The following is a 119,722-nucleotide window of genomic DNA, read 5'->3' on the forward strand; positions in this document are numbered from 1 at the left end:
AGGTAGCAGCTGATGTGGTGACTGGGTACTATAACAGGAGGGGACACCAAGCTGATCATAGGTCGTTCGTCGTGGTGGATGTCTCTCCCTTCTTGGCCGTTCATAAGTCAACGCCTCAGGTTCATTCACAGTGGTTGGCGGAGATGTCTCTGATAAATGATCATCACGAGGATCTTCAACAGCCAGATTTGTTCCATCACCAGGCAGGTCCTCCAGCTGATAGTAATCTTCTCGTTGTACTGGTCCGGAAGCAGGGCCCTTCACTTCGAGTCTCTGATTCGCTGGCAGTGGCCTGTGCTTAGACTCCATCCCTTGGGCATCTCTCTCATTTAGCACCTGGAGGGGCTCATAGTGAAAGTCATCTTCGTAACCACTGTCTTGGTCTGTCTCTTGAAGATGAGATACCGGCTGCTGTTTATTTCTCTCCATACTCTTGTCAATTTTTCCTCCTTCTGGTGTCAGGTTTTTTATCAGGATGCGCTCTCCTGGTTGTAGCACGGAGCTCCTCACTTTGGTGTCATAGTGCTTTTTACCTCGTTCTGCAGCTTTTCGTACACTCACGGTGGCAATGGTGTACGCCTCCTCCATCCCTTGTCTTCCTTTCTCCACTTTGGCCTTGTATAACTCCAGCTTGTCAGCTTTGATTGCGCGTTCTCTCAGCGCATCCAGTTCATCACGATAGGCGCGGGCTGCACGGGCGTCTACGAGCAGCTTCAAATTCTCCTGCTGGAGCCTCTTTATTTCTTCCTCCATGTTTTCCTGCTGGTGTCTGTTGTCCAGCAGTTGTTCATTCCTCTCTTCTAGCTCTTGTCTAAGTCGTCTGATCTTTGCCTTTGAATCGGCAGGTTCCACCATCAGGTGTTGCTGAGTTCCCACCTGCTGCTGTTGCATGCTGGGAGGATTGACGATGGCCAGTGGACTGGGTGTGCCACAAAGCACACGAACCACACCTTCCCTTTCCTGAGTTAGCTCTGCTATAGTCTCTTCTTTTAGTGGTCTGCCTCCTCGGATTTTACATCCAGCTTGGAAATGTTCTCCACTCCCACACCGATAACAATGTGTGCACTTCACATCTCGCCCTCCCTGCTGACAAGCAAAACACCTTCTTGGGACATAAGCAGGGTGGCTAGTGTTCCAGGGGGGTGCTGGGGGCTTGCTGTAGTAATTTTGTTTTGCAAAAGGTGGCTGGGGCTCCCTAACTGGTCTTCTAACTGAAGGTGGGAGGTAGGACTGAGGCTGAAACATAGCCTGCTGTAGTGTCTCTCTGATCTGAGCTATCTCTGCACTGAGATCTTTAAGAGAAGCAACACTTGCCTTAAGTTCAGTCAACTCCGCTCGTACCTCACGGGACACTTTTGGTTTTTCTTCTCCAGGGCAATTGGTAGGTCGTAGTTCTTCTGAGTGCACCTTGCTAATATGTGTCGCTGCCTGTGAGGTACTAAACTTCTTTTTATTTCTCCTTTCTGTTTCATTAGCACAGGCTACATTTAACCGCTCTAGCAAAAGCTCATCTGAAGTCTTACAGTTCAGCAAGAGAGGCTGCATATCTACTCTAACACTGTCACTCTGGAGACCAGTGAGTATCGTGTGCAAGCACATACGCTGGACTAAACTTGGGTTGTACTGGATTCCTGATTCTGATTCTCGAGATGCAAACAGTACCTTCTGCCTAAGAACTAAGACTCGCATTAAGAAACTTTGAGGAGTCTCTTTGATATGCTGCACTTCTGAAGCTAACTGCACATAGAGGTCGGTAGCACTCCTTTCCTGAAAATGAGCGCGTAGGATGCGTTTGAGTGTGGGAAGAGTGAGGTTAGGTTTCTCTTCCAAATAATTACGTAGCTGCAAACTGGGGGAGATAGCTCTGATAACTGCATCAATAATTTCCACATCTCGGTAACCCCTATTCAGTCCATTTTCAATTTGATGAACAAGGCTGGAGAATGTCAGCTTGTCCCTCTGGCCTGGTTCACCTATTTGGCCGGCAATTTTGAAGTCCTTGCGCCAGTATGAGCTTGGCTGGGGCTGGGGAGACACACCCCCTTGAGGGTCCGCAGCATCTGGTAGCTGGGACAAAGTTATTGGAGTCTCTTCCAATCTTGATCCTTGCTTTTCGTTTTCATCTATTTTGACTTCATGCTTCATATCTGATATTTTATCTTTCAGTTTCAACAATTCAGACATGCCTTGATCCTGCAGTTCCTCTAGTTCTTCTCTTTCTAGGTACTTTACAATGTGAGCCACTAATGATAGACGCGATTTCCGTTTAACACTTCTTAATATGTTAAGAAAATCACATATTTCCAGTAGGTTATTTTCCGTCAGGTTGTTCAATGTTCCTACCACCTCTTCGAGTAACTGTTCCATTTTGTTGACGATCTAGGAGCTCTGTTGACTGTAAAGGAGTGAACTCTGAACTGGCACGTCTTTACTGTCCCTCTGATGATCTCGTAGGCCTCAGATGACAAGTACTCAACCGCCAACTTCCAGTTCTTCTTAAACAGCAACACCTCCTCTCACTGCCATCTGCCTGGTTTGTAGTGTTTGGGGGGATTTAGCTGGCTCAGAATTCAGTGAGCAGATCTTGGACACTGGACATCTGAACAGCAATCCCAGCGGTGCCTCCAAAATGTTACACCCTGCATTCGATCTTGACACACAGGGGGAAATAATCAGAACAGCGAGATGTTGTTGTTAGTTCAATCCAACTTTTACTGTAATGATTCAGCACACCTCCCGTGCCTCAAGCTATTTGCTAAGACATCAATAATCGAATACCGATCTACTTTAACATGCCCCACACTTGCCATGTGGATCCAAGGATCAACAATCGAACACCGATACACACATTCAATCCAAACTCGTTGTGCATTCTCAACATTCAATCATTAATAAATCAAACACTCTAGTATGTCACACTAATAGATCAAACACTCTAGTATGTCACACGTCTAATACCCGGAAATGAAGTAAATATTTATGCGTTGTGTCATATCGAGATGAATTTCTCAGAGGTGAAGGAAATGCAAAAAAATAGTCTGACATCATGAGATTAGGACTTAAATTTTCACTACTACACCATCCAAACATTACTTTCTACCACTCCTGTCACCACAGCCACCATTTCTGCTGAAATAAGAGGGTAACCTCCCTGCTATGACATGCATAGAAAATTGATATTTAAAATACATTATCTGATGAAACGCTATATATTTCACTTGCAAGCCACTTTAACAGGGGCGGCCCGGCGGCTGAGTGGTTAGCGCGCCGGCCTCACAGGGGGGCTCTTGGGTTAAAATCCAGGTCGGTCCACCAGTGTGGAGTTTGCATGTTCTCTCTAGGCCTGCGTGGGTTTTCTTCGGGACCTCTGGTTTCCTCCCACATTCCAATGACATGCATGCTAGGCTGATTGGACACTCTAAATTGCTCCTAGGTGTGGCTGTGAGAGTGAATGGTTGTCCGTCTCCTTGTGCCCTGCGATCGGCTGGCCACCAATTCAGGGTGTCCCCCGCCTCTGGCCCGAAGTCAGCTGGGATAGCCGCCAGCACCCCCACGACCCTAATGAGGATAAAGTGGTCAGAAAATGAGATGAGATGAGACCAATGTAAATGTTCTTAGCATGTGGCTACTAGATAAATGTTAAGATGGATGTCCATTTGATTAGACAATGGTATTATTGCTACATCTTGTGGCAACAGAAGATAATGCAGGAGGGAAAATGCTACAAGGAAAAATGATGAGTAAAGTACTCTCTGGAGTCTGGACTGATCAAATGCCAAATACCATAGTCTGTTTTCCACAAACACTGCAACAGACGACACTGGGTCACACTGCACACAGGTGTGACATCACAGATACATTCCCTTCGTGCTGCAAGTTGGTGTGAACATAGCCTTAGTATGCCTGTCAACCTTGGGCCAAGGTTTTCTTACTAAAACATCGTTTATTACCATAATACGTCAAAAAATCTTACACATCTAAAATTTAGGTGTCGTGTGCGTGTGTGTTTGTGTGTGAGTGAGTATTTGTCATAATTTACCTACAACCTGCACCCTGCACACGGGACTAAAGATGGAAATTAGCCCTCGGGTTCATTAATATGTGCTGTCCCTTATTAAATACATCAAACTCAAACCACAGAAAAAAAAACTCACTGGATTTTGATCAATTTTTGTCTATGGAAACTCACCTATTCGCGGTTTTGATGACATTTCCGAAAGGCTTGATGATGCCATAAGGTCGTGGCACATTTTTCTGACCAACAGGAGACAAGGGGTTGGCATTGGCATTGGCGGGCAGCATTATGGGCATTATAATCAGTTTATTGAGAAATTCCCCTCATAAATTTTGGTTTTTGCTCCAACGACTAGTTTCACATATTTTCTATTTTTTTTAAAAATCACAATTTGACATTTTGGGCCATTTTGTTTTTTCACATTCTGTAGAATTTCTACACCTCTTTATTATATTATTCATTCATTCATTTTCCGAATCACTTTATCCTCATTAGGGTCGTGGGGGGTGCTGGAGCCCATTCCAGCGGACTCCGGGCCAGATGCGTGGGACACCCTGAATCGGTAGCCAGCCGATCGAAGCGCACAAGGAGACGGACAACCATGCACACTCACATCCATGCCTGGGGGCAATTTAGAGTGTCCAATCAGCCTACCATGCATGTTTTTGGAATATGGGAGGAAAAGGTATTCGGAGAAAGCCCACGCAGGAGAACATGCAAACTCCATGCAGGTGGACGACCTGGATTTGAATCCAAGAACCAAGAACTGTGGGGCCGAAATTCCTAACCACTCAATGCACCGGAATGCCCTGTTTTTATTTGATTTGGAAATAGAAGACATCAGTGTGGGGAACACAGGAATACCTCAAGAATCCCTTGAGCCTGTCTTTGATTTTACGGAACATGCGCAGGGCTTTAAGGAATGTGTGGTCACGTGACTTCAAGTTGCAGTGTTGTTACTTAGCAACCACACATGCGTAATCTGGATACAACGCTGGGATCAACTGCAACAGTTATTTTCACGCCTCAGATTTATATAGTTTTATTTCGAGGGGAAAAGGACAAGTGTGTAACTGACTGCTACACATGCGTTTTTCCTCAATGGGAAATGCAAACCAAAACTAAGCTCCTGACACGAGGAACATCCTTTTTTACGAGGTACCGTGCTAACATTGCTAGCATCGAAGCGTCTGTAATGCTGCGCTAAAATAGTTAACTTTTGGTTTGCTCATCTAATCCTCCTGTATGTCCTCCCCGTATACGAACACGATTAAAATATTTGTGTATATTAAACGCCCACGATTTCTGCTCGCAAGACGTGGTTTTATATCATTTGATTTTTTTTACACGTTAATGTTTTTTTTCTTGCAATTCGTGCGCATTTTCAAAACAGACCTTCATAAATTCTGGTGTCAACGATAAGGCAATGTAATGTAACCTACCGCCCCAATCATTTCTCATTTCATTTTCTAAACCGCTTTATCCTCACTAGGGTCGTGGGGGGTGCTGGAGCCCATTCCAGCTGACTTCGGGCCAGAGGCGGGGGAGAATTGGAGAATTGGAGACAAACAACCATTCACACTCAGTCATACCTGGGGGAAATTTAGAGTGTCCAATCAGCCTACCATGCATGTCTTTGGAATGTGGGAGGAAAGCAGAGTACCGGGAGAAAACCCATCCAGGCCCGGGACAACATGCAAAGTCCACACAGGTGGACTAACCTGGATTTGAATCCAGGTCCCCCACTGTGAGCTGCCTGGGCCGCCTAACCCTAATCAATCTTGCCGAATATTAAAAAGAGCATGGGGTAATTTACCAATAGCGCTGTAAGCCTGAACCACATAAAGACTGCCAACATTTACCAAATATAAGCGGAACTCAATCAAAACATAGTGTTTTAACATTATTAATATAAATATTGTGACATTACTATAGTATATGTATATATATATATATATATATATATATATATATATATATATATATATATATCAGTGGTGATATACATCAATACGTACTTATTATTCCAAATGGTCTGTTAGCTTCCTTTCATTGCTTTCCCCCCTGGTTGCACTGCTTCCAGATGTGTGTTTTCATATTGAAGCATTTAACCAATCACATCTCAGCCATTATTTGTTGCCAGATCAGATCTGCCTCAAAGCCTGCACAATCAGTTCTTGCGGGCTCTGCTGCATTAAACTAGACTGTTGCTTTTAACCAATCAGATTTCGAGTTGGCAACCCCACAATTATTTTTCATAGGCGTTAGCATTTTGCTGGCTGGGACATGTTATTGCTTTCACAAATTATGATTGGCTAGTAGGCGGGCGAAAGCAGTACCGAGGCAGCCGAGATCGCAAACTCCACCCACTATGGCCGACAGAAGCAAAAACAAATCGATTCTGTTTGCTCACAAAGCTATTTTCTAGATGGACTTTTTCAGGAAAAAAATGGACATCATTAAGAAAGGGCGGTCAACTCCGAAGCTAGCAAGCCTGTTACAGCCGGGAAAATGGTGTGTGGGGCACTTTCAGCACGCTAACTTAGCTCCACAAGCAAATAGTATATTGTTGTGTTGATTTAATGCCATTTTCAAAACGGACTATGCCGGAAATATGACAGGACAGGCTCGACTACCACTGTAGTCTTTAAAGAACGATCGCTGGAGCTTCTTTCCTTAGAAAGAATAACAGGAAATACAATAGTTGAGCTTACCCACGTATTGATTGTGGGTAATGAATTTTTTTTCATTCATTTTCTGAACCGCTTTATCCTCTCTAGGGTCACGGGGGTGCTGGAGCCTATCCCAGCTGACTTAGGGCCAGAGGCGGGGGACACCCTGATCGCATGGAATAAGCAGATGGACAAGCATTCGCACTCACACCCATACCTAGGGGCAATTTAGAGTGTCCAATCAGCCTCCCATGCATGTCTTTGGAATGTGGGAGGAAACCGGAGTACCCGGAAAAACCCACGCAGGCTCGGAGAGAACATGCAAACTTCACACAGGTGGACCGACCTGGATTTGAACACAGAACCCCAGAGCTGTGAGGCTGACGTGCTAACTACTCTGGCTGCCGGGCCGCCCCATGTGTGTGAATATGTATCATTATTATTACTTCTGGTAGATCTTGTATTAGTAGTAACCACAATCCATCTATGTTCCGAGTCACTTATCCTCCTCAGGAACGATCTAATCAACAAACTAGCATGCTAGATCGAGAGCTCTTGCAACGCAGTATTTTAGTGGTTGGCACGACAGAGTTTTGGAGTCATGAATTTGAAACTTCTCATACATGCTAGGTTCCTTGAAGATGTCAAGTGAATGGTCATTAATCATTGAGGACTGGAATGTGTCCAGCTCATCCACAACCTTGAGAAGGACATGCAGTGAATGGATGAAGGAGATCATATTACAATTTAAATCAAGTTTTTCATTAAAAAAACTTGAAATTTAAATCACACTAAAATATTATACAAAAAGTCCCTTAAAATGAAAATTCAATTTGTTTTAAAGGCATTCTAGAGTCAGATTTTAAGTGTTCGATTTGATAGTAAAACCAGCATTGACATTTTTAAAATTGAGTTGGATGAAATTTTATTTAATTCAATAACTTCTTTCATATAGGAAATGGCTGAGGAACACAATGATGTTCGGAAGAAGTTCATTCTCACCACTACAGGAAACTTCTATGAGCAAAAGACCCCATCCCTTTTGAATGACAGCCCAGAACTGAACAACTTCCTGGATGATGGAAACCAGTTTGTCTTATCAGTCAGTAAACATGACAGTAATCTTCGCCTGTCAAATAAGGTATCACAAACTACACCATAATTTTCGTTCTAAAGACTTTCACAGGATCCATCCTATTTCTAACCTTTATAAGCAGAAGTTAGGCTTTCACTGCATTGGAAATCAAATAAGTGCCACTTATTAGCTTACTTATTCTTTCAGGTAACTAATGCTCGTGTGCGTTCGATTGGTCGCCGGTCTTTGTATTTAGGGAATTTGAGCAACGATTTAAATGGTAATTATCACTTACTTTCCGGGCGACCAAAAGACTGGCGACCAAAAGATCGGCGACCAAAAGACCGGCGACCAAAAGATCGGCGACCAAAAGACCGGCGACCAATCGACCGTGTACCCTAATGGTTATTTACGCAACCTACAACAGTAAATGCTTACATCTTTCACCTCTCAAGGCAAATATTTGCTCGGAATTTTACTCCTTTCTCAAATTGATCATATGTTGGGGCACTCGTATGTCAAGGTATTACTGTAATTGCTCTTTCGCTCGGAATTTTACTCCTATCTCAAATTGATCATATGTTGGGGCACTCGTATGTCAAGGTATTACTGTAATTGCTCTTTCTTCAACAGATTGAAGCTTTGGAGGGCAGCAAAGATAAAATACTGGTGTTCTTTAAGCTCCACCCCACAGTGATTACTGAGGAGAACCTCCATCAAAGCATCCTTGTGTCATCCATGTTGGAGTCTCCAGTCAGCACTCTATACCAGGCTGTGAGACAGGTCTTTGCTCCTTTGCTGCTCAAGGATGAACACTGGTGTTCGACATTTGATCCAAAGCTTGCAGGTCTGCTCAGTGAGTTAGAGTTGGGTCTGGGTTCGGTTGTCCGCCAGTCTGGAGCACAACCCTCTGACTTGAAAAAAGGCCACTTGGAAGAAGATGTTTTGGGTTTGCCATAATAATTTTCTGACCTTTCTTATCTTTTACTGAGGCCGTCTCTGCAGCTTTATTAACAATATATTTATATATTTGTCTCACATTTACAGGTATTCTTACACCAAATGATGAGTTCCTATATTGGGCGGACATATCTCAATCTGCAACGAAGACCAATGTGAAAGAAAGAGCCAAATATTTTACTGAACAGTTTAATCTTGTCGAAAAGGTGTGCACACAAAATATTTAATATCAAAGTCTTTGAAGTTCAAATTCACCAATGAATGGTGTGAAAAATATTTTTTTTGCTAAGATTTACTTGTTCACTTGATTTTGCTTTTAAAATCAATCAACGATCTCTCCTTTGATTGTAATAATGATATTAGAATTTAAATGTGATGTTTTTTTTAACTTAAAGCACACAAACAATGCAAAATTCCCCTGTGTTTTTCCATCAGGAGTATTGTGGTCTTGATGGCCTTTCCTTGCCTGATGTCATGGATCTGGTGGAGCAGAGCAGAGACACACTGGATTGTGTCTGGCGGCAGCTCGATTACAAACCTTATTTAGAAATACGCATGGTCCGACTAATGGATGTTATCGGTGAGATTTCCTCACAAAAAGCCAACATTTCCTAAACTAGGATGGAGTCCCACAATGCCACATACAGACACACTATTCAGTACTTATTTAGTCTACTAAAATCAGCTGGTATAGGCCGCAGCTCACCCGTAATCCTAGTGTGTATACGGGGTACAGCGAATGGATAGATGTGATACGCATGCTTTTTTCCTGCTGTCTTTCAGTATCCATCCTCTCCCCACATCTTTTGGTCAGAGTAATCTTGTCCATTAGCAACGCTCTTCATAATCAGTTCAATGTATATACAGTCATGTCTTTATGTCACTATTCCCTCTGTTAATTCTCTTTATTTCTGTCCAGCTGTATTATCTGACAGTGTGAATATACATTCTGTAATTGATGCTCAAATTATGTCTTTATTTCCATTTTAAATCTTTAAGGTGGAGCCCTTGGACGGTACGTCCAGAAGAAGCTCAGTGATCTCAAGATTTTTGAGGAGCCATTTGTGTCTGTGAGGGAGAGCTGGAAAATGGGGATAGCCATATGTGAGAATTGGGTTGCGGCTTGTGAACATCTCACAGGACAGGTATTAGAATAATCTCAATGTTGAAAAAATAGCTTATACCTTTCAGAGACAGTACTCACTCACTACAGTGGACAGCTGTGAAAAAGTTAACATTAAATACCATGGACCCTTCCTTGATAGGGAAAGTGACTAGATTTGATCACAAGCAAGGGGGACCGGCGAAGCAAAATACAATTGTTGCGTTTATTAAATATCTTTTGAAAAATTGTTGATTATCTTGTTAAAACATTGTAAACCAAAGTGAAAATATGACGAAAATAAAAACTCACAAAATAGCGCGGACTGTTGTGTAGTTCAGGCAACTAACTTCAAGTGGAAATGATTAAGCGGAAGCACTCCAGTGTGGTTTCCAGGTACACACACACACAAACCCATCCATATATCACGCTTTATAAGGATTATAGAATAGATCAAGCGTGATTTATGGATGAGTGGATGTTTTATAACTCCTGTCACGACAGACAAACGTGTTCCGGGAACACCTAGAAACTCGCTGGCGGAAATTCTTCCAAAAATTACGTTTGTAAATGACGTGGAAAGGCGTCCTACCATACAACTAAATTGGGTCAGCGCAGCCAGCATCATCGTGTCTCGCCAAGTCTTCCCGTAACAACAGGGAAAAAAGTGTTTCGAGAAGCACCGGGAAACTCACTGGCGGAATTTCTTCCGAAAATGAAGTTTGTAAATTACGTGGAAAGGCGTCCTACCTTACGACCAATCAGCCATGTGGTGCGTTTAGGGCACATCATGTAAAAACGAGTCATACGTCAACTCTGGTTTCATCTTTAACAAATAAAATTTGGGTTTACACACTTAGAGAAGGTGAAGAAATGCAATCATGAATGTCGATTAGGATCCGACAGCAGTTTCTGGCCACCATAAAAAAATTCAACTCTCTACGTTGCACGGTTTGAACGAACGTAGCGAGAGAATCTTAACATACACGCGCTCACACTCACACACCCAAATTTAATCACTCATCTATTAGGATCCGACAGCTGTTTCTGGCCACCATAACACATTTAAACTCTCTACGGTGCACGTTTGGACAAACGTAGTGAGAGAATCAGAGCATTACCCCCCCCTCCACACACTCACACACATCGATCCATATATCACGCTTTATAAGGATTAATAGATTAACCCAAAAAATTGGTGAGCACATCTACCTCGCAGTTCTGAGATCAAGAGTTCCTTCTCGGGCTCAGGGCTTCCTGTATCAAATTTGCATGTTCACCCATGCCTATGTACTCCCGTTTCTTCCCACATCCCAAAATCATTGTAGGCATATAGAAATGTGTATGAATGGTTGTTTGTCTCTTTGTGACCTGTGTTTGGCTCACAACCGATTTGAGATGTTTTATGATGCATAGTTATTCATTCATTTATTTTCTGTTCCACTTATCCCCACATGGGTCGCAGATATTAAAATGTATAGATATTGTAATGTATGAATGAATATAATGTTAATGAAGGCTAAATTAATCACATTAAATGTTGTGGCATCAAGTAACACTCTAAAGCCGGGGTGGCCAAACCGGTCCTCGAGGGCCGCTGTGGTGCAGGTTTTGGTTCCAACCAATGCAGCACAGACACTTTGGCCAATGAGATTTCTGCAGAAAACATGAAGCACCTGACTACAACCCACTGATTGCACTTGGAGATTGATGGAAATGTGTCCTCTTGATGGGTTGGAATGAAAACCCGCACCCACTGTGGCCCTTTGTGGAATAGTTTGGACATCCCTGCTCTAAAGTGTTTTTTCATAGTATTTAACTCAAGACATGCCAGTGATGGCGATAGATGTCCAATTCATTTAAACCAGTATGACTGGCCATGAATGATCATCAGTGCCATTGATGACCTTAGACATTACTTCGTTTTTGACTGGGACAGGCAAATAAACAATGGATGTAATTGAGTGACAAAACCAAGTCATAACCCGTGCATGAAAGGTTTAAACAAAAACCAAAAAACACTGGATTTACCCCATTTTTTTTGTCAAAACAACTGACACTTCTCTTTGCATCCGTTTCTTTCAGTGTTTCTAAATTACAGTATATTTTCAGGTTTGGAAGAGACATGCTCCTCATCCGTGGAAGGGAAACAAACACTGCCCACAAACCCTCCATTGCCTTGGAAAACGATTGGATGAGGTAATCTGAATTTATCCTATCAATAAGTCTTTTGCCGACCTTCCTTCCTTTTTTTATTACATGTGATATTTCAAAATGGGATAGAAATGAAGAACGCTATAATTTGCTATACAGGGCTGTAATTTTTCATGTACTTTTGGAATTCATCTAGGATATCATATTAACAGAGCTGCTACCTTCTCCGGTATTTCCGGAGTTCACCCGGACAAGTTACGCAAACTCCTGGACTCCGGACAACCTCCCTAAACTCCGGAAAAGGAAAAAACTGTCACTTAAATATTTTTTGAAGCAAAGTACCAAATTTCCAATTTAAATGGTTCGAAATTCACACCATCGCCATGGCTTCCGCATCTTACTTCCGCATTTGATTTGACTGCACTGTAAATCGGATGAATTTGGTAACACGAGTGCATTGTGAACCATCCGAGTTACAAGCTCTGACAAATGATTCGTCTCGTGCGACTTCAGCGTGGCAATCGATTCCGAATTGATGGCATAGGTAGCTTATATCGTTTTAACATTTTTGTTTTTGTTTTTATCATAAGGGAAGTAAGTATTATTAAGGCTGACTAAACCACCAGTCTTTTGTTTTTAAACAAACCCTATCATTTCTGGGGTTGTTCTAAAGCAGGGGTCTCGAACTCAATTTACCTGGGGGCCGCTAGAGGCCGAGTCTGGGTTAGACTGGGCCGCTTCAGGATTTCCACAAGAAAAGCACTGATAAAACATTCCAACGTTATCAAATATCTTTATTTTTTAACAAAAAATAATGAATTAAATAAATTAACTTAAAGATGAATAAAAAATAAATCAATCAGTAATACAAAACCAAATAGTACTAATGAGCATACAGTAGATATACACTGGCTGGCTAAGTAGAGAAAATGAATTATTTTTATTCCGTTTCAAATGTCTGTATTAACAGCTCTTTAACCTTTAACTTTCTGAACTTGAATGGAACATTGAACATGAAATATTCTGAACACGGCTTCTCTTGCCTACTCCTTGCTGCTAGAGACCTGGCAGCGCTTCTTCTCACATAGTCACATTTGGCTTGAGGGAGGAAGCAGTGGAGACCCTCAGTAGAGCTTGAAGATGCTCATCAGTAAGTCTGGACCTGTACTTGGACTTATTGAAGTTCAAGGTGGAGAAGAGCTTCTCACACAAGTATGTGCTCCCAAAAAGGCACATGGTCCGCTTGAACCTTCGGGAAAGTTCAGGGAAGCTGGGGGTCAACTCTCTCAAAAATTGCCCAAGCTTGTCTGCTTCTCCACTCACCTCCCTGAACTTGGCTTTGAGTGCAGAGTTGCACTGCAGGTCAATGAGCTCCATTTGAAGCTCAGGAGGGGCATCTTGCACATCAAAGGAGAAGGGGTCCGCAAAAATTTGAAATGTGGCGTTGTGTGTCTTGAAGTCTGCAAATCTGTGATCAAATTCCTCCTGTAGCTTCGAAATGGCCTCAACATACTTCTCACCACTGAATGGGGTGCCTGCATCCACGAGAGCCTTGCATGCTGGGAAATGGCAAAGGTTTGTCTGAGAGAGCTGGGCTTTCCATAACACAAGTTTAGTGCAGAATGCTCTCACGTTGTCATAGGCAGCACTGACAAGTTGCCCCTGGCCTTGTAGCTTCTTGTTCAGTACATTAAGCTCATGTGTGATATCAACAAGAAAAGCCAAGTCCATGAGCCATTTGGGATCACTTAGCACAGGATCAATCAACTCACAAACGGCGTAGCTAGCTTTGACTGCTGCATTACTGTCTTTGGTAGCCTTCTTGAAGAGATCCTGTTGCCTCAGAAGACGTGTTTTAAGACTGGCAACCTGGTTGGCTCTCTCATCTCCCTGGTATTTTTCGTACTCCTCAGCATGTCTCGTAGTACAATTACGTTTCAAATTGTATTCCTTGTGCACCGCAACTTTTTCAGTGTAAATGAGACACGTCGGGGTGCCCCTGTGTTCAACAAAGAAATATTGCACTCCCCACTTTTCTTGAAACTGTCTGTGCTCATCACCGACCTTTCTCTTCACGGCAGGCTTTGAAAGAGACATCTCTGGGGCTCTGTAATATGTTTTTCCACTTGCAATGAGTCTCGGGTTGATCTTTCACATTCAGTCGCGCGGGTTTGTGGCGCATGTGCACTTTCACTCTCCGTCTCAATCGCGGAGATGGCTACAGACACTGACACAGGCTGGATCACGGATCACAGCGCCTCATTCAGTTCTATGCTGAGAGCAGCGGAGGAGTGTGCGCGCCGAGCGGAGTGATCGGCCTCACGGCTTCTCCTCCGCCCAGCTGATTGGAGGAATGAATGAGTGAGTGAGTGAGGCACTGGACAGCCCGGCCGATGTCCCGCCCTCCAGAGCCGTATACCTCACCGTGATTGGTTCATTCAGCTCCGAACCAAAGTTCCCTCTAATTTTTTGTTGGTCTGAGCAGAAAGACAACCTCCCTGAGCGCACTGAGTACCAGTGTGAGCGACATCATCGGTACTCGGATGATTCGCCTAAAGACGTTTCGCCGACGGACGTTTGACAGACGGGCAGGTCGCCGAATGGACGTTCCACCGAACGTTCATTCGGCCGAACGGAGGTTTCGCCGAAACGGGATTCGAACGCTCGCCCCTCCGGATCGTGTGTGTACAAGTTTTTCAACCTCGGCCCACGGGCCATATACGGCCCGTTAGGATTTTTAATCCGGCCCGCCGCCGGTGTTGTCCAAATTATAGTAAAAATCAATGTTCGTCTACCATCAATGGCAGCCCGGGAATAAGCACTCTTGGGCGGGCATGGCAGTCCGGGAATAAGCACTCTTGGGCAGGCAGATGTAGCAGAACCGAGCCGTAAAATGACAGCAATCGGGTCAAATCCATCCTAAAACAGCATTTAATGATTAAATACAAATACTGGATGATATCGCGATGGAGGCAAAAAAACGTCTATAGACGTCCATTCGCCAAACGGCTCAAAATGCTCTCAAATTCGGTCAAATCCAGCTGAAAACAGCGTTTAATGATTAAATACAAATACTAGTATTTGTATTTAATCATTAAACTAACAAATACTAGTACGACCTGTCCGTCTGTCAAACGTCCGTCGGCGAAACGTCTTTAGGCGAATCATCCGGTCACGACATCATCATTGCTCGCTATGGGCACACCAGTATCACACCTGCCACAAGCAGGTGCATGTCAATGTTCCCTCTTAATTTTTCATCTAAAACATGCTGTAAAACACGAAAAACATGAGTGGACAGAGCTACTGCCACTGGCTGCCACTTAAACGGCGCCATCATGGGGAAAGGGGTAAAAAAAAAAAAAAAAAAAAAATCGATTTTTTTTTTACTGCGCGCCATATGATTGCTACTGCGCAGAGAAGACGAGAGTAGTGCGCAATTGCGCACGCGCGCAGCTTAGAGGGAACATTGCTCCGAACACAAGTGTCATTCATATCAATTTTGCGGGCCGCACGAACATTAATCTTTCATATTAAAACGGGGGCCGCAAATTATCGTCCCGAGGGCCGCAGTTGGCCCGCGGGCCGCAAGTTTGAGACCCCTGTTCTAAAGGAAGTAGGCATACACAGCACTGGTAAGCCTTATCAATATGCCTGCTCGGGTTTAGCGTAAAACGGATGTCAATTTGGATGAAATGTAACTTCTAATAAGCAGACACTCGCAGAAGTTTATTGGTTCATATTGAACAAAATATCCCATGTTGAAGCCGTCTCCAAAAGGACTGACATTTACAAAACATGCATGTGAGACTTCAGCTTGACACATGGTGGAATTACTGACTGTAAATTCACACATAGAAGGACCCACGCACAAAGATAAACTTATTTTCATTATGCTGTACTTTTTCAATAGTTCGCAAAAGCACAATATTTGAATAATGTGAAAACATGATAATAACAGTTTGATTTAAATTGTCTTGCGTTATTTTTTTGCATTTTATATCGATTTTGCACGAATCGCATTCACTCCGGAAAAACTCTGAAAATGGGACAAGGGTACTCCTGAAATGGGGTCGACGGAGATGGGCAGCTCTGTATTAAGTATAAACTATGCGATGTAACTGAAGGTATTACTAATTTAACTTTAGTGTTTAAGAGTCCACAGTTTCAGTTTTTCCAAAATTGATTTATGCATTTAATGCAGCGGTGACGTTCTCTGTGGCGCTTTTGCACTAATTTGATCAAATTCAGGAGAATTGAAAATATTTGGGCTCCTATGACGATTTTCTAGAATTTTCTTATAGTTCATGCATTCATTTTTTTGAACCGCTTATCCTGACAAGGGTCGCAGGAGGGTGCTGGAGCCTATCCTCACTAACTACGGGCACCAGGTGGGGGGACACCCTGAATAACCAGCCAATTCGCACTCACACCTAGAGGCAATTTAGAGTGTTCAACCAGCCTACTCTGCATATTTTTGGGATGTGGGAAGAAATAGGAGTATCCAAAGAAAATCCACACCAGTCCGGGGAGACCATGCAAACTCCACAGAGGACCCTTAATCAAACCCCCAATCTTAGAACTGTGAGGTCGATGCGCTAACCACTCGTGGCCACCGGGCCATCATGGTGCAAACATTTGGGCATAATTGTTTGTTGATTTATTCCTGGTCAACATATAGCAAGGCCAGTATTTTTCCCCCTCGGTCAAGAAAAATAACAAACTACGTCCACCCCCCCCCATTTGTTAGAAATATATCAGCTGCACCTAGCTGCCTATTTCATGAACATGACCCCAGTACATTGATTAACCGATTATATGTGGAGTATGAGCGCGATTGACCGACCACAACCCCCTTTTCTGGGCATCTAGTGGAGCCACCATGTTACTTCTTTGAAAGGTTCTTTATTAACTCTTTGGCTTCCATCGAAAGCGGTCTTTTGATGGCAGGGGGTAACTGAACGAATGCGATTGCGACTAGGAAATTGAGCAAAGTGCAGTAGTACACGCACTTGATCACCAAACATATGGTTTTACGGTGCCCTTGTTGTATGTACGTACAGTATGAATGAGCTAGAAAGTGCTCGTCAGGCAGAACAACATCGCGAGCCGGATTGGACCCACTGGTGGGCCAGTTCGTGCCTGCGGGCCAGAGGTAAGATCTTAAGCCCGCGCCCGAGTCCGATCCAACCGTCAATCTTTACCTCGGGATCGGGTCGGGTCAGGCCGGGTTTTCTCACTTGTTGACTTTAAAATAAATATATGTTTATAAAAATGTATACTAAAACAATGTGTGGTCTCTCACTAACTTTTTAAAATATAAATATGTTTATAAAAATTTATACAGTGTGGATACAATGTGTGGATACTAAACTAAGGAATACTTGTTATAAAATAAATAATTTGGATAAAACAGAGTAGGCGCTCTAATGTAATGTAATTGCTATTAAACTACTAAACAGGAGCCGTAAAGCCAGAGCATGCTCTGCGCACGTGAACACCGCCCTCTTATTAATCTTCCCCTCCGCAAGTCTGCATCTATTTTGACCTGGTATCTCCAATATGGAGGAGCATGAAGTTAAGGGTGAACTAAAGACAGGAGAACTGAAAAGACAAACACGCACTGGTTAGAGTGAGGTGTGGAAAAGCATCAAATTGATTGTTGAAAATGCTACAGAAACTTGCGTTGGCTTGGCTGAATGTAGTCCATGTGGCACTTTGCTTTCATACGCGAGGATTTGAACGAAGAACCCCAGAGCCACAAGGCTGCCCTTTAAATATAATCATTTCACTTTTCTCTTGTTTTTCATTTCTCAATATTTTTGCTATATGGTATATTTAACTGAAATTCCTGAACCACACAACCAATGATTCATTCATTCATTCTGTCATTTATCCTAAGGGTCGTGGGGGGTGCTCGAACCTATTCTAGCCAACTGCAAGCACCAAGCAAGGGGCATCCTGAATTGGTGGCCAAACACTTGCTTGGCACAAGGACACTGCCAACCATTCATGCTCACACTCATATCTATGGGCAATTTAGAGTGTACAAGCAGCCTACTATGCATGTTTTGGGGATGTGGGAGGAAACTGGGGTACCTGGAGAAAACCCACACAAGCCCCACACAGGAAGGTTGAACCTGGGATCGAACCCTCGATCTCAGAACTAACCACTACGGCCATACGTTTGACACTGCTGATTTAGAGCATGACTAGATTAGGAGTGTGACATGCACTTTCTGTTTGTACCAGGTGGTTTCTCTGCGGGTTTTTCATGAAAAGCTGTTGCGTTTGTTACCAGGAGGAAAACAGCAGGCTCTGACTTCAGATTGTGTTTTTGAACCTTTCTCAGGTCTTAACCCTCTCCATTACAACCCTTATACTGAGGTGAGTCGTGGGGACTGGGTGTGCGAACATGCGTGATGTGTTATGATAGGCTTATTTTTTTAAATTGCTGAATGGAACTGGATTATAACAGTTATGCATTTTTTTTTTTGTGCATCACTATGTGTCCAAGTTAAAGATCTTTAGTAAAAATGACCTCCTCGACAAAGACAGGATCAAAATATAGCAAGGCTTGCAAAAAAATATTAAGTTTGTTAAAGTTATACCTTTCTGAAAGTGTCAACTAAAACGATAGTCTTTGTAAAGGCTGGATTCTCGCTGCATCTCTTTTATTGAATCCGCCCAATAGTTCCCAATCTTTGCAAGACATCTTGCAAGTGCGAGTATATGATCGATTAAGCATTTACTCCCTGTTCCTAATATTTTCTGGTATGTTTATATAGCGCCTTTGGAGGGCAGCAGTGGCTCAGTTTGAGCGCATCATGGCTCCATCAGAGCGGGAGGTGGCTGGCAGACTAAAGAGTTATATTACAGATGTACAAGACAATCCACAGCAGGTTGTGTGCCAGCTTCAATTAAAATGGTTTACCTTAGTCGTAGTGTAATGCTAAGGAATTCTCACTACAAGTGCATGCTTATGGTGAAAGCTTTAAATCTCATACTTGTAAAATGACAATAAAAGCATTTAATTCAATTCAATTCAATTTTGTAGCTGTTGCAGGTGTTTCAAAAGCACAAGGAGTTAATTAGGCGTCCTACAATCAGAAAAGAGCTGCAGTCCGAGAGAGACACTTCATTGGCCAGACTGCTTGACTACAACAAAGGTACACTTCATTGTCTGTCTGTTTTTTCTTAGGCACATTTTGTCCTTAGAAGAAAGACAATAAAAATGTAATTGAAAGACAATAACGAATAAACACTTTTGAACTGCAACTTGTCTTGTAACTCATTTTATAGGTTTGAAAGCAGACTTTGAGACTCGCTGCCATGGAAGTCCAGGAGAGAAGTCTGGCCCACTCATGGGCAGAAACCTCTCGGACGTGGTCAATAAAATTGTCTGGGTGCAACACATCATACCAAAGGTACCAATTTGAGCAATTATTCAGAACTGCATACATTCTTGTCAGTATTTAGGTATTATTACTTTCTGGTATACTGGTGTATAAATAATTGACCTTTACGTTGCTCAATTTGAAAACGGAAAATATACAAAAAACACACTCAGAAGGAATATACATACAGTGGGGCAAATAAGTATTTAGTCAACCACCAATTGTGCAAGTTTTACTGGAAAAGATTAGAGAGGCCTGTAATTCTCAACATGGGTAAACGTCAACCATGAGAGACAGAATGTGGAAAAAAACAGAAAATCACAATGTTTGGTTTTTAAAGAATTTATTTCCGAATTAGAGTGGAAAATAATTATTTGGTCAACTACAAACAAGCTAAATTTATCGCTGTCAAAGAGGCCTCCACTCGTTACCTGTATTAATAGCATCAGTTTTAACTCATTATCGGTATAAAAGACACCTGTCCACAACCTCAGTCTCTCACACTCCAAACTTCACTATGGCCAAGACCAAAGAGCTGTCGAAGGACACTAGAGACAAAATTATAGACCTGCACCAGGCTGGGAAGACTGAATCTGCAATAGGTAAAATGCTTGGTATAAAGAAATCAACTGTAGGAGCAATTATTAGAAAATGATAATTTCCCTCGATCGGGGGCTCCATGCAAGATCTCAACCCATGGCGTCAAAATGATAACAAAAATGGTGAGCAAAAATCTCCTAGTGAATGACCTACAGAGAGCTGGGACCACAGTAACAAAGGCTACTATTAGCAACACAATGCGCCGCCAGGGACTCAAATCCTCCACTGCCAGACGTGTCCCCCTGCTGAAGCCAGTACACATCCAGGCCCGTCTGCGGTTCACTAGAGAGCATTTGGATGATCCAGAAGAGGACTGGGAGAATGTGTTATGGATGAAAACCAAAATAGAACTTTTTGGTAGTAACACAGGTTCTGGTGTTTGGAGGAGAAACAATACTGAATTGCATCCGAAGAACACCATACCCACTGTGAAGCACGGGGGTGGAAACATCATGCTTTGGGGCTGTTTTTCTGTAAAGGGACCAGGACGACTGATCTGTGTAAAAGAAAGAATGAATGGGGACATGTATCGAGAGATTTTGAGTGAAAATCTCCTTCCATCAGCAAGGACATTGAAGATGAGACGTGGCTAGGTCTTTCAGGATGACAATGATCCCATACACACAGCCAGGGCAACAACGGAGTGGCTTCGTAAGAAGCATTTCAAGGTCCTGGAGTGGCCTAGCCAGTCTCCAGATCCCAACCCCATAGAAAATTTGTAGAGGGAGTTGAAAGTCCGTGTTGCCCAACGACAGCCCCAAAACATCACTGCTCTAGAGGAGATCTGCATGGAGGAATGGGCCAAAAATACCAGCAACAGTGTGTGAAAAGAGTTACAGAAAATGTTTGGCTTCCGTTATTGCCAACAAAGGGTACATAACAAAGTATCTAGATGAACTTTTGGTATTGACTAAATACTTATTTTCCACCATGATTTGCAAATAAATTCTTTATAAATCAAACAGTGATTTTTTTTCCACATTCTCTCTTTCATGGTTGAGGTTACCCATGTTGACAATTACAGGGCTCTCTAATCTTTTCAAGTAGGATAACTTGCAAAATTGGTGGTTGACTAAATACTTATTTGCCCCACTGTATATATTCCTTCTGAGTGTGTTTTTTGTATATTTTCCGGGTTCAAATTGAGCAACGTGAAGGTCAATTATTTGTACAGGTACACATCTTTTAAAAAGATATAAGTAAATAATATAGAAATGACACGTGCATATATGATAAAACTGAATGCTATTTTCTTGTCCTTTCCTCCTCGTTTTAGGTTGAGGACTGTGTCCGCATTACTGAAGCGCTGTTGTCCGATCTATCAGCGTTCAAAGGGTTCATTAATTTCTGTGATGATCTACTGGAGATTCTGAGAGCATATGAACAGGAACAGTTTGATGACTGGTCTAGGGATCTATTGTCTAATTTGTCTGATCCGAAGTCAGGACTTAGGTAAGATAATTCATTATTTAAATAAAACATTTATGAATGCTGGAAATAAAAGAACATAATCACATCCACCATTCATGTGCTGTAATCCAAAATAATGCACATTATCTTTCACGTCCAAGCCTTCAAGCGAGTGATAGAGTGATGGAACTAGATCATGCAGATGGCAGGCTGAAGATCCATTACTCGGACAGATTGGTCATTCTTCTCAGGGAGGTCAGGCAACTCTCTGCCCTGGGATTTCCAATTCCTGCTAAAATCCAGCTGGCTGCTAACACTGCAGACAAGTTCCATCGACAGGCCATTGTGCTCAAACAGGTTCAATTTTCAAATTTCTATTTTCATCAGTTCATGTTTTATTTATTCATTTCCTTTCTTATGTTGTAACAAACCTTTATGTTATAGGTGGCAAACTTTTACAACACCATCGACCAACAAATGATCCCTTCTCAAAGGCCAATGATGCTTACACTTGCCTTGGCTTTTGAGCAAGTCATCAAGGTATTCAACTTATTAACCAAATTTATCTTAAGTCAGGTCAAGTTTTTAGAACAAATAACTGCATAATTATTTATTTGTAACTGTGTAATGGTTATGATGATTATCATATGATAATATAATGTGTTATTTATTTGAGCAAGTCATCTAGGTATTCAACTTATCCACCAAATTTATCTTAAGTCAGGTCAAGTTTTTAGAACAAATAACTACATAATGATTTATTTGTAACTGGGTCATTATTATGATGATTATCACATGATAATATAATGTGTTATTTACAGTCCTATTTTTTTTATTAAACAGAATCCTCGCTCTCAGTCAAAGGAGTCAGGAAGTAAACTGCACATTACATGGAACAATCCTAAAGAGTTAGAGGTTTACATCTCAAAACTACAGTCTGCTACTGAGAAACTGTCCACTGAGAACAGGAAGCTACGGAAATGGCACACAGATTTCACAGACAAGGTTGGAGGTTGTCTTTAAGTTGCTATTCATCTTTCTATTAATCTATCTCCCTCCACCAACACACCTGAAGCTGTTACGATAGTGGGTGGAGGCCCTGAAGCAGGCAAGAGTGACAACTCTGACGGTGACTAAGTCTTTATTAATCGTTGGCAACTTGGCGAAGGTGACAGGCGTGAATCAGCCAGGTCGTTGAACGTGGCATGGAAGTCAAGAGCAGTGAGGTCCGTAAGAGAATCTGAGGCGAAGGTACAATAGGCGTGGGCGAAGACGTGGTCTTAGATAAAAAACAAGAAGTCGGAGATCAGGCAACAAGAACAAGCAATGACGTGAGAAGGCACTGACAGTAAACTGATGACGGCGATCCAGCGACGCGGTTAAGGTGTGGCTTGCTTAAGTAGTTCGGTGATGATGATTGCTGACACCTGTTGCTGCTCCACCTGTCTGGTGCTGGACCTGTGCTTGGGTGACAGACACATCCACCCACCTGCCTAGCCCTAGATCTGACAGAATCAAATACTAATCAGGATCGTTATCAAGCTTGCTGATGAATTGATCATTTGACTCAGGTGTGGGAGAGGAGGAAGATATGGAAAACAGATTGGATAAGGGCCCTCGAGGACCGGAGTTGGTAACCCCTGCTTTAGCGTTTGGATAATCATTTATTGTATCGTCAAAATAACTCAATATATTACCAACAAAAGTGAGTACACACCAAGTGCAAATCTCAAAACTGGGCCCAAGATGTCAATATTTTGGTGGCCACAATTATTTTCCTGCACCACGTTAGCCCTCTTTTACACTACCTGGTCACATAACACAGAGGGGGATTGAGATTTTCACTTGGGTTACACTCACTTTTGTTGTTAGAATTTTACATATTTATTGCTGTGTTTTCAGCTCTTTTGTGAAATACAATACTTTTCAGTTTTTATACAAGCTCTAAAGTGACTACTTTACTTTGTATTAAAGTATCATTGCTTCAGTGTTGTTCCATGATAAGATATAATTTAAAAAAATGCAGATATGAGAGGGGTGTAGTCACTTGTGTCAAATACTTTATTTCTCTTATACGCATCTGTTTGAAATGAAGCACACCATGCTTCATTTATGTTTTATGTTTTCTAAGGTGGTGACATTGATGAATGTCGACTTGCTTAGACATCAACAGCGTTGGAAAGAAGGCCTCCAGGACCTCCGTACAGGCTTTGCTACTCTGGAGGCTCAGGTTAGGATTGTGTTAGTATGTGTTTGGGCGTGGGGCGGTCTGGGCTGCATGCCTGTGTGGCTGCGTTTTTGGAGACAAGACAGCATATGTTCATTCTTTGCAACAAACATAATTTATCACTTTACTGGATATATGCTCATCTAATAACTTGATGAAAACCTATAGGCTTTCTATTCAATATACACCTTTGAATTTAGGGCTTTAGGTCTGATGACATGCAGGCATGGCGACAGCATTGGAACCATCAACTATACAAGGCTCTTGAACACCAATACCAGACCGGACTGGAAGCGCTGAACAAGAATCTACCTGAAATTCACATTGATCTCACTTTTAAGTGGGTGTGATGTCTTTATTTTCACCAATATCCCTTTGTTTCAGTTTTACAAAAATACATTCTCAATCGCCTTTTTTTTAAGCAGACAGGGTCGGTTGCAGTTCCAACCTCCATTTGAGGAGATACGAGCACGTTATTACAGGGAGATGAAGAGATTCATCTCCATCCCAAATCAGTTCAAGGGTGTCAGTGCACCAGGGGATCCGGTTATATTCGGTGCAATGATCGACAGGAATGCCTCTGGGTTCCTCACCATCTTCAGCAAGGCAGAGGACCTCTTCAGCCGTTTACGGGCTATTCAACACAAGTTCAAGGTGTCCGAACAATTTATAATTACACTCATGATAATAATGACAGTGACAGTGATTACTGTCTGCGTATTTCTAACGACATTGTTTTTGTTTTGCTCATGTTTAGAGATGGAATAAAAAAACTGTATTGCAGTTCCTTTCCTGTTCAATATAGAAGCATAAAATTCTCTTACTCTGAATGTTTTCAAGGCTGTTCACATTTTATGGAAGAAGTCCACATTTAACCAAAACAATTGTAATGAAAGCGGGCGACAGTGGTAGCCAACCCCTTTAAACTTTAATATTTAGGGTCAATGATAGTAAGATTCATTCATTCATTAATTTTCTGTTCTGCTTATACTCACAAAGTTTCTGGGGGTGCTGGAGCCTATCCCAGCTAACCACTCAACTGTCAGGCCGCGAAAAACACTTTATTCGGGAAACTAAACGTTCACACCGAGTAGTTCTGATTGTTTCTACCAGGGAAAATGTTTGAGAGCCGTCCAAGACCTCGGGAAACGTACCAGTACTTAACCGGTTCGAGCACATTCAGACTTGAAGGTCTCGTAGCGATACTGATTTGGGAACTTTCATACGTGCCAAACATGTTGTGCCATAAGAGACAAAACTTAACAACAGCACATTCTCAATAAAGTATCTAAAACAAAAAATAACAATAATAATGTGAAGATGCTATGAAAACCCATACTACCTTTGTCTAGCATCAGAGTCACTTGTCCCATTCAGAATCTAAGTCTCTTCCTGAACAAATCTTTGTATATAGTAGTATACTGCATTTGCTATTCTTACTGAACCTCATTGTTGTTTAAAATCCATCTCACCAAAGATGTATAATATAAATCATCATGTGTAGCATTTTTTCCCATCCTCCTTTCCAGCAGTCGTTCAAGCCCTAAATCATATTTAAAAAAATATTTTGGCTTCTCAAAATCCAACAGTCCATTACATTCACCAACACTTAAGGTGAAATGACATCACATTTACATTTAAATAATTAAAATTTCTCCCAGCAAGAAATGCGGGCTCTTCAATGTCTTTTGTTTGCAGTGACGCATTCCCTGTTCAACAGGGAGAGCCCAGCATTTTCTTTAGGTTCTATGTGTTGTTTAGTAATTTGTAGGTAAATGTCATCTGACTTTTGACACAGTTACTTTCAAAATGGGGAAGCATGCATGTCTCACTGTGAATGTGTGTGTTTGTCCTTTAGGAGTGGGTGGTGCTGGGGCAGGTGGATTTAGAGAAGTTAGTAGAGAAAAATCTGACGACCGTGCAGGATTGGGAGAGAAATTTCAAGGCCCTGAAAGCCAGAGGAAAAGAATCAGAACGTTTGCCCAGGTACATATTACGCAAAACGTCAAGATAAACAAACAAGACAAACATTATTAAAAATATGGAATACTCTCTACAGCATACTTCATGACTATGACGGAGATATGTTTTTTTTTTTTTTTACTTGGATAGAAGAAAGGGCCATTTCAAGCAAGAGTGCAAAATGAAATGACTTTGAGCATTATCCAGAGTTTAGAAATAATATCTTTCCTCTTTACTCATCCATATCCTTCATTTTTGCAGCCAGGAGAAGGTTGACTGTGTCACTGTCAACTGTGAGCCACTGAAAGCTGCCATTGAAGGGCTGATCCAGAGGCTTTTTGACTTGCTGCTGATGTCTCTTAGGAAGTCCATACAAGGTGAAAGGGACACATGCACACACATAATAGACATAGAACTTTTTGTTGTTCACTAAACTAATTTAATTTTTTTGGTCTTCATCACATGGCTGTATTCAGGCCACACGCAGGCCATTGACAGTTTTGTGTCAGAGTCACTGGAGACCTTGTCCACACGACCAGAAAATATTGAGGCGATTAGTGCTGCTAGTGGAAAACATAACCAAATAGTTGCCCAGAAACCTGAGGTAAGAGGCGAATCACTCATTATCTGAAATCTATAGCATAGCATTTTCTATAATAACTTTGAATGGTTCTATACTCAAATACAGTACCTGAAGCAAAAAGGTTAAATATGAACCATTTCAAGATGGCCTTAGGCTCCTCAATTCATTATTAACCTCATAGGACCTGGTGTCCACATGTGTGGACATCACATTTTTGGTTGTCACAAGACTACAATGTTAGATCAGGTCCCAATTAGCCTAAATATCTAAGAGAAAATAAAAATGCATGCTTTGCAAGAGTCTAGGTCTTAGATGTTAAATAAAAAGAAGGGCGGCCCGGTTGGTGAGTGGTTAGCACGTCGGCCACACAGTTCTGGGGTCCTGGGTTCAAATCCAGGTCGGTCCGTATGTGTGGAGTTGCATGTTCTTCCCGGGCCTGCTTGGGTTTTCTCTGGGTACTCCGGTTTCCTCCCACATTACAAAAACATGCATGGTAGGCTGGTTGGACAATCTAAATTGGCTCTAGGTATGAGTCTGAGCGTGAATGGTTGTCTCCTCGTGCCCGAAGTCAGCTGGGATAGTCTCCAGCACCCCCTGCAGCCCTAGTGAGGATAAGGTGGTTCACAAAATGAATGCATAAATGTAAAAAGAAGTGAACTGCTTTACAGTAAATTGAACAAATTGTGTGTATTTTTTTCCCAACTGATTGATGCTAACGATAACTGGTGCTGCTTGTACCTGGGCGCGAAACACACCTCACGTTGGAGTTGATGTTCTTTTTTTCTCTTTAAAAAAAGACTTATTGTTGACTTCACCATATTATATACAGCAATCAAGTTGATAACTCATCTGATGTGGACATTTACTAATGTCTTCTGTGTAACATTTGCATTGTAATTAATATCAGGTGTAAAAGCTAAAAACATCTACCACTAGACTAGGGGTGGCCAACTCCGGTCCTCGAGAGCGGCTATCCGATCTGTTTTCCATATCTCCCTCCACCAACACACCTGAATCAAATAATCGGGATCGGTATCAAACTTCTGGACAGCTTGCTGATGAGTTGATCATTTGATTCAGGTGTGGTAGAGGAGGGAGATATGGATAACAGACTGGATAGCGGCTCTCGAGACCCGGAGTTGGCCACCCCTGCAATAGACCTTTTTGATGCCCCTATTTAGCTCTGAAAATTGTGAACAAAACAAATTTGGTATAAGTTAGGTTTAATCACTATGTTTTCATGGTCCCATTTTTTTCTAGTGTAAGACCTGAAATATTTTTGAAAAATAGAAAGTAATTATTATTTCAAACATAATGCCTTTGGTGTGATTAGATTCTGCCTCAGTTCAAGTCAGCAGAGGAGAAAAATCGTTTGCTACGAGTGGTATCTGGAGCAGGGCTGGACTCCCTCTCCTCCCTGAGGGCCAAATGGGACAAATTGGAGCTTGTCATGGAGAGCCATCAGCTTATGATCAAAGATCAGGTATTTAAACAAAGTATCATGGTTTGGACAAAAAAATGGCAGCTGCTTTTATCTGTTGAATCCCATTTGGTTGCTGTATCTCCTGGTGGTTGACTCTATATGATTCATACTCTTCTCCTATCCTAGGTGGAGGTTATGCGAAGTCATACCACAGATCGAATCAATGCCTACAAGGTTGATTTGGAGCGGTTCAAAGCCCGCTGGGACCAGTTGAAGCCAAAGGAGGAGATGTTTGTGTCTGGTGATCATGATACTCTACTTGCCAATCTCCAGACCATCCGAGATAAGCAGCAAGAATTTCAGGAGTTAGATATTGTACGCAGTAAACTAATGTAGGTACTTGTTTATTTAGTATTCATAATTACACTGCCATTTTTGTAACTGTCGGGTGGATGTATGATTTCCGATCCTACCAATACCCTCGTTCTCCCTTATTCTTGGTTCACCTCTACTTAGTGAGGACTGTGTCTATTTCAACCTGGAGGTTACAGCATTTCCTTTGGCTGAGGAGACAAAACGAGACATGGATGAATATAGCCAGATGTGGGGCCTTTATGAGGAGTGGCATCAAGGCTTTACTGATATGGCTCAGAAGGACTGGATATCATTCAGGTAAAGTAACAGATGCAGATAAAAACATACTACTACAGATTCATCTTTCTTTTCTTTTCTATGTTTGGGTTCCTATTTTTCTCTCTATTTTACAGGAGTAAGACCCATCTGTTTGAAGAATTTCTATTTACATGGCAGGAAAAACTCAGGAAGATAAAACAACCAACGGCCATTTCTGTGAAATTACAAGGAGAAGTGGATAAATATAAGGTACACAGTACAGTTAGGGGCGGCCCGGCAGCTGAGTGCTTAGGTTATTATAGGTGACATAGTTTTAAATTAAAAGATTTTCAGATGGTGGTGTCTTTTGAGATTTTCTTTAATGCAAAACGTGTGCCGCAGCTCAAAAAACGTTGGGAAACACTGAAGTAGGCTGATTGGACACTATAAATTGCCCCTAGGTATGAGTGTGAGCGTGAATGGTTGTAAGGTCTCCTTGTGCCCTGCAATTCAGGGTGTCCCCGCATTTAGCCCAAAGTCAGATGGGATAGGCTCCAGATCCCCCACGACCCTAGTGATGATAAAGTGGTTCAGAAAATGAGATGAGACAGTACAGTTAGAGAAAGATTCTTATTTATGTGACAGTCGATCATTATTCCATACAATGGTTTTCTTACATTAATTAACTAACTTAAACATTGGATTGGACATGTGAAAAATACATCATCTATAATCCTTATGAAGCATGATTTATGGGTGTGTGTGTGTATGTTAAGATTCTCCCGCTATATCTGTCCAAACCGTGCAACGTAAAGAGTTGACATTTTTTTTGGCGTGGCCAAAAAGGCTGTCGGATCCTAATAAACGAGTGATTGAAATTGTTCACCTTCTCCAAGAGTGTAAACTCAACTTTTATTTGTTACAGCTGGAAGCAGAGTTGATATATGAATCGTTGTTTTTACATGATGTGCCCTTAAACGCACCACGTGGCTGATTGGTCCACCAGCGATTTTCTAGGTCCTCCCCAGAAGACTTTATTTTCTGTCATGATGGGAGTTATAAAAGATCCACCCATCCATAAATCACGCTTTATCTATTCTCTAGTCCTTATAAAGCGTGGTGTACGGATGGATGTGTGTGTGCACCTGGAAACTCACTGGTTGTAATTCTCCCCAAAATGACGTTGAAAGGTGTCTTTGGTCAGATCGTCCAGCACCATCGTGTCTGGCCGAGTCTTTCCGTCACAATAGGGAAAAAAGTGTTTCGGGGAGCAGGAATAGATGAAGCATGATTTAAGGGTGGATGTTTTATGTTAGCATGCTCACGCTACTTTTGTCCAAACCCTGCATCGTAGAGATTTGATCTTTTTTATGGTGGCCAGAAACGGCTGTCGAATCCCAATAGACGATTAAATTTCTTTACCTTCTCTAAGTGTGTAAACTCAAGCTTTGAGCATTTGCAGTATTATCGATGAGTATGCCTGACCTGAAATATGTTAGCTTGCTGCTCTCTTGAGCTATTGAAGATATTAGGTGCTAATAGTAGTAATAAATTAATAATTAATAAATGGGATGTGTTATTGAAAAACCAAAAAGTGTAAAAATATTTTTAAATGTATTAGAGATTCATAACTCTTATGTAATGTTTGTCTTGGGTTTTGACTGTTCAAATGAATAACATTTCTATCTCTGTCCGCAGAACCTCCTTCCAGTGTCAAAATATGTGCGTGGAGAACACTTGTCTCAAGACCATTGGCTGGACATGTTCCGTCTGCTTGGTCTTCCAAGAGGGATGACTTTAGAAAGACTCACCTTTAATGACCTTCTTGCAGTGGCAGATAACATTATTGCAAAGGCCATGGAGCTTAAGGTATAATGGCTATGAAAAGCCCACCTATTCCTGTTCTATTAAGCAACAATGGATGTTTGCAAAAAAAAGAGGTCCATAAATACCCTTTCTCATGATTACCAAATAAATTTTGTCTTCCAATAGTGCTAAAAGTATTATAATCAATAAAACAACAAGGGTGCAAAAATGTATCCACCTGTATAAGTAATTATTGCACACTGTAAATGCTATGAACTTCATTTCACTTCTAAAATATCACTGCGTTTGTTTGCAATATGATATGTGATATATAACTGAAATTGCTCATCCAAATAAGCAATGATTTATAAACGAAAATCTTGAAAATGATCAGCGGTGCCCTAACTTTTTCATACGACTGTGTATATACAGTGGTGGTCAAAGGTTTACATACACTTGTAAAGAACATTATGTCATGGCTATCTTGAGGTTCCAGTTATTTCTACAAATCAGTTTTTTCTATGATAGAATAATTGGAAACAATACTTCTTTTTTTCGCAAAAACAATGATGAAGTTTGATTCTTTTATGATTTTATTATGGATAAACAGAAAGTGTGACCAAATCTGCTGGGTCAAAAATATAAATAAAGCAACATGAATGATCAATTTTGGAGACTTAGAAAGTTGTCTCAATGACACGAGCTTCATAGCATGGCCTCTTAACTTCTTGTGAGTAATAATGAATGACTACAGCTGGTGACTTCTCTGAGGCCATTTAAAAAGGGCTCATTGGACAAAAACACAAATAAGCTGAAAACTCAAGACAGCCATGACATTATATTCTTTACAAGTGTATGTAAACCACTGCTATCTCTCTCTCTCTGTGAAATAATAACAGCAGTATATATCCACAAAACATATATATATGTATATATATATATATATATATATATATATATATATATATATATACATATATATATATATATATATATATATATATATATATATATATATATATATATATTCAAACAACATTATTAACAACATTAATCAATAACAAACATTTTTTTATGATTTCTTTGGAATTTAATTTTTGATTATGGTAAAGGGAGGCACATGCAATCATTATCCTGCTTAAATGGCAAAATATAAGGCTATTTTGCTGTGATTTTAATCTTGTCTTGCTGACTCATTTCTCAATCCTCTACCTAATTTGCAAGTTTAGTTAAATTTAAAAGAACATTCAAAGTGCTATACGTGTGAGCAGAGAATTCTGCCTGGTGCGTAAAACATGAAGATATTATCTGCGCTCAAACTGAAATCAGGCATAATTATATCTACTTAAGTGTGTATTTTATGTATATAGGACCTAAACAACCGTGCCCATGCAGAGGTGACCATCAGAGAAGCACTAAGAGAGCTGGATCTGTGGGGCGCAGCTGCTACATTTAACCTCACGGAGTATACTGGCAGCAGTGGCTGCACTCTGACCATCATCAAAGACTGGAAAGATATAGTCAGCCAGGTAGCTACAGCCACACGCACACACCCAAAAACATGCACAGATATATATACATATACACATATACACACATATACACACACACACACACACACACACACACACACACGCATACACATGTGCACGCACGCACGCACACACACACACACATTCACATACATGCATGCACGCACGCACACACACACAAACAGGGCAGACGTCAAAGTCTAAAATGTACTACAAAGTGGACGGCTTTCTGATGCTGTCCGGTCATAGGCAAATGCGCCTGCGCATAAAATGCTTCAACACGGATAGATTTTGCATGCTTGTTATTCATTTTAAGTCATTAATAAATAATTTTCTTAGAATTTTCTCTGGCGGCCCACTGCCGCGTGTGGTTAGCGCGTCAGCCTCACAGCTTTGGGGTTATTGGAGGAAATCTTTCCACCAATCTGGTATCTTAGAAGTGCAATCAGTGGATTGCAGTCAGATGCTTCTTGTTTTAGCAGGAATCTAATTAGTTAAACTGTCTGTGCTGGATCGGTTAGAACAAAAACCTGGACCCACAGCGGCCCTCGAGGACCGGATTGCCCAGGTCTGATTTAGAGCTTGCACTGCTGTCTAACATTTTCAATGGTAGAAACAATCAGAACTACTCGGTGTTAAGGTTTATTTTCTCCAAATACAGTGGTTGTCGGGTCCCGGCTATCGAGTGGTCAGCGCGTCGCCTCACAGTTCTGAGGTTGAGGGTTCGAGCCCAGGTCAATGTGAAATAATCTTAAGTAAACAAAGAATGCTTCAATACGTGTCATAGCTTTCATCTGTGTCACAGCCTTCAATCCGTGTCATAGCCTTCAATTTGTGTCACAGCCTTCATCGGTGTCACAGCCGTGCATCTTTGTCATAGAGAATTTGTATGTCACGCAATCTTGTCCTAATTAAACTGTTGATGCACAAAGCAGAGTCGGAGATTGGAGAACGGAAACAGTTGAAGATTGACCGGAGTCTTATGCAGAGTAACTCTGTCTGTTCTCCCTCCGTGCTCTCCTTCGGCAGAAGCGTCAAAATCTCACTCATCTGTCTTGGCGTGCTTACTTGTGTTCGACCTTGTGAATGTTCATCGTGGACCGGACAGTCAGCTCAATGTGTGGAGTTTGCATGTTCTCCCAGGACTTGTGTGGGTTTTCTCTGGGTACATGCAGGGTAGGCTGGTTAAACAGACTAAATTGCCTCTAGGTATGAGTGTGAGCGTTAATGGTTGTCCGTATCCTTATGCTCTGCAATTGGCTGTCCACCGATTCTGGCTTTCCCCGCCATAGTTGTAGGGATAGGCTCCAGCACACCCCACAAGGAACCCTTGTGAGGACATGCGGTTCAGAAAATTTAAAAAATGAATGAATATTAGTGTGTCTCTCTGATAATGGTTCATTTTTACCTATATGGCACAAGATAATTCAGACTCCATGTAGAGCAATGTTTTGTTTGCAAACTGTATTTGCTCTAAAATACTTCAGAAAGCTCAATATTGTTTTGTATATGAACTTCATCGGCATGCTAGATGAAGATCTTAACCACACTAACAGATGTGATATAAAAAAAATCTTTTTGGCATTGTTTCATCCAGGTGGGAGATAACCGTTGTCTGCTGCAGTCTCTGAAAGACTCTCCCTATTACTCCAACTTTCAAGACAAGGTCAGAGGAACATGTGGAAAGCAAAGAATGAAATATTGTAATAAATATTGAAATGTTAAATCAATATATGATCAGGTCAGCTTGTGGGAAGTACGTCTGTCAGACTTGGATGAATACCTACTAAGCCTGAATGCCATTCAGAGAAGATGGGTTTATCTTGAACCGATCTTTGGACGGGGAGCATTGCCTCGAGAGGAAGCCCGTTTCAAACGAGTTGATGATGATTTCAGGTACCTTGGTGTATAGGTCTGGGGTTAGGGTTGGCAGCTCGTTAATGATTTACATTTTTAGTTATTAACTCATTAGCTGCCGTTGCCCAAATGATTGCTGTTAGACCCTTGCAGTCAAAATTGATTGGATGCCTCTTGCCGTCAATGGCGTTGACATGATCACTTGCTATGGCAATTAATATGTTGAGATAACAAGTGACAAAATGATTCATAAGTATAATGCTAAATTTTCTAGATATACAGCATATTTGATATTTCTATATTTATATTGACACTATTGAAACAAACCTTGCTGTAAAAAAAGTAAATGTCCAAAAAATCAGTAAAGTAAAATAGCTCAATATCAAGTTTATTCGGTGTCTGAGTTTAATTATGTAAAATAAATAGTTTAAATTATTTGTGGGCAACCTTATTTTGGTACTGCAAAACTGAAAAAAAGTATTTTGGGCTTCTTTTTTATGTTTAATTGAAAACACCCTTTTATATGATTATAATGTTGCAAAAGTTCTATTGGGTGGACAAAACACATTTGGATATAATACTTTCTCCTCCACATAATACGTTTCCTGGGTATTGGCAGATTCTCAAAATCAGGCGACTCTGACTCGAACTCGGTGCAAAAATATGTGATCAATTTCCAACCAACTTACTTGCCCCTTTGTGGAATGACACCCATGCTGTAAAAGAATGGTATGGCAATGTCTTCCATTACCTGTGTTTACTATGAATGCATCCTATGTGCCTCAGGTCTATCATGCTAGACATCCAGAGGGACAGCAGAGTTGTTTCATTGAGCTCAAGGACTGGGATCAGAAACTCCCTGGTAACCATAATGGACCAGCTTCAGCGCTGTCAAAAATCCCTTAATGAGTTTTTGGAGGTACATAAATCAAAAGCCTTTATTGTCATTACATACAGTTCACACCGAGATCAACAAAAGATGGCAGCCACTCGTGAACTATACTAACTACTTGTAGTTCACATCTCTGTGTGACTTTTTCTTTAGGAGAAACGCTCAGCCTTCCCAAGATTTTATTTTATAGGAGATGATGATCTTTTAGAGATTCTTGGTCAGGCAACCAACCCAGCAGTTATCCAGTCACATCTCAAGAAATTGTTCGCAGGTCGGGTTGTTGTTTATTTTTATCCTGTATGAATATATGTTTTGAACAAAGAAGCTAATCAATGTACTACATGCACAGGCATCCACAGCGTTGTGTTTGATGAGCATTGCCAGTGCATTGTGGCCATGTGTTCCTTAGATGGAGAGATTGTACCTCTTAGAAATACTGTACACATCTCCAGCCTTGTGGAGGTAAAAAAAATAGTGTGGAGTTTTTAGACCATAGAAAAATAATGTTTGTAATATTTTTTATATTTGTATAAAGATACATATTCATGCTTTATAGGAATGGTTAAATGAACTGTCTAAGGAAATGAAGGGGACTCTGAGGGAAATGCTGTATGAATGTGTCACTGCAGGGAAAAAAGGTGACGTGGACCCCTCTCGTTATCCATCACAAGTACGTATTAATTTGTTTCGTATGTTTTTTGGTTGTTTAGTGGCTTTCTTTAATTCAGTTTTATTCAAACATTTTTTAAAGAAAATTCACTGAAAGGATAAAATTTGACTTTTGGGGATATAGGTTTTGTGTCTTGCCGAACAAATCTTGTTTACTGAAGATGTAGAGCGTGCACTCAAGGAAGATAATCTACAGCAGCTAGAGCTGGAGCTTAGTGCCAAGTTGGACCACTACACCACAGCTGACACCAGCTCTGCTGACCATGCAACCACAGGTACACATACCTAAGTGACATTAAACTCCAGACATACTGGTGAACTTACTTAGCTTCATGGACATAACAATATTCTTTATGATTTGAGTTTAAAAAAAAACAAATTCACTGCCGATTTTTGTGTAGCATCTTCAATGCCATCCGTGATTTATTTATAAATGTGTGGACTGTATGTCTGCATACCTCTGCTCTGGACATTTTCATCACTGAAATTATCATTAAGGGTTGCTTTATGAGTTCATAGAAATTATGTCTGGGATGGTAGTTTAGATATTATGATTTGCGGAGTTACGTTTCAACCATTGCACTTGTTCATTCATGTATTGTTTGCCTTCTATAGATACTGGTCATTTACAGCTAAAGTTGAAGGCCTTGATCCTGGACATCATTCATAACATCAGTGTGGTGAAACAGTTAATTCAGGCAGGAGTCAGAAGCCTTGAAGCCTGGTCCTGGCAGAAACAACTCCGGTTCTACATGGGACATGACAAATGCTGTCACATTCATATGGTAGATGCAACGTTCCTCTACACCTATGAGTACCAGGTTGGTACCTACTTTTGTTTATATTTCTTTTTGGTATGGGGTTATTTTCTTGCAAGAAACCATCTATTCCCTGTATTTAAAGGAAACATTCATTCTCCTTGAGCATGACTTTGTGATTTATTCAACGAGCCTTTCCGTAACGTTGGCACACACTCAATTCTAACACCACGTCACAATTAATCATTGTTTCCAAAGGATGAAAATATTGGACCCGTGTTTAAGCAAAATTATCATTTGAAGTGAGAATTTGAATGGGAAGATACAACTGGTGCTTAACATTTAATTCAAGCCACCCGATGGTGGTGCTGTTGTTGTTGAGACACCGAGGCACCTGAGAATAATCCTCAGAAGCGCTAGACTCGAATAATCCTCAGAAGCACTAGACTCGCAGTAGGGAGGCTGGTGAGTTCTCCGAAGGAAAGACAGACTGGAGTCCAGGGCTCCGGAGCCAGAGATGCTCCTGATTCTTCTTCCTCGCCGCAGAGTCGACGTCGGTCGTTGTCTCACTTCCCCGTCAGGTGTTGCCATTTTCGGAGGGTTGGGTGGTGTCCGGACCGGAAGCGAATCAGGTCGGAGAGGTCTTGTTTTGGTAACTGGGCCTCTTTCTCGGACTTAGATTTGGTAGACAATAGAGATTGGATGCAGGGGTGGGAAGAAGGTGGGGGTTTGCAGGTCCTGCGGAGTATGGCCGTTCGAGTCTGGGTATCAGGCGAAATGGGAGGTTGGGGAAGGGCCCTGGAGGAGCGATTTGCAGTCTGTAATGATGGAGGCGGAAGTTCAGTCATTGTTCTGATCGACCCAGGTGACGGCCGCATTCAGTGCAGCTTTTTCGGCCTGAAAGGAGCTGCTAACCGTTGGTGCATGCCAGGAGTGGATTGTAGAGTCGCCTCGTCGGACCAGCATTCCGGCCGGCCATCAGTATAGACAGACAGATAGCTCGGGCTGGTCAGCACAGGCTTGGAGCACCTTCCCAGCTACTCCGTCAGGGCCAGCAGCAATGTTCCCTCAAATTTTTCGTTGGTCTGGGCAGAAAGACAACCTCCCTGAGCGCACTGAGTACCAGTGTGAGCGACATCATCGGTACTCGGATGATTCGCCTAAAGACATTTCGCCGACGGACGTTTCGCCGACGGACGTTTGACAGACGGGCAGGTCGCCGAATGGACGTTCCGCCGAACGGAGGTTTCGCCGAAACGGGATTCGCGCGCTCGCCCCGCCCCCGGATCGTGTGTGTAAAAGTTCTTCAACCTCGGCCCGCGGGCCATATATGGCCCGTTAGGATTTTTAATCCGGCCCGCCGCTGGCGTTGTCCAAATTAGAGTAAAAATCAATGATTCATTTCCCTTTGCCGCTCATCACTCTCAATTTATTAGTCTACGATTAATGGCAGCCCGGGAATAAGCACTCTTGGGCGGGCATGGCAGCCCGGGAATAAGCACTCTTGGGCGGGCAGATGTAGCAGAACCGAGCCGTAAAATGACAGCCATCGGTCAAATCTATCCTAAAACAGCATTTAATGATTAAATACAAATACTGGAGCTTTTTGGACATTAGAACCGAGCCCAGGGAAGTGAATTCCTCGGTAAAATGTCGCGATGATGTCACGATGGAGGCAAAAAAACGTCCATATACGTCCATTCGCCAAATGGCTCAAAATGCTCTCAAATTCGGTCAAATCCAGCTGAAAACAGCGTTTAATGATTAAATACAAATACTAGTATTTGTATTTAATCATTAAACTAACAAATAATAGTATTTGTATTTAATCATTAAACTAACAAATACTAGTATTTGTATTTAATCATTAAACGCTGTTTGAACGAACGTTCATTCGGCGACCTGTCCGTCTGTCAAACGTCCGTCGGCAAAACGTCTTTAGGCAAATCATCCGGTCACGACATCATCATTGCTCGCTATGGGCACACCAGTATCACACCTGCCACAAGCAGGTGCATGTCAATGTTCCCTCTAATTTTTCATGTAAAACATGCTGTAAAACACGAAAAACATAAGAGTGGACAGAGCTACTGCCACTGGCTGCCGCTTAAACGGCGCCATCATGGGGAAAGGGGTAAAAAAAAAAGAGTTTGGATTTTATTTACTGCGCGCCATATGATTGCTGCTGCGCAGAGAAGACGAGAGTAGTGCGCAATTGCGCACGCGCACAGCTTAGAGGGAACATTGGCCATCAGCCTTCCTGGTGTTCACAGTCCGCAGTACCTGTCTCACTTCATGTTCCTGAAGCATCAGTGTACTGCTGCAGGGTGGTGGTGGATTCGGCGATGGATCTGATGGTCGCTACGTAGATCGTTCGCATATCCCATGGTCGCCAGCCCCAAGACATCCCAGTCAGATGTTGCAGGTTTGAGCATTGTTTCATTGTCTGGCTCAGCTGGCGTATGTGATTATTGAAGGTCAGCTGGCTATCATACCGCACCCCCAGGAGGTGGGAGTGGGATTCACGTTAAGCCTCATGCCCCCAATGGTGAGGTTTGGGCACCCTGCAGATTCAGCAGCGTCCATTGTGAAGAATGCAACCTCTGACTTCGACGCATTGAGAGTCAGATGGGAATCGGCAGACCATTGGAAGACCTTGTCTACCTCAGACTGTAGTTTATTCTCCTTTTCGCCTTTGTTACGGCCGCTACAGACCAACGCCAAGTCATCAGCATTGGCAGAGACGAGGGTGGAGGGCTTGAAGGAGTCTATCAGGTCGATGATGTACATTGTGAAGAGAAGTGGCTATAGCACTAAGCCTTGGGAGAGACCTTTCTTAAAGCAGCGGCAGCGTCCTGTTGTACCGTTAACCCTCACACGCGCCGTACGTTTGGTGAACCAGGCCTTGATCCACTCAACAAATCGTAGGGGTATGCCCACCACGAGCATTCTCTGGAGGAGTTTGGCACGCCACACTTGATCATAAGTTTTACTGAAGTAGAAGAAGGTAGCAATGGAGCATTGACGTTGCTTGGACTCGAACCCATCCATGACGAATTGGTACAGTTTTAGGCATTGATCGTGCAGTGACTGATGGTGCAGTGGTTCTTCCGCCTGATTTTGGTGCGGGCAGTCTGGTTTCGATTCCTACTCGGTGTCTGTCTCTCTGTGTGCCTATGACTGACTGACGACCAGTCTAGGGTGTAGTCTGCCTTTCGCCCGAAGGCAGTTGGGGTAGGCTCCAGCAATCCATCAAACCTTTTGAGGATGGGTGGTATGGAAGATGAATGAACATTTAATTCGCAAAAGCCTTGGTGCAAGAACATCTACTCGGATAAAAGTCCATTGTCGGACATTAAATGTGTGTATGTGAAGAGGGTTAGCCAGATAAATGACTTATTTTGTGCTGCTTTATAGAGTGCTCTCCTCCGCTAACACTATCCTCGTTTGGATAAAGACCAAAATCTACACCTGGCTCTGTACCCACTTTCTCCACATTCTTCAATGGAAGATTCTTAGATGTAAATGACAAAAATACACTAATTGTATCCCAAATGTTATCATATGCTTTACTCTTGTGTATTTAGCCTGAGTTTTTTTGAAAATTGTAATATTCCAATTAGAAATTTAGAAAAACAAATGGCATTAATAATATTCATCTTGAATTTAATTGAATTGAACGCTTTTATTGTCATTATACAATAATAAGTTAATAAATAAATAAATGTGTTGCTGAAATATATATATATATATATATATATATATATATATATATATATATATATATATACCCATACATACACATACATATACATGTACATACATATAAATAAATATACATATACATACATATAAATATACATATACATACATATAAATATACATATACATACATACACATAGATGTACATGTTTACATATGGTTGGTCTTAACATTCTGCCATTTCTTTTGTTAAAGAGCCTGACTTATCTCGCTCGCTCACTCACTTACATTTAAATGTCTTTTTTATTTCTTTTTTTACTGTCCTCTGACGATGTGGTGATTCACTCACCTGACTTCGGCAAGCGTGGGATCGATTGCCACTCGATGGCACTATGATTCTGCATGCGAATGGTTGACTGACAGCCAGTCTAGGGTTGTAGTCTGCTTTTCATCCGATTTGCTCTAGCAACCCTTGTGAGCATGTGAATAAAGGGATGATGACTATATTTTTGTTGTTGTAATTGTTCTATCTATTCTATTCCATTGTGTATCTTTATCTTAATCCATGCGGATACCAGTTTACAACAATTAAATATTTTTTTTCCAAATCAAACTAAATATACACCTTAATTTATGTTTTCAGTTGTAGAGTACACAATCTTGATAATATTCTACTACCATCTGGGGGAGCTGTTCATTTAAGAATAATAAAAGTGAATGCACATTGAGCTCATTTGAACAGACACCAAATGTGATGCTGTTTTTCTGGATATTCATTCGTTTTCTGATTCTGTGTTTGTTGATTTGTGTTGTTATTTCTCTCCTAGGGAAATGCTGCAAAGCTGGTGCACACACCACTGACCGATAAATGCTACCTGACTCTGACTCAGGCCATGAAGATGGGACTTGGGGGGAACCCGTATGGGCCAGCTGGCACAGGCAAGACAGAGTCTGTCAAAGCCCTGGGGGGACTCTTTGGACGACAGGTGTTGGTGTTCAATTGTGATGAGGTGAAAATGTGAAAATAACCGATGTCCCAAATCGCCGGTTTTGATATATTAATTGCAGATGTTATATGTCTTGGTAAAAAAAAAATACATATGAAACAATGTAGATGTCTACAGCAAATATACAATGGTTAGGGATATGTACTTCATAACTGAATGATTCATTCTTTATTAACAAATAGTGTTAAAATTTAAAAATGTGACATCAAAAGGAAGAGAAAATGAGACTGTTTCCCTCTGTCATCTTTTTATCCAGGGTATTGATGTAAAATCAATGGGACGCATTTTTGTGGGCTTGGTGAAGTGTGGCGCATGGGGCTGCTTTGACGAGTTCAATCGTTTAGAGGAGACAGTGCTATCTGCAGTTTCTATGCAGATTCAAGCCATTCAAGACTCTCTTAAACATCACAAGCCCACATGTGAACTAATGGGGAGAGAGGTCAGTCAATACCCATTTACAAGATGTTATATCATTTTGATGAGAAACTATGGATCCTTTGCCAATAATCTGGCTAATTGCCTCTGCTCTTTTTTCTTTACTTTAGTGACTCTCTATATACATGCACGTAAAGAAATTCTGTACTGTCTGGTGCATTAGCAGCACTTATTCGGACATTTATTGATCTTCTACAAAATATAAAGTGATACCTCTACTTATGTTATTAATCGCTTCTAGTACTGGTTTTGTAACTTGAATTAAGTAGAAGCACATTTTATATTGAATTAGCATAATTATTTCCTCAACTTTAATAACAACCCCTAAACCTTTTAAAAATGATAAAAGTATTCATATTTTTAATGAAATATGTAGATATGTAAACAAAAAAGAAAAAAATTTTTTTAAGGCATTAAAATTAATCAGAAACTCACCGCCGGTCAGAGCTGATCAGCCATGGTTCCGGAAAAAGCTGAAAATTTCCCTACAAAGGAGGCTTTTGGTCGCACGGTCGCGTTCATACTACCCCATTTCAGGACGGCTCTGGGTTCGCCTGAAGTGTGCTATTTTCGGGTGGGCTGGTGCCATGCTTACCTATCAGAATCAAATGTCCCAACCTGCCTGTAGCCCGTTAACGGCATCATGGAGACACAACTTCCTGCTAGGGAATGGGAAGCCAGGGAGGGATGTGTTGGGAAAGCAACTCCCTCACAATTAAAAAAAAAAAAAAAAAAAAAAAAAAAAAATATATATATATATATATATATATATATATATATATATATATATATATATATATATATATATATATATATATATATATATATATATAAACATGCAGGAAGTTTATTTGCATTTTGAGGGATGTTTGATTTTTCGTAACTTGGATTGTTTTTCGTATTTTGGAACAAAAGGTTTCCCATTAAAACTTTTTATAAGATGAGAATTTTGTCTGTAGAAGCCTTTGTAAGTCAAGGTACCACTATTTTACAAAGGAGATCACCAGGAAATATTTATTTGACATTATTTTCTATCTCGTCTAGGTTGAATTAGACCCAAACTCAGGAGTTTTTATTACTTTGAACCCAGCGGGAAAAGGTTATGGAGGTCGACAGAAACTCCCAGACAACCTAAAGCAGCTGTTCAGGCCTGTGGCCATGAGCCGACCTGATAATGAGCTGATTGCTGAAGTCATTTTGTACTCTGAGGGCTTCAAAAGTGGAGAAATACTGGGTCGGAAACTGGTGGCAATCTTTAACCTTGCCAGGTACAGCTTGTATTCAACTGCTCCTGTAGAGTTAGGTTGTGTTTTACTTAACCCTTAACAGCAATGAACTCTATTGCAGTATATTGGTTCTGTGAAAAAGTTCTGTTTCCATTTGGACAAGCCCCGTAGTCAATTGAAAATGGCTAAGGACTCTTCTTTTCTTTTTGTGCCTAGGGAGCTCTTGACCCCACAACAACACTATGACTGGGGCTTACGTGCTTTAAAAACAGTTCTCAAGGCCTGTGGTAGTTTGCTTCAGCAGCAGAGAAAAAGTCATGACAAGGACACAAGTAAGACCCGCTCTGCACACGTTTGATACTTGAATCATTTAAAAAAAAATATATATATATATTTTTAGTAGCAGGGTGAAACTTAAGGCTTTGCATGAGTATGCAAACTGATCTATTGACCTCTGCCTCTCAGCCAGTGTTGCATTTGGTGTCCAAACATCAATTGACCATCACTCTCTCGCACATTTTTTGATAACCTTGTCTTTGCTTTGCTACAATTCCTAACTTTGTCTTTGCTTTGCTACAATTCTTAACTTTGTCTTTGCTTTGCTACTCTGCGCCACTTCTATTCTCCTTTTCTGTCTCCTTTCTTCCTAAATCCCAATTCCTTGTGCTTTGCCACCCACTCTATCTGCCCAACACACTCATGTATACACACACGCACGCACACGCACGCACACAAACACGCACACGCACGCACATGCACACACACACACACACACACACACACACAATCTCATGGACTGACTCACAGATGCGCCTGCTTGCATGGCCCTCTATGTAGCAATGGAATCCCAAGCCTCTCTGGTGTTTGTCTCAGTGTATAGACTGTTAAAGTATTCCACTCTGTCCTTAATAAAACACAGTTGGGCAGGAAATGTATCCATCTTAAATCCTGGCAATTTCTTAAAACATACCGCACATTGAAACAATATATGGCATAATTATTTCCTGGGCGGTCTGGTGGTACAAGTGGTTATTTTTTTCCTGATTTAATTCAATGCAATTTTACATTTTATTTTACTTATGCAGTTCAAGAAATTAATCTGGTGGTCCAGGCATTGCGACTCAACACCATGTCGAAACTGACATTCGCTGATAGCTCGAGGTTTGATGCCTTACTTAGAGATGTCTTCACTGGGGTACATTTTGCTGATGTTGAGGACCTGAACCTCACCGAGGCCTTGGAGCAGGTCTACAAAGAGAATCGACTAGAGCCTATACCTACACAGGTATGTGTGTGTGTGCCTGTGTACACGACACATGAGCGTGAGCATGGATACATTCTTGATCATACCCTTTCAGGAGTATTTTACCTTGGGGATTGGTTCAGGTTCACAAATGGACATGTTAAGTACTGAAAATATTGGACAGTTATACCTTTAAACAGTCGTGCATGTGTCTTTGTAGTTAAAAAAAGCATTGGAGTTAAATGAGCAGCTGAGACAGCGCATGGGTGTCGTGATCGTAGGGCCAAGCGGAGCAGGCAAGTCTACTCTGTGGAGGATGCTTCGGGCTGCTCTTAATAAATCAGGCAGAGTGGTGAGATTAATCCCCCGACACTTTTAAACCTAGTGGCTGCACATTATTATTTTAGGATGCAAAGGTGGTACATTTCATTATCTTTATATGTTTTCTCCTGCTTTAGGTGAAGCTTTACACATTGAACCCTAAGGCAATGCCCAAGCATCAACTTCTGGGACATATTGACATGGACACTAGGGAGTGGGCTGATGGGGTCCTCACACACAGTGCCAGAAATGTTGTTAAAGAATCACAGGGTGAGAAGGATGGTTGGTTGTGTTCAGTATATATATATGTATATATATATATATATATATATATATATATATATATATATATATATATATATATATATATATATAGTTTGTACATTGCTAAGAAAAAGTATTTGCCCCCTTCCTGATGTATGAGTTTTTTTTCCTTTCAAAATATTCAGAAATTGACGCACACAAATCTCCTCACAATAGGATAACGCACAACCATTTGCCAACTTGTCCTGGTGCCTCTTTTCCATAAAATCAGAAAACTCTTGCCACTTCACTACTCAGCTCCTGCAACGCTCCACCCATTGTTTGAAGGTATCTTTACACCAAGTAGTTGCGGCGAGAAAGACAGTACGCTGAAATCATAAGCAGCCTCTTGTGTCTTGGCCACCTTGCTGTCACGTATGCTCGTATCTCAAAAATTGTCTCGTATCTCAAGGCAAATATTTGCTCGGACTTTTACCCGTATCTCAAATTCCTTGTATGTCGGGGCACTCGTATGACAAGGTATTACAGTATGCAAAAAATACAGAAATCAGAAAGTGGGCAAATACTTTTTCATGGCACTCCATGTCTTATCATTGCATTTCTATAATTTTCTTTTATAGATGTTAGTTCCTGGATCGTGTGTGACGGTGACATTGATCCAGAGTGGATTGAAAGTCTAAACTCTGTGCTTGATGATAATCGCCTTTTGACAATGCCAAGTGGCGAGCGTATACAGTTTGGACCCAATGTCAATTTCATTTTTGAGACTCATGACCTGAGCTGTGCCTCCCCAGCTACAATATCTCGCATGGGCATGATCTTTCTCAGGTCAGTGTTGTTGAACGTACGTATGTTTATTTCATAATTTTCCATTTTCCAATATCTTCTTTAATTATTTAGCGATGAGGACATTGATGTGGGTGCATTGGAGAAATCTTGGTTGTTGAATCAACCTGAGCAGTGCCGTGCTAATTTAGAAAAATGGCTGGAGCTTTTCTTTCAACAAGCTCTGCATTGGGTCCTCAAACAGGTATCCCTTTGCTTTTCTCTTTTGCAGGAAATATTTAACTTACACTTGATTTTATTAGAGGCACGTTCAGTTTCTTATGGTTAACCAAGGGCCATGTGAATATAAAAATTCCTCAGTATTTGTACTTTGGGCATTTGTTTCCGTGGTGGTGGCCTGGAGACCGAGGAGTTCTGGGGTTGTGGGTTCGGTCCCAGGTCGGGCCTCACTGTGTGGAGTTTGTTCTCCTGGGCTGGCGTGGGATTCCTCCGGGTACTCCAGTTTCCTCCCAAATTCCCCCAAAACATTAATGGCAGGCTTATTAGACACTCTAAATTTCTAGGTATGAGTGTGAGCGTGAATGGTTGTCTGTCTCCTTGTACCCTGTGATTGACTGGCCACCAATTCAGAGTTTCCCCTGCCTGGTGCCCAGAGTCAGTTGGGATAAATCACCACCAGACCAGTTAATAAATTAACATGTTCTGTACTCTTTCTCTCTTTCCTCTTTGAGAATGAATTTGTGGTGGAGACTAGCCTGGTGGGCACAGTACTGAATGGTCTATCACACCTCAGTGCTGTAACAGAGCGTGGTCAATTCATCGTTGGTCTTCTAAGAGGATTAGGGGGAAACCTTAACCTCAAGACAAGACAAGAGTTTGCCAAAGAGGTAAGCAGAAATGGTGCATGAAGGTGAATATGCCGTGTTCGTCCAAACCAAACCTAAAAAGTCAGTGGTGCGTACATTTGGGCTAGTGTGAATAAAAACAACCAAACTCTGGTGCAGACCAAACCACTGGTTCAGGACCTTTCCGGGCGGTCTTGGTTCGCTTTTGACTGGACCATGGTGCGGTTCGCTTTCTGTGCGAAACCTACCACGGTGGTTTGAACCAAAGCTGAAATAACATGTTTTTTATGTTATTGATGTACAGTGCCTTGCTAAAGTATTCAGCCTTCTTGAACTTTCCCATTTCAGGCTTCAAATATAAAGATATAAAATCATATTATTTTTTGTCAAGAATCAACAATTGCGTCACAATGCTGAAGTGGAACAAGATCTATTGGATATTTATTTAACAAATCCAGTAATAAATTGACATACGAGTGTCCCAACATACGAGAAATTTGAGATACGAGGAAAATTCAGAGCTAATTTTTGCCCTGAGATACGAGACAAATTTGAGATACGAGCATATGAGGCGGTTCCTGATGCAGCCGCCAGGTGGCTGAGTATGCGAGAGGCTGCTTATGAGAACAGCATCGCTCTGTCTTTCTTGCCCCATCTAGGTTGCATTAAGGTATCTCCGAGCATCACCGTACAGCTTACATTATTTACGTGTTTTTTTGCGTTAATCAGTGCAGAAATTAGTGAAAAACAATGGGTCCAAAGCAAGCCGGTCCGATCAAGGGTAGTGAGAAGAAAAAGCATATGATGACAATTGATATTAAGCATGGTGTACGCGTGACTGAGCTGGCTCGCCAACATATTTTTAAGTGCGTGTGTATAGTAATCAAAGTTCATTTAAGTTCAATTTAAAGTTTCTGTTATGTTACGTAGAGTCACAAAAGTGTAGCGAACCAAATGTGTGGTCATCAAGTCTCACTCCTCCTCCACCGTTAGCCACTACCGTCTGTGTGCAGAGCATCATCAAGACAAATGAACACGCCAGCCGGGTCCGAGATACTGTTGTGGAAATGTTTAACGCCGAATTTGGATTAAAAAAAAGATTTACCTAGCTTTACACATCTCAAGGAGCTCTGTATAAGCAATCGTATTTAATTGGAAGGAGTATCAGACCAATGGAAATCTAATAACACCCGGCCGTCGCTCTAAACCAGAGGTGGGAAATCCGGTCCTTGAGGACCGCTGTGGGTGCAGGTTTTGTTCCAACCAATCCAGGACAGACACTTTAGCCAATGACATTTCTGCCGGAAACAAGAAGCACCTGACTGCAATCCACTGATCTAAATCCAACCTCACTGAGCTCAAGCTCTTTTGCAAGGAAGAATGGGCAAGAATTCCAGTCTCTTAGACATACCCCAAGCAGCTGTAATTAAAGCAAAAGGTGGAGTTACAAAGTATTAACAAGGCTACGAATAATATTGCATGCGCCACTTTTCAGGGTTTTATTTGTTTAAAAAAGTTTAAAATAGTCAATAAAATTCATTCCACTTCACGATTGTGTCTCACTTGTTGTTGATTGTTGATAAAATGTTTTAATTGGATATCTTTGTTTGAAGCCTGAAATGTGGTGAAAGGCTGTAAAGTTCAAGGGGGCCGAATACTTTCGCAAGGCACTGTACCTATTTGTTATGGCCTTTGACTGTATATTTAAGAATGCATAACATTTTTGCTCCTGAATCTATTTTTAGTTGCTGAACTGGGCCAGTGAAACCCCACCAAACACCCGAAAGCCACTTGATACCTACTATGACCCTGCGAGTGGCCACCTTGCAGCCTATACATTGCAGCGGCCTGACAGTCTCAGGCTGGAGCATCTCTCTCATGCACATTCATTGCCTGTGATTGAGACTCCAGATATGCAGAGGGCGCTGCTTTCCTTCTCCCCTTGGCTCTCTGCCCAACACAGACAGCCCTTCCTGGTGGTAGGACCAGAAGGCTGTGGAAAGGGGTAACTACAACTACGAGAAAAATAATTTAAGAACAAGGTCTTCACTAGCCACATTTTTTCATTCAATGGAGTTGAAAAAATAGCGGTCACATTTTTTTTTTACCATTTAGAATAGAATAGTTATTTATTAATTTCCTTCAGATCATAGACAAATGTAGTCATATAAATAAATACAGCATGCAAAAACTATTATAGAATACATAGTATAAAAAGTAATAATCATAATAAGTGCGTGCAGTGTAATTGTTTTCAGAACAGACAGAGAAGTGTGATGAGCCCAGTTTATCTCAACATCAGCCAGTGATGCTGGTGGTACAGAGTTCCATTGCTGATGAAACGAATGACCTCTGGTAGTGCTGCTTCTTGCATAGTGGGTGAGTCTGCAGCTGAAGGAGCTGGTTAAGGTTGAGGGGTTGACCATGATGGATGTGAGATTTGCTTTTCTATGGAGTCAAGGGAGCAGTCCAGGACAGAGAAGGCCCTCCTGACCAGCCTGTTCAGTCGCTTCCTGTCTCTCTCCATGACCACCGCATAAAATAGTGAAGAAGACACCACAGTGTCATAAAATGAGTACAGCAGAGATGACAGTCTTCTCAGCAGGTGGAGGCAACTTGGGCATTAGTTGTATAGGAATCTGCATTATGTGTCCAGTCCAGTTTATTGTTGAGGTACTTGTAGGTCTCCACCATGCATTCCTTTTCTGAACCGGTTATCTCAGCCAATCTCAGCTAACTGTGTGCACCAGGGGGGCACTAGGTGGCCAGCCAATTGCAGGGCACAAGGAGCCGGACAACCATTCTGTTATGCTCGTGGGCAGAGGGCCCCAAAGCAGGTACAAGGAAAACCCAGGCTGTGGCTCTTTCAGTTTATTCAGAATGTACCAGTGCAAGGCGAAGGTACGAGGGGAGCAGCATAGTCAGATCGGTGAATGTGTTGTGGAGGTCGATAGCCGAGAGGTCCGTAGAGCGGTCCAAAGCAAATGTACAAGATGTGCGGTCCGGTCCAGATCATGATCGTGGTCCGTGGTCGTGGTCATGAGCATCGTCAAAGACCTGGGAACAAAACGAGGTTGGGGATCAGGTGAGGCAAACAAGGAGGAAGTGCAAGAAACTACTAGTTAGCTCAGGACTAAACCCTTGATCTCAGACCTGCGAGGCATACGTGCCAAGCGCTGTGACACCATTCCACTGTATTTTTCCAACTAATTAAGAATCTTGAAAGAACTCTACTAAATACTAAAATATATTTTCTTTTCTTTACTCTCGAGACTTATTGTAATAGAGCAGGAGTGCTCATTCCATCGATTGTGATCAACCAGTCGATCACAAAGTTAGAACCAGTAGATCGGCTGAGACTAAGATTTGATCCACGAGTCAGTAAATGTGAGTGACATAATCAGGTGTCTTCTCTTCTGAGATGAATATTTCAATAAGATCATCCAGAATATGTAGACACTAGTCATATGGCTTGCAGCTATTAATGTAACATAATGCTGTCAATAGTTTACTCAGATTAGCGACACTGAGGCCACATTAAACATGTCTCATTAGTATATCACTGGCCAATCTATGCTCGCTTTCTGAAGGCCAACATTCTTTAGTCGCATTTCAGCTACCATGAGCGAGATTGTAAGGATCGTTTGGCTAAATAACTCAAATCAAGAAACAGTTACTGTCAAGTCCTCTTATCATTGAGGTTTGTATGTTTTAAAATTACCTGTAGTAGTTTTAAACCAATTAATCGCATAGCTTCCCAGTCATCAATTAAAGGATTTAGATTCCCCTCAGTTAATCACTAAAGTTTTGTCTTACTATGCTTTTTAATACTTGCTCAGTCATTCATTCATTTTTCTGTAGAGGTCATTTTTTTGCCCAGTTTTATTTAAGGAGCATGTAAGTCAAATCAAAAGACCCATCAGTTTATATTAAAACTTTTTGGGCTTCTTGATCTTAAGATAATATACATGTCACATACGTTCCCTTCTTAGACTGAAAAATGCAATTTTTTTTAACCTCCAGAATGCTCCTGCGTTTTGCCTTTTCCCGTCTACGCTCCACCCAAGTGGCAGTGGTTCACTGTAGTGCCCAGACCTCATCTCGCCATGTCCTTCAGAAACTCAGTCAGACTTGCCTGTTGCTCAGCTCCAACACAGGTCGAGTCTTCAGACCCAAGGACTGTGAGAACTTGGTTCTTTACTTAAAAGACGTCAACCTACCTAAACCTGATAAGTGGGGGACGAGCAACCTCACAGCCTTCTTGCAACAGGTAAACGTGTCATATTAGTAGAACTGAACCCTGTAACTTGGAATTTTTGCAGTTGTAGAGCAGTACTTGTATATGTATATGTAAATTCTCTAATTCGTTCCACGGTCCTCCAAAAAAACCTACCAACTAAACCCTTTGTCTCAATTTTGGATGAAAGGTGTGAGAAACACATAAAAATGAGAGAAATTGATGATAAAATCATTTGTTTATGTATTAAAATGAATAACAAACATGCAACATTTCCTATTAGTGCAGGCGCATAAGTGGGAGAAAACTAACATAGGCAATAGACAGAGTACATGAATTGATGCACATAAACACATATCTAACTTCAAATTATTAATTCAAAACAACTTAGCATTAAATAAAACTCCACAGGAATAACAGTCTCTAAATGCTGACGTTTAGTACAGAGAGGCCATGCCAAGGAGTCGTCACTTTTAATGCTTCCTTCTGCTTCAATATTGTTGCAATGGTAGATAGGTTATGGCCGTGTTGCCTTGCAATATCAGTCATGGATGGATAACAAGGCACACTTATTTATTTAATTCGCACCAGTAATTTTATTCATTCATTCATTCATCTACTATAAGAATATGCCGTGCATCCTTGAAAGGCTTGCGGCGAAAGCCAGAATACACACTAGACTGGTCGCCAGTCAGCCATAGGGCACACAGAGAGACAAACGACCATGCACACTTACAATCATACCGCCACTAGTGGGAATTTGAGCCCGTCCCTACCGCACCGAAGTCAGGTGAGTGAAGCTCTACTCCACGGGGCGGCCCAGTAATTTTAAATAAAGAAAAAAGTTGCTTTACCTACACTCACACAAGCAGAGTGTAGGGAGATTTGCAAGCAGAACACAACGACACCGTGACAATTTCAAAATAAAATAACGGATACTTGGATCTTGTTTTTGGAACAGTAATTTGGATCTCAGAGGGTTTCGTAACCTGAAAATCTCGTGTTTAGAAGCATTCGTAGATCTACCACTGTAATCTGCTGTGAAAGTTAAAAAATCCTACCAAATGAAAAAGTGCTTGAACAAATTGTTAAGTGCTACACAAACAGTAATAATGTTAATCTGTATATAATACGATCATTTGTTTTTCACAAAATAATGTCATTAACTATGTTTGCTAATTAATTATTTCCCTTTTTGTGTTCAATTTGCCTTTATAATTTCCTCACCTTGTGCCCTAATCCTGTTTATTCATTTTACCCCTCTCTAGATGTTGACATATAAAGGGTTCTACGATGAAAACCTGGAATGGGTGAGCCTGGAGAATATTCAGGTGGTCGCATCAATGTCAACTGGTGGTGCTGTTGGGAGCCATTCGTTAACGTCACGCTTTTCATCAATAGTTCGCATTTGCGCCATAGAGTGAGTGCAGTGGTATTTCCACTTTCATTATTATTCTTATTTAATCAACATCAAACTGATCCCTATGAATTACAATATTATTTATCTGCTCTGTCACCAATCTGCTTTGGCGCCTCAGCTATCCAGATCGAGAGCAGCTGCAGACTATCTACTCAGCGTACCTGCAACCAATTCTCCAACACAGTCTGAGCAGCCAAGCAAGCTGGGCCAGCACAGGGAAAACACACCAGCTGGCTAGTTCACTGGTTCAGCTCTATGAACAGGTAGATATCTGCGGGTGCTGTTTATGATCAAACCATCGCCTAAATTACTGAATACAATAACTAACTTGTACAAACTGAATACATGTTTTCAATTAGAAAAAAAACCCAAATCATTTCATTCACTGATGCATAACTTCCTGGTGTTTGACAGAAAACTTAATTGTTACATGTTACTGTGTACTTTAACGATGCAGTACTTATGTTATTCCTAATAGGTGAAAGCGAAGTTTACAGTGGATGATCACAGTCACTATCTTTTCACCCCATGCATCCTTACTGAATGGGTCCTCAGTTTGTTACGATATGACCTCACCGCAGGTAAAAACAATTAAAAAAAACACTCACGCACACAACAAAAAAGCATCGGCATAATTAGTTTGTAATTCTCTGCTTATAATTCATTTTTTCTTTAATAGCTCAGTCAGATGTAACAGACAGTGTGCTGGTGGTCGTTGCATATGAGGCTAGAAGAATTTTCAGAGACCGTCTCGTTTCCTCCAAGGACCGCCAAACCTTTGATAACATCCTTTCTGCCATCCTCCGTGGGGAATGGAGCTCTGATGCTCTTGAAACCATGACTGGTAGGCCACATCTTCCTGTCATGCTTTTTCGTCATTCCTTAACTACACGTGTAAGTTTTAAGAAGATGAACGTTCCTCTAAGGAACTCTCGCTTAAGCCTTCAGGGTTTAAAGGATGAAAAACTCCATTCTGATGCACATAGCCACTCCATTCTGATGCACATAGCCACTCCATTCTGATGCACATAGCCACTCCATTCTGATGCACATAGCCACTCCAAGTACCATCATGTTGTTTTTATAAAATCCTTCTCTTTGTCAAGGGATGTGCACACAAACACTAGGGCTTCTGACAGTTTTTTTCTCCCTATGTGCAGATGGTTTCTATGTAACGTGGGGAGTCTCTGAGGGAGTTGTAATAGCTCCAGCCCAGCCTCTGCCTCCTCATGGTAAACAACTGGGACGTCTACATTCTTCTGACCTCAAGCAAGTCATTCATAAGGCACGGTGCAATATGTAGGAATATTTGCTTTGACGTAAAATTCAGCTGCATTACTTTTACAACAAAAAATACAGTACATTTTCAACAAAAAAAATACAGTAATACCTCGCTACTGCGTATTGCGGCTTGGATTTGTCATATATTTATGAAAAGTTGTAAATCAGGAGTTCTAATCTAGGAACAATAATACAAACATGGGTCACCTTTGGAGTGTATTTCACTGACCACCTGGGGGCAGTGTTTACCGTTGGGTGTTAAGTAATACTACTGAGAGTGTTTTCGGTTTTCGATGGGGGGTGGGGTTGGGGTCAAGTCGCAATTGGAGAGTATTTTACTGGTCACTAGGGGGAAGTCTCTACCTTTATACAGTTGAACGGCAGCCAAATGAGGGGTCCGTGGCAATCCGATCACCAGCTGCAGAAACTGGCTCTGGGGACGTAGAATGTCACCTCTCTGGTTGGGAAAGAGCCTGAGCTAGTGCGTGAGTTTGAGAAGTTGAGTGCACATACAGTTGTGGTCAAAAGTTTACATACACTTGTGAAGAACATAATGTCATGGCTCTCATGAGTTTCCAGTTATTTCTACAACTCTGATTTTTGTCTGATAGAGTGATTGAAACAGATACTTCTTTGTCACAAAAAACATTCATGAAGTTTGGTTCTTTTATGACTTTATTATGGGTGAACAGAAAAAAGTGATCAAATCTGCTTGGTCAAAAATATACATACAGCAGCGCTAATATTTGGTAACATGTCCCTTGGCCATTTTCACTTCAATTAAGCGCTTTTGGTAGCCATCCACAAGCTTCTGGTTGAATCTTTGACCACTCTATCTGTTCCATTCACTCTATCAGAGAAAAATCAGAGTTGTAGAAATAACTGGAAACTCAAGAGAGCCATGACATTATGTTCTTCACAAGTGTATGTAAACCTTTGACCACAACTGTGTCTTGGATGCTCGGGTGGAGAGAGGGACGGAGCTGTCAACAAATCACCACCTGGTGGTGAGTTGTCTCCAATGGTTGGGGAAGATGCCGGTCCAGCTTGGCAGACCCAACGTTTTGTGAGGGTCTCCTGGTACCGTCTGGCTGAGTCCCACATAAGAAATATTTTCAACGTCTCAGGAGGGGAAAGTGGTGCACCATCCAAACAGCATATAGTGGGGAAAGGGCGCTGCTGACCTCGACTCGGGATGTTGTAAATTGGTGGGCCGAATACTTTGAAGACCTCAACTCAAGCCGCCTCGTGTTGTAGAGGTTCACTCAGGTGACTTCGGTGCGGGCAGGGGCGGGCTCGATTCCCCCTGGTGGCAATATGATTGAGTGCAGATGGTCGTTTGCCAAGATGAAAAATGAAAAAATCCTCTTCAACTCCACTGACACACCTTCCCATGAGGAAGCAGAGCCGTGGGACTCTGAAGCAGGTTCTTCGATCTCTGGGGTTAAAGTCACTGAAAGGGGTTAAAAAGCTCCTCGGTAGCAGGGCCCCGGGGGTGGATGACATCTATTTGGAGATTCTAAAGGCTCTGGATGTTGTAGGGTTGTCTTGGTTGACACGGCTCTGCAGCATCGCATGGACATCGGGGACAGTGGCTCTTAATTGGCAGACTAGGGTGGTGGTTCCCCTTTTTAAAAAAGGGGACCGTAGGGTGTGTTCCAATTATAGGGGAATCACACTCCTTAGCTGGAAGGTCTATTCAGGGATATGGAGAGGAGGGTCTCCCGGGAAGTTGAATTCTGGATTCTGGGGGAGCAGTTTAGTTTTCGTCCTGGCCGTGGAATAGTGAATTAGCTCTATACGCAGCCGTGGCTTTGAGGCCGTCCGGTTTGGTGGCCTCAGTATGGCATCCTTGCTTTTTGCAGATGATGTGTTTCTGTTGGGTTCATCAGCCCGCGAACTCCAACTCTCACTTGAATGATTTGCGACCAAGTGTGAAGTGGTCGGGATGAGAATCAGCACCTCTAAATCTGAGTACACCATCCTCGGTTAGGAAAAGGTGGTGTCCTCTCCGGGTGATGTGGAGGTGGAGGACCTCCTACCAAGTGGAGGAGTTTAATTATCTTGGGGTCTTTTTCACACGAATGAGGGGAAAAAATGACTAGGAGTTTTACAGGTGGATCGAAACGGCATTTGCAGTGATGCGGACTCTGCATCGGACCGGGAGAAGGCAACAGTGCCGACCGTGGTTACGCTGGGGAGACTGTCTCCCGGCTGGCCAGGGAACGCCTTGGGATCCTCCCGGAAAAGCTGGATGTAGTCGCTGGGGAGAAGGAAGTCTGGGCTTCCCCGCTGAAGCTGATGCCCCCCGTGATCTGATAAGGGGAAGGAGCTGAAGATGAAGATTGAACTCCCTTCACTGCTGTTCTATTTAAAAACATTCAACTTAGAATGGAGTCTTTCATCTACTTATGAAATGAATTGGTTCCAGAATCTTGAAACATGAAAAGTTGTTGTCGACTGCAAGTCTGTCGAAGGCTCTCAGGCACAACTTCTTCCAAGCATAAGTTTGAACAGACTGGCGATCATAGAAACATGGAGGGTTGTTGTGAGAGCAGATTGAAAGCCCAGTGTAGGGAAAGTGTCAAGCAAGAAGAATCTGCGAAAATTTCAAAATAAAAAAAACGGATATAGGAAATGTATTGACGTTTTCATTTTTCGTATCTTGAGGCACTCATTTGCATCTCAAAAGGTTTCGTAACTTGAAAATGTCATATCTACAGGCATATGTAAGTAGAGATATGACTATGTAATTTTCTGCCATTGGCTTGCAACCAATACAAAATGTTCCCCGCTTACTGCCCAGAGTTAGCTGGGACAGGCTCCAGCACCTTTGCGACCCTTGCAAGGATAAGATGAATGTTAAATGAATTAATGTGTATTTTTTTAGATGTACATTTGCTTGTTAAACTTTTGTGTTGTGATTTTCTTTTCATCTGAACCTTGTGGTCTTTTTATTTGTTGGTGGTGTTGGAAAATGATTGTAACTGGGCTGTGCACTTTCTCTCCAGGGACTTGTGCTGTACAGTCGTGATAACAGAGAGCTGGACCTCCTCCTTTTCTGGGAAGTGTGTGACTTTGTGTCCAGGCTTGATCGCGTACTGAGCCGGCCCGGTGGCTCTCTGCTTCTGGCGGGCCGAAGTGGAGTAGGCCGGCACACAGCCACATTTTTGGTGTCACACATGCATGGATACTCCCTGTTTACGCCAAATATCTCCCGTCATTATACACTGAAGCATTTTAAGACTGACCTCAAGAATGTAGGTTTGGTTGGATTCATTCTGGTTTTATCATAATTTCTTTATAGTCTTTGCTTTGCATGTTAATAAATATATATATGATGTGTGCAGGTGATGCAGTTGGCTGGACTAGAAGGACAGCAGGTTGTCTTCCTATTGGAGGACTATCAGTTTGTCTTTCCCGATTTTCTAGAGATGGTCAACAGTTTGCTTTCATCTGGTACATTTTTATTTTACCATATGTAATCTTGTACCTTGGAAGTCTTTACACAATTGTTAAATTTAAGTTAAAATGTGTTTTGAATGTTATTTAAGGTGAGGTTCCTGGACTTTACACCCCAGAAGAGCTGGAGCCGCTTCTCTCTCCTCTCAAAGATTCTGCTTCCCAGGATGGATTTACTGGACCCCTATACAACTATTTTTCCTTCAGTGAGCATGCTGCATTTATCTGCCATTCTTTTGTACCCTATGTGTGATAGATCTGGTTATATTTCTTTCTCTATTCATACTTTTCCAGACTATCCAGCTGTTTTAGTCTTGTCATTATTCTATAACTTCTTCCATCTATTCTATTCTCTTACAGAGCAACATACCATTAAAATAATTCAGGGTCACTAAGGTTGAATCTGCAGCCAAAGAGTTTATTCAATAGCTTAATGTTAAACTCAAAACACTAAAAAGCCTCCTGACAGCTAGTTATTTAGGTCTGTCACAGAATTATGTTCATGGGGACAATGATACAAACATCAAGAGGCAGGCACTACCTAATGTAACTTGTGGTCTTTGTTTTAAGAGGAAAGCCTATTTATGATAAAAGTATACTCTGACTCAATTTTCTATGTCAAATGTCTATTAGGAATCCTACAGAATCTCCACATTGTACTAATCATGGACTGTTCAAACCCCAACTTCACCATCATCTGTGAGAGCAATCCGGCTTTTTATCGCAAGTGTTCAGTCCAGTGGATGGAAGGATGGTCTGAAGACAGCATGAAGAAGGTCGGATAACCTGACTCAGCAATTTAAAAAATATATATATTTTAGAATATTTGACGTTTAACATATCACACAATTGTTTAAAACAGGTCAAGTGCTATGTATGAATTGAATGGATTTACTTTATTACTATGCATTGCAAAAAAATGGTGTTTGGCAGATTCCTGAGCTCCTACTTGAAAAGACAAACAATGAAGGGGATAAGATTGAAACTAAAAAGATGGCAAGGACAGGTATGGAGCTTTTTTAAAAAGTTTTTCCCATTGTGGCTCTACTTTACACTGCAACACATCTCATTATTTTAATTCGGTGTTCGTCAGTCGTTATCGTAGTGCTTTTTGAGACGTGACGGTTGTTTATACAACCGTCACGTCTCAAAAAGCACTACGATAGTATTATTCAGTCATTTTCTCTCCTGCTTATCCTCACAAGGGACATGAGGGGGGCGGGGGTTCCTGGTTCCCATCCCAGCGAACTGTGGGCACCAGGCGGGAGACACCCTGAATTGGTGGCCGGCCAATCACTGGGCTATGATAATATTACATAACATAAAATTTCTTCCATACACAAACCCTTGTGTCAGCGTTCCAAAGTTTTAAATTGTGATATTTTACAAACATTTTTGGAAACTAAAATCATCATCATTATACCTTTGTATTTTTCTGGTTATTGTATGTGTTTTCAGAATCTGAGCAGGAAGATATTAGCCATCTGTTCCTCATGGTCCATGAGTCATGTCAAAAACATGGTGCAACACCCAGTCATTATATGGCCTTTCTACACCTTTACAATGCAATTTTTAGCAAGAAGCAGATGCAGCTCACAACAAGGCAACAGCATCTGCAGGTAAATAATGCAATTTGACATTATTGGTTTTTTAGCACCAGAGTCTTAGTCATCATGTATGGCCAAATGTCACTGGGCTTCAACGCTTGTGTCGAGCAGGGCGTGTAAATTTAAGTGATGTGTCAAGACATGTAATGGCGAGGAAGATATTGTGTCACCAGTGACAAATGAAGTTTTGACGTTAATGATTAATTTTGGGTGGCTCTAGTCAAAACAAGGAAGCTCACATGACCGCTAACAATGAAGCTTTGTTTTATTACATGTATAAGGATTTTAATCATTGTGGTGCCAATTGTTGAAGGTTACATTGTTTGCAATAACTCAGTTGGCAGTTTGGTAAGTTTGTAAAAATATTGTGAGTTTAATTAATTATCTTATATCTATTCAGTTTTCAGTCAGGTCAGTCACTTGTTCACCAATTTCGCACTCAGTAAAAACACCTGGGCTAGTGGTGCTCCAACTTTTTTCCTCCAAGATCTACATTTCAAGGAGTTAACCTTCCACGATCAACCTTTTTTTCAGGCCACTGATGAAGCTCACCAATAATTTATGATGATATATGGACATGTTTTGAAAAGGGGGTATTTCATACTGATCTCCCGTGTGGGGGACCCTGAAAATAGTGTGTTTTGGGCAATGTTCCCTCTAATATTTCGTTGGTCCGGGCAGAAAGACAACCTCCCTGAGCGCACTGAGTACATCATCGGTACCCCGATGATTCGCCTAAAGACGTTTCGCCGACGGACGTTTGACAGACGGGCAGGTCGCCGAATGGACGTTCCGCCGAACGGAGGTTTCGCCGAAACGGGATTCGCGCGCTCGCCCCGCCCCCGGATCGTGTGTGTAAAACTTATTCAACCTCGGCCCGCGGGCCATATATGGCCCGTTAGGATTTTTAATCCGGCCCGCCGCCGGCGTTGTCCAAATTATAGTAAAAATCAATGATTCATTTCCCTTTGCCGCTCATCACTCTCAATTTATTAGTCTACCATCAATGGCAGCCCGGGAATAAGCACTCTTGGGCGGGCATGGCAGCCCGGGATTAAGCACTCTTGGGCGGGCAGATGTAGCAGAACAGAGCCGTAAAATGACAGCAATCGGGTCAAATCCAGCCGAAAACAGCATTTAATGATTAAATACAAATACTGGAGCTCTTTGGACATTAGAACCGATACCAGGGAAGTGAATTCCTCGGTAAAATGTCGCGATGATGTCACGATAGAGGCAAAAAAAACGTCTATATACGTCCATTCGCCAAACGGCTCAAAATGCTCTCAAATTCGGTCAAATCCAGCTGAAAACAGCGTTTAATGATTAAATACAAATACTAGTAATCATTAAACTAACAAATACTAGTATTTGTATTTAATCATTAAACGCTGTTTGAACGAACGTTCATTCGGCGACCTGTCCGTCTGTCAAACGTCCGTCGGCAAAACGTCTTTAGGCGAATCATCCGGTCACGACATCATCATTGCTCGCTATGGGCACACCAGTATCACACCTGCCACAAGCAGGTGCATGTCAATGTTCCCTCTAATTTTTCATGTAAAACATGCTGTAAAACACGAAAAACATAAGAGTGGACAGAGCTACTGCCACTGGCTGCCGCTTAAACGGGGAAAGGGGTAAAAAACTTTTTTTTTTAAAAATATTATTTTGGGGATTTTATTTACTGCGTGCCATATGATTGCTGCTGCGCAGAGAAGACGAGAGTAGTGCGCAATTGCGCACGCGCGCAGCTTAGAGGGAACATTGGTTTTGGGCCACGGGTAATGAACCTTACGCTGAAACAATACCTCCAAGGTTCAGTAGAATTAATATTGTTTATCATTATCGTGACGTGTTACTGTTAATTTATTCCTGATGCTAATAGCAGTCTAATTGTTAATATGGAAAGGAGAAAGGACTTTAATATGTGTATTGCAGGCTGGTGTTTCTAAATTTAATGAAGCCAAGGCACTGGTTGACAAGTTGAAAATGCGGGCTGCAGAGCAGACTGTGCTGCTCAAGACTAAACAACAGGAGGCTGATTCTGCCCTGCAGGAAATCACCACATCTATGCAGGTATAACATCTGATTGGGTTTGTACAATATTGTCATTTGTGAATTGTACACTGAGTGGCAGGCAGGATGGTGGTGTTGGTGATCATGTCCTTCATTGTCCGTGACGATTCACAAGGCTACTGACAGTATTCTCTGTTCCTAGATGTGAAGCCACTCATATATACTTTTCCTTGTGCATGATTAACTGAATAGAACAAAAACAAGAAAAATAATGAAGTCAATCAAAACCTTAGCTTGGTTGGTTTAATATAAATTTTAAACAGCTGTTCAACAGTCTGCTTGTCTCAACAAACATTTTAATCATTTGCCTTCCAGGATGCCAGTGACCAAAAAGCAGAAATGGAAAAGATTCAAGCAAGAATGTCTCAAGAAGTCTCCAAGATAGAAGAACGTAAAGCCAATATTGATGATGAACTAAAAGAAGTAAAGGTAAGCTATCAGGTTAAGGTGTTGTGCCGTGGATTTGGCACAATCACATGCATCTGCTTTTTTCCCCACAAAAGCCTTTGGTAGATGAGGCGAAGCATGCAGTGGGAAACATCAAGCCTGAAGCACTGTTTGAGATCCGCTCTCTCCGGATGCCACCTGATATCATCAGGGACATCCTCGAAGGGGTCCTGAGACTGATGGGTACCTTCGACACCTCCTGGAATAGCATGAAGAGGTGAGCTGAGGTAGTCACATTAGAAAAATGTAATGATGCACACAGAGGTGATGATCAAAACAAAATGACAGTTTCAAATGCTGGGACTAATTCAACTGACATTTGGACTTAAAATACTGATAAAAACAAATTACATAGGTCATTCAGAGTTTTCCCCTTGTTTCAAATGTTTACTAATTTCTCACTATATATCCCCATTCATCTTCTTAGCTTCCTTACTAAGCGTGGTGTGAGGGAGGACATAGCAACGTTTGAGGCCAGACATATCACCCCTGAAATTCGCCAGAGTGTGGAAGACCTCCTTCAAAGGAATAAGGCTTCCTTTGACCCCAAGGTCGGTTGACCCCTCTATGTATACGAATATATTTATGACTCTAATTAACAGATACAATGTTGTTTGTGACTTGGGATCCTTTGTCCATGGTCAGAATGCAAAACGTGCAAGTGCTGCTGCTGCGCCTCTAGCTGCCTGGGTCAAAGCAAATGTCCAGTACTCTCTTGTCCTACAGAGAATAGAGCCACTTGAGCGGGAGCAGGCTGTACTAATGGAGTGAGATCATGCACACACTACTCACAATATCATATTAATACCTTTAAAGCAGCAACCATTCTTGTATTAAGTATAATCAGTAAACGTAGAGCCTCGTTTACAAAAAGTTCACGAGCAAAACCGAACGCACTTGATTATGCAAATACATTACTACGTCTATTAAAATGCACCATGTTAATGCATTCCTTCTTTCAATTTTTTGAACTGCTTACCCTCAAGGTTCGCAGGGGGTGCTGTAGCCTATCGTAGCCAACTAGAGGCACCAGGTGAGGGACACTGTGAATATGTAGCCAGCCAAACGCAGGGCACAAGGAAATGGACAACCATTCACGCATACACTTATATCTAGGGGAAATTTTGAGTGTTCATCCAGCCTACCATGCATGTTCTTAGGATGTGGGAGGAAAGCAGAGTAACTGAAGAAAACCCACACAGGCCCAGGGAGAACATGCAAACTCCACAAGGGGAGGACCCACTTGGTATCGAACTCTCGATCCCAGAACTGCCGAAGCGCTAACCACTCGTCCACTGTACCAAATTTGTTGAGAAATTAATTTTGTGTGTTGTTGGAGAAACAGGTAAAAATTCATAATTATATGAAGTGAAATATGATTTGTAAGAGTCAATGATGCTACGCTGTTAAAATGAAAAGTGGGAACGAGATATTTTTCCGCTCATGTGAAGGTTGCCAACAAAAGCTTTGGCTACTTATCGTCTGTTCAGCATGGCAATTTTGAAGCTTTTGAATCATCTAATCCATTCGTGGCACAGTCTCATTTGGATGTGCAAGTTTTATATTTATCAGATACTTAAGGCTGCAGCCCGGTGACGCGAGTGGTTAGCGCGTAGGCGTCACAGCTCTGGGGTCCTGGGTTCAAATCCAGGTCACGTCCAACTGTGTGGAGTTTGCATGTTCTCCCCGGGCCTGCGTGGGTTTCCTACAGGTACTCTGGTTTCCTTACACATTTCAAAAACATGCATGGTAGGTTGATTGGACACTCTAAATTGCCCCTAGGTATGGGTGTGAGTGTGCATGGTTGTCCGTCTCCTTGTGCCCTTCTATCGGCTGGCCACCGATTCAGGGTGTCCCCCGCCTCTGACCTGGAGTCAGCTGGGATATGCTCCAGCACCCCCCGCGACCATAATGAGGATAAAGCGGTTCAGAAAATGAGATGAGATATTTAAGGCGCTAGCAGGCATGCTTTATTTATTTGTTGTGCTTTATAGAAGTACTTTAGTTAGAAATTTAGAAAATATAGAAAGTTACTTTTTGAGTAATCATACACAAACCCAGCAATGTCCTCATCTTCTGTGTCTGAAATGCACAGTTCGGTTGGGGGTTGGGCTGCCACTCATAATCATTTTTGTTATAAAGAAGGTAGTCCCTCAATTTATTCTACAGTATGTGATATGACTATGATTTAAATAGTATTTCCTGTATTTTGATTTGTTTTTCAACCTGTCAGCCTTGCTTAATATTGATAGCATGATGTATTGTGCTTGTCCAGAAACCTGAGGAAAACTGAAACTCGAAAGAACAAGCTTGAGAGCCTTCTCAACTCTGTTGGAGACAGGGTTATTGAACTCAAAGAGAAGTATGAACCTTCTTCAAATTCAGAATTTTCAAACTGAGTTTCATATTATTTCATGTTTTATTTAAGGTTGCTTAGGGAAATGACCAAAGGTTTGTGCTGGATTGTGTGTGTCCGTCTGTGTGAAGACTTTTTATTTTTAGGATTGGGATTACCACATTGAAAAGAAATATTTTTGTTATAGCATAAATAAATTTAATTCCTTTTCAAATTTGGGGAGGAATAAAGAACAGACAATTTCTGACCTTAGCCTCATACGACGTAGGAATGAAATTACATGGAAGGTGCTTACAATAAAACAAATCTTACAACAGTAGATTGTTGGAGATCGAGCACAAGGGCTTCTTTGGCCTTAGATTGCTGTCACAATTACATTAGCGTAATGTGATATACCACAAGCGTAAATAGTGTTCCATAATTGTAATTTGAAATACTGCAAGCATGAAACGTATTCCTTCATCCTAATGTGAAATACCACAATTGTAAAGTGTCGGCTTGAGATACTCAGGTCACTTGCACAAGCGATTGACTTCATATTACAAGACTGCCGCTGTTCTCAGCCATTCAGAAGTCATAATGCAGGACAAATTTGGATTGAATGCTTACTGTCCTGTCACATTCTATTCCACAATGACGTCAACTGACCAGCAAATTAAAAATATCACGGCATTGTGTCCACATGTAAGTACTTAACTTTTTTATATACAACAAAATGGAAATGGAAAATATATAGCATGTTGTCCACACCTCTTGTTAATATCTGACAGTAAGCACCCAATTATAATTTACCTGAGAATATGAAATGAATCACAAGCGCAAATGAAGTGCATATTACAAGTGTAAGTGTATGTTTGTGGTATTTCATATTACATGTATGAAACACATTTTATGCTTGTGGTATTTCACATTATACGCTTAAGGAACACATTTTACGCTTGCAGTATTTCACTTTACTCTTATGGAATTGTGGCAGCTATCTAATGCCATAGGCTCTGTCATAGTTGCAAACTAAGATGAAACAACTTTAATTGGATAATCATAAATTATTTTAGTATTAAAACAACCTCCCTTCCTGTGTCGGAGTAATCAGAAAAAAATGTTTTTGTTTCATGGCAAGTAATTTGCAGAAGCTAACTTAGCTACTGGGGTTGCTATAATACGCCACCTAAATAATACATTCTTACCTTGAGGAAATTGACTTTGACGACATGAAGAGCAACTAGGTGTTTGGCATGTTACTCAAACCTCAGCCATCACATTGTGAGATGTCCATTCAATGCATCATTCTGCCATCCTTGAACAAATTTGTTGTTACCTTTTGTTCACTGTCACTGCCCATTATTATTGTCATCAAGGATATAAATAATCATGGCTACCTGAAGGACAGATCCATTCACCCTTGTTAAATCTACTGAACCGTTATTATTGCAATCAAGTAAAGGTTAATAAAATACAATATTTATCAATGCGACTTACCAATTCTCTATTTTTTGCATTCTGTATATTTATAATTTGCTTCCCACAGACATAAATGTGCCTCATTTTTTTCATTCTTGAAGTTTTCAATAGTTGCATTAAATATGAATTATTTTTCCGTACTACTTATCCTTGCAAGGGGTTCACCCTGAGTTGGTTGCCAGCTAATCACATGACACACTGAGAAGAACATGCTCAAAGAATAAAAAGAAAGTTTAACTATGACTAGTTAATTTTGTTCAAATCATTTTATTAAATTAAATAACGATAGCCATTGATACACACAAAGAACACTGCCATTTTTTGCAAAAATCTGTTGTAGTCAAAATATTTTTATCGATCTTAATAAGGTTGTAATTGCATTAAAGTACTTAAATCATGGTGCCATTGTTTCTGTCAGGTTTCAGTGCCACACTGCAGAGGCAGCTAAGCTGGAGGCTGAGGTGGCAAAAGCTCAAGACACAATCAATGCTGCGCAGCAATTGATTTCCCAACTGGATGGAGAACACAAGCGGTGGAATACACAGGTCACGTGAAGTATTGCATCTATCATTGCTATAGCAGCCTTTTTATAGTAAAGTTGAAGCACAAAACGCTTTGTGTTGACAAAAAGATGTGTCCTTGTGTCTCGGGTAACTTATTTGGCTATTTAACTTCTTTCCATAGCATTTGTCCTTGTGTTAATTAAAGCACTCATTCTCCTCCTGACACACAAACACACTCATTCTATCACACACTGACTTCCAGAAAATCGCTTTACTGTCTACTTGCATTTCATTTAACCTGATGCACACACTTTACAGTGTCCTATGCAAGTTTGCTATCACATTGATTTGTGACACTTTTAACACTGTGTAGTGAGGATGTTAAAAAAACATCAATTCTTAGATACTTTATCGGGATGTTACGTTGTGCAATTCTTTTATCGATTGAAAATGTGTCTGAAATGATCTTTACACGTGTGTTCATAGTGGATAAAAAAATACAGTGGCCGCACTCCCGTCCAGTAGTTAGTAAGAACGGAGCAGTCACGCCTTGCCATCTGCCAAAATAACTGCGCAGATAAGTGTCCTGAAAGCAAAGCATAATGACCAACTTGTGTTCCTTCAACAGAATCTAAAGTCAATACTACACTATAACACTTTAAGTTTAGATTCCCAAACAAAACCAATGTTCCTCAGTATTATTGCACCTACGTTTTGTTGATGTTCATAGCTTGAATACGTTATTTTTTGTCTTTTGGCCCTGGGTGGTTAGTATGTATATGTCAAAGCTGGGTTGCCTCGACAATCATCTTCATACAGAGGAAACAGCAAAACACGTGGTAGTTTTTAGCTCCCGGCCGAATGGAGGTTATCTGCACAGGAGGCCCCATCTCGATGGCTCTCAAAATGGTCGCCGCTCGGTCCGCTTCCTTTGTTCTTGGCTAGCCCCCTTGGCTAGCCCCCACCCTTCCTAAGAAGGGGTCAGCGCTCGACAGAGCCAAGCGACCACCTCGAGGCCTCCCATCCAGATACGCCGTTCACTCGGTCGGGGAAGGTATTTAATAGAAGTTAGGCGGAGACAAACTTTAGGCGGGGACACAAAAGGGGTGGGTTATATACAAAGTGATGACAGGCCTTGACCTGTAGGTGTCAGTAAAAATTCTATTCTAGTGACTAAATTCATAAAAGTGCAGAAAGGTGCAAGATTAAATATAAGAATACAGTTCATATTTCACATTTCCCCCCTGTTGTAACTTGAAAGAATTTTCATTAAACATATCAATTTGTATCCCTCCCCTCCAGGTTCTAGAATACAAATATCATTGACAGTTACTCAACAGGGTATGGAAAATAACAAAATCACATGTAAAAGCAGAGGCGAGAAATGATGTAATCAGTGGTAAAAATTCCTCTACGTCACTCTTAATGAGCGAACCCAATATTTAAATCAAGACAAACACATTTGCATAGAGGACTCGTCACACTTCGAAAGAAAGCGATAATCTCCAGTATGGTCTGTCATGCGGTGATACTGTGTCACTATAACCTACTAGTGTGTGCTGGATTGTGTTTTGAATCATAACTTTCATACAGGGGATTACACACATAAAAAATACAGAACAGTAGCAAAAACCGCAAGGTTGCAATTTTAAACAGAATTGAGAATCATGACCCGGTTATTAACCACGACCACAATGATACACCTACGGCTGAATGATCCTGGGCCATGGTGTTGACTAGGGCCTTTATTTCAGCTACGGCACGAGTAATGTACTGGTTTCATCTGGGATGAAGGTGCAGCAGTGTTCTCCCATCATGGCACACACATCTCCATCTTTGGCTGTTATCAGATCCAGGACTATCGGTCCTGCAACTTCCCTAAAGGCTTTTAAATCATCTGCTATACCCTGTAGGGCCTTGACAGTTTGGTTAATGAACACTCATGTAACAGCTCAATGTCTTTACACATGATTTTCTGGGGGGGAATGGACCACAACCTTTGGTCAACAGGAACATCATCGCACCAGATTGAATCACGTGGTTTGAATTGCACTGATTTTGCACTGATTTTGATATCTTACTGTTATGTTCACTCGTCTTAAAAGGAATGCATCTTAGACCATCTGCACGACTGCAGATTTAAATGTGACGCCTCGACCCAGTGAATTCAGGATGTCAGGATCTGTGGAAATGGGTATACGGCTACACACATAACAACTTTCATTCGCAACAATCAGTTTTTTCTGGAACACCATGAAATTATACCACACGTCTTCTTCATAGTAGTTCTCCAGATTGTTCTTTCATCTTGCTGTTGAGGGATCGAAGACCCTCCAGGGCCTTGGTTAAACTCCCGTCAGCTGCTGTATTGTTCGGGATGCAGCATTGGTCGCCAAAGATGGAGCACACGCCACCTTTCTCTGCCAGGAGCATGTCAACAGCAATTCTGTTCTGGAAGGCCATCAGCTCTGTTCATGGATGGCTGCAAACACTTCCTCCGTCCTGTTCTGGAGTCGTGCAATTTGGTCAGCGAGTTTATACTCATCTGATATGCTGCGGGGAACCCCGATGTTGATGTAGGTTGGGTCCCCATCCAAGAGCGGACCGCTTGGCTCTGCCTTTCCAGTGATGAGGCAGGACGTTTCCTGCACTTGTTTTCCAACTCGAGTCTCTGTGGGCGGGGCGTTCAGACACGCCCAGGCTGTCACTGACAGTGCAGTCACTGACAGTCCAGTCACTGTGATGTGGGTGGCAACAGCTTTCACTGTGGCTTCTGTATAGAGGTGCAAAGTCTATGGGAGGTCAGGGTTAAGTGAGGGGTGCTCGTGGCTGGTGAGTAGACGTCAGATGAGTTTCTTCACGGACAAGGGTTTTGACACCGTCCGACTTAGTCCACTCAGAGTCACCTGTCTCGAACGACCTTGAACCGACCTTGGTGAATCGACTTTGACTTTTCAGTGATCTTTGCTGCTATGGAGGTTGGTGAGTTGGGCCACGAATGGGTCTTCCCATCGTGGAGAGAACCAGGACTTCCTTTTATGACTCGGATCAGGATCCAGTCACCTGGCTTCACCACCTCCTGCAAGATAGACAAAAAGATCACGGCAGCTTACATGTTCTTTGGATAAGTTTCTCTCCTTCCTTAGTCTCTCGTCATGGTTACTCTTCCCATAGAGGAAGTTAGAATGGTCTTCCATGAACTATCTCAAAAAGGTGTTAATCCCGAGCTAGTTGGTACTATCTTCATATACGTTTTGGCCAGTGTTAGGCGTTCTGGCCATTGCTTATTTATCTCCCCCATGGTTTCTCAAGCCTTGGTTTTATCGTACCATTTGTTCGCTCTACTTAGGTGTTTTGCCATGTTTTGCACTATGCTGTTTGCAAAATGAGCTCCATTGTTACTCCAGCTGATTCTGGAGATCCCATGTTCTTTACAGATCAATAAAATAACAAATTAAACAGTTCCTTCAAAAATTTTAAAAGTAGGTATTTCGATGTCCATCATATCTTCCTCCCTTTTGAGGCATTTATGGCTCAATTTTGGAATAATTTTTGGTAGGCACGGTAGGCCTTTAGCTTTGTACAGTTCGTCTGCTGACTGTTCTTGAGATCGGCTCAGTTTTGTTGTTGTGTATGCTGCTGTGTAGTGTTTGCGCTGCTGCTTTAGCTGCTGTATTCTGTCGTTGTCTTTAACACGTGCTTAACATTTGCTTACGGCTATTTTGTTGGGCTTAATACCCCAATGAACAAAAATTGCAACAATCTTACTTATTCCATCACTATAGTTTGTGAAAATTTAAATGCCTTATCAGTCAAAATCAAATATGCTAGCTGGTATTCTATTATGATCACTGCTTCTTTGTTAAGATCAAGAACCATATTTGTTTTTCCCTTTCCTCTAATTACACAAATTAACTAATCATACTAAAAATAGGAAAAACACAAAAAGTAAACCAGGCTGCTTTCTCCTCAGGAAAACAGCTTTCCCGTTCTCTGTAACAGTTAAATTCACATCAATTAATATCCACAAACAAAATGCACACATTTATAATTCTGAATATAATTGAACCCACTAAATTGTAATCACCCCTTGTTTGTCAAGGTTAATATTTTAGCATAATTGTATCCTTTAAAGCAATTAAAACTCATTACTTATAAAATGCATACTAATCAAGTCCCAATTCATTTAAGAATGTGTATCGCGTTGCATATTAAACTCAGTTGTTTGAAATTCAAAATATCCCAATCTAGTAGTCTTTTTATCAAATGTAACATTCAATTGTCTTTGGAGTTTGTCAATCATCTCCTATAAAACTTTCTTAATCAATATTTTTCAATAGTCAGGCATAAAATTAAAATCTAGTAACATTTCTATCCATTGTAGTTTATTTTCTCTCTAATTGTTTACTTTAAAAATCTGTAAGAAGATTTGTCTCAATTGTTTACTTTAAAAATCTGTAAGAAGATCTAATCTCAATTGTTTACTTTAACTATCTATAAGAAGGTTTAGTCTCAATTGAAACGCTTTTATTTTTTTTTATGGAGACAATAAAACCAATATAAAAAGTTCCTCATGGCTTACAGCATCGCTCCCCGAGCAATAATCTTTCCAATCAATATTTGAGTGCTTGCCATTTCGTCTGATTACGTCAAAAATTTTATCTTACCTGTCTCTTATAAACGTTTCAACTGAGAGAACCTTCTTATAGTGCACAAAATGGATCCCGCTATTTTCATGTCTGCTCTTGGTCAGGAACGCGTGTGTTGAGCACCCAGGCTCCCGGGACCGCCGTTGGTCCAGTCTGTTTTCTGTTAGGAAGCACAGTCTCCTCCTGCTAACCCAAATTCAGTGTGTTCCTTTAAAGTTTTTTCTTTTATGCAGATAGCCAGATTAGCCTCATCCTCTAGTTCCAATCGTGTAGTGAATAATGGCGTTTGGTATGGTCTACTAAATAGGATGTCCATATTTTGTTGTCCGGTTGACCTCGTTATGTAGGCGCAATGATTTCATAACGAAATATGGAACCTTTTTTCAATTCAGTCAATTATTCTGTTAACACAATTTGGATGCCATTATCACAATAAATCAATAGTACTTTGGAATTTGGTATCAAGCACTGTCTGTTTTTTCCCAGTGCTCCCAAATTTTGCATAGCAGATTTGTTTCTCCACTTCAAATTTCACATTTGGAGTACTGCTGCTTTTTCATTAAAAATTTCCTTGGACGAAATATTTTTCCATAATTTGGCGTTGCCATCCGTGAAACGGCTTATTGGCAAATTCTGAAATCGATTCCAATTTGCTAAATCATTTTCCACCTTGATACCTAACCGATTGATCATATCTCGGTGGTCGGCCAATCAAAAACACAAAAGGACAAACAAACAATCATTCACGCTCACTCATTTTCAGACATCCGTGGTCTGCAATTTTTTTATCACTGGTGAAGAGCGCCATCCCCAGTCCTGGGGCTTCTTGGCAGCTAACCACCTTTCGCTGTGTCATGGCAAGTCATTCTAAAAGGAAATAGGTCAATGTTGTTTGGTTGACATCAACTGTTTGATGCTAATGCAATTAATATTCTAATAGTCATTAATATGAACCACGCTAAAGCATATTCCACCTGTTGATGGGCAAAACAATGAATTGCCACCCGTGCACTGGTCACAAGTCATGATGTTTATTGCATCTCAGCGAAATTATGCCTATCCTAAATTAATTATTTTATCTAAACTTGCCAGCTACAATTTACCTAATAATTTGGATCAATGCCATTTCTGCATTGTCTTCATGTTTGATATCATTAATAATTTGGATGGTTCCTAATCCTTAAGTCTAAATCGCAAATCCCTCTCTATTTGCTAAGATAGCTAAATTGCACTTGTTGAATTGCTGTTCTGCTCCAAGCACTATGCTTATTTAATATAAGAGCCATTTTTTGTAGCTCACTCTTACCACAATTAAAATTTAGAGAAACTAACCTTCTACTTAGCAATTTCTTAATCATTTCCTAATGATAAATTTCAGTGTTTATTAGAGGACCCATAATTTGTCACTAATATGTTATATTGTCAATTTTCTGTCTTATTTTCTTTCTATTACTCTCTCTGCTCATGTCTCTTCATCACTGCTCCTCCTTGCTCATCGTGTGGAATGTGAGATGTAACCTGAGATTTCTTGCATTCCAGTCCCCCAATCCCCCCCCCTCGTGCTCCTAGCCCCTGCGAGTGGAACCTGGCACGAGGAGTGGGCTGAGCAAGGGGGGCACTGTTTCTGAACAGGCCTAATATATATATATATCTTCCTGGGTTAGTAGAACGTGGGCTGGAGAAGAAAGGCAGTTTTAACTTCAGTTGGCTCGCCGCCATTTTTTCTCTTTGTCTGTGGGCTCGGCCATTTTTCCTCTCACATGTGGTCTGCTTTTCAACCCCCCCCACCATCCTGTTCCAATTCACCCTCTCTTAAATACTTATTTTTATCCGTCTAAATATTCTTTTTCGCCGATTAAACTCCTATTTTTCGCGGCAATCATACTTATATCGTTTATGAACGCGTCATAGCGTACTTATATATATATCTATTCATATGAAGGTTACTTGCATGCGTTTATAGTTTTATTCTATTTCTTTTTTTTTTTTTTTTTATATCGAGCTCTTTCATTATCTTGGCACTGTATGACAATATATTTCTTCTATATTTTTAACACAACCCTCGAAGTCCCTTCGCGGGGAGGCGCTACCTCCCATTTTGTCTGCTTTCCAGGCAGATTGGCCGACACACAGCCTTTTATCGTGCTGTATACTATTTAAACATTATTCCGACACACAGAAAAATGTCTTTCCGACACACAGAAAGAAGAATCTCCGACACACAGAGAAGAGTATACGCAACTTTTCTTTTTGGGACTTGGTGGGTTAGATTCTACAAATTAATTTTAAAAAGTGCCTTACCATTTTTTGGTGCCTCCTCTGTACGAAAGGATAATTCGTAATCTGTTCCCGGGCCAGCAGGCCAGATCGCCCTCTCTCAAGGCTGGAGTAGCCGACGTCAAGCCATCCATCCTTCTGTCGATCTGCCGTGGCCGGAAAGCAGAGAAGAATCTCGGGTTTCAGGCACCAAAATGTCAAAGCTGGGTTGCCTCGACAATCATCTTCATACAGAGGAAACAGCAAAACACGTGGTAGTTTTTAGCTCCCGGCCGAATGGAGGTTATCTGCACAGGAGGCCCCATCTCGATGGCTCTCAAAATGGTCGCCGCTCGGTCCGCTTCCTTTGTTCTTGGCTAGCCCCCTTGGCTAGCCCCCACCCTTCCTAAGAAGGGGTCAGCGCTCGACAGAGCCAAGCGACCACCTCGAGGCCTCCCATCCAGATACGCCGTTCACTCGGTCGGGGAAGGTATTTAATAGAAGTTAGGCGGAGACAAACTTTAGGCGGGGACACAAAAGGGGTGGGTTATATACAAAGTGATGACAGGCCTTGACCTGTAGGTGTCAGTAAAAATTCTATTCTAGTGACTAAATTCATAAAAGTGCAGAAAGGTGCAAGATTAAATATAAGAATACAGTTCATATTTCACAGTATACCTGAAATTTAAACTGATATATTTTTTTCCTATTTGAAAACCTGTTTTTAAACATGCTTTGACTAAAGCTGGTTGGCACCAGAGTAAGCCTCCATTAACAACAGAGAACATTTTATAAATGAAGTACTACATGTCATTCAAATATAAAACAGAAATTTTTTTACTTTAGTGCTGAATGAGCTTTCAGAAATAAATTCAGAGCAAGCGTTACGGAAAATGAATGAAGGAATAAAACACACTTCTATGTCCATTTCGATAGGGTTTCTCTAAAGTGATATCCAAAAGTCGCAACCATTGTCTTAAAGTGTAGTTTTGGAAATAATCGTGTTTGAATCAAATTCTGACCTGGGAATTGTATTATGAATTGTATTTTTATATATAAGGCAATACACTTCCCTACTTTACAGCAGTTATAGCTTTTTTGATACTATAATTATGTTGTCATGGGTCTATAATGGTGACGGTTCATTGCCTGACTAAGGTGTGGTCTGTGTAAGATCGATTGCCACTCAGTGGTGGTGTGAACGTAAGTGTGAATGGTTGTATGGCTCTCTTTCCCTGACAACTGAGTGGCAACAAATTTAAGGTATTTTGCCTGAAGTCAGCTGGGATAGGCTCTCATACCCCGTGACCCTGACAAGACTAATGATTAGGTGTTGAAAATGAATAAATATATGTTGAAGGGAATGTCAGCAAGGTATTTTTGTATATTACACACAAAGTTACACAGCCACATAGTAATGGTAAAAAAATAGTATTTTAGTTATGATAAAGGCTTCTTTTATAGAACTTGAGATGATGATCTTTAATCACAGTATGAGATTACTATGGGAAATTGAAATAGTATTGAACAATAATGTAATGTATGACCTCAGCTAGTTGAGTCATGGGCATACATTAACTTTTTTCTGAGGTATTTCTCCTTTTTTGTCTCTTCTCATTAGATGTTGGATATAAAAAATGAGTTAGATACACTCCCTGTGAGGGCCATGCTTGCTGCAGCCTTCATTACATATTTGTCTGCAGCACCTGAAGATCGTCGTCGACATTGTCTGGAAACCTGGATGGTTCGATCTGGGCTAGAAAGTAATTGTGTTTTTGGCAATCATCATTTCAGTACTGTATAGACAAAACATATCAGTATACTTGACTATTTCAGCTAGAGACGTGAAAACAAAATGTATCTGTCTTGAACAATTTTTAAAGGTCTTCATTCTTTTGGCAAAACATTATGTCTTTGTGCAGTGAGGCAGGCCATTTTTAGCTAGAAAATGGTTGAAGATTTATTAAGGAAGTTCGAGGCAACTCAGATGCCTCGCTATGCTCCAATTAAGCATTTCTAAACTTAAATCCACATTCAATGTTTCCTAACAAACCTATTTTATATTGGAAAGACATGGTATATATATATATATATATATCACCCCAAATGTACTTGCTCAGAGGAAATTCTTGGCCTGGTTAGTTGAAAGATAATATGCTTGCAGGCGTTAAAGAATTGTTTGCAAATTTAAAAAACAATTTTGTTTTAAAAAAGGGAAATCTGAAATTCAAAAATGGTACATTTATGGTTGTGAACTGCTGCAGTATGTAAAATCGTTTTTTTTACACAAACATTTAGCAGTTTTTGTTGCTATAAAACGTTTAAATTCTTGATTTATGACTGTTTCTATGTCTAGAGTTTGACTTCAGGGCATTTCTCTCATTGGAGAGTGAACAGTTGATTTGGAAGAGTCAAGGGCTGCCTTCTGATGAACTCTCAATGGAGAATGCTATTGTTATACTACAGGTAAGGAACTTGTTGCTATTCTTGTTTTTTCCCCAGTTAATACAATTTGTATACATTATTTCTGTGTTTATAAATGATCTTGCCCTTATCAAAATGCAGTTTTATGGGATTACATTAGTTTGCCTTCCTTTCTTTATCCCATCACTGATTTTCATTTCTTTTTTTTATACATTATTCAAAATCACCAAAAAACTGCATTGAGCCTGTTGTTACTCATATGTGCATTGTTCATCTTTTGTGTTTTTTTTTTATTCTTCTCCATTTTTGTCTTATAGATCAATGAGCTTAAGTTACGGGTAAGAACTTGCAACACCATAGCTCCAATGTGTCTGTGTCGTTTGTGCTTATGCCTTCCCAACATCAATTCTTAAAATTCAAATATTACTTTAAAACCTAAGATATTTATGTTTACTTTTTGTGTAGCCTCATTACATTTATGTACATGTTTATTTTGATAATGTACGGTTGTGCTCAAAATTATTCAATCTCCACTGCCGTGTTGGACCAAAGTCCTATTATTACTGTTACGATCATGGGCTGAAAGTCCCGAAGCAGGCACAAAGACAGCTTTTCTAGTAGCGATTTCTCTTTATTTTCAGTGTTTGTTGGGTAGGGCCAGGCGAATTTACAAGGGGCGAAGCGTAGTGGCGTCGTCTTGCGTAGCATGGAGGTCGATAGCCGAGATGTCCGTAGGGGTGCAAAGCAAAGCTACGAGATGCGTGGTCGAGATCGTGGTCCGTGGTCCGTGGTCGTGAGCGTGGTCAAGGTCCTGGGGACAAAACAAGAGGTAGGATATCAGGCAAGGCAGACAAGGAGGTAATTCAAGAAGGTACTTAACAGTGAACTGATTAAGACGATCCAACGCCGTGGTCCAGCTCTGGGTGGCTTAAATAGCTCTGTGATTGTGATGAGCCGCACCTGCCACTGTTTAGCTCATCAGATGCTATACCTGTAATTGGATGACAAATGCAACCATTCTGGCCCTGGGCCTGACAATTACAAGTTTTTACACACTAATTAAATGACAGAATCTTGTCAAAGAATATTCCAAAATAAATTATCCAGACACACTGATCCATAAATATTGAAATTGTACAATTATAATAATGTATGTAACTTTGCCTCTGCATAATTGAAACCAATGGAGTAATCAAAGGTAAGGATTCCGGAAAAGGGCGTTTATCACAATGGAACACATTATTAAAGACTTGTTGTCTCTATTGGTCGACAAGTTATAAGAACATGACATTCAAAGTAAGTCCCAGGAGGAAGAAAGTTCCGAAAAAAAAGATTGTGTGGAAATGTTACCATACAAGTTCAAACCAAGGGCAGAATCACCAAAAAACGGCACTAAGAGGTGAGAAAAAAAAACGAGAGACCCTGACAAATTGTCATTTAGTAACATTAAAAAAAACAATTTTACAACAAATCTATATTGGGAGTTATAGTGGGTGTTGAGTAATTATGAACACAACTGTATGTGCTGTAGTAATACAACAGAAGCTATAAAAAGTATAGAAGTTGAAATGAATTATTCCCATATGTATATTGGTGGCCGTGACCAATAGGCATCGCATAAGGAGTCAATTGACATTCAATTATGTGCACATCTTGTTTCCTACTGAACTATAATCTTCAGTCAAATAATTCTAAAATTACTAAACATTGTGTTTTTTCCTCTGTCATAGAGTGTTGCATGTCCTTTTCTCATTGATCCTTCTTCCGGAGCCACAGAGTGGCTCTGTACACATCTCAAACAAAACCGACTTGAGATTATCAATCAACAGGTAAATATGTCCTAAAGTTCCTTTGACAATAACTGTCAACGATGCATTCCAACTCAATTTTAAGTTAATTCCAGAAAAATATGATTGTTGTTTCGAATGACATTTTAACACAAGTAATAAATTGCCAGTCTCAATACATTTATCAATATATCTGTTCATTTCTGTGGTGTCAAGCAGAATAGCAACACTGTGAAAATACTAGAACAGCCCACAAACAGATCCGACAAATAGTTTCAATGAGAATTATATGGTGGTATGCAACAACAATGTAATATGAAGACTTTCCTATTTGGCACAGGACAAAACAATACTTGGAATGTTAGTACTTATAAAGCAAGTCAGTTGCAAATCTTAGAGTACCATACTAGTTATTACCTAAATTGTTTAACACCCCTCTGAAATCCATAAAATTCTCACATTTGACTGTCCATAAAGGATAGTAACTTTATGACTGCCCTTGAGCTGGCAGTCAGATTTGGGAAAACTCTAATCATTCAAGAAATGGATGAAGTGGAGCCAGTCCTCTACCCACTCTTGCGGAGAGACCTAATCGCACAAGGTACACTTACAAAATGCACTATGCCATAAAATTGTTTGTCGTGAATGGTAGGTAACATATTTTTTCTTTTTTTTATACTTTTAACTGAGATCCACAATGCTCTTGAAAATAATATATATGATAATAATAAACATTCAAAAAAATTCTTTGGAATTTATTGAAAACAATACTTTATTCTAAATTTTAACAAGCCTGCAAAAATTGAATCAATGAAAAGTATTTAAAAACACTGCCAAGTAAATTAAAAAGCTTCAAAACTGAAAAATAGAGGCAGCATCCATCTGCAGGATTACCTGGGTATAATCAAAGAAGCCAACCTTCAGCTATTGATCAGGTGGCTCTGCCAAGTAATGCTCACGCTCCCACACTAAGAAAGGGGCTGTCTTTGATGAACGACCAGGCCGTCTCTAATTCTTGAATTAAATTTAGTAGCCCAGTGGTTATGGCAAACCCCTGGTTTACATCATTGAGACCAATTTTATCCCAGCCACAAAAATCTAGAAATCCTGTGTTGAAAAAGATTTTAATTCTATATCTCATATAAGCACAAAACTCTTAAGATCTTCATACATTTTCAACACTTATCTTTAAACAAATACAATAATCCCTTGAGTATCGCGATTAATGTAGACCAGACATGGCCGTGATAACCGAAAAATCGCAAAGTAGTTCATAAGTTTGGGCATTCGTATGTCAAGGTATTACTGTAGTATGGTATGTAGTAATTAATAATAGGGGTGATCCTACTTTGCGTTTTTTCGATTATCGTGGCCATGTCTACATTATCTGTGAAAAACAAGGAATTAGCGTATAAAGTCAAAACCTATTCTTCTTTGAAGGCTTAAGAATATTTTGTGGCTGCAAAAAGTGAAGGCCAATCTAGAGTTGTTTTTTTAAGAATAGGTAAAAACTGAATCCTTCATCTCTTTCCCTTTTATATCACATGTGAATGCACTTGAACGCAGGCCCAAGATATGTTGTACAGATTGGAGACAAGGTTATTGATTATAATGAGGACTTCCGGCTCTTCCTGGCAACTCGCAATCCTGCCCCCTTCATCCCCCCTGATGCGGTTTCTGTGGTTACAGAGGTCAATTTTACCACCACAAGGGCGGGCCTGCAAGGCCAGGTGAAAACAAAATACCACTGTACTTCTATCATTATCACACTTTTTTGTCCAACTGTGTCACGAGAATACAGTTGATAATGTTTGTACCTATGTTTGTGATTAGCTTCTAGCGTTGACAATACAACATGAAAAACCAGAATTAGAGACAGAGAAAACAAGACTGCTTCAACAAGAGGAAGACAAGAAGATACAGCTTGCATTATTAGAGGAGACACTGTTGGAGGTACATCATAAACAAAGAAACAAAATGCTTGTTATGTTGGGGCTATTTAGCGGACGTTGAAGGGGGGGCAAGTGCTTGGAAAACACAATGTAAAAACAGGGGAGCTGTTGTGAGAATTGTTTGCCTTCACAAAAATACTTATAGCAAAACACAAATAAACAACAATGGTCGTGGGGGGTGCTGGAGCCTATCCCAGCTGACTTTCGGGCACGAAGAGGGGGACACCCTGAATCAGTGGCCAGCCGATCACAGGGCACAAGGAGACGGGTGACCATTCACGCTCACACACATACCAAGGGGCAATTTAGAGTGTCCAACCAGCCTATCATGCATGTCTTTGGAATGTGGGAGGAAACCAGAGTACCCGGATTTGAACCCAGGACCACAAATCTGTGAGGCTGACGCGCTAACCACTCGCCTGACGGGCTGCCTTTGAATATATTTTGTTCATTTTTTTTTTCAAATATGTGTCTGAGATGGTTTCATTAATCGATTAACCTCTCAGATGAAATGGTCTCAATACACCAGTACATGCTATATAACAAATCATGTTGTTCTGTCAAACCCTTCACCCTCCCCAATCCTCATCTTAGACCCTGGCTACATCACAGGGGAATATTTTGGAGAACCGGGAGCTCATAGACAGTTTGAACCAAACCAAAGCAAGCAGTGCGCTTATCCAGGAGTCTCTACTAGAGTCACACCGGCTTCAAGCATTTCTGGACCAGGTAAGCACACACATTTAGAAGACCAGTCTCATAGTAGTGATCCATACCACTGAGGCCAAACATTATATATCGTCCCTATGTCTCACTGCTTTGCCTTTCTTAAACTAGACTATGAATATTTTCAGGCACCCTTGGGCAGCTGCATATGCTGAACATTGGTAGTTGCAAGTGTTCCTTTAAACACATCTTTGAGAAATGGGGCCAATTGTTTGCTCCCTGGACTCTTTCTTGTGCGTGCAATTTCTCTCTGATTATTAAACACTATTCATCTTTCCTCATTATTTCAGGCCTTTGGGCTATAGGAGGAATGGTTGAACATTTTTAGCTGTTCATGCACAGCAACTCTGTCCTACCATCACCTGCATATTTTCTCAAGTTTCATTCCATGTATTTAGTGCATATTTCTTGACTAACATACCCAAATGAGTGAAAATAGAGGAATATATGGCATGTTTGACATACACATGACACAAGATGTAAAATAGTATGTACCACTTTACAGCGCCTTTAACTGACAACTTTAAGGAAGCAATGTTTTACTTACATTATTTATAATTGTGTCCTTGTTCTTTTGTTTTGCTGTTCTTGTTTTCATGTTCATGTATGTATTGTTTTCAGGAACGAGGTGCCTACTTACCTCTTGCGGAGAGTGCCAGCAAGATGTATTTTGTCATCACAGACTTGTCTAAGATCAACAACATGTACCGCTTCAGCCTTGCTTCATTTCTACGCCTCTTCCAAAGGGCTCTTCAGGCCAAGAAGGTGACTCGCTTGCCTTAAAAACAACCAAAATAATAACTTTGTAATTCCTTTGCCAGTATTATTCAAGTCACAAGCCATTTTGAAGAACCATTGGGACCTGAGGTGTTACTTAAGGATGTCTTAGATTCCACTAAAATTTAATTACTACAGCAAATGTTGTTAGAATCATTCATTTTACGTTTGCTTATCATCATAAGTGTCAAGGTGTTGCTGTGGCCTATCCCAGCTAATAGTGGGCAGGCGGCAGAGTGAATTCTGAATTGGTTGGCAGCCATTCGCAGGGAACAGCGAGGTGGACAAACATCGGTTTCTCCGTGACCGGATATTTCGTCGACGGACACTTCGTCACCGGACGCTTCGTCCCCGGACGCTTCGCCGAACGGACGCTTCGTTGCCGGACAGTTCGTCGACCGGACACTTCGTCGACGGACAATTCGTCGACGGACACTTCGTCGCCGGACACTTCGTCGCCAGACAGTTCGCCTTACCTTAACCACTAACCTTAACCACTATTAAAGAAGACAAAGGAAATTCACATATTCTTTTTTAAAGAAAATAAAACGGCAAAAATTTGCTCGGCAACACAAACACATTAACATTTAGGCGTGTGCATACTAAATGGGCTCGTCTCCAAACACACTACGCACGAAACGGTTCCTACGTTAAACGGTTCCTACGTTGAGCGCTCCATTTTTAAAATAAAAGGCAATAAATAAAATAATTCTATTAAAAATGTTATTAAAAAGAAGACAAAGGAAATTCACATATTCCTCGTCGTCTTCCTTCTTTTTTTTGCTTGGTATTCCCATAGGTATCGTGTATACAGACTAGATTTCCGATGCGCGTTGTGAGGCACCGGGAGAACATGCAAACAACCAATTTAATTTGAGACATTTAAAAAAAAAATATATATATATATATATATATATATATATATATATATATATATATATATATATATATATATATATATATATATTATAATTCACATTATAATGTGTTATACTTCTAATTCTTTCTCTTAAATGGCCTCTGAGTGTTTAAATAAATAAATTAAATATTTTTCAAAGGCCGATTGTGAGCACTCTTAAGTGCCATTTTTTACAGCCCTATAGATGTATACGTCAACAAATTATAAGACCTGTTCTCATGAAACACTTGCAAAACCTAATTTTATTAATTTATTTTATATATTTTATCTCTATATGTCCTGTCCTTGTCTATTGTATAGTTAATTATGGGATTTTGTATACATAGAATTATGTGATGCTAAAAGGAGTGCTGTCGCCGTCGAATGCTAGCGGACAACATTTAATGTTTTTGTTGTTGTTGTTTTTTGTCAATATATACACAATGCTTAGGTTCTCCTAAGGAGTGACCAGGTTGGATAGGATTACACATGAGAGAATAATTTAATAATAATAATAATAATAATTAAAAACAATCTTAATTTTTACATTCCTCACTTGTAAAATTTGGCTGACAATGCACTGTAATCTGTACTTGGCATGACCTGCAAATGGTTTATGAAATATCAAAGACTATTAAACATCACGCTTGACACGGGGAAAAACGAGGGATGTGTCAACCTTGTGATTTTTAACTCTAGACTCAAGACCAATTCAGTCTTTTCTAAATACAATAAATCTTGAAATCTTTATCCAGTGATTTTTTTCCAACTCTTTTTATCACAGTCTTTTTCTTGTCTCATTATATTAACGTGTATTTCTGTATACTCCAGGAAGCAAGTAATACTGAGTCCAGGATCATTGCATTGAAAACAAGCTTGAAGAATATGGTGTACGAGTATGTCTCCCGTTCACTTTTCAAGGTGATATTTCACACACGCACCCACTTGCACACACAATCCCACGATGGGCCGGCATCTCCACTGCAGACCTGCATATTGTTGTCTGTTGTGTCTACTAACACTAAATCTAATGCACCAGCATAATATATAAATTAAGTCATCCAAAAAGGGAAAAAGAATATTGAATTGAAAGCCTTTGTCATAAGGATAGTGAGATTTAAAGCTTCATCGTGAAGTGCACAAATAAATAATAAGTAGTCTACATAGTATGTAGTAAACAACATGGAACCGGGGACCGTTTCTTTAGGTTGGCTATAATTCCTTCCCAAACAACCATGTTTTTGTCCCTTTTAAAATGTATATTGTACTTTATTCTCTTGTATTTTTCAGGCTCATCAGTTAATGTTTGCGATACACTTTACCAAAGGCATACGCCCTGAACTTTTCCAGGAAAATGTGAGTATGTTCATCTGTATGTTTTATGAAGGATTTATTTTTTAAAAAATCAACAAAACCTCTTCACCAAATGTCAGCCAAACATAATAACAGTTTTGCTTTAGGAATGGGAAGTCTTCATTGGTTCCATTGTTGGGGAAATTTTCAAACAAGAGGTAAGTATTATCTTTTAAAATACAGTGGTACCTCTACATACGATCTTAATTCGTTCCGGGACTGAGCTCGTATGTTCGTGACCGGACATTTCGTCGACGGACACTTCGCCGCCGGACACTTCGTCCCCGGAAGGTTCGTCGAACGGACGCTTCATCGCCAGACAGTTCGTCGAACAGACATCGTCACCGGACATTTCGTCGACGGACAATTCGTCGCCGGACTCGCGAACGATTGTTTTTAAAATAAAAGGCAATAAATAAAATTATTTTATTAAAATTTTTATTAAAAAGAAGACAAGAAATTCACATATTCTTTGCCGTCTTCCTTCTTTTTTTTGCTTGGTATTCGCATATGTATCATGTATACAGACTAGATTTTCGATGCGCCGAACGATTGTTTTTAAAATAAAAGGCAATAAATAATATAATTTTATCAAAAATTTTATTAAAAAGAAGACAGAGGAAATTCGCATATACTTCGTTGTCTTCCTTCTTTTTTGGCTTGGTATTCCCATAGGTATCGTGTATACAGGCTAGATTTCCGATGCGCGTTGTGAGGCAACGGAGCTAGTAGTCGTTGCTTGTCGGCCATTTTAAGAACAGGCCCATTCGCTCCTATTAATATAGTCAATAGAATTTGTTATTTGAAAGGACAATAGAATTGCTTGATTTAAAATCAAACGTGTGCGTCTATATCAAAGTCAAAGATGCAGTATTTTTGGCATACTGCATAACAAATATCAGCATCCAGTCAGAATCGTAGCCACATCAATTCGCGATTAAAAACCAAACAGTTAATAGTAATTTAGTGGAGTCGCTCAGTGCCCCCGAGAACTCGTCTGTTGCAAGATGTCTCCCTATTTGTTATGAAGAATCAACGTGACACCTGAGTTGTTATGTCACGTTGATTCTTTTTGGGGTCTTTCCAAACGTGGAGTGCTCAACGTAGGAACCGTTTCGTGCGTAGTGTGTTTAGAGACGAGCACATTTAGCACTTGCACACGCCCAAATGTTTGTGTTGTCGAGCGAGTTTTTGCTGTTTTATTTTCTTTAATAAAGAATATGTGAATTTCCTTTTTCTTTTTTAAAAGTGGTTAAGGTTAGTGGTTAAGGCTAGGCAAACTGTCCGGCGACAAATTGTCCTTAGACGAAATGTCCGGCGACGAAGCGTCCGTTCGACAAAACGTCCGGGGACGATATGTCTGTTCGACGAACTGTCCGGCGACGAAGCGTCTGGGGACCAAGCGTCCGGCGACGAAATGTCCGGGTACCCGTATGTCGATCTTCTCGTAACTCGAATGAACGTTTCCCCTGAAATGAACTAAAAACTAATCAATACGTTTCAGCCCTCTGAAAAAACACCAAAAACAGGATATTGGATTGGAAAAAATGTTTTATTTCTTCTAATTTGCCATCTATTAACAAAGTAACACATAACTAGTGGTTTAATAGTAATAAAATGTGTTTAATAGAACTAAAATTAGACTGATTTCGCGGAGGGTACAGAGAGGGACATAGAGGCAGGCGGGGAGGGGGGGTGACTTAACAGGGCATCACACTCGTAACAGAACAAACAAATTTAAACTAACTTGGATTAATATATACAGACACACAAACAGACGTTTAATGTAACTTTACACAAAACTGAATTCTAATTTTGTTTTACATTTTTATACCTTCTGCCCGGTTTAGCTGTTTGCCACGCCTCCACACTCACGTTCGCTATCGATGGGCTGTTTGCTGTTGTATTCCCTTCAAAATATTCCGAAAATGATGCACACAAATGTCCTCACAATAGGATAACGCACGACCACTTGCCAACGAGAAGTAGTCTTGAATTAGCGATAGCTCCATTAACGGGAGCTAACAGGCTAAGGGGGGGAAAACACTGAAAAAATGCAATGCTCCGCTCAGTGCTCGTAGAGACGTTACGAAGAGGTATATTTGCGACCGTAGATATTACACGAGGAGAGCCAGTGCCCCTGATGTTCTTATGAGCAGCCAACGAGAAGTAATATACTATACCGCTCGTATTAGCGATCGCTCCGGCATTCGCGCTGAGTGACGAAAAAAACCACTGAAAAAAATGAAACGCTCCGCCCAGTGCTCGTAGATATCTGTTATACACGAAAGAGATGCGGCAAAAAAGTGCGCTACAATGATAAACAGCCTCATGTCTTGGCCACGTGGCTTTCTCGCATCTCGAAATTTTTCTCGTATCTAGAGATAATTATTTGCTCGAAATTTTCCTCGTATCTCGAGCTGCTCGTATGTAGAGGTGCTCGTATGTAGAGGTACCACTGTAGCCACTTACCGCATCCATCTTTTTCCATCATGTCAGGAGTTCCCATATTGGATTGATCAGGAGAGACACAGATCAGTGGCAGTTTTCAAGGTAAAACCTAAAATAAATTTACCAGACATAATGTAGATATATTTTTTCATTATTATTATTTTTTATATAAACCCCTATAAAAACTGCAATGTACAGTAGAACAAATGTGTTTGGTAGTCTCATTCTAACTTAAGCCTTAGATAACATCTGTTGTCGCTCCTTCTCAGGCGACATTCACAGCTCTCTATCAGTCCCTGTGTTTGGGTGACTCAGACCTTTGGCTGTCCTTCGCACGGAGCTCACACTGTGAACAAGAAATTCCAACTTCAGTTGCCAAGAAAATTACTCCTTTCCAGCAGGTCAGATTTTACTCTGATAATAATGTACAGTCATGGGCATAAGTTTAGAGAATGACACAAATATTACATTTTCACAAAGTCTGTTCCTTCAAGGTTTTTATGTGTTTGCCAGATGTTTCTACGGTATGATGACATACAAATAGGAGCATTTCACAAGTATAAAAAAGCTTTTATTTCCTCCCACATTCAAAAAACATGCATGTTTGGCTTATTGGAGACTCTAAATTTCCCCTAGATATGAGTGTGAGCGTGAATGGTTGTTTGTCTCCTCGTGCCCTGCGATTGGCTGGCCACCACTTCAGGGTGTCCCCGCCTCATCCTTGAAGTCAATTGGGATAGGCTCTAGCACCCCTCAAGATCCTAATGAGAATAAAGCGGTTCAGAAAATGAATGAATGAAAATTCCGTAAAGTGGGATGTACAATATTATTCGGCCCCCTTGCATCAATACATTGTAGCGCTACCTTTTGCTGCAATTACAGGTACAAGTCGCTTTGGGTATGTCTCTATCAGTTTTGCACATCGAGAGACTGAAATTCTTGCCCGTTCTTCCTCACAAAACAGCTCGAGCTCAGTGAGGTTGAATGGAGATCATTTGTGAACGGCAGTCTTCAGCTCTGCCCACAGATTCTCGATTGGATTCAGGGTTGGACTTTGACTTGGCCATTCTAACCTGGATGTTTATTTGTGTTGGAAGATACAGTTCTGTGCCAGCTTCAGGTCTTTTGCAGACTCCAACAGGTCTTCTTCCAGAATGGACCTGTACTTGGCTCCATTCATCTTCCCATCAATTTTAACCATCTTCCCTGTCCCTGCTGAACAAAAGCAGGCCCAAACCATGAGGCTGCCACCATGTTTGATAGTGAGGATGATATATTCAGCGTGATGAGCTGTGTTGCTTTTTACGCCAAACATATCGTTTTGCATTGTGGCCAAAAAGTTTGATTTTCGTTTCATCTGACCAGAGCACCTTTTTCCACGTTTGGTGCGTCTTCCAGGTGGCTTGTGGCAAACTTTAAAGGAGACTTTTTATGGATTTGCATTTACAGTGGGACAAATAAGTATTTAGTCAACCACCAATTATGCAAGTTCTCCTACTTGAAAAGATTAGAGAGGCCTGTAATTGTCAACATGGGTAAACCTCAACCATGAGAGACAGAATGTGGAAAAAAAAACTGAAAATCAAATAGTTTGATTTTTAAAGAATTTATTTCCAAATTAGAGTGGAAAATAAGTATTTGGTTACCGACAAACAACCTAAATTTATCGCTGTCAAAGACGTCTAACTTCTTTTAACAAGGTCTCCACTCGTTACCTGTATTAATAGCATCAGTTTTAACTCATTATCGGTATAAAAGACAACTGTCCACAACCTCAGTCTCTCACACTCCAAACTCCACTATGGCCAAGACCAAAGAGCTGTCGAAGGACACCAGACACAAAATTGTCGACCTTCACCAGGCTGGGAAGACTGAATCTGCAATAGGTAAAACGCTTGGTGTAAAGAAATCTACTGTGGGAGCAATTATTAGAAAATGGAAGATATACAAGACCACTGATAATCTCCCTCGATCTGGGGCTTCATGAAAGATCTCACCGCGTGGCGTCAAAATGATAACAAGAACGGTGAGCAAAAATCGCAGAACCACATGCTTTGTTGCTGTCTTTCTGCAAAGGGACCAGGACGACTGATCTATGTAAAGGAAAGAATGAATGGGGCCATGTCTCGAGAGATTTTGAGTGAAAATCTCCTTCCATCAGCAAGGACATTGAAATGAGATGTGGCTGGGTCTTTCAGCATGACATTGATCCCAAACCACACAGCCAGGGCAACAAAGAAGTGGCTTCGTAAGAAGCATTTCAAGGTCCTGGAGTGGCCTAACCAGTTTCCAGATCTCAACCCCAAAGAAAATCTGTGGAGGGAGTTGAAAGTCTGTGTTGCCCAACGACAGCTCCAAACATCAATGCTCTTGGGGAGATCTGCATGGAGGAATGGGCCAAAATACCAGCAACAGTGTATGAAAAGCTTGTGAAGAGTTACAGAAAATGTTTGGCCTCCGTTATTGCCAACAAAGGGTACATAGCAAAGTATTGAGAGGAACTTTTGGTATTGACCAAATACTTATTTTCCACCATGATTTGATTTTCTCTTTTTTTCCCACATTCTGTCTCATGGTTGAGGTTTACCCATGTTGACAATTATAGGCCTCTCTAATCTTTTCAATTGGGATAACTTGCACAATTGGTGGTTAACTAAATAGTTATTTGCCCCACTGTATATGGAGACATGAATACACACAGGTGTATTCTATACGTCAACTTTGGATCATTCAGAGATCCTTACTGAACTTCTAGAGTGAGTTTGCTGTACTGGAAGTAAAGGGGGCAAATAATATTACACGCACCATTTTTCAGTTTTTTAAATTTGTTAAAAAGTATAAAATATCCAATAGATAAAATGTGGCGACAGGTTGCAAAGGTCAAGGGGGCAATATTTTCACAAGGCACTATATATACACCCACACACAAACACACACACACGCACACATTACATATACACACATACATATAAATGTGTGTTTAAATATTTCAGTGGCCCTGCGATCGGCTGGCCACCGATTCAGGGTGTCCCTGCCTCTAGTCCAGAGTCAGCTCCAGCACCCCCCCCCCCCCCCCCCCGTGAATCTAATGAGGATAAAGTGGTTCAGAAAATGAATGAATGAATGAATATTCATTTGTGTTGGCAGGTAAACAATGATAACAGTGTTAATGCAAATTCACTTGGACACACGATCAATTATGGCACCCATGAAGCGCTTCTTATTGCTGCCAAAGCACACTATTTTCGGGTTCACCCACACGGATGATCAAGATGAAATCCCCCTTTTCAAAACCTGTCCTTTTCACAGTAACGCAGCATTGGCTTTTTACCCCAATATCTGACCTCACAGCTGTCAATGTGGAGAATTTGGGAGATATAAAAATGCCACTTGAGTTGCAGGCACAGTCAAAAAACATGTGATTTATGGTCTTGGAAAGTTCATTATGAACACATCATAATGCTCTGGAGCAAAAAGCCAAAGTTGGTGCCAGCATCTATTATGTTGTAGGGCTGTGTTAGGACCAATGGCGTGGGCAACGTACACACCTGTGAAGGCAAAATTAATGCTCAAGGCTACCTACAGGTTTTGGAAAAACATGCTGCAATCCATGCAACATTATTTTGATGGACAACCTTGATTATTTCAACACATCTTAATTTTTTTAAAGTATTCGCCAGTTTAATTTCATTCTTTTGTCTTCTTTTCTAGCTGTTATTGGTACAAGCAGTCAGACCAGATCGACTTCAGAGTGCAATGACAGCATTTGCCTTTCAGGCTTTGGGTAAGTGTTTTAATTTCAGACAAATTTGTCTGGTTTTGTAGTTTGGCTTCAATATTCCTCTGAATTAGAGGTTCGCACGCTTTTGTACTTGAAGAGCCATTTGGGAACCTCCCAATTAGTCAGAGAAACAACCGATCTTTACATCATACAGTAATACCTTGACATACGAGTGCCACGACATAAGAGCAATTTGAGATATGAGTAAAATTTTGAGCAAATCTTTGCCTTGAGATACGAGACATTTTGATATACGAGCTTACAACCTACGCGAGAGGCTGCTTATGAGAACATCATCTTGCCGGAACTCCCTCATGTAAATGTCTCTACGGGCACTGGGCAGAGCGTTGCATTTTTTCAGTGTTTTTTCCCCCTGTTAGTCAGTGCAGATGGTATACGCATGGCGTAGCTTGCTCGCCAATACGAGAGGAGTATACTACTTCCCGTTGGGAAGTGGTCGTCCGTTATCCTATTGTGGGCATCATTTTTGGAATATTTTCAAGGGAAGACAAAAGCAAATAACCCTCGATAGGTTCTTTTTAAAAACTGCAGCTGAAAGTCGGTTGAAGAAAGGTATAAAAATGTGAAACAAAATTAGAATTAAGTTTAGTGTAAGGTTAGATTATATTTATTTTTGTGTGTCTGTATCGTAATCCAAGTTCATTTAAATTTGTTTATGTTATGAGCGCGTTGCCGTGCAAAAAGTCTCTCTCTCTCTCTCTCTCTCTCTCTCTCTCTCTCTCTACCCTCCGTAAAATCAGTCTAATTTTAGTACTATTAAACATCATATAACACTCCTCAAAAAACACATATATCACAATCCAATAACCACTAGTTATTTTTTACTCTGTTAAGAGATGGCGAATTAGAACAAATAAAAATGTTTTTCCATTCCAATATCCTGTTTTTTGGGGGGTTTTCAGAGGGTTGGAATGAATTAATTTGTTTTTAGTTCATTTCTATGGTAAACGTTGATTTGAAATACGAGTCAATCGACATACAAGCTCAGCCCCGGAACACATTAAGCTTGTATCGCAAAGTACCATGATTTTCTAAAGTGAGAATCAATGCAACCGCAAAAATATTTTCAAAATAAAATAACGGATAAGGAAATGCATTGACCTTTGGGGGGATTTTGTAACTTGGGTCTTTTTCGTATCGCGAGTCACTCATTTGCAAATAAAAAATGTCGTAACCTGAAAATGTCATACCCAGAGGCATTCGTAAGTAGAGGTATAACTGTATAATAAGATTTCAACCTTTCACCATGAAGTGCACAAATAACAACAACAAACAAACAGACAAATAAACAATCAATAAATATGAAGTAAATAAATAAGTAGTCCGAGTAAGATCAGCAGAGCGGATGGGGCCTCGTTCCATCTGAAGTCTAGGATGAGTTCCATGGTTTTGGAGACGTTCAGCACCACGTTGCTGATAGCGCACTACTCGCTGAGTCTATGGACTCAACAACAAACAAACAAACACATAGATAAACAATATTTAGTAATGATAAATATATATTGATTATTATTATGCTCTTTGTTATTATTTTTGTTGTTATGCATGTGGAGCCCAAAGCAGGCTACAGCCAAGGCAGACTCTATTGTTGAGTATTTTATTAGCATAGTTGTGTCCAGTGTGTTTTGCGGTGGTCAAAAGCCGCAATTTACCACATGAGGTTTAAGTGATGCGGATTGGGTGGAGATAAAGAGCCGTGAGGTCCGTAACAGAAGGTACGAAGGGGTAAGGCGTAGGCGAGGTCCTTGGAACAGGAAGATGTCGTTGATTATTATCAGTCACAAGAATCCAATTCCAGAAAGAACTAACAGATAGAGACGATCCGGCAATTATACACAATGTTGCAGCTTGTAACAATTCACTGCATCAACTTGTTGAACGGCAAGTGAGTCCACCAATGGAGTGGAAGTCAGTACTTGCAAAATTATTAGTCTGTTTCTAAGAGGGCAGCAGATATACTGATAAGAATAAGGGAGCACAGTATAGAAACACTGTGTATTTGTGTTTTTGGCAGTAAATCGGTATGCTAATGAGGCATGATCCGTAATCCACTTACAACTAATCTCATCCAATCCTTTCAGTCTAGAGCTAGACTGCTCGCACACAGTCATGCTTTGCTTAACACATAAAAAAATAATTTAGGAAATGCCCCTATGAGTCATGATAGTGTTCTTAATTTTTGAATATATGACAGTCACCACATGTCTCGACCTGTGTTCATAGACAAGACATTTATTATAATCTATTCTATAATTCATTCTTTTTCCGTTCCAATTGTCTTTACAAAGGTCGCGGGGGTGCTGGAGCATATCCCAGCAAACTATGTATTGTAGGCGGGGACCGCCATGTATTCCCTGGGTTTCAAACAACCATTAACACTCACGCTCATACAAAGGGACAATGTAGAATCCTAAAACCACTCTGTCATGCATGTTTTTGGAATGTGGACGTAAACCAGTGTGTCCGGAGAAAACCCACACTAGCACAGAAAGAACATGAAAACTCCATATAGGAACGTCAGAATCCACCAATGATTTTACCCTTTGATCTAAAAACTGAGGCGGACATGCTAATAACCATGCTGCTTCTATTCTCTTATTCATAGATTCATTTTCTAAAACGCTTATCCCCATGGAGGTGCTGGAGCCTATCCCAGCCAACTATGTATAGTAGGCAGGGAACACCATGTTTTCTCTGGGTTTCTTCCCTCATCAAACCACAACAAGGCAAACGACCATTAACATTTAGACTTCTAAAGCCACTCTGCCATGCGTGGTTTGGGATGTGGAAGTAAACCAGTGTACCCTGAGAAAACATGCAAACTCCATACAGGAACATCAGAATACGTTGCAATAACCACCGCCATTCATGGTGCACTGAGCCACCTTGAGAAAAGAGGGAGCTATGTCAGAATGCTCTTCATTGACTACAGCTCAGCCTTTAACACCATAAACCTGGACATTCTTATCCACAAGTTGGCCAACCTGGGGCTCCCACCTTCCACCAGCTCCTGGATTAAGGACTTTCTGGTCAACTGACCCCAGCATATGAAGCTGGGGCGCCACCTCTCATCTGCCTGCACGTTCAGCACCGGCTCGCCCCAAGGCTGTATGCTGAGTCCATTGCTCTACACACACAACTGCAGACCCACGCACCCTGGGAACATCATTGTGTAATTTGCGGACGATAAAATGGTGGGGATGATTACAGAGGGGAATGAGATAGCCTACAGCGAGTGGTCAACAACTTGGCGCTGAACATCTCCAAAACCAGAGAACTCATCCTGGACTTGTGACGATCAAGGCCGTTCCATCCACACTGTATATCAACGGCAAATGTGTGGAGCGAGTGTAGGCTTTCAAATTCCTGGGGCTCCAAATCTCTGCTAATCTACCTTGGGCAGCAAACACAGCCCTCATCAAGAAAGTGCAGTAGAGGCTACATTTCCTGAGAGTACCCATGATGGAGCGAAAAAATAAAAAAAAAATAAAACTGCTGGTGACCTTCTATCGGTCAGCCATTGAGAGCATGCTGACCTACAGTGTGTCAAGGTGGCACTCAAACTGCACAGAAGGCGACAGGAAAAGACTGCAGAGGGTGATAAACCCAGGCCAAAAGATCAGCAACTGCCCCCTACCTGCCCTGTCCACCATTTACGAATCCTGGTGCCCAGGGAGTGCAAAGAGCATCATAAAAGACAATACACATCCTGGCTTCTACCTCTTCACCCTGCTGTCCTCTGGCACATGCTACCGCACTATAAAAGCCAAGACAAACAGGCTAAAGGACAGTTTCTTCCCAAGATCCGTTACCATACTCGCCTTGAGTTCTGCACAAAGGAGGACCTAATCAAGACTTATTTAGTACTGCACTAAAACTCCATAGGCTGCTCACTTTTGTACCTAGTTATTTATGTGACCACTTATTTATGTTGACTCTTACTTATTTATTATGTTGACTACTTATTTATTCATTATTGTTATAATTTATTGATTTTTTTGTCTATTTGTTTGTTGTTGTTGTTGTTGTTATTTCTGCCCTTCATGGTGAAGCTTTGAATCTCATTATTCTTGTAAAATGAAAATAAAAGCATTGACTTCAATCCATTCATTTTCTAAATCGCTTTATCCTCACTCGGGTCACGGGCGGTGCTGGGGGACACCCTGAATCAGTGGCCATCCGATCGCAGGGCACAAGGAGACAGACGACCATTCACACTCATACTTAGGAGCAATTTAGGGTGTCCAATTACCCCACCCTGCATGGTTTTGTGAGTGGAAACCAGAGTACCCAGAGGAAACCCACGCAGGCCCTGGGAAGACATGCAAACTCCACACAGGTGGACCAACCTGGATTTTAACCCAGCACTTCAATTCAATTCAGTTTAACCTTTGATCTAAGAACTGTGAGCCGGACTTTCTAATGACCGTGCTGGTTCTTATTCTATTATTGATACATTCATTTTCTGAACCGCTTATCCTCCTCACAAGGGTCGTGGGGGTGCTGGAGCCTATCCCAGCTAGCTATGGGCACCAGGTGGGGGAATGAATTGGTGGTCAGCCAATCGCAGTGCACAAGGAGACGGACAACCATACACGGTCACACCCATACCTAGGTGTAATTTAGAGTGTTGAACCAGCCTACTCTGCATGTTTTTGGGATGTGGGCAGAAACCGAAGTACCCAGAGAAAACCCATCTAATCCAGGGGAAAGTTCACACGAGGACCGACCTGGGATCGAACCCACAGCCCCAGAAATGTGAGCATGACGTTCTAACCACTCGTCCACCACTCTATTCTATTATCAACATAGCGCTAGACAATGGCTACGATTCCAGGATTCTGAAATTGTGGGTAATATTTTTTTTTCCGTCTATATTTGACCTGCGATTGGCTGGTGTCCTTTTCTCATGTGTACAGCTCACCTGAATTCAGCTGGGATAGTAACCAATTTCTAGCGCAACGTTGTGCGATCTTAATTACGTGGTAAATCTAAGGATGCACACACTGAGCATTTGTATAGCTCCCTCTTTATATTCCCAAAAACAAGGTGGATATTGTAATTCACTGCCTGGATGCTGGTGTGGTGTGTAACACTAATACTGATTACCTGCTGGTGTAATGGTGTGTGTGTGTGCGCATGTGTGTGTGTGTGTGTGTGTGCGTGTTAGTGCACCTGCATACTTTGTAAATGCTCCCATTGTTTATATACAAGATAGTTGGTCAAATTAAGTTTTACTTTACGTTGCTTTGGCGATTCAGCTAAAGGTCTATCTAAGAAATTTTCTACCAGGATCTTGACCATCTGTGTGTGTTTGGATGGGTGGAGTTGACTACATTTGGCAGCAGCCACTAAAGTATCCTCGGATGCTTCCTAAAAGTCACTATATTCTGAGAGGTGTGCGCCCAAGCGCCTGTCAGGCTGTTTGTGTGTGGTTGCATTTTTCATTTTCTTAACCGCTTATCATCACAAGGGTCGTGGAGGGTGCTGGAGCCTATCCCAGGTAACCAGGCAGGGGACAACCTGAATTGGTGGCCAGCCAATCGCAGGGCACAAGGGAGCGGACAGCCATTCACGTTCACACTCATAGGTTGGGGCAATTTAGAGTGTTCAACCAACCTGCCTTTGGGATGTGGGAGGAAACTGGAGTACCCAGACAAAACCCATGAAAATACCCGGGGAGAGTATGTAATTGTTTGTTTTTTCAGAGGATTGGAACAAATGAATTTGTTTTTAGTTCATTTCTATTGGTTACGAGAAAATCGACATACAAGCTCAGTCCCGGAACGCATTAAGCTCGTATCTCGAGGTACCACTGTATAACAGTGGCGGTCCGTGCATTTTCTGGTAGTGCCTTCAACGTATCAATCCAACCCTCAAAAACTATTTTATGGCTATAAAACCTCTACTGCAGCTACAGCTGCGACACATAGAAAACAATCAATAAATCAATGCACAAAAATGGGGTTAAATCCACTTCCTAGCAGCATTTCATGATTAAATACAAATACTGGAGCTTTGCAGACATTAAAACCAGGCCAGGGGTGTTATTTTCCCGGGAAAAGACAGTGATGAACGTCAATGGCGTACGGGCAAACATTGCCCGAAAATGGGGTAAAATCCAGCGGAAAACAGCATTTATTGATTAAATACAAATACTGGAGTTTTTTAGACATCAGAACCGGGCCCGGAGTATCATTTCCCTGGTAAAAAGACAGCGATGAACGTCGATACGTCCATATACGTCCATACGTGAAACAGCAAAAAAAAAGCACTAAAATGAAGTAAAATCCACGTCCTAGCAGCATTTATTGATTGAATACAAATACTGGAGCTTTTGAGACATTACAACCAGGCCAGGGGGGTGATTTTTGCCGGGAAAATACAGCGATGGACGTCAATGGCGAAACGGCAAAAATTAAACTGGGGTAAAATGGGGTAAAATCCCCTTTCTAGCAGCATTTAGTGATTAAATACAAACACTGGAGGTTTTCAGATATCAGAACCGGGCCCACAATTGAAATATTATTTAGGAATATAGCCATATTATACTCACCAAAAATCCTTTTTAACTGTACACAATATCCATCCTCCTTTCTTTCTTCCTTCTTTTCTTTCGCCATCGAAGCTAATGATGAAAGTCGAGCCTGTCCTGTCATATTTCCGGCATAGTCCGTCTTGAAAATGGCTTTAAATCAACACAACAATATATTTGCTTGTGCAGCTAAGTTAGCGCACTGAAAGTGGCGCACACACCCTTTTCCCTTCACCCTGTAACAGGCTTGCTAGCTTCGGAGTTGACCGCCCTTTCTTAATGATGTCCATTTTTTTCTGGAAAAGTCCGTCTGGAAAATAGCTTTGTGAGCAAATCTGCAACAAAATCCATTTGTTTTGCTTTGTCGGCCATTGTGGGTGGAGTTTGCGATCTCTGGCTGCCTCACTATGGCTTTGGCCCGCCTACTCTCTATAGCAAGCCAATAATAGTTGGTGAAAGCAATGACGTATCCCAGCCAGCAAAATGCCAATGCCTATGAAAAAGCATTGTGGGGTTGCCAACTCGAAATCTGATTGGTTAAAAGCAACAGTCTTGTTTAATGCAGCAGAGCCCGCAGAACTGATTGTGAAGGCTTTGAGGCAGATTTCTGATCCTGGCAACAAATAATGGCTGAAATGTGATTGGAAAAATGCTTCAATATGAAAACACATCTGGAAGCAGTGCAACCAGGGGGGAAAGCAATGAAAGGAAGCTAACAGACCATTTGGAATAATAAGTATTGATGGACAAAATATAATATATGATTCAGATATTTCTTAGGCCAGCAGAGAAGGCCCTGACGGCCCACCACTGCTGTATAACTATTACAAATCAACTCCAGGTCAAATTGTAGCTTGAATGTGTGTGATAACTTATGCCCTGCTCTTAAAAACATATCACAAAACAATTTTTCTTACTCTTTCTCATTTTCCCAGGTTTGAAGCAACTCTCTCCTCCCCCTCTGAACCTGAGGCGTCTTTATGCTGAAACATTGGAGTGGGAACCGGTGCTGATCATCACCTCGCCGGGGGCTGACCCCTCCCAGGAGCTTGCTGATCTTGCCACAGACACTGTGGGTCGGGAACATTACCATGAGGTAAAGAACAAAAATTAAAATTCAGTAATAGCAAATGTGGCCTGGCGGCTTGTGTTGTTAACATGTTGGCCTCACAGCTCTGCTTGTGCCCTGCGATCGGCTGGCCACCGATATAGGGTGTCCTCCACCTCGGGCCCGAAGTCAGCTGGGATTGGCTCCAGCACCTCCCGCGACCCTAGTGAGGATAAAGTGGTTCAGAAAATGAATGAATGAATAATAGCAAATGCACACAGATATTTTCGTTAATATTTAAATTCATTTATAGCTTTGGCGGTAACTAGCTACAGTTCCAAAATGTGTTGTTTTTTACAAATCTGCAATTGCAAAATTAGTTAATTTGACAGACCTCAGTTTAAATCAGATATCTATATATTTAAATAAAAATCAGTGGTGTACAGTAAGCCCTCAAATATTGCGGGTAATGTAGACCAGACATGGTCTTCATTGTTGAGTCTTAGTAGCAAGCGGAAGACATGGGAGTGGCTTCCGCTTATGAGTTTCAGTGTGTATTTTAACTTTTTTTTAACTTAAAAAAGTATTATTTAAAATAATTAATAGCTGATAAAAATCGGGAAGAAGTGAATTCGCCATCAGTGAAGTCGCAATAATCGAGGGAAGACTGTAATCACCTAACATACCCACTAACTTTGAATTGGATGTTCCATAACATTTCCTTTATTTGGTGCCCTGTTTGAGTGTGGCTCGTTGTCTGCCCAGATCTCGATGGGTCAGGGACAAGCTGATGTGGCCTTGGCAACACTCAGAGAATGTTCCCGAAACGGAGAGTGGCTTTGCTTGAAAAACCTTCATCTTGTGATAGCTTGGTTACCTCTCCTGGAAAAAGTAAGCATTCTTTCTTGTTCATGGTGTCTGTTTTTTGGTGGTATTTCTTTTTAGATTATATACACTTGATGTAGTTATGTAAAGTGTTTCTTCTGTATGTGTGTATTTAAAGTGTTTCTTCTGTATATATATATATATATATATATATAATATATATATAATATATATATTATATATATATTATATATAATATATATATATATATATATATATATATATATATATATATATATATATATTATATATAATATATATATATAATATATATGTATATATATGGTATTTTCACGACTATAAGGCGCACTCTCAAAGAATGACACAAAGGCGCACCGCATTGTAAGACGCACCGCTCCACATTACACTGGTCTACCGCACCGCATTATACCGGTCGACAGTAGATGCTGGGGTTATGTTATGCATCCACTAGATGGTGCTGTGCTAAAGGGAATGTCAACAAAACAGTCAGATAGGTCAGCCAAACTTTATTAATAGATTACAAATCAGCTTTCTGACAACTCTATTCACTCCCAACATGAATAAACAGCTCTTTTTAACCCCAATTGACTGAGCTAAATTGGCGTATTCAAACTACCTACTCCAGATTATTGGATAAGGAATCAATAGTTAAGGAAAACAAGCATATACACAGTCTAACTTATAACTATGCCTTTTCTTGCTACTGTCACAATGACATTTCCCGAATACGGGATGAATAAAGTTATCCAATCCAATCCAATCCAATACTTCTAAATGTGTACTCTTTTCTCAGGAGCTGAATTTGCTTCGTCCTAAAGAAGGCTTCCGTCTCTGGTTGACATCAGAGGTTCACCCCAGATTTCCTCCCATATTGCTGCAATCCAGCCTCAAGATCACCTATGAGGTACAAATTGGCACATTTTTCTCCATACAAAATGTCTATTCTTATGCAATACTTTACATCCTCCACTGGCTGTTGAATTTGGCAGTCTTAATTCCTGCTTGACACCAGTTTAAATGGTTTGAATATAATGTGATGATGATTTTTTTTCAACTGTCAGACTGTACAAACAATGCATCTGTAGAATCTTTGGCCAGCCATGCATACACATGTCATCTCATCTCATTTTCTGAACCGCTTTATCCTCTCTAGGGTCACGTAGGGTGCTGGTGCCTATCCCAGCTGACTTGGGCCTGGGTTCAAATCTAGGTCGGTCCACTTGTGTGGAGTTTGCATGTTCTCCTGTGTGGGTTTTCTCCGGGTACTCTGGTTTCCTCTCACATTCCAAAGACATGCATGGTAGGCTGATTGGACACTCTAAATTGCCCCTAGCTATGAGTGTGAGCGTGAATGGTTGGTTGTCTCCTTGTGCCCTGCAATTGACTGGCCACCAATTCAGGGTGTCCCCCGCTTCTGGCCCGAAGTCAGCTAGGATATGCTCCAGCGCCCCCTGCGACCCTAGTGAGGATAAAGCGGTTCAGAAAATGAGAGAGAGAGAAGTGTTTGGAAATGTAGATGGTATCCAGTGGAATACAATTTGCTAAAATTATTATTTATTCCTCATAAGTACAATATTTCTCATTTGAATTAATAGTATTGTCATTTACAGTTCATGTAAGCAACAAATATAATATACTAAAACCATTTCTTCTACCTTTTTCACAATTTTTAAATATTGCTGGATATTTTGCAAGTTGGCCCCCAAATAAAGGAAACAACCCATACTCATGACCTTTCTCAAAAGTACAAAGGATTGATGAAAATTTGACCGATTCACATTCCCACTCGGTGGAGTCCTTGCACTCTGTCTTTTTGTCCTATTGTAGATTACCTGTTTGGAAATGTAAATGGTAGCCCTTGAAATATAATTTGCTCAAATTTACAATTTATTTCTCATAAGTGCTCCTTGTTCATTTTGAATTGTCATTCTTGTCATTTAGAGTTCATGTAAGCAGGAAATATAATATACTAAAACACTTTTTTCAACCTGTTTAACTATATTTAAATGTCACTGGATATATTGCAAGTTGGGCTCCAAATAAATGAAACAACCCACATTTGTCAAAAGTATAAAGGATTGATTGATAACATTGTAATATATTCACATTCCCATTAAAGTGTAGTCCTTTAACTCTGTCTTTTTGTCCTATTGCAGAATACATGTGTTTGGAAATTTAGATGGTAGCCACTGGAATACAATTTGAAGTGCACTATTTCCCATTTTGAATTTATATTCTTGTAATTTAGAGTTAATTTAATCATCTAATTTGTCAATATCTTTAAAAGAGAATACAAAATAATATGACTGAATCAAAACCATATTTGAACATGCTTTTCATATTTGCATAGGTGCACACCTATAATATGCAAGGGTCCTTTGCTTGAACCTCAGCAAGCAAATTTCGAAATCTCGTGTTACGTCTGAACTCATATTTTATGCCTGTATTCAGGATCCTCCTGGGTTAAAGAGGAATTTGTTAAGGACTTATGAGTCCTGGACACCGGAACAGATCAGTAAAGGTATTTTCCCGCCAGGACATTTTCTATTTAAATACCACTTGAGTATGATTGGAAGGACAATGTTTTTTTTTTAAATTTAGCTGGGATACTTGCTCGTTCCCAGTCTCTCTTCTGTCTAGCATGGTTCCATGCTGTGTGCCAAGAAAGGCGTAACTACATACCTCAGGTAAATCAAACCCGCATATGCACATTACATTACAATCTACTATCTGAGGTGGTAAACAAGATACAGATGAATAACTGTAAAAGTTTGCAGAGTCAGTCCCCTGCAGCAACAACGGGAAAACTGTCATTTTCAATGTATTCCACAGAATTGAGAAAAACAAAAACGTTGTTAGCGCACCAGCCTCACAGTTGTGAGATTCAGGGTTCAATCCTAGATTTGGACCTTTCTGTGTGAAGTTTGCATGTTCTCCCGGGCTTGCGTGTTTTTTTTTTCCTGGGTACTCCGGTTTCCTCCCACGTCCCACAGACATGTATGGTAGGCTGGGTTAGGGGGAAGCTAAATTGCCCCTAGGCATGTGTGTGAGCATGAATTGATGTCCGTCTCCTTGTGCCCTGCGATTGGTTGCCCACCAATTTAGGGTATCCCCCACCTGGCGCCCGTAGTTGGCTGGGTTAGGCTCCAGAACCCCCCACGACCCTTGCGAGGATAAGCGGTATAGTAAATGAATGTTTAAACGTGTGGTTGAGATATCCATTCATACGTCGGGATTTGGCCACGCAAAGGCGCAGTGTTTGTTTCGCCTGAGTTCCGTGCAGGCAGCGTGGGTTTAATTTCTTACTCGTTGGCAGTGTAATTTTAAGTGCAAATCGTTGTGTGTCTGTATGTATGCCCTACAACTGACTGGCGACCTATTTAGGATGTATTCTGCTTTTTGCCAAAAGTCAGCTGGGATAGCCTGTAAATTCACGAGTCACCGCTCTTTGGTTTGTCAATCATTTGCTGAATCCCAGGGGATGCTCACATGTTAAATTTAAATTCTATGCAATTGGCTCTCTTTTTCTAACTAATTAATAGTACAGACGCTCCCCTACTTACGAACGAGTTAGGTTCAGAGCGATTGTTCATAAGTTGAATTTGTTTGTAAGTTGATTCAGTGCTATATTTTGTATTATAATTTATGTTTAAGGTCTATATAAGTATATTGAAGGTTTATATATGTGCATTTTTATGTTTAATGCTTGTATAAGTAACACGCATTGGTTTGTACTGAAAAAAACATTTAATAAAATGGAGAGAATATGTACAGTACTGTATAGAGAGAAAGAGATTTATGTATTAGAAACTGGCCGAAAGAAGCGATCTAACGACGATTGCACAGTTTTCTTCTTTTTTTCATCATAAATGATGCGGTAGCACTGTATGGCATCATTCAATTGATTTGCAAACTTTGTGCAACGTTCAATATTTGGGTCCTGCTGCTCGATCTTTCTGTTTATAAATGGTACTGACCGTGAAACGCTCACCACTCTCACGCGCATCAAGCTTCGTTATTATTGCCACTCGTTTCAAATGAAATAGCTTGCCTCTTCCTTGCAACTCCCTCAATAGAAGCCTTTCGGTTTTTACCAACCATATTCAATAACGGATGCACGAGATATTTAATGATACAAATGAAAAAGGTTCTTTGCACAGGTTCTTTGCGCACTTCCGCATTGCAACAAAGAAGGTAGATGCTGGGTAAGCTGAGCCCTCACAGCGCCAGGCGTATTAGCGGCGGAAAGAAGCACTACTCGGAAAAAATACAAAATTGGACTTACGAACATTTTTCGACTTAAACGCAATTTGCAGACATGTTCGTATGTACCGTTGTTCGTAAGTTGAATGTTCGTAAGTAGGGGAGCGTCTGTACTGTAGAGCTACTGTTCTCCATCTTACTATTGTTACTGAAACGTATATTTGTTCTTGGTTTCTGATCAAATAAGAAAATTATAATAATTTCAAATATAAATCGCACTCCAGTAAAAGCTTCTCCCCCCGGCCAAACTATTAAAAAAAACAAAAATTGACTTATTTTCTAGAAAATATGGTAGTGATGTCATATGAATCAAATCACCAGATAAATCAAAGGAAGGGGAAAATCAACACAATACAATATGAATAAACACATTAGTGGTACCTCGCGATACGAGCTTAATATGTTTCAGGACTGAGCTGGTATGTCGAATTACTCGTAACTCAAACGAACGTTTCCCACAGAAATGAACTAAAAACAAATTAATTTGTTCCAACCCTCTGAAAAAACACCAAAAACAGGATATTAGACTGGAAAAACATTTTTATTTGTTCTAGTTCGCCATCTACTAACAAAGTAACAAATTACTACTGGTTTAATAGCATTAAAATGTGTTTAATAGTACTAAAATTAGACCGATTTCGCGGAGGGGAGTGAGAGAGTGACAGAGAGAGGGTGGGGAGAGAGAGAGACTTTTTGCAAGGCAACGCACTCGTAACATAACATAAATAAATTTAAATGAACTCTGATTACGATGCAAACACTCAAAAATAAGTTTAATCTAACCTTACACTAAACTTAATTCTAATTTTGTTTAACATTTTTATACCATTTTTCTCCCGGGTTGGCTCTATTTGCCCCGCCTCCACCCTGACTTTCAGATGCAACCTATTGAGGGTTGTTTGCTTTTGTTTTCCCTTCAAAATATTCAGAAAATGATGCACTCAAATGTCGTAATAGGATAACGCATGGCCACTTGCCAACTTGCCCGGGAAGTAGTACTCCTCTTGTTTTAGCGAACAAGCTCTGCCATTCGCACTGACTAACAGGAAAAAAAACACAGAAAAAATGCAATGCTCCGCCCAGTGCTCGTAGAGATATTACACGAGGGAGTTGCGACCAGAAAGACAGTGCCCATGATGTTCTTATGAGCAGCCTCTCGTGTCCATTGTATGCTCGTATATCAAAATTTGTCTCGTATCTCAAGATAAACCTTTGCTATTACTGTACTTGGGGCAGTGTGTACTACTAATATTTACCCACTTCTTTTTTTCCTAGGGATGGACTAAATTCTATGAGTTTTCATTGTCAGACCTGCGTGCGGGCTTTGAAATTATCGACAGGCTTTTTGAAGGTAAGAGGAAACTTCTGCCCTCTAATTGAACAGACACTGTAAAGCATGGGTCAGCAACTCTGGTCCTCGAGGGCCCCTAACCAGTCTGTCTTCCATGTCTCCCTCCACCAACACACCTGAATCAAATAATCAGGATCGTGATCAAGCTCCTGGATACCTTGCTGATTAGTTGATCATTTCATTCAGTTGTAGTAGAGGGAGATATGGAAAACAGACTGGATAGAGGCCCTCGAGGACCGGAGATGGGCACACCTGCTGTAAACGTTGTTTCTTGCACCTAACTCTTTGCAATATTGCGGTAAATGCTTACAATTGTATTTTATGTGCACTTCAGGGTTTTTCTGTGTGTTTTGATACCTTTTAGGTGGTAAACCTTTTCAGTTAGAGTTTGTCCATGGCCTGTTGGAGAGTGCCATCTATGGCGGACGCATCGACAACCCATCTGACCTCCGCATCTTGCGCTCCTACCTGGAGCAGTTTTTTTCTCCACGACTCTTATCCCCGTCAGTGGGACAGGGAAAGAGCAAAGGAGCACACTTTCTCCCACCTCAGATTAATCTTCCAAATTCTTGCTCCATTTTGGTAGGTTGAAGAAATTAGGCAACAAATTCTCAGTTGCTAAAATGGAGGTCTACTTATATAACAAACCCTTAAGGAGTCCTGAATAAAATTTTGCTGAAGTGAAAAATATATATTTGCTTTTGCAAGCAAATGCTACAATTTAATGGCTGGATTTCAATGAAATTTGTTGGAGATACAGACTGCTGCCAGAGATGATCCAAACGCATCAATGACTCACACTCCTTTGTTTCTTTGAAAGTGCTCGCCACTTGAAAGTTCTGTAGACATATTGCAAGAAAAAAAGTCCATATGGAAATCTGTGTTGTGAATTTACAATTTGCTAAGAAAGTAACAACTACTTAACTTGTTGAACTTGTGCTACTGTACGGGTGTTTTGTTTGTTGGCTTTTTTCAGGATATGCCGCCAACGCTTATAATCAAGGATTCTTCCACTTAAAATGTCTGCTCTCCCAAATTACAAATTTTAATTCCACATATTCCTTGCTTTAAGAGGCAAAAATGTTTCACTGTTTGACCTTACCAGCTCACTTAACAAAACAGTTTATTCCCTAACTGTTTGATTTAAAATGTTAAAATAGAATAGTTATATTGTATTTTATACATCCATTTTTAGTGTGATTTATCTATATAGACATGGTTATGTTTGTGTGGTTTTAGGACTACCGTGAGGTCGTGAAGAATCTCCCTGAAGATGACAGGCCAGCATTCTTTGGCCTGCCTGCTAACATAGAAAGAACGTCGCAAAGAATCATCAGCTCCCAGGTTGATAGCAAAAGCCCACATGGCCACACACGTTCTTGCCTAATTGCCAAATAGCTCTGTGTAAAAAAATATGCTCACTTGTGCACCGTTATTCCCCATTTTAACTAAAAACGGATACTGCCTTAACCCCTTTACTCACACATTTGCAATGAAACATGAAAATTAACTTTGATCCTTAGGTATTTCGGAAGAACCACAAATTCAAATTACTGTTACTTGTGTGACGCTGCCTCGTGATGTAGAGGTTCACTAACCTGACTTCAGTGCGGGCTGGTGCAGGCTCGATTCCTGCTAGTGGTGGTATGATTGGGAAGATTCAAGTAACTTTTATTTTTTGGAAAAAACAACAACTACCATGATGAGAGTTATTCAGACTGCTCAGTCACATGACACAACACAACCAAGGCAATTCATCAATCTGAATATCATATTGGGCAGCTGTTATTGTATATATTTAAAATATGTTTTTAGTCTGCGTTGATGAATCCTGGGTTTTCCCTGTGTGGTTGATTTGTATCTGTAGTCTCATTCACAACAATGCAACAAACCTTCACCAATCTCTAATCAGGGGTGGCCAACTGCGGTCCCCGAGAGCCGTTGTCCGGTCTGTTTTCCATGTCTCCCTCCTCTACGACACCTGAATCAAATGATCAACTCATCAGCAAGCTGTCCAGAAGCTTGATACCGATCCCAATTGTTTGATTCAGGTGTGTTGGTGGAGGGAGATATGGAAAACAGACCAGATATCAGCTCTCGAGGACTGGAGTTGGCACCCCTCATTAGAGACTGGTGAAGGTTTGCTGCATTGTCGTGAATGAGACTACAGATACAAATCAGGGAGGGAGGGAGGCTAGGGAGGGATGGAGGGAGGGAGAGAGGGAGCGAGGGAGCGAGCGAGAGAGCGAGAGAGAGCAAGAGATCTCATATCTCAAGGTAAACATTTGCTCTAAATTTTACTCGTATCTCAAATTCCGCATATGTTGGGGCACTCGTATGTCAAGGTATTACTGTACCTCTGCTTATGAATGCTTCTAAATACAAAACTTTCAGGTTACAAAACACTTTGATATGCAATTGATCGTTCCGATATATGAAAACAAGATCCAAGTTACGAAATCTATCAAAACGTAAATTCATTCCCTGCGTTCCTGCGCTGACTTCCTATTAGAGCCTCACAACGGCAAATGTCTTTTGACTGCTGTGTGTTGTCACAGAGTTCTTTATTTAAAATTATTGGTGCGAATATGTTTGTGTGTTTCTCACATCTTTCATAAAAAATTGGGACACTGATAATTTTTAAAGGGTTTCGTTGGTTATTTTTTTAGGGTCGTGGAACAAATTAGAGAATTTACAAATATAGCACTGCTCTATCCAAGTTGCAAAGCAGGTTCAGGAACCAATTCATTTTGTAAGTAGAGCTACGACTATATATTAAAAATAATTTGAGAGTCCATTTGGTGGTATGAGACTATAGGTGTCTCCTTACAAGGTTTTATATGGGTTTCTTTGATTTCCCTTAACTTACTGTATTGTTTGTCATTGTTTTGCAGGTGATTTCCCAGCTCCGTATTATAAGTCGCTCAGTAGCAACAGGATCAAAGTTCGACAGGGAGCTCTGGTCTAATGGACTTTCACCTATCCTCAACTTGTGGAAGAAACTTAACAAGGTTAATTTTTTTCACCTTTGTTCATGTTTATAACTGGTGGATAAGGTGCAAAATGATATCATGGTCTTGTTGAGTACAAATTACTTGATGTTTAGTCTCGAAATTGAAAATGTTGTAGCGTATACAAATGATCGTAGGCTTTCGATGCAGACAACAATGCTCCATTTGATAAATGATTTGTTAAATGGCAGGTAATTAGTACAAGTTCTAAAATTAGATCAGAGGAGATAAGGTGCAGATTGTACTGTATGTGACCCTGCACATGAATCAATATAAAAATGAATGGAATGTGTCTTCATGTAGTTTTTTTTATTTATATTTCCCCCTTTACATTAATTAACGTTTTCATGTAACCGACAAAACATCTGTGACTTTCCCATTGTGTTTTAATGCATTTTATTTCTGTCTGGTCTACCTTTCAGGGTTCTGCTCTGATCCAACAGAAGGTCACACCACCTACAGATAAACATGGGTCCCCAGTACTTTCATTCATTGTTCTCGAGCAGTTCAATGCCATTCGCTTGGTTCAGGTTTGTGAACCCTCATTGAGAGCGATGTTTCAGTCAAATAGTCCATGTTCTATAATTTAAACATAACAGATCAAGTAAATGTTGCAAACAGCATATGATTAGGACTGACAGGACTGATCAGTAATGAACTAGCTTACAGCATAAAACTACTTTTTAAAGTTGTGGTATGTGCCTTAAACTGTAATTGTTTTCGTAGGGTATCCATCAATCCCTCGCTGCCTTGAGTAAAGTGATTAGAGGGACTGAGCATCTGACTCCTAAGGTTCAAAAATTGGCAACAGCTTTGCTCAATCAAGAGGTGAGATGTGTGAATTGTGAAGTACATATTTAACTTTTTTTTTTTTAGGTTTATCTTTTTATTGCCCCAATTACAAAAATAGCTGTGTAATTGAAAAGTCAGGTGTCTTTTTTTCTGAGGACAATTATGCTAATTTTATTCGTAATTTTTCTGTGATTTTTAAGGAGATAATTCATGCCTAAATGATTGGCTGTACGTACGGAGGTTTGAAATCATTCATGAAGACATTATTGTTTTTCGAAATAAGACACAAAAAACACCCTTTCATCTTAGGTTTACGTTTGACTGTTACATTATACATTGGCAATGGCTTGTGTGAATGTTTTTTTTGTTTGATTTTTTTTGTCCCTTCACACCTGGGATGAGGGAATCAATAAGGAAAAAAACCTTTGACATAATATGTAAACACTTTCTTTAAAGCCGAGTAAAGGTCAGCTTCTCTGTTGTTATCTTTTATGCACACCCACCCCTCAAATCCTCCATTATCCATTTTGTTCTTCATCCCATCACAAGAAACACTGGAAAATGCACACTCCACAATCATCTGACTTTTTCACTTTTTAGGTGAAAAATACCAAAAGGACTAATCCAAGCAACTTTTCAGCCAGACATGGGCTCTTTTACCCTAAGGCCTGGTTTTAATGCAGCTCAATGAATTTGATTTCATGCTGCACCATGTAATTTTCTGCACTGACAGCAAAAGTGAGTAAGGGTTGTGCACTCATTTGTTAACGCATCAGGTGATGCATGTATCTCTCTTAATCACTCAGATTTGCAAAGGACATCCACGAACAAAGTCAGGTGGTTTGTTCATTCGTATATTCAATGACTACGCTCGCAATGTAATGTGCTTGAGTCATAAATTGAATTTCTCCATAAGAAATAACTGAATTCTAGTTAATGTAGCAACACTTTGCCGCAAGAATACTCAAAAGGATAATTCAAGTATCAAAATAGTGTCAACGTATTCATTCATTCATTTTCTGAACCGCTTTATCATTAGGGTCACGAGGGGGGCTGGAGCCAATCCCAGCTGATTCCGGGCCAGGAGGGGGACACCCTGAATTGGTGGCCAGCCGATCGCAGGGCACAAGGAGACGGACAACCATGCACACTCCCACCCATACCTAGGGGCAATTTAGAGTGTCCAATCAGCCTACCATGCATGTCTTTGGAATTTGGGAGGAAACCCACACAGGCGGGGGGAGAACATGCAAACTCCACACAGATGGACGTGACCTGGATTTGAACCAAGGACCCCAGAGCTGTGAGGCCAACGCGCTAACCACTCGCTCCACCGGGCCACCCTGGAAAATAAAGATTTGATGAGCAAATAATTTTTAAAATTCTCATTAACTCTTCACTTTTTTTCTTTCTTTTAGTGTCCTTTGACATGGCAAAATATGTGGGAGGGACCTGAGGAGCCAATGCAGTACCTGAGTGCTGTAGTAATGCGGGCGCTTGCATTACAGGTAATACAGACCCTACAGTCATACCTTGAGATACGAGCTTAATGCGTTCCGAGACTGAGCTCGTATGTCGATTTACTCGTATCTCAAATCAACGTTTCCCATAGAAATGAATTAAATACAAATTAATTTGTTCCCACCCTCTGAAAAAAACACCAACAAAGAGGATACTACAATGGAAAAACATTTTTGTTGGTTGAAATTCACCATCTACTAACAGAGTACAGTAATGCCTCGTATATGGCGGCTTCAACTTTTGCGACCTCACTACATCGCAGATTTTTTTCTCTGGGAATTTTTTTTAAATAATAATCACAATCACAATAAAAAGCACTCAAATCAGATATTTTCTTATTATGCTTCTGTCATACAACTGACCTCCAAATTACCCTGTCTAATGGTGTTTAAAGATAAAAAACAATTATGAGTTGAAGAGATCAAACCGGCAAGCTCAGGTCCTCCAAGGATAAAAGCGCGTCACTGTAAACAGCTATAAACTTCGCTTTAAATCTGAAAAAAGAATTATAGATATACAGTGGTACCTCGACATACGAGTGCCCCGACATACGAGCAATTTGAGATACGAGTAAATTTTTAAGCAAATGTTTATCTTGAGATACGAGACAAATTTTGACATACGAGCAGACAGCGGACGCGAGAGGCTGCTCATAAGAACATCATGGGCACTGTCTCTCTCCCCGCAACTCCTTCGTGTAATGTCTGCCTGGTCGCAACTCCCTCGTGTAATGTCTCTGCGAGCACTGAGCGTAGCATTGAATTTATTCAGTGTTTTTTTTTCACGTTAGTCAGTGCGAATGGTGTAAATAGTACTTCTCGTTGGCAAGTGGTCGTGCGTTATCCTATTGTAAGGACATTTGTGTGCATCATTTTGGGAATATTTTGAAGGGAATACAAAAGCAAACATCTAGTTGCATGTGAAAGTCAGAGTGGATGCGGGGCAAATAGAGCCGGCCGGGAGAAGAAAGGTATCAAAATTTAAAACAAAATTAGAATTAAGTTTAGTGTGATCACTTATGAATAAGCAGTCATCAACAGCATATCTAACTGGATGTACTTTCTTGATAAACATCTATTGTATATATTCAGAGCAGAATATAAGTCATCTGGGTCATTGTAATTTGCAAAGGTTTAAAATTACTGGACCATTCATTTTTGTTAAAATTGTCTCATTTTTGATACTGCTGAATATGCAGTCAAAATGAACTAAACAAACCCCTGGTGACATCTCTAATCGGGTTAACCAGCGTTTACTTGGGAACACTAAGTCATGCATAGATTGACTTCATATCTAAAAAATTGGAATTGAAAAATTAAAACCCTGATATTATTATTATGATTATAATTAATATCCTGTTGGCCTTTGTGTTCTTAGAGTTGGGTGGAACGTGCAGGCAAACAAGCTCTTTTTTCTGACACTTTGGATCTGTCTGAGCTCTTCCACCCTGATACCTTCCTCAATGCTCTGAGGCAGGAAACTGCCAGGTAGGATTTGTTTAACTTTGATCTACAAAGAGGCTTATAGATAAAATATTATTTGTGTATTTTTCTCTTAGATCTTTAGGTTGTTCTATGGATGGTTTGGTGTTTACATCATCATGGAAGAGTCCCATTGTTGGAGCCAAACTTCAAGTAAAGGTACCTTGACAGGCACACAGTGCTAACTTGTTTATGTTAGACCATCAAAGTCCGTATGATTGAATCTGATAACAAGGGTGGATGGTGCCCTCGGCCCATGATAATATTGAAATCAATCATTTGCTGTTAACGATTAATATTAATAAGTTGTTCCCATAATGTGTCTATGCTGACTCAATGCAGTGAGTTGCTTCAAAAAACATTCAATGGTCATTGTTGAAACAGTCTATTATCATGATGCCTTAGGCATTGTTTTTAACGAGAGTTTACAGCAAGAGATGAAAGAAATGTGCCTTCCTTACAAGAAGCTGCAGCTCCACGAAGAAAAGGAAACAATCCAAAATATGAAAGCAGATAACAGTAAGGGAATAATTATTATGAAGCAGTGTTCTCTTTTCCTGGCTCACATACACACATACATCATGTCTTTGTCTGGATTTGTCTCTTTTGCCCTTTTTTCTCTTGCCCAGATTATGGTGATTTAAGAGTTGTCTTTGTATGCTTGCCTGGCTCAATGCCAGAGTTCCTTCTATTGTCTGAGTTGCAGTGGAAAATCTTTGAGTCACCAAAGTCAATATAGTACTCACAAGCGTGAAGTGTGAGCATAACATACAAGTTCACATGGTTGTCTCTTTTCTCTCCTAATTGGGAATTTTATCTGCTCGCCTTTGCATGATTTTGCAGGGAATGCTCCCTATCCGTCCAATCATGCTATTTGTTACAACAGAGTATTATGTACATTATTTGCTTCTCCACAAACTACAAAGTAGTCTTTCTCAACCAATAGTCTCAGGGCTCAAAATGAAGGACTAAAGATTCAACTATGGCAGAGCTCCCATTCCATTGTGGAATTGTTCTTGTCTACCAACTCATTTCTGTCTATTTTTAGATTGGTGGTCTCCAGCTGGAGGGTTGTAGTTTCGATGGTGTCCATCTTTGTGAAAACCAGCATGACTCTCCCAGTGTGTCAGCAGTGCCTTTCTGCTACATGGCTTGGGTTCCTCAGGTAAGGGTTGCAAAGTACTTTAGTTGTTAAGGGCATTGAATCGTTTATTTTACTGTAGACACCTTCCTATCCAATTAGACATTTGTTGTTAGAGTGTGTTTGGAAAAGATTTACATATAGTTCATATAATAAATTAACAAGGGATGCCACGATTAATCAAGGAATAACAAAATAAAATAAAATAAATGGACAAAAAACTAATCATTAATATCAATTATCACACCATTTTAGCTAGTTTGTACTATTTTTTGCTTGAAAATGCCCAGAATGTCAATTGTCAAGCATCAGTTGGCCCCTTTTTGGCCTCTTCGGCAGACATGCTTGGTTTGTCATTAATATGCATCTTACTGAATGTAATTTGAGTGTTCAATATTTTAATTTCATTGATTAGTTCAGGCGGCCCGGTGTGGTTAGGAGTCAAGGGTTTGATCCAAGGTTCGGCCTCACTGTGTGGAGTTTGCATGTTCTCGGACTTGCATGGGTTTTCTCCGGGTACATCTCAAAAGATGCAAGGTAGGCTCGTTGAACACTCTAAATTGTCCCTAGTTATAAATGTGAATGGTTTTCCGTCTCCTATTTACACATATATTATTCATTTTTTGAAATGCTTATCCTCACAAGGGTCGCGGAGGGTGCTGGAACCAATCCCAGCTAACGGGCACCATGCAGGGGACACCCTGAATCGGCGGCCAGCCAATCACGGTTCACAAGGAGATAGACAACCATTCACACTCATACTCATACGTAGGGGCAATTTAGAGTGTTGAACCAGCCTACCCCGCATGTTTTTGGGATGTGGGCGGAAACCAGATTACCCGGAGAAAACCCATGGAAGCCCAGGAAGAATATGCAAACTCCACGCAGTGAGGACCAACCTGGGATCAAACCCTCGTCCCTAGAACTGTGAGGCTGACATGCTAACCACTTGGCCGAATATATATTTGGTAATGATGTCAGTTTTCTTCTTTCATGCTTACATGTAGCATGCTATTGCTGACCAAGCTGCTACCGAGGAGAGCATCTGGCTGCCTCTTTACAGGAGCTCCGAGAGAGTTAAGGTGGTCACGCACATCAACGTGCCCTGCAGAAGCAACCCCAGCCAGTGGATACAGACTGGCGCTGCCCTCTTCCTTAAACAACGATGAGAAAAGACCTTGAACATGTTTTGTAAAATCTATTTTATGATTTTATTTATTTCATTCCAAAATAAAGATGAATACTACTTTAGCTTGTAATTGTTGTATTTTCTTTTAATTTTTCAGTTCCAATTTTTTAGATATGAAGTCAATCTATGCATGACTTAGTGTTCCCAAGTAAAGGCTGGTTAACCCGATTAGAGATGTCACCAGAGGTTTGTTTAGTTCATTTTGACTGCATATTCAGCACATATACACATAATACCCGCATAAATCTCATCTATTTTCTGAACCGCTTTATCCTCATTAGGGTTGCGGGGGGTGCTGGAGCCTATCCCAGCTGACTCTGGGCCAGAGGCGGAGAACACCATTAATCGGTGGCCAGCCGATCGCAGGGCACAAGAAGACGGACAACCATGCACACTCAGACTCATACCCAGGGGCAATTTAGAGTGTTCAATCGACCTACCATGCATGTTTTTGGAATGTGGGAGGAAACCGGAGTACCCAGAGGAAACCCGTATTTTCTTTTTGTTTTTTCTTAAATGATAAAACCCACCGTGACCGGACGTTTGGTCGCCGGACGTATGGTCGCCCGGGTGAATATAATTTTGAGAGCTGGTTTCAACAGTAAACTCTGTCATGTTTTCAAGCGTCCGGCCACCAAACGTCCGACGACCAAACGTCCAGGCGAACAAACGTCCGGCGACCAAACGTCCGGCGACCAAACGTCCGAGTACCAAAACCCACACATCCCCACCCCCTCCACCTAATATGGATCATTATGGTTTATCTATCCACCCATTCATTTTATATGCTGGTCCTCCCCCAAGAGCCCCAAAAAACTAAAGTTCACAAAATAAGTGTTTTAAAAGGAAACATTGTTTCTATGGAAATACTAAAAACAGCTACCGATGAATATCAAGAAGTTTTGACTTGCGTCACCAGGTCAAAACAAGGGCGGACCACAGTGCATATGTGCTCTTAAAGTTGCTCCAGGAAAATGTTATTTAGCTTGCCTCGCCTTTGCCCTGACATGCCACAGAGCACATTTATTTATGTGCGTGTGTGGGCTGGACTCATAGACTGTCCTGTAAAATTCTGCAATAAACAATCCACATCATTGCTCCTTTTTCTCATTCCATCACTCTCAGAGGTGCTGAAATTGATTGTACAGGCCTGAAACGCTTCATTGTTCTCAAAGCAACAAACACACACTCTTGGATAGTCATTGTTAGTCCCTAATCGTGGTTCTTGGAGCAGGCGTTGAATGGAGTCTTTGAAAAAAGGAAAATACAACAGTGTGCGTGCGTGTGAATCTGTGTATACCGCAAGATAGTATTGAGCAGCACATTTTGATGGATAGCCCAATTAAATATTTTTTTCCAGTAATCATCTGCTATATTGCGTGTCACAGTTGTGTCAATGTTTGTGACTGTGTATATACATGTACTCTAATGGGGATATTTGTGTCATGAGCAAGAAGTGGGTTTTGTGTGTGCACTGCAGTGTAACAAAATGGGATCGTTACAGAACGACAGGTGAGAAAGAGGGAGGGAATTGGATTTTGGCACAAAACCCATGGGGTCACAGAGCAAGCAGGAAAGAGGCAGTGAGTCAGGTGGCGGTGCTGCCAGGAATGAAAAAATGGGCAAATCGTTGTGCAGTACTTAAATGGGTAGATAGCGATGACAAATTGGAGGAGAGCCAAAGTAGACAAATAGGATAAAAGCCAAAAATATGCATCTGATATAAAGTAACCGAAGTGCAGAGTGAAGTACTAGAAGTCTTAATATGAATACAAACTCATGTACCCTTTAAACTCTTTCTTTTTACACTTCTTATTCTTGCTTTAGCTTATTGTATTATACAAGAGAGGAACAATTGTGGTGCTAAAGTTACACTATCACGTTTTACACTAATTAAATGAGAGGTTATCATTAAAGCTTCTAAATGAAATCACGTCTCACAGATTGAAATTATTAAAATTGTACAATAAGAATAATTTATGTAATGGTTTGCTTCTGTATAGTTGCAATCGCCAGTAAGGGTAAGGATTCCGAAAGTGGCGCATGACTCAATGGAACCCAATAGTCGAGATTCGTTGTCTTTATCATACAACAAGTTGGAATTTTAAATGTAAAGTGGGTCAACAAGGAAGTGAGTCCTGAAAAACATGATTCCCAGGAGATTTTACCTTGCATGCAATTACCATAACACGATCCAAGTGAGTGAGAGAGAGCAGGCCCGACACCGATGCATGTTGGGCTCCTTTAACATCTGATCTTGGGCGACTGCCTGCGCCAAGCTAAGTTAGGACATAAACTTGTGCATTTGTGAGTTATATCTATAATGTTTTGAAAGTGTTACTATGCAAAACTATGAACAATGTACTTTCTTTGTTTTCCCTATTGTGTTTCGCCTATTGATTAATCTGACTTGTATGTACATATATTCTGCATGCCTTTATTTTATATATGGTACCCGGACGTTTCGTCGACGGACACTTCGTCCCCGGACGTTTCCTCGAACGGACGTTTCGTCGCTGGACAGTTCGTCGAACAGACATTTCGTCCCCGGACGGTTCGTCGAACGGATGTTTGGTCGCCGGACAGTTCGTCAGACATTTTGTCGCCGGACATTTCATCGACGGACAATTCGTCCCCGGATTCGCTTGCTCCCCGATTTGCTCGCTCTCAAAATGATAATCATGAGAGAGAGTTTACTGTTGAAAGCGATCAACCAGGTAATCTCGCTCTCAAAATTATAATCATGAGATAGATAGTTTGTCATTGCATTGACAATGTCAGAGCATTCATATTTAAATATCTAATATCAAAATTATCAATAAGTTGCGTATTATTGGCGTTGTGTGTACATGTTTTTTCAATTCGTCCTGTTCTCGTGTGTATAGACAAACTTGCCTCGCCTGTGCCCATCCCACATTTTATACTATTATTGTCCCAAATTAAACACATTATCAATAAGTTGCGTATTATTGGCCTTGTGTGTACATGTTTTTCAATTCGTCCTGTTCTTGTGTGTGTATAGACAAACTTGCCTCGCCTGTGGCCATCCCACATTTTATACTATTATTGTCCGAAATTAAACACTTTAGCATGTCACATACACACACAGACAGTTTACAAGAAATTACAATTAATATACTAATAGTCTCGATGTGCACCTCACAGTCAACATGAATTGGACATCTACCACCGTCAATGGCAGCCGATGGGCTAAATGAGTGCTCTATAATCGGTAGACGTCCGGTTCATGTTGACTGTGAGTTGCACATTGAGACTTAGTATATTAATTGTAATTTCTTGTAAACTGTGTGTATATGTGACATGCTAAAGTGTTTAATTTGGGACAATAGTATAAAATGTGGGATGGGCACAGGCGAGGCAAGTTTATCTATACACACACGAGAACAGGACAAATTGAAAAACATGTACACACAACGCCAATAATACGCAACTTATTGATAATTTTGCTATTAGACATTTAGATATAAATGCTCTGACATTGTAAATGCAATGACAAACTCTCTCTCTCTCATGATTATAATTTTGAGAGCGAGCGAATCCAGGAGGGCGCGAATCCGGGAGCGAGCGAACCCGGGAGGGAGCGAATCCGGCGACAAATTGTCCGGCGACGAAATGTCTGGCGACGAATTGTCCGGCGACGAAATGCCTGTTCAACGAACTGTCCGGAGACGAAACGTCCGTTTGACGAAACGTCCGGCCACGTTATATACTGATAACCTGAAGTGTGCCGGCTAAATGTACACACAGGTGGGGTACAACATGTACTTGTTGCAGGTCACTAGGGCACATTGACAAAAATACTCCCTTGGCAACTATAGGCAATAAAGAGTCTTCAAAATGGAGAGAACATGCATTTGCATCTCTTGGTTCTATAAGGTAGATTTGCTAATGACTTCTGGTACTAACCAGTATTGATTCACTCATCTTTCCTTCCACTTATCCTCATGAAGGTTATGGAATTGCTGGAGGCTACAATGGGTAGTAGGCAGGGTACACCCTGAATTAGGGCCTGTTTATTGAGATGTGTGAGAATGCAAGGCCAATCCACAACGATTTGGTGTCACAGTGTCACCGTGTAAACGGGCCCAAACCTTAAAGATTCCGCCGCGTTCATCTACGATCCAGCCACAACTTTAGTATATTGTGAATTTTTGGGTATCTATGAGTTTCACAATGGAATTATCACATCTAGGCTGGTTCTCGCAGTTATGGCTCAGTACTACAAAAAATGGAATGAGTTTGGTGAAAGGATAAACTTTCACTGTTGAGCATAAAACAGATAATTGGCTTCACTGGTGTCAAGAGGCCACATTCTTAAAACAAAACTTTCCATTGACCTGCTGTCTTGCCGGTTAAATTAAGAAGCACCACTACAAACCTCTATTTTGCCTCTAGATATAACTGCCTAATATGAAAAATCGTTTTGAACATAATACAGTATAATTCTTCTATCACTATCTATTATGGGGGCATAAAGAGACAAACACACACTAATACCTATGGATAATTTAAAGCATTCAATTAGCCTGACATGCATGCTTTTGGGATGAAGGAGGAAGCCAGAGTATCAATAAAAAAAATGTCCTTGTCAACCCTGATGTCAAAATGAATACAGTGGCAACAACTTTGGTCAAATAAAATCTATTTACGAAGCATCTTTACAGACTGATGGGAAAAATATATGACAAGCGTAATCAAAAACCACAGACTTCTCAAACCAGATTAATTGAAATAAAAGGAACTGAAGCATTGTGTCCTCAACAGGAAAATGATGGCCAGAAAATCACCAAGTGGTTACCACTTTGGGAATCTCTGCTCACAGAACTTACCAGTTCCTAAAAAACAGAAAAAAAAACCAATTTGAAACAATGTCAGTTTAGCAATGAAAGTGGAATACCTAATTATATTCATGGGCGTGACATTCTTATGGCATTCAAGTAAATTGTAACCTACCTTTTTTTGCCCTTTTAACCTTACAAAATACATGTAATACTTAATACATACATTTTTGTCATATTGATGGACATTATCCTCAATATAAATTGTGTGTTTAAAAGAAATCATATATATCAAATCATATTAATGGACTCTCTATTTGATGCTTCAACTCCACATTCGTTTCTCATGTTGGCGTGGGTTTTTACTGGGTGCCACAGCTTCTGAAATTCCAAGTGTGATGAGTCTATCATTGATGCCTCTAATTTAAAGGCGCTGCCCAGTCGTAGAGAAAATAATCCCATTGTTTGATTGGGCGAAAGTAAAGAATGTTGTTAACATGCCTGTCGAATTTGCTTGAAGAAAAGAAAGAGTATTTGTTGTAAGCCTTTAAAAAGGGAGAAACAAAGGCTTTCGTGTTCGTGCTGAGATGCTATAGCTAGGTCCGTGTGCGGTCGATTGGTCGCCGGTCTTTTGGTCGCTGTCTTTTGGTTGCCGGTATTTTGGTTGCCGGTATTTTGGTCGTGGTCTTTTAGTCGCCCCGACCACGACAACGGGCGACCAAAAGACCGGCGACAAAACAAGGTAAAACAACATGGTCTACGCATCAATAAAAGCCAACAATGGCCATGAGCAGTTTCACTGAGCCGACGACGTGAGTGTATAAGAGTTTGTATGTACATGCGTTGTCCCTTTAAGAAGGTACGTCCGTCAGGGTCTTAGCAAGTTCTCCAACAAAAAACAATAAAAGTCCGGGAAATTTTGAGCTTTTTTTAGCCTAATAATTACTAGGGCATTAAGTATGACTAAATAGTAATTCACAGTTTGTATTTAGGGAATTTGCGCAACGATTTAAATGGTAATTATCACTTACCTTCCGGGCAATCGACCGTGTACCAGCTAGGTCTGTGCCGACTGTCATTCATACGACCAGCATTTGGTATCATTGATGGTCTATCAATTCGCATGTTTCCTCTGTCAACCCAATCATGCATGTTTGAACCGTCCGAGCTAGAATCAAATTCTGAAGAAGACTGTGTTTCTGAGTGTTTCTCTCAGTCTGCAGTGGAATGGTATTTTATACTTTAATAAATTATCAGAATGCTATATAACGCTGGATAAACACCATGCATATTTAATACAATATAGTAAATTACTCAGGAATATGAGCCATAATGCGCTTCATAACTTATTTTAATCTGATTGTTTTCTATTTCACGTTGAGGAATATTGATTGAAAATTTCTGTCTACACATCTTGTAGTGCCTGTTTTCAACTGCAGATTACCACCTTTTTATAATGTATAAAATCCTGAATGAAATCAAGGCATAAGTTAACAATGAAGCAATGTAGAAACGTTAGTACCATTTTTGCATTTTCAGAAATTTGGTACGAAGGAAGCTAATGTTAGGCAACAGACAAAGTACAGTGGTACCTCGACATACGATCATAATCCGTTCCGGGACTGAGATCGTATGTCGAGCTTTTCGTAACTCGAGCGAACGTTTCCCATTGAAATGAATTAAAAACAAATTAATTTGTTCCAACCCTCTGAAAAAACACCAAAACAGGATATTGGATTGGAAAAAATGTTTTATTTCTTCTAATTCGCCATCTATTAACAAAGTAACACATAACTAGTGGTATAATAGTAATAAAATGTGTTTAATATAACTAAAATTGGGCGGATTTCGCCAACGGGAGAGAGACGCGGGGTGGGACTTTCCACGACAACGCACTCTTAAATGAACAAACAGTTTTAATTTAACTTGGATTAATATATACAGACACACTCAAACATACGTTTAATGTAACTCTACACAAAACTGAATTCTAATTTTGTTTTGTTTTTAACTTCGTTCTGGCCGGGTTAGTTGTTTGCCACGCCTCTACCCTCATGTTGACTATCGATGGGCTGTTTGCTGTTGTATTCCCTTCAAAATATTCCGAAAATGATGCACACACATGTCCTCACAATAGGATAACACACGACCACTTGTCAACGAGAAGTAGTCTTGAATTAGCGATCGCTCCGCCAACGGGAGGTAACAGGCTAGGGGGAAAACAGGAAATGCAACAGCCTACCCACGTATTGATTGTGGGTAATGAAGTTTTATTCTGAGAGAGGGTGCCATTGCCTATCGGTATTGTGTGCACGAGCCTACTTCATTACCCAGAAAGCCCTCTTTTTGCCCGCGCATGCGCGTTGTGCGTTTCCTGGTCGAAACTCGTCTGAATAAATCGTTCAGTGCTCGTAGATATCTGTTATACACGAAAGAGATGCGGCAAAAAAGACAGTGCGCTACAATGATAAACAGCCTCTCACCTGGCTTGGTCGGATCTCGAAATTTTGATCGTATCGGGGGCGAATTATTCGATCGAACTTTTCATCGTACAACGAGCATGTTGTAGGTAGAGCTGATCGTAGGTCGAGGTACCACTGTACATGAATACATTAGCACACATCTAAACAACTTCAAATTATGAATTCAAAACTCATTAGCATTAAATAGAACTCCAAAGAAATAACAGTCTCTCCAGCTCATCGTTTAGTACAGAAAGACCATGTCGAGGAGTCATCGCATTTTCTTCCTTCTGCTTCAATATCGTTGTGATGGTAGTTGAGCTATGGCCATATTGCCTTGCAATATCAGTCATGGATTGATGACTGGGCCCGCTTCTTCATTGTATTCGCACCAGTAATTTTAAATAAAGAACAAAGTTGCTTTAATCACACTCGAAAAACAAACAAACAAACAAACAAACAAAAAGCTGTTAGAAGTCCGTGATGATGAACGGCGGTGCAATGTTTAGCTGTCGAAAAAGGACGGTGAGAATTGCTGATAACAAAAGTTGAATATCCAAGTCACAAAATAAACAGGAGGACGCACACGACAATAACCAAAACATAACTCACTGGTACGAGACACATGATGTAAAGGTAGTAATACTCCCACGCCAGACGTCACCAAACATTCTCATTATATATTATACAAAAAAGGCTCATCAAATTAACACAAAGCAGCTGGCTAAGAGAGGAGGGGAATCACGCACACAGATACACACCCAGACAGCACACACACGAGGACACGCCTCCAACAAAATCCTAAAATAACGTGACAGGCGTTCATAATAGAGTTGTTCTTGTGAGACAGCCAATGGGAGGCCAGCAGGGTGGAGGGACATTGACAAGCAGAATGCAATGCTACCAGGACAATTTCAAAATAAAATAGTGGCTACCGGAAATGTCAACGATTTGAGGAATTTCGTAACTTGGACATTGTTTTCATATATTGGAACAGACATTTGCATACCAAAGGGTTTCATAACCTGATAATTCTCTATGTAGAAGCATTAGTAAGTGTGTATCTTGGTTGCGCTGGTGTGTCTAATGTTGTGATCAATCACTTTACATAACGTTAATCCTTACACAGGTCAGGAGAGCCTATCTGACCTGACTTTGGGTGAAAGGAGGACTACACCATGAACTGGTCATCAGTCATTCACAGGGCTCATACAAAGATGGTCAACCACCTGCATTAACAGTAACACCGTGACTAATCGCCATTCGCTCCCATGTTGCCTTCACAAGTCAATTTAATCTACCACTACACCGTCATGATTTTATGATCAGTGTGTGTACATTTGAGTGTGTTTCTCAGTGACTTTTTCGAGAGGGCCTGACAGTTGACCACAAGGTCACTCGTTGTCACTCTGTACTGAGATCCCTTCGTAAGTACTCATAATGCTTGAGGGGCTTTTTATGTGCTGTCTCGCTTCTACTTCCTAAGAGCCTGTCTGCTCTATTATCTGTCGACAGGGCCTTCCCTTTTCATGTGCTTTTACCCTCCCTATAATTTCACTTTCATTGTGCCTTCCTGAGTCTGTTCTAAAATAATTTCTTCTTGTTGCCAGTGCAACATTTATAGACCTTAAAAGAATTTCCCCAGGAGTAGGAGACATTGTGTCTATTAAATCAGAAAATGTTGTAATTGTGAAAATCTTTGGGCAGAGGGCAGGTTTCCTTCAAACTTCCTCACGCATTCCGAACACAATAAACACTGCATAGAAAGCAATTGAAAAGTCAAAATTTTCTGCAGGGG

At 40.7% G+C, this 119,722-nt stretch overlaps 1 protein-coding gene across 3 annotated transcripts; it reads left to right on the plus strand.

Moving 5' to 3' along the window:
* The first annotated feature begins 4,983 nt into the window (after positions 1-4,983).
* dync2h1 (dynein cytoplasmic 2 heavy chain 1) lies at positions 4,984-110,725 on the plus strand. 3 transcript variants are annotated; one of them, XM_077610640.1, is made up of 96 exons: positions 4,984-5,173; positions 7,643-7,828; positions 8,396-8,711; positions 8,810-8,928; positions 9,158-9,302; positions 9,722-9,867; positions 11,937-12,023; positions 18,231-18,365; positions 18,767-18,880; positions 19,036-19,147; positions 19,281-19,405; positions 21,252-21,427; positions 21,547-21,742; positions 21,830-21,925; positions 22,229-22,390; positions 23,517-23,615; positions 23,813-23,952; positions 24,038-24,266; positions 25,471-25,598; positions 25,836-25,951; positions 26,051-26,178; positions 27,491-27,640; positions 27,767-27,972; positions 28,097-28,252; positions 28,348-28,462; positions 29,891-30,061; positions 31,369-31,527; positions 33,128-33,196; positions 33,272-33,426; positions 34,174-34,306; positions 34,433-34,550; positions 34,629-34,741; positions 34,836-34,949; positions 35,073-35,223; positions 35,564-35,769; positions 40,237-40,419; positions 40,673-40,855; positions 41,896-42,119; positions 42,294-42,409; positions 43,163-43,362; positions 43,541-43,672; positions 43,779-43,911; positions 44,526-44,733; positions 44,806-44,935; positions 45,423-45,578; positions 47,282-47,541; positions 49,560-49,806; positions 51,042-51,193; positions 51,312-51,456; positions 51,672-51,774; positions 51,873-52,037; positions 52,354-52,478; positions 55,486-55,734; positions 55,825-55,933; positions 56,029-56,142; positions 56,570-56,712; positions 56,870-56,942; positions 57,395-57,555; positions 59,485-59,622; positions 59,938-60,051; positions 60,126-60,286; positions 60,497-60,620; positions 60,715-60,836; positions 62,345-62,431; positions 64,305-64,431; positions 72,916-73,057; positions 73,651-73,760; positions 74,036-74,056; positions 75,449-75,547; positions 75,983-76,106; positions 77,072-77,235; positions 77,339-77,458; positions 78,052-78,186; positions 78,805-78,948; positions 80,690-80,779; positions 81,149-81,214; positions 81,319-81,369; positions 83,711-83,764; positions 83,932-84,063; positions 87,374-87,446; positions 94,935-95,095; positions 95,813-95,938; positions 96,708-96,818; positions 98,366-98,435; positions 98,516-98,601; positions 101,453-101,528; positions 101,893-102,110; positions 102,768-102,872; positions 104,423-104,539; positions 104,962-105,069; positions 105,266-105,367; positions 106,750-106,839; positions 108,230-108,339; positions 108,411-108,492; positions 109,382-109,498; positions 110,482-110,725. In XM_077610640.1, the coding sequence occupies exons 2-96, from the start codon at positions 7,646-7,648 to the stop codon at positions 110,641-110,643; spliced, it is 12,918 nt and encodes a 4,305-aa protein (XP_077466766.1). In that variant the 5' UTR covers positions 4,984-5,173; positions 7,643-7,645; the 3' UTR covers positions 110,644-110,725. The 3 variants fall into 3 exon arrangements, 2 of the variants coding, with proteins under 2 accessions (XP_077466766.1, XP_077466767.1); XM_077610641.1 differs by lacking the exon at positions 74,036-74,056; XR_013303477.1 differs by lacking the exons at positions 108,411-108,492; positions 109,382-109,498; positions 110,482-110,725 and adding an exon at positions 105,932-106,069 and having other exon boundaries at positions 108,230-108,246.
* The last annotated feature ends 8,997 nt before the right edge of the window (positions 110,726-119,722 follow it).

This window comes from Stigmatopora argus, chromosome 10 (assembly GCF_051989625.1).
Source record: "Stigmatopora argus isolate UIUO_Sarg chromosome 10, RoL_Sarg_1.0, whole genome shotgun sequence".
Classification (NCBI taxonomy): Eukaryota; Metazoa; Chordata; class Actinopteri; order Syngnathiformes; family Syngnathidae; genus Stigmatopora; species Stigmatopora argus.

Bases quoted from the DNA above. Each gene is read 5' to 3' on its own strand.
- dync2h1 (XM_077610640.1), top strand. From the start codon at position 7,646: ATGGCTGAGGAACACAATGATGTTCGGAAGAAGTTCATTCTCACCACT. The intron at 42,410-43,162 runs GTAAGACCCGCT...TTACTTATGCAG, and splicing joins AAGTCATGACAAGGACACAA to TTCAAGAAATTAATCTGGTG. The intron at 80,780-81,148 runs GTGATATTTCAC...TGTATTTTTCAG, and splicing joins TCTCCCGTTCACTTTTCAAG to GCTCATCAGTTAATGTTTGC.